Raw genomic sequence first — 144,179 nt, forward strand, 5'->3', positions numbered from 1 at the left:
TCTGGTTCATGGGTCAAAAACTTTAGCAAATACAGGCACTCTGTACTCACTTTGACCTACTCTAAACCCTCCTTAGAGAAGCTAAAATGTCACTTTGCTACAGAACTGGAAAAACAACATTCATCTAGTTTTGATGAAACTTAACTAAACTGGTTCTTTTCCTGTATCCTGTATCTTCCAGAGGTTTATCACAGCAAGGTCAGCTGAGCAGAACAACTGGAAATCAAACCAAGAAGCTCCTGAGAGTAACTAACTGCACTCAGTTCTTTTCATCCTCCTGCAAACTTGATTTGTGAAGATTTACGTTGCTTTTAAGTTGGATTCCCAGTCTTAGACATGAAGGTTACAGCCTGGAAAACCAAACAGGAGGCACACAAATTCATAGTTCGCTGCAAAAAGCTGATTTAAACACTTTCAAGAAAGCAGGTAGGACTAAGGAGCCAACTGCAATGGTAAAATGATTAATTCACAGTAAAGTGAGCTGATTTGCAGCACTCTAACCAAACATCAGAATACAGAAACTATTTTAATGTATTAGAGCAGATGTCTGCCTAGTCCAGTGAGGACAGCAGCAGAATATGAACTCTGTACTAGACAGGTGTGAGATAATCTACCTTCCATATTAAGTCTCAGTTTTACTTGAAATTGCACTGAAAACATGATGTAGAGAACAATGCTGGGCATAAGAGTAGACTAAAAGCTGATGGAAATCCCTCTCCTGAAATGCTTAGCCCAATTCTGTGTGTCCTAATCCCCCTACCCAAATAAAAAAAACTAAAAAGGTTAAAAATTTGCAGAAACAAAAACAAAAATCTTCTGCAAGGAAAAGGAATGGAATATGCAAATGTTTGTATATAGGGAAAGAGTACAAATAATTACCAGTATAAAACAGATTAAGATATTTACTTTCCTATGACAGGAAGAGATACTAATAAAACTGAAACAAAAAATTCTTGCTTTATAAAAATATGTATTTTCCATAAAGTATAATTAATTTACAAAATGTCTTGACACAGTGTGTTTTCAAATCTAGGAGTTTAGAGGGGTCATAAGCATCCTAGATGTGCATAATTCTCTGTCAGATAACCTTTAGGAAGAAACCTAATTTTTATAATCCCTTATCTCTAAGTGCACACTGTATTTTTTCTGACACCAACTCTTGTCAAACCTGGGTTCTGAACTAAATCAGTAAAGAATGGTCCATCACAGCAATCTGTGCTGCTATAAACCATGAATAAGTTACCATCCATTTCTCTGTAACACAGTTTCCTATACAAAAATTGCAGATATCAGTATTTCAAGATGAGAAGATGAGATGATGAGAGTTATTACTTGTGTTTTCTGATCCTTGACGAAAAACATAATGTTGCTGTTAAAAAATAAAAAAAAAAAACTAAAACAAAACAAAAACTATCCAGCAAGTATCACATACTGATACTGGCTAAATTGATTTATTTGAACAATGTTCAGTCCTTCTGTAATGGCTTTATTTTCCTTGCATTTGTGTAAAATGCAGGTTCCAGAGCTACATTCCTGTCTCTCCTAAAGACTGCTCAAGATCTCACACGTGATGAAGATACACTAAGCAGTGAGGATGCAGCAGGAACATTCCCCAATTATGTGCTCAACAACAGTGTCAGTGTCACCCAGCAGTAAAGGGGAGGAAAAAAGAGATTCTTTGAGGGATTTGCCATGGAAAGAACCTGCCTGTCAACTTAGTGTCAGCTGACAGTCAGAAAAAATCCAAAACATCCCACCTTTTTTTCTCACAGTCTACTTTCCATGACCTTTCTTAAAAGTGGGCCAAGATCACAAGCTCGCTTCCTTTTCTCTGAGGGTTTTGGGTCTTTTCCCTATCTTTGTGGTTACATGCATTTTTAATTCCTTATCTGGCTTCTCCAAAACAGAAGGACCTGCAAATTAAACTTTCAAAGTGGCCAGACAAGCACTGTATAACTCAAGCAGACAAGGACCAGGATATGAATTCAGCACAAGCTGGAACACAATATTTGTGAGAAAATCATCGGTTAGTCAGCTGCAGTGGTCAGAAGTGGGAAAAGTTCTGGCAAGGCTGAAATTAAAAAACAAATACTGTGATGCTGCAGGTTTAAGCAACACAGCAGAGAACACAATGTAAATTAACCTGGAAGTAGTATGAAATTTACATTCCGTGTTGAAGTTACTGACAAGGGCACAGGGGGTAGGCAAGAGAGCTGACAAAGTCCAAAGGCCACCAGAGATCTGTTCCCCAACTCACAGCTCAGGCAGAGCTGATCACCTGTGTTGGCAGTGCTGCAGATGCAGAGGATGAAAATAATCATCTGCTCCATGGAAAAGTTCAACACACAAAAAACTTCACAGTGTTTTTCCATGGGTTCATAAACAGCACAGCTGAACTCATATGGACAATCCATTTAGATGCAGACTCTGTAGTTTCATTTCCCAGAACACAACAGCATTTGACATACTTATCCCCTTTTTTCACCTAAAATGGACTAAAAATCCAAGATCAGTTCTATGGGTAATGCATATTTATTTGGAGCGACTTCTGAGGCTAAAAAGCGGAGGTGCAGCAGCTAACACAGCAGGCTGGGAAAATTAACTCCTGGTTCAGGAACCCAGATAATTTATGTATGGTACTGTGGGAGATTAAATATTCAGGAATACTGTCATCTTTGTTCCATCTTCCAAACGTTAGTATCTCTGATTTTCATAATATATTTTGAGGGCTTTTGTTTTCATGTGGACTGGAAAAGACCTTAACTGTGTTTTGTTACAACAGGAAAGACCCTTGTACCTAGAGGGTCCTTATCATTTATGAGGAGACACAAAGCTTCAGTTTCACAAACAAACTTATCTCACATAGACAGTTAAAGCCACTTTAATAGATCCTGAATAGAAAGAATAACATTTGGCTCCTTCCTTAAAGAAATCTTCAGTGAAAGGGAGGGGAGCTGTCAGGTGTGCTGCTCGCTGTCCCTCTGCAGCCTCCGGGTACTTTACACCTCCCAGACAGGTCAAGCAGCACCTGCAGGTCAACCCGCAAGCTACCATCCTTGTGCTGCAGTTTCAGTCCCAGACCTGTGTCTTCATGTATTATTTTCTCATGCTAATTCACGCAGGCGGCCGTTCCTTGTGTAAGGGGAGCTCCTCTGCACCGCCGGTCTGCTCTGCTTTTCGCCACCGCCACCTTTGCCCTGCGCGGGAGGACGGGGCAGGGTGCGGGAGGATGGGGACGGGGCAGGGTGCGGGAGGATGGGGACGGGGCAGAGTGCGGGAGGATGGGGACGGGGCAGGGTGCGGGAGGATGGGGACGGGGCAGGGTGCGGGAGGATGGGGACGGGGCAGAGTGCGGGAGGATGGGGACGGGGCAGGGTGCGGGAGGATGGGGACGGGGCAGAGTGCGGGAGGATGGGGATAAGGCAGGGTGCGGGAGGATGGGGATAAGGCAGGGTGCAGGCTGCCCCACCACCAGCCTCCTCCTCGGCCCCGCAGCGCCGGCCGGGTGAGCCGGCCCGTGGCACTCACACCTTCCACGCCACAGCGGGTCAGTCCCGCTCAGGCAGGCCTGGAGCGAGGCGGGGTCTTCCCTCTCTACCTGCCTGAAGGAGCTTCCCCACGACCACCTTGTCCCTGGGAAGACTCTCCTCATCCCCCAAGGGAAGGGGCTTTGCCCTTCGTCACAGCTCCTGCCGCGGTCCCTTCACCACCTTAGTGCCCTCGGCCAGAGGTGCTCCCCCCCGTCTCCCCCAGGAGAAGGGCTCCGTCTCCGCACTCCGCTGCGAGCCGGGCCCCCTGTACCGCCAGAAGCCCCTGGAGAAGGGGGGCTCCCCCTCTCCCCCCGCCCAGGCGCCTGCGGCTGGCACTGACCCGTCTCTGCCGTCCTGCTCCTCTCCGCCATATTTGTTGTCATCCCGCCACCCCCCCAACGCCGCCCGGCCGTCGCCATGGCAACGCGCGTCAGCGCCATGGGGGAGCCCCGCGCCCCCCCCCCCCGTCATAGCGGCAGGGCTGACGGCCCTCCCCGAGGACAGCCTGCCCGGGGACAGCCTTCCCTGCGAGCGACTGCCCGGGCTCATCCTGCCCGGAGAGAGCCTTTCCCAGGAGCGCCCGCTCGGGAACAGCCCGCGCGGGAAGCAGCGTCCGCTTCCATCCTCGCCCAGCCCGGCGGCCGCCGCGGTGGTGGCGGGCGGGGCATGAGGGGAGCAGCGCCGGCTGCCCGCCCCTCACGCAGCACGGCTCCCTCCCGCACGGCCGCGCCCGCCCCGCCCCGCCTCCCGCGGCCGCTGTTTACCGGCGCTGCTCGGACGGGGAAAGGAGGGCTCGTTTTCTGCTCCCTGGTGGCTGCCCGCCACTTCGACAATTGTCGTCACTGAACCCCGGAGGACGGCTACACTGCCGGTAGCGGAGCTCCTCCCGGGGCTCCTGCCTGCCCGTGGGAGTCGGTGTGGGCCTGAGGTGCGCGTAGGGCGCTGAGGAAGAGAGGCTTGTTTTCACAGAGTATCAGTTAGGTTGGAAAAGACCTCTGAGATCAAGTCCAATCTAAGATCCAACACCACTATGTCACCTAGACCATGGCACCAAGTGCCGTGTCCAGTCCTTCCTTAACACCTTCAGGGACGGCGACTCCATCACCTCCCTGTGCTGTCTATTCCCACATCTAATCACCCTTTCTGTGAAGAAATCTTCCTATTGTCCGATGTCCTGGTGTTACGTGTGCCCCTCCACACAGCTCAGGGCAGCGGGGGCAGAGGGGCCGGCGTTGGGTGCGTTCGGGGTCTCTGTCACCCCAGGGGAGGCGAGCACTTCTCTCAGGCTCCGATTCCAGCCCCATCCCGGCAGAGATGGCCAATGCATGTGTGTGTGACTGCCCCACCCTGCCCCACGACTCAGCAGGTGAGTCTGGTCGTGTGGCAGTTATGTCAACTTTTATTTTATTTTATTTTTTAATTTCTTAAGGCAGCCCAGTGGGGAGCTTCATTATGTGCGTGAGTGTTGCCCGTCTGTCTCCTTGCCCCAGCCCCAGCAGGTGAGCCTGACCATATGGCAAATGCAGTGCTGGGGACGGGAGGGCTCCTGCGTGCGCGTGTTCGCGGGCCCGCTGGGTGACACTCACCATGTGGCGAACACGGCCATGAAGGCTCTGGTGTACAGGGGCTGATTATGTGTGCGAGTCCCGGGGGACCCGGCAGCCTGGGTGTGATCATGCGTGTCTCACTAATGCTGAGGCGCAAGCTGCTTTGTGCATCCTCCACGCAGACAGCTCCAGCCTCTGGGAAGCGAGGCTGACCGCGGGAGGAGCGCAGGGTTACAAGCACAAGCATCAAGACTCATGTTTTATGTGCATACACAGGCAGATGTGGGGCTGGATGCACCCCGAACCAGGCGGCTCTTAAAACTCTGAAACAGGGAGTACACGAGCCGTGCTGAGCAATGGAAACAGGCAGGACTGTGGTTATGGTTATGCACGCACTCAGGTGTTTGCTTCCTTAGACCTTAGTAAATTAAAGTAACCACTTCCTAGTGACTAGTCAGGGAAACAATCCAAGATTAAAAATTAAGGCATGTAAAGTTGTATCTTTCTCCATCTAAGTTCTGTTATTTAAACGTTACTTTACCTCTTTGTCTTCCTACCTAGTATATGCCTTTTCTGCTCCAGTTCAGCTCCTCTTAACAACACTCAGGTGGATAATACCTACAGGTTCTACATACTTAGATTTTTCTGTGGGTCACTTGCTAGCTTTCTCCCTGAAAAAGAGAAAGCTTGCTCCTTTTTGCAGCCTTGTTCATTCTTCTTTCAGTTCATAGTTCTCTGGTTATTTTTGCAGCATTTATTTTTGTGGTTTCATTTCCTTTACTGTTTCCTTTATTTTTCAGTGGCACTTAGGCCTCTTTCCTTTATCTATTCCTCTTCTCTCTCAGTATCTTACTTTAATATTATATAAGCTAATTGAACATTTCTTCAGCCACATTCCTGTTCCATGATGAAATACCTGTCTCAAGTGGTGTACCAAGGGGGCTTTGTGATGGGCTTGGAAGATACACCCTGGCAGAGAAGAAGGTTGAAGGTCATCTAGATCCAAGCTCTGCAAAAATATTTTCTAGACATTCCCCTCTGCAGTCTTTCTAAACTATAGGTGGTCACTTGCATACTAAAAAGGTGGATTTGTCTCGCTGCTGACAGTGAGCTACACTAAGTGCACACACCCCCACAGACACATTCTTTTCCTTACAGCCTTGCTCCAGGCCAGCAAATCACCCAGGCTTTCTGCTCTTCCTTATCTATTGCTGGGTAAATGATCCTGGGACTTCCCTCTTCAGAATATGCCACATATACTCTGATCTTTCTCTTCTTTCTTTTATGTTCCCTGATAGCCATGTCCCACCCCAACTCTCCTTCAAATAATTTCTCATAGTCCTGATCTCTTCATTCCTTTATTTGAGATTTTTTTTTTTCCTATTTCTAGGTCTTAAACAGTTCTGTCCAAGTTTGCAGCTCTAGTCTGGTTTCTTACCCTGTCCCCACATCCCCTTATTCCCTTTGTTCTACTTGCTATTCCAGCTTTAGTGTCCCCTCATCCATATTTCATTTCTATCTATTATTACCCATATAGCATTTTTCATCTGTAAATTTCTAAGAATTAAGTGCCTGTGGAGAGACTTTCCATATCTGTTCTTCGAGTGACCTCTTTATTCACATTTCTCTGCGACTGGCTTCTATGGTGACCACAAATACTAATCCAAAGGCCTTTTGCATCTAATTGCCAGCCGATTAACTCAACTGAAATACCTGCAAGAAGTTCTATTGAAACCAGGGACATTTGGGGGAAAGCACTTTTGCCATTCAAATTATCTCTTCTGAGTTAACACACTTGAAAAACCTAGAAATGCCACACTCATTTTTTTTAGTCTGAGTTTAATGCTATGTTATAGTCACCTCACCAAGCTGAAGTGGTGTTAAATATAGATGATATGCAGTCTTTCCAAAAACAGTAAGATAATTTGACAAGAGAGGACTGGAAAGTTCATATAGAAAGTTCTTTTGGAAATAGGAAGATAACTGGATGGTGTAATTCGAATCAGGGCTGAAGAATGAGGGAAATGGTTTTCAGGAGGAGCAGTTGCTTTTTTTTATTTGTGCATTTTTAGAGCACCTGAGAACATTTTGGGGTTTTCATTAGTACAAAGAGGCCTTTGGCCCTAACAGTCTGCATTTGGACATTACAAAACAACAAATAATAGCAGAACACTGTTGCAAGACACCTCACATTTGCTGCTTGGTTGTCCTCACATTTGCTGGTTGTCCTCACATTTGCTGCTTCAGCCCAATTCCTTGTTCCAGCACGTCCCTCTTCCCCCTTCTGCATCTTGGCAAGCAGAAGCTGCCTCACTTCTGTGGCTCTTTGCAGCTTATTCCCACCCCACCATCTTTTAATAGCCTATGGAGAAACCAACGGCTTCCCCCCACACATTTCATTCAGTAATAACTCTCTACTTGTTACATTTTCAAACCAGCACCTTCATGCTTTCCCTCGCTGCTGCTTCGCACTCCCACTCACTTAATTTTCCTCCTTCAAATCCCTCCCTAAAAATCTCCTCTGCTGTGATGTCTACCGAAGGAATGGTAATGAATTGTCAGCTGTGTGCCAAGCTGAGTGTCTGTGGTGGGGACTGGTCTGATGTGCTGGGCAGCCGCTGCTGGTGTGGGACTGGCAGTGCCTGGAACAGCCCCTCTTTCCACTCTGCTCACTGTGGGTCCTGGGATGGGCCCTTAAAACTCGTTATATAAGCAAACAAAAATAAATTGAGGCAATGGAAATGGAAATGCTCGCCAAAATCAGGAAGATTAGACAATATTTCAGTTATGATTCATCAGCTTAGGTAAATTTACATAAAAATTAGTTGACTGACAACTCCCTTCATTGCAAATATTGAGAAATACATTATTTTTCTAAATACAGATTTGTGCCATTTTTCTACTTATTTTTAATCTATAAGGACTTGAGGAGTATGCTTTACTTTTTTTATCTGTGCTTGTATTTGAAACATTAGATATTCCATTGTTTGTTTATCTTTCGTTTGCAGCCTGCAAGGCTGTGGTGATTAAAGAATATAAGAAAGAATAACATGAGAGCAAGACTTGAAAGGAAAAAAGATTCCTGATCACATTTTTTTTAACATGAGGATAATTCAAATATGTTGAAGATCGAATGATTTGTGTTATACATTCAATATTTCTGATTCAGCTAGAGGTGGCTGCTGTCAATACATGTCTGTCGAAACCTCAAAGAAAATCAGTAAAAATGCAATTTTACAATCCTGATATTGTCAGTGTTTAAGAAATTGGCAAAAAAATGCCCTTTCTTATACATTACAAAAAAGCCAGTAAGGTGCATTATTGATTTTTCACAAATCGTTTGTAAGTGACTGTTAAGGCTGGATGAGAAGGAGAAGATGGAGCATTAGCATGAGTTTTGCATCTGTTTCACACAACACATGCATGGTGCATGTTGTGGCTCTTCAAGGTGGGGATTTAAGAATCCACGTGTAATTGTGTAGAAATCACATAGTTACACTTTTTTTGTATCCCTTTCCCCATGTAGAATAAAGTAGTGCAGGCATTCAAGTGTATTTCAACTGTGACTACTGTCAGAGAAAAGGCCATAGAAATGGTTCTGATGCAAACAGGGCATCCATGGTGGCTGAGCAGGCACAACCCAATTTTAAAAACCAGGAAAAGGAGAAAGAAAAGCAAAATTCTGGTCAGAGGTTTTTTGCCAGATTATTGTGGTCTGGTGGATTCAGAGATAAAATTAAATCTGATAAAGAAAGAAAAAGCCAAAATGAAAACCAAAGCCCAGACTGAGGTAGCAAAATTGAAGTGAATTTTAAACTATGCACACATAGTGGAGGAATCCTATAATCTTATTATTGTAACCTTGATCCATTTGTTCTCCCAGCATTTATTGCTCTCATTAGTTATGTAATATCTAAAATCACACTGTAAATTTTTTTGTGTCAGGACAGTATCTTTAATGTATTTTGAACATGCCTAGTATAATTAGAGAGCTTTATACAAAAATAATATTACCTGCTGGGTTTTTTTTCTGTATTATTTCTAAGCATAGGAAAAATTAAAATGCAGCAAGTCTGGAAAGGTCAAACTGAATCTCCCCTCATTCTGTGCATGATTTCAGAAATAATCAAAAAGTTATGCTGAGATAACTGATATGAAACCAGTGACACTATCATCACAAAACTTGGATCAATTTGTGCCCATGCAGGCGAAGCATCATCTCATTTCACACCTGAAAATATTTTTTTTAATTCTATGTTTTATAGATATTTTCTGTTTGTTCCTAACGGTTTGTTCCCACAGATGTGCATCGATATTGTGTAATTACACAGAGACACTGTCGGCCCAAAGGAGCCCAGGTGAACAACTTGTGCCTCCAGGATATGGAATGCTGCCTTGCTCTTCCACTCTTCCACAAGCACTTCTGGGGATCACCAAGGTGCAGAGCTCTCTCAGGTGCACATCCTTGCTCTTTCAGTCCCTCTAAGCCAGGCAGGGCTGACAAGGGCTTGGCTGCCAGTGTGCACTTCTGCCCTGCATTTGACCAGGAAAGGGAAGGAAGGTCAGTGTCAGCCACCTGGGTGCAGAATGGAAAAAGAGATGTTACCCAAGGCCATGAGTGTCACAGACACATTTTATGAAAAATCCTTTCCTTGGCATTTTTTCTCCTGAGAAGATGAGAGGCCTCAGGAACAAAATGTAAACAATGGTTATCTGCTGCTGTGGAATGCAACAGGTGCATCTGTGATTGGTCTCATGTAGTTGTTTCTAATTAATGGCCAATCACAGCCAGCTGGCTTGGACTCTGTGTCTGAGACACAAGCTTTTGTTATCATTCTTCTTCTATTCTTAGCCAGCCTTCTGATGAAATCCTTTCTTCTATTCTTATATATAGTTTTAATAATATATATATCACAAAATAATAAATCAAGCCTTCTGAAACATGGAGTCAGATCCTCTCTCTTCCCTCATCCTAAGACCCCTGCGAACACCATCACACACGAGTAAACTCTTGCTATTACAAAAAGGAGACTTTGAAATTCTTTTCAGGAAATAACCTTCATTTTTAAGTTGCCATCAGAAAGGTGTACACAGGTACGTGATAAAAGGGCACTTTATCTGGGAAAGATGAAGGTCTAAGTCAGTTCTCCTGGGATTTGAACATGTGGATCAAGATGGTTTAGGATTTCAAACCCAAAGAATAATGCTAAGCTAGAATTCTGTGCCACTCAGAGGAGGAGCCCAAAGAACTGTTCTACAGTGGAACCCTGGAATTCCCTGGAAGCCCTCAGTGGGGAAAGCACTTTCCAGGGGGTTCTAATTGTGGAGCTGCTAAACACAGTCAGTAACTTGACAGGTGTTCCCAAAGGGTCTGCAGGATCCTGGTCCAGTCCCAGTGGCAAAGATTACTACACCTATACTTAGAAACAAAAATATATGCTTGTGTGATGTTTTAATATACTTACTGGGAATATTTAATATCCAAGTATTAGTTTTTAATTAATATTTCAATATTATTATGGACATTGTCCAGACTCAGTCCTGTGTCTATATTTACAGACACATTTTATGCATTGCATTTTAATCATCTATAAACTTTACAGTTCTCTGCTGTCTTTTAATCCTTTCCAGTATCTACTGTGATAAAATTCTTTTAATGTAGCCAATAAACATCTGGAAAAATGAGAGAGGTACAAAGAGAACTTGATTTCGGATTAACAATTGTTTGCTGTCTTGAAACTGATTATTTGGCCCTCAACTGAAATTTAATTCTTTAGAGAAAAGAAGAATTCATAATGAATTTAAGAACCATGTTAAACTCCATATTTATAAAATAAATTCATGGTTTCTCAAGGTTCCAGTGGCACAGAAAAAGGAGCAGCAAATCTCTGAGAGACAATCACTACATGTAGCAGCTGGGAGAGAGGAGGTAAACTGAAATGGCAGGAATTTACTTGAGACTGCAATAAGCTTATGTTCACTAACACATGGCAACTAATATACGATAAAATCCCAGTGCAGAAAGGCCATTTTTAGTTTTCACATTTGTTAGCAGATCATGGTAAACAGTTGGCTCACCCTAGTATGCACTTGTCTTCCCTAGCATTTTTTTCTCACACTAAGTGGCAAGGAACTCTCTTTTGCTCCTATCATATACAAGTCTTACAAGTACTCAGATAGGAGTGGAGGAGATCTGTGCCAATGTCAGCCACACAGATGAACAATGATGAGTTTATTGCTTTTAGGAATCCAAGGAATGAATTCAGGGGCTGCAGGCTGTTTGCCTTTGGTTGCTAAGTTCTTGCGAGGGCTCAAGACTCAGCCCTTGAGGTCCTGGTTCACCTTTCGCCTTCCCTGGAGCATTGCTGCACTCCCAGTTACTCCACAAGCCCTTCAGTGCCACCAAAACAAGTCCTTGCAGTGCAAAATATTATCAACATTTGCCTTTAACAATAGCATAGTAAGGAAAAGTCAAGCCTATAGCAGCACTCCACCAGCTCAGGAAAGGGATAAGAACATGTTAGACCCATTCTCTGTGGAATCCAGGGTACAGAGTAAAGCAAAATACGGGACCGACCGAGGCCAACAACATTCCCTCAAGAATACAAAAACAAGAGTTGTTCAGTGAATCTAGTCCTAAATACCATCTGCTATGGCAAAATAATGAGAACTCAAGAGAAAAAGATCATTATGCCCCTAAGGAAAAAGTAATTTCTGATGATGGTCCACAAGATGGTCAGGGACTAGTGCTCCCCACACAAACTCCAGCCTGACTGTGGTGAGATAGGCAGACCTGGCTTTAGTGGTGCTAGAGAATCAGTACACCAAGGCCACATCCTCAGTAACATTTTAAAATCACTATTTTATGTGTTTGGAGAAACACATGAAACACACAGCATCTTTTCTTTAATCTCTCTATGTCATCCAAGTTACACAAAATTCTAGATATTCCTGAACACCATGATTACCAAAATTGTTTCCCTTATTATAATAGCAGTGCTGAGAAGTGAATATCCAGTGAAACGTAATCACACCCAATTATCTGTCCCCAGCCTTGAACCTAGAGTCTGTAGAAAAACTCACATGAACTTTTCAAGGTTTGTATCCATAATATTTTCTGCATTCAGTGACCCTTCCAGCCTGCAAACTTTCTGCTCCTCACTGCAACCTGACCCTACAGATGATAAAAAATTCTTCAAATTAAGATCTTAAGGAAATGAATGAGTATATATGTATCTGATCAGAATCTGCAGAAATAATTTAATGTAATTACTAGCTAATCCATCTTGAAATCAAGGACAATTTAAAAATTAAGGCATTAGGATGAAATTAGAATCACTTGAAGTTGGATGAAGGAAGTACACTGTAAAAAATGTGGTTACATTACCATGTTTATCTTCTAAATGAAGATATTTGGTGAAGCACAGATGGGCTACAGTATTTTGTAATCCTCTGACCCATAAGGATTGGCACTGAGACAGTGTTCCCACTAATACATCTCTCACTCCATACTTTTCCACGTGGCATTGAAATACTACATTTGGGAGCTCATTGACTCACTTAGGAGGGCGGCTGCTGTACCAGAGAAAGGAAGCTGATTTCCTTTTCATATTTTGAGCACACATAAAAGTGGTAGCAACTTAGGAATCAGCTCTTAGAAAAAGGACCTAGAATAGAAAAGCTCTTAAAATCTAACCTGCCAGAAAATAATGTTCCATTATACAGAAGAAGGGAAGCTCAATACTGAGGGTCTGATTAAGGAGGGGGCACAGCACTGTCCAGGACAGCTGATCTTGACCATTCCTGGAACTGTGCCACAATTGTAATGAGGGGCAGAGCTGCTCACAAGCCAGGCTCAGTACCTGCACCTGGACAATTTCTGTAGAGGAGGGCTTCCAAGTAAATTCCAGCTTTGCTTAAAATTCTGTGCTGGAGTCCGCAGGATTGGACACTACAGCAGTGACCCCATCAGCCACCTGAAGTTACACCCTCCTGATGGGGTCATGTGTGACTCAGCAATCACTTAAGGATTCTACTATAGCACAAGAAACTGATTTGGATTCCAAAGTACCAGCCTTGCCCATCAGGACCTTCCTCCCATACAGAAAGCAAGAGCTCTTAAGGGGAGCAGCTGCAGCCAGCCTGTGAACCTGAAAAGGACAGAAATGTGGGTAAAATGTCCCAGTGTGGCATGGCACTCTGACAGAGATCCACACAAGAGGCACGACTAAAGGAAGCATAAAAATAGATGCTATTTAATTAGAACCTTCACAGGAAAGCATCTGGTATAATTGGTTAAGGGGAAGTCTTCACTCAGGCAACATTTATTGGAATATAAACAATGTCCAGTTGCAAACACTAATTAAACAGCAGGGCTAAGGTAACTGAGTTTTGCCTGCCTGACTAAGATGTAATGTTTATAATCCGTGCTGTTATGGGACAACTGTGAGAACAAATAAAAGCATATCCAAAAAGTCAATTATGCCCTTCTTTTTGTAATGACATGCTCCAGAGATCAGAGAATACTTTGTCTCTAAGTAACATAGCCAGTTTTTGATAGATATTGACACTTAATTGCTGTTCAGCGTTTGTGAGGGAAGTGGCAGTGGCAAAACCAGCCTGATGGATATCCTACCCTGTCTGGTGGTGTCTTATGTGACCAGCACCACCAAGCTCTAGGCACCCTCATGCCCTTTGGTTTCAGCAAACAAATTCTCTTGATTTTTGAGCCCTGTGGCCCATAACAGTTCCTCTAGGAACCCATATCATTGACCATGTATTATTTCAAAATGTCCTTTCAAAGAAAGTTCACTCTTGAGTTTTGGTGATAGTTATATATAAAGTTTGAATTAATGCAAATTCCATGGCAGGTACATGTCTGTGTAGTTACAAATTCATATTGCAAACCCATATTGCAGAACTTCTTCAGACCTTCTGCAATGGGTGCAGCCTGGCTTTCCCTCACCCCTCCCAGGCTGCCTCCAGGTTATCCACAGGCCAGCCTGGACCTTCTACAGCATCTCCAGCTCCCTTTCTCCTTGGTAGCAAAATACCTGCCATACCAATCCCTTCAAAGACAGTGTCTATAACAAAAGAGAATTCTGATTTATTAATGTTCTTCTTGCTTATCTTCCTTGTACTGTTGGAATGACCTAATGCTGCAAATGGCAAGAAAATGAGAGGTTTGGAGGGCAATCATCCAGAACATGGCACATCTCAAGGTGGAAGGTACCATAAGAATCATCAAGGCCAACTCTCTGCTCCTTGCATGACTCCCGATCCATGTGACTCAGAATGTCATCTTCTGTGAAGAGGGAGGGATGTTTGCCCTTGAGTGGCATTCTAGGCACTAACACAGTCTGTGGGATTAGGAATCACCATTTGTCACTCATGATGAACAACTGAAGTAGAGAATCTGCCATGAAGAGCCCTTGTCCAAAGCAGTGACACCCACAGGAGCTTTATGTCTTTTATGCAAACACCATTAAGGCTTTCTTTTTAATTAGTTATCATGACACAGTATGGGCTACGGTGCATTTGCTGCACTTTCCAGCTGTGGCCCTCAAACAACGTGAATTCTGTGAGAAGGCTGCAGGCTGAGCAGTGACAGACAAATGCAGTGATATCTTAAATTAGTTTATAGACTTTTAATGTTCACATAATTTTCTCACAAACTAAACACCTGCAGCAAGTGGAAAATCTAACATTAAAAACTTGTAATTTTTTTAAGTTCATAGCCTCTAGCAAGATATTAAAATGAGCAGTAGGTATAAAACCATACTCAAAACCTTAAATGTTTTCACAATAATTTTTACTTTTAATAATTTAATTTATTGCATTTTAGGTTTGAAAGTTGCAAGGACAATTTCAAACGAAAACTTCAAAAACAAGATATAACCAAAGACTTTTTAAGGATGAAAGAACACATGTAAGGAGGATCAAGACCCAACAGTGAGATCAGCTATTAGCTAATTAAATATGTGACTAAAATTCATCATTTTAAATAGCAGCCGTATTGATGGTGAGCAATCTGGTAAGCAAACAAATGATAGTGGATTTTTTTTCATCTCTTCAGAGAGAAACATTTATCTTAATAAGATTCACTGTGCCATAATACACGTGGAATAAGTCAATGTCTACTAATTAAAGGACATTGTCAACCTGATTTTCTAAACAGCTAATTAAAATATGTAGCATCTAACAACAGCTTTTCTTGCAAAACATGCTGTTAAAAATACACATCCCTGGAAAAGTTACTTGTTTTTCTATTCCCTTGTGTTTGCTTTTTTAAATGGTTTCTCAAGAAAGGAGGATCTGCTGAGCTGAGGTTCTATTTCTGTACCAAGTTCCATTGATACACACCCCTGTACTAAGGCAGAAGCCCAATGATTTGTAGCTCTAAAAGGCTAGACAAGGCAACAATGACACCAATCCTAAAGGTCTGCTGTTGTTGCTTTTTCAGAGATGACATGGCATTCCCCTCTCTGGTTTTTTGAGGGTTTTAGATAGTCTAGGTGTTACTTGAAACTGTAAAATTTTCAAGAATAAATGTGATTTTCATATTGATGAGGAAATTTAACCTCCCATTTTATGTATTACATTAGTTTCTCAGAATTAGCAGGCTTCTCTCTTTCTTATTCTGATTCTGTAAGTAGCTTTTTCAAGAGAAAGAAGTTGTTGTAGATCTGTCAGCAAGGCTCTGGGAGTAGGAGGATGTTTGGATTTCCGGCATATTGCAACGCAGTTCTTGGCCACCAGCAAAGCTATGTGTGTGAATCTCATTTTATATCCGTTGTTTGCAATACCACATATTTTAAGAGGCATTTGAAATAGTCTCTGTACTCCTAATCACAAATCATTCCCTAAAACATGCTGAGAAGGCAAAATACAAACCTTTACAGGACTCATGTCAAGACAGACAGCGGATGAAATGATGCTGTCGTGGAATTAAAATAAAATCAGTTATATCTTGAACAATATAGTCTGTGTTCAAAGTTCTTAGCTCAAATCAGCTTATTGCTTGTTATGTTTTTCTCTCCCAATTCAGATTGTCATTTTCTCTGACATACCTTTTACATTAAAACATTAGCCAGCTAATCTCATTAGCCAGTTTTTAAATCTATATTAAAATATATTTTTGCCATGCAGAAACCTGAGACAGTAGACTACAAACTCTGTGACTAATTATTTTCAAACCTGGAAGTATGCAGAGCTCATCTTCAATTCTTATTTGCATTATTTTTTCTCTAAAGATCACCCGAGTCACCACTCCCACCATTTCCCCTTCTTTTCTAGCCTCGACCAGTACAAAGAAAACATCATTTTCCCAGCCAAGGCATATGCATCATCCTTCAGAATGCGTCACAGCAGATCCCTCAGCAGCCAGAGGAATCACTGTGCTAATGTGAAGTCCTTCCTGCCCAGCAGCACAGAACAAGCTTGGGATCACCACACGTTTTTTATTCTCCAGAAAAGAGGTGATTTTAGCATTGTTTTACCTAATAAACATTTTCCTTTCATGCAGTTGTGCCCTTTTGTGGACAAGCACTCAGCTCCTCCTCTCAAATTATGACAACTCAGTGACTGACCAGAGGCTTTGGCAATCTTCTATGGGACAATGACTTGAAACCAAATATCTCTCTTGCAAATAATTCCAGAATAAAATGTAACTGAGGGCTGTGTAAACAATGATTTAGGAGGGCAAAATACATTTTACTTTTCTATAGGTCTCTGCATTCTACAGTGTTTACAGGAGTTAAAATCTAGTTTAGTCATTAATCAGGTACGAGTCAAAGAAACTCCAGGTACGAATCAAAGAAACTCAGGAGATGCTGCTGTTGAGAAAGTAGAATTATTTTCACACAAAGAATCATTTTCCTCATTATAACTTCTTAATATCTTCAATAAACAAACCCATTATTTTGAATTGTATCAAGAAATTTTCATCTGTAATACAGGTCAAACAAAAAACATTAAAATGCTGAAGGCAGTTTGGTTTTTTAAATACACATCTAGTGTGTTCATTGCCATAATGCAATACTGTAAATGCCAAAAAAGTGAATCACTGACATATAATTTTAAAATGCCAGTGATTTCCCAGCTGTCACTGATCTTGGAAAATTTCCCCAGTAGCATGTGGAGATCAATAATTGTTTACAGACTTTTTAGTCCCAGTTTATAAGGAGGACTTATCACTGTGGACTATGTCAAATCTTTTAACTGTGAAGTTTAAGCCTGGTTTCACATAAATCTATGCAAAAACCCGTCATACTAAAGAAATGCAAGAACAATGATCCAGGGAACTACTTTATGTCCTCTGGGACAATAATGCTGCAAGTCTGCAGGAGCCATTCCTGACGAAAGAAAGATGATTAGAAGTGGTATCCAGCATGGCTTTTCCAAGGTTTGCCCAACCTGACCAAGCCTAATGACCTTCTGTGATGCCCTGGAAGATGTGCAGACAAAGGCAGAGCTGTAGATGTTGCCTACCTTGCCTTCAGCAAGGCTTTCAGCATGGTCCCCACAGCAGCCTCTATCACATCCTCAACAAACTGATTTCAGTGTTGACCCTGATCTGAGCAGTTTGCACTAGGAAACCTCCTAAAGTCTGTTCCAACTGAATGATTCTATGGTTCTGAGAAAGAGGATTCTCAAAGTTCACCTTTGCCATCCATCCTATCCTTAGGTTTTCCCTATACATGTGTAGTTCTGGGCTGATGTCAAAAGTAAGTAAATTAACATGTCTTCCTCATCCTTGTAGCTCAGAAGCAGGTTTAAGATCAATACCCTGTGCATGCTGATCCCAAATTGCATGGCAACGTTAATGTATCCCATTAGCAGAAAATACCCTTCTCACTCACTATTTTTCTCTCCTTGCACACATATTCATGTGAAAGCGGGTAAAGAACCTTTCTCTTCTGAATCCAGATGATTTTCTATTCAATGTTTTTCAGAAAAGGTACTGAAAAATAATTTTGTCTTTGATTATGTCTCTTTACAGCTTATTCATCAATGTTTTTCGTTATGGTAGATCAATTCTCTTCTGTGCTCATCCATTTCTCTTTTGTTTCATCTAATTTTTCATCAGCTGAGTCTTTTCCTTATTTAACTGAAATGAGAGCTCAGGTTTCACACGCATCACTGTGTCCATAGCTCTAAACATTAATTGGAAAAGAAACTGTGATACAAATTGGTAAAAGGGCATGCTGTATCCCAACAATGTAAAGAAATGGGAGTTCTGCGCTGTTCTTATGAAACCAAAAATTTAATACTATTACTCCATGCACTGAAGTCAAACAGTCTGAATCTGGTGTCCCCTACAACCTTTCAGAGGTTTCATCTCTTCACAGCTCCATTCATACTGCAAACTCCCTGCTTAGCAAACCAGGCATTGCAGGCACTCCTCAAAATGAACAATAACACTGCAGTGTAGTCATTTGTCACAGTACTGCACACTCTAAATGTGACACTATTTAGCAAATAGTAGAAATGTATACTGGAAATGAACCATATATTTTCTTCCTAATTCCTTTATTAAGAGTGGTTAAACACATTAAGTTGTGCAGTTTCCTATCCAAGGTCTTATTTTCAGCATTATAAAACGCTGCCAGAAAGTATTTAAACCTTCTTTGTGTGTATCATCATAAAGAAAAAAATCTGAATGGTAAGGAAAACTTCCAAACATACAGATTTAAAGTGGCAACTGGAATTCTCCAAATTTGTGCAATTAAAACCACATAAAATGGAATTTCTAAGATATATATACAAAATGATTAAGCATGAAAATAGCCAGAAGGCTTTTTTGGGCAACTATAGCATACATTGGTGGCTTTGCCACAAACTGAAGCCAAATTAACTTCTTTTAAACCCATGAGAAATCCAGCACTTTTCCTGAGATGCAGTACCTTGTATATCAATAGTGGAAGCAGTTTAAACACTTTCAAACAGAAAAAAATATCTTAAAAGTCCAGAAATATATAAACAACATACTCTTCTTCTTTATCCTTGTTCCTTTTTCCACTCCTGGCTATGCAAACTAGAAAAAAGTAGAAGGTTGTGATAGCAGTGGAAGACTCACCAAAATACATTTCCAAACTAAGAAAAAATATTTAAATTGGTATAAAAAAAATCAATAGTTATACTGACAGTTGAAGGCAGACTGAATACGAAGTCATGTGGCTCTGAGGCCTGATCTTTTAAGCTGCTCCTAATTAAATGCAGCTTTGCTCTTACTGGATGTTAAGAGCTTTCCAGGTTACTGCCCGTATTAAAGGAAAATTAGATACTTATCTGTATGAATGTTGCAAAGTTGATTGAAAAAAGATAATGTGTGAAGACTGTGTCAAAAAATAATATTGCTGATTCATTCTAATGTGCTTAGACATTCCTGAACTCTGATGGTTCATCTGTACCTCATAGTATGGGTCATAATCCTTAGCAGATAAATGCTTAATCCGAGATAAATCGTAATAAATCCAAATGAGATTAGACCTTTACCAAAATACCCAATGAGTGGTGTGAAAACATCTTTGAGTGACTGTGATACATCAGTGGGAGTCACCAACTGAATTCTTTACAGAATAGCAGAGAAGGTGCAATAATTCTTAAAAGCAAAGCAGAACTGTTCTGATCAGCACCACTCGGGGGCTGGTGTTGAGTGCTCTTCACCAGCCTCCCTTCTTAACAATATTCCTCTGATCTGCAAGGCTTCATGGTTTACATCAGTGTTCTGTCAGTCACCTACTTTCTGAAACAAATGTTTTATTTATCTCCTCCTTCCCACTCCTACTATTGTGAATCCGAATAAAACCTGCAGGAGCCTTAAGGCTAAAACATTCAGAGGCATCCACTGGCATTTTCATCCCCTCTGTATTCATAGCTTATGATATCAGGTTAACTCGTTAAGTATTTACAGTAAAGGACATCTTTGCGTACCATTTTAGAAAATCAAAAAGCCACAGTTACTGAAATCCATGGTTCTATGACTGAGTTAATGTGTTATGGTTAGAGATGGACAAAAATATAAGAAAAGCTGTTTGCTGCTAAGATCTGAGATTGCTATGAAAATCTAAACTCTTTACCTGGAAGAAATTCCGCCTGCCTTTACTTGTGACACAAATATAACCTCTTAACGTGCTAAAAGTAAACAAAAGGCTGTTGTCTTGAATAAAAAGTATTTCAGCTACATTTTTAAGTTTTTTATTCTGTAATAATAAAACCTCCAAGAAATTTGCTCTAAAAAATTTTTTGCCTTACATCAAGCGATTTAGAGGAAAAATCATCACAAGAAATCACTATTTAATAAATTGCAACCTGAATTAAATTACAGTTGTGAATGAAGGTGCCCATGGAAGTCAGAGTTCCATTAGCATTACTGAACATACTCAGAGTCGTGATCCTGGGACATTGACTTCATGGGAGTTTTGACAGTGGGAAGAATTAAAGTTTGTATCTGATGTCCTCAAAGCCTTTGATGTGTTTATAGCTTTTATAGGTCAGTTGCAAAGATAAGCTTTGTAATGGCTTTCTACACTTACCCTGGAAAAGCACTTACACTCTCTTTCCATTGCTTAAAATACAGAACTATTTACTTCTGACACTTGCTATTTGTTCTAAACACCGCGGTGTGCATTACCCGAGTATCGATTCACAAAGCAGCCTCTGAACGGGCAATTTCCTCACCCTGCTCTGACAGCACAGAGAAGCCCCCAGATGTTGTCATGTCTGCTGCCATTTCATCATCGGGGGATGCGAGCGCAGCTGTGCCCTGGGTGCTGTGATTGTAGCAGCGACCTGGGTAAGGATGTGAGCACAGCTCTGCCCTGGGTGCTGTGACTGTAGCAGCGACCTGGGTAAGGATGCTCTGCCCTGGGTGCTGTGATTTCAGCAGTGCCCTGGGTAAGGATGTGAGCACAGCTCTGCCCTGGGTGCTGTGACTGTAGCAGTGACCAGGGTAAAGATGCTCTGCCCTGGGTGCTGTGATTGTAGCAGTGACCAGGGTAAGGATGTGAGCACAGGCTCTGCCCTGGGTGCTGTGACTGTAGCAGCGACCTGGGTAAGGATGCTCTGCCCTGGGTGCTGTGATTTCAGCAGTGCCCTGGGTAAGGATGTGAGCACAGCTCTGCCCTGGGTGCTGTGATTGTAGCAGTGACCAGGGTAAAGATGCTCTGCCCTGGGTGCTGTGATTGTAGCAGTGACCAGGGTAAGGATGTGAGCACAGCTCTGCCCTGGGTGCTGTGATTTCAGCAGTGCCCTGGGTAAGGATGCAAACACAGCTCTGCCCTGGGTGCTGTGATTTCAGCAGTGCCCTGGGTAAAGATGCTCTGCCCTGGGTGCTGTGATTGTAGCAGTGACCAGGGTAAGGATGTGAGCACGGCTCTGCCCCGCACAGCTCTGCCCTGGGTGCTGTGATTTCAGCAGTGCCCTGGGTAAGGATGCAAACACAGCTCTGCCCTGGGTGCTGTGATTTCAGCAGTGCCCTGGGTAAGGATGCAAACACAGCTCTGCCATGGGTGCTGTGATTGTAGCAGTGCCCTGGGTAAGCGTTTCTCACTGGCAGCTCCCTCCATCTGTGCCAGGCTTCCCAGCACCAGCAGGTCCCGTCGTTGGTGGCTCCGAGGAGACAAAGGAATGGGGCGGGCTGTGGGAGGAGAAAGGTGAGCAGGGTGCTCAGGTAGAGACAGAGACACAGAGCAACACAGGTGATCTCTGGCGCAGGTGCAGAATGAGCACTTACATCGTCTGAGCTGAGACTTCACTTTCACTGCCTACAACACACGACTCATTTTTCTGAAGGAGAAAAGTAAGTTCTTATTTTAGAAAGTGTTTTTGTTGGTGGTTTCACCATGTAACTAAGAAATGAAGTAGCATGAAAATGAACTAAATCTTTTACTTTGTGTAGCCTCTAAATCATGCATTAGCAGCATTCAGTTACAAGAAACATTCACAATTACTTCTTATTTGAGCAGATCTACCTGGAATTCTCTTTCCATAATAACTACATTGGTCTTTACACTTCTCAAGGGTACAGAAGGCTTTTCTATGACTATTTTTGGTTACATTTTTAAAGAGTTGGTAGGAATAGCCTCTGAATCCAAACTTGCATCATCCAGCCAATGCCACACAATGATCATTAGTTGTACAACAGTGTAGACCTTTCTCTATACCTGTGGAGAAACATTTGCGCTGTAACCAGATCCAGTAGGAATTATAAAATAATAGATGCTCATTTTTGGAGTATTAAGTAATTTTTTTTTTTTCTTGAGACCTAAACCTTCTAGGCAAATAACTGAAATCCTGAATAGTGCAGCCTGGGTATGCCACAAATAAAAAAAGCTGTGTAAGAGATGTCATTTTGTTGGGTATACAGAGCTCAAAGTGAAATGCTTTTAGAAAAGCTGTTGTCTAATGTGGTGATACCTTATCATTTAATGGATTGATGCCCTTTTCCTGGCTGTTGTTTGCAGCTAGACTTCTCAGTTTTTAAGAGTATCAATACCTCTTCAGAAGTTGTAGAGGCTGTAAGTCAGGAAGGATTTTCCATCATTCTGTCAAAATAAACACAAGGAAAATATCCAGCGCACCTAAAAGTACAGCAACACTACTTTGGGTGGGAGAGAGGCACTCTGAGACCAGGACACTGGGAAGGGGCAGATGATTTAATATAAGAGTGCTGTGAGAAAGTCAAACTTGTTTAGAGGAAAACAAATAATCTTACTTTAGCTTTGTGTGGATTCCTGACAATGACATTTCATATCTCCTCTGTTTAGAATAATTCATGTATTTTAGGGGTTGTCTGCACAGAGTGTATCACAGATCTTTTCCCTATGTGATAGCATGTCTCTAAAACAAGAGAATTTGGACCAAACTAATAGACAGATGAAGCCAAACAAACAAATTGCTGCTATGCTAATTTCTGAAACAGATGGCTCTGATCCAGCATTTGCTGGGAAATGCAATTCCTTGTCAATCTAACACAGAATCATGTCTGCCTTTCTGTAATCCTGTATGTATAGCATATAGGGATGAATCTGGCTCAGGATACTCCACCCACAGCTAAATTTATACACAAAGAACTGAAAATCAAAGTGCATAAACAAGTACAAATTCTGCTGTCCGTATTGGAAGCAGAGATTGGACCCTGTTTTGAAGTTTCAGGTACAGATCTTCAAAAGGCCCAAGATGTTCAGTCTTACCTCACTTTGTGGTAGAAATACCCTTGAAATTAATGCTAGTTGTATATATGGCTTGCAGCACTGAAGTAAAGCAGGCAAGCTACAAGCCTTTCATGCTTTTAGAAGGTATTTTATTTAAATATCTGAGATTCTGTTACTTTTAGCCAAAGTACCTGAAAAAAAAATAAGTCAGTAAAAAGGTAAATAATTTCACACCCAGGTTCCTGACCAGGCCACAGCTGAGGCTGTGGGTCTAGCTCAGCTTCTTCAGACAGTCTGTCTTCACTGCTGCTGCATCTTCATCTAAATTTAGCCTAATGTTAAGGATGACCTACACAGCAAGAAAATAAACTGTTTGAAAAAATATAGGACAAAGCTTATGTCTAAGGAAAAGCTTCCCACAACGTTCTATTTGTGGCACACGATCATACATTTGTGTCACATCATCTTATCCTTTCCTTGATTGAAAAAGAGGCTTTTTAACCTACTGAAAATTCTTCCTCATACATCTTCACAGCCGAGGGTCACGAGCCCAGTCAGAGACAGGGGGAAAGCACAAACCTCACCCTGCCCGCCGCACTTCATCAATTTCCATTCCCACACCGGGAGCCACCTGCGAGGGAGCGGAGCTGTGCGGACCCTCCTGAGCGCGCAACCCCGGCTCTGGCTCTTCCCTGCCGCCCCCCACACGTGTTCCCTCTCGGCGGCCAGGGTTTGCACAGCTGCCGCGGGTTGTGCGTGCCATAAGAGCCCTGGCCCCGAGCGCTGCCGGCGGAGCGTGGCGGTGCCGCCTCACGCCGCCGCCTCGCGCCCCGCCCGCCTGCGCGGGAGACCCCGTCGGCGCCAGCGCCACGTGCGGCCGCGCGCCCCCCTCGAGGCCGTCCCGCGGCGGCGGAAGATGCGCGGCCGGAGCGCGGTGAGAGAGAGGAGCCGGGGCGGGCGGGAGAGAGGGAGGGAGGGCGGCGGTGGGGACGGGGCTCAGCGGCCTTGCCGCCTTCTCCTGTCCGCCAGCGCTCCCGGGGCGCGGACGTTGAACCCCCCGTTCCCTCTTCCCGTGCCGCCCGGAGCGGGCCCGCCGCGCTCGGACCGGTTTGGGTGATGCCGCCTAAGCGAAAGGCTTGGGGTTCATTCTGCTCTAAACAAAAGGCTTATTTTTTTATTTTATTTTTTAACAACAAGAAAGTAAGTTTGCACTGTGTTTCCTATAGCAAAGGTTTTAGAATGAAAGTTTATCCATCGGAGGCTTGCGGCGTGAGGCCTCTGGGCAGCGGGCCCGGGGGATCCGCTGGGGCGGGGACGCGGCTGCTCCCGGTGCCCGTGGCCGTGGGTGGCTTCTCCCTCTGTCTATCCCTCTTCGCCTTCCAGTGGCTTCTCCTTGTTTCCCTACCTGTGTTACTCTGTGACGCACACGCGAGTTGCAGGCTCAGTCCCCTTCACTGTGATGAGTACAATTAAGGTGTTTTTAATTAAAGTCATTACCCATGACTGTAGTTTTAATTGCCTAATAGTTACTCTGGAAGTTAGTGCTGTTTTTATGCTGATGGCGTTATTTATTTTTTTTTCCTGTAGCAGGTTGATGGTATACGAAGTATTCCCAGGTGTTAAAAGGTTGGCATGGGTAGAGTTTAAACTTCTGTTCATTTGTTATGCCATATATAAAATAAAATCCAAAAGGAAATTCTATCAATGAACATTTGTGTTAAAAAATATAGATTTCCCTAAATGTTTTCCCTGAGTTCTTTTTCAGTGCAATGGCATGCTTTGAGTAAGACTCACTGGTTGTGGAGGCTGGCTGGCAGTAAGGCTGCCTACGGTGATAAATCATCCTTTAAATTTCACCAAAGCAAGAGCAGGACAGCTCATATTGCATCACTTGCTCAATTTGTTTATTGGTTCTTAAGTAGGTCTCCCACTGGCGTCATTGGAAGGTTGTTGTATCCAGTGGCACCCTCAGTGCTATTTAAGACTTTTATTATCTCCTTGTATTAATAGAGGGCCACAGAATATTATTTAACAGGTATATTGGACGTTTGGTTTTGTGCCAGCACTCGGCCTTTTCTTGTAAGAAAGGCCAGGGAGAGCAGTTGAGAATTCTTTTAATAAAAACAAAGCAGTAGTTCCCCCTGTTTTTTAATTCAGAAATTCCAGAACACTATTGGAAACCTTAAACAAGAAAGTTCTAGTGGTTGAGAAGCAGAGCCTGCAACACATTCAAAGCAAAAATGAAATTGATAGTCTAATTTTACTATCCACACTGAGTGACATCTGAAATAGTAAGGAAGCCCAAATGATGGAAAGTAAATTAGATTTTTAAATTAGATAATGTTTGAAGATGTTAGAGTATTACTACATTTATTTCCTTGTTAATATTCTGAGGTGTTTTAGGAAAAAGTAAGGAAAGATAAATCATACCAAAATAATTTAAATGACACTTTAAAAAAATCAATTACAGTGTGAGGCTTATTGCTATGCAGAGGAAGAAGCCTTTGCACAGAAATAAGCCTTTTACTTTATTCCACCTATTGAACAGAAAAGTGTAGACTAGGGAGAAAGTGCTTGTCTAGCTTTGGCAGTAGAGGAGCCTGGAAATAGTCTGAGGAAATGGAGATTGCATTCCATTTCAGCACTGCTGGTGAGTTACCTGACACAGGCATGTGTATTTTTATCTACATTTTAAAGGGGGTTTGAAACACAGTTAACTTTTTTTAGCCATATGCAGGAAGGACTTGTTATTTTTGTCTCAATATGGAGGAAACACCTGAAATGTACAAGTTTTAAATGAATGACTTTCAAGGAAGATGTGTAATGTGTCATTAGTTAAGAGAAAGCTGCTTTATATATTTAGTGGCTTTTTGAAAAGGGGAAAAGATGACACCCTACAGCCATAAGTCAGAAAGCTACAGGCAGGACAGCGTTGTCTGGAACTTTAAATGTGGAATGAGAAAGGTGCTGTTGTGGGCAGACAATTCTTCCTGGATGGTTTAAGGGTTACCTTATTAGTGTGTAGTGATACAGCAGAACAGAATTTTAGGAGGTTATAGACTTCTCTTAAATGTAAGACTAGATTTTCTAAAAAGTGAAATTTGCCTTCTGTGGAGGTGCAGAAATAACCTGGAAGGTGGTTCCTGAGTTTGGTAATCACAAAGAGTTAACATGTATCCCAATGGAGGGTTGGTTTTTGTGCCAACACTGTAGGGGAGAGGCAGGAGTTGTTAATTGCAAGTCGCTTTGCTGTTTGCATTCTGGGCTGGAGGTGGGAATTCCTTTTTTACCCGGGGTTTTTTGGGGTTTGTTTTTTTTTCCCTAGGTAAAAACTTGGGGTTTTTACAGCTGGGAGTCAGCAACTTTTTATTAATTTTCTGGAAATAGATGTGTAGCAAATAAGTTCTTAAATAACTTCAGGTTGTGTCAGCATTTTTCTTTGCTTGTTTCTATCAGCATTAACTGTTACTGTTCAAATCAGCCTAGTAACAGTTTTGAAGAATGGCAAAAGTAATGAGAATTGATGTATTTTCACGAAAGGGTAGTATATAAGAGCAGAGAAGTAAAACCTTAATATTGCCAGTTAGATTGCTATTATCTGTAACTGCTTTCTGGCCCTAAGGGAAGTAGATACCTCTAACAGTAAAATCTGTGTGAAACTGCATCATATTCTTATACTGGTCTAGCTGCCTGGACGAAAGGAAAACATGTGGAGTGTAGCATTATTGATGTGGCAGTTTTATCAGGATCCATTTGTAGTAACTGTGGATTTGTTCAGGATTAATGGGAGGAGTGTATAATAATTATAATTCTGGCCCTGCAAGAATGATACTGTCTAGGCAGAGAAGAGTGTGTCTCAAAACTAGTGACAAAACATGCCTGCCATACAGAGTTAAAGCTCGGTGGAATTTTTGTCAGTTTTGTGTAGTTTTTGAATAAATTGATGGAAGAATCCTGCATTCAAACAACAGAGGAGTTCAAACAAGGTGTAGGATTAAAGAGCAAGCTGAAAAATCATGACTAAACTCAGAAACAGTGACAAAATAATTGTGGTCACTTCTAATTAGCCTGTTTGCTTCATGGTACCAATTCAGATTTTTCTAAGAAAGTATATACACCAGTGTTTTTTTAATTAGCTCCCCTTGATTTTTCTTACATATCTTAATTAAAAGTTTGGTGGTAGTTGTTAATTATGATGTACTTGTTTAGCCTTTTGTTTGGTCTTTGTTCTGTTTATGAATGCTGCCTTCGAACAGCACTGCTCTTACTCAAACATCTTGCACGATAGTTTTCCTTGGGGGTTATGGAAATGATAATCAGCCTTATGCTTGCTCTGTTTCCAGGTGCCAGAAAGAGACTCTCTGGAAACAGGAGCTCAGCAAACAGACATTTTGTGTTGTACCATCACCTAGTCCAGTTTGTCAAAAGTGGAATTTTAAAGTATTAGATTGGGCTGTAATGATAAGCAATCTGCTAGGGGATTTTCATGTTTCTGCCTTGCTTGGACTTAAAAGTTCTGGTTTCAGTGACCTTCTTTGTTCTGTTTTGTGTGAAAAGAGGGTTGTAGTGGAGAATCTAAAAGTGTGTTGTCCTTCCTGCAGTCTTTTGTGTTTTGTTGGGTTTTTTCCTCTCCAAATTCTTGCAGCAAGTGTAGCATAGAAGCACAGAAAACTCTTAACCTCTTGCAAAAAGAAATAACATGTCAAATATTACAGTATATAACTGGATTCAGAAAGCAATTGACTTGTGAACCAGGCTTGGTGAACCATTTTATTCACAATGTCTTTTCATTACTTATTCAGATAATTGATGCAATGTTTGAAGTCCCTGAAGTGCACAGAAGCATCTGCAATTTCATTGACATAGTAAACTATTTTAGAAAAATAGTACTTCAGTGTCCTTACAATAGACAAAATATGCAGCCTTTGTTTCCATAAAGATTTAAAGTTAATGCATGGGAGATTGAGTTTGGGATTTCCATAAATTAAGGGGAGTTCTCACCTTTCAACAGTTGGGTTTTTAGTACTGAAAAACAAGTGTACTTTCTCTGTGGGGTTGTGTGACTTCATTAAAAATAAATGTTCTGGTGCTTCCCCCTGGTTATAAAAACTACTAATAATAAATGGTGGTATTTGTAAAACTGCTGACACTTCAGCAGTCGAAGAACACACTGAACAGATGCCTCCTGTTGCCCTGCACTTGAGAGTGTTTACTGGTGCTTCATGCAGCCTAGGTCATATTCTTGTTTTCGTGTTTCTGAGTGCTCCTGTAGCCTCTTCCCTCTGAATGCAGTCAGCTGCTCCCTGATTTGGTTTACATGCTCTTAGTGTCTCCCTCGGGTTCTCTCCATTCACCCGTCTTTCACAACAGGCTCTGCAAGCTTTGTTAATCAGCTCATCCATTTGCATTAGAAGGTGGTTTGGTTTTTTTTCCAGCACAAGAAAAATGGTTTTCACCCCTCACTGCTTGCTGTCATTCCTTAGTTTGGAGATTTGTAGTTTATCAAATTTATCACTTGCTGTACTGAGAGATAGAGCTACTTTTCTGTGGGTTGGTTTTTTTTTTTTTTTGGCATGTGTGTCCATCTATGTTACCTGGCCCCTTGCCTGCCTTCATAAAAAAAGCTTATTTTTTCTTCTTGATTGATTTCTTCCACTTGGTTCCTTTCATTTTCTTCACTGACTAGTAGTTCTATCACTTCTGGGATTTCATGCACTATTTCCAACACAGTTGACTTTATTTGAACCATTGTCCTCCATATTTTCATGCAATGTATAGCTAAAAAGTCTTTGTGTAGCTGAACTCATTGCATCTTGCTGTTGTTAGTTTTCCTTTGTTTTTTAGGCCCTTTTCAGTTAGGCACAGTGACTTGCTGTAAAATACCTACGTGGTGATGTTTTCTTTTGTCCAGTATATAAACAGTGGATTTCTTGAGCTTCCCAACTATCATGTCTGCTATATATCTTTTTGTATTTACTTCCTACAAATGCATAATTATAAATGTCTTTTAATGGGTTGTAATATGTCAATTCATGCATTTTTGACATCCTTGCCAGTTTTAGTTGCAGTAGCCCATGTAAAGTCACCTTTTGCCAAGCTGTTGCTCATTGCTTATGCAGAACCCCAAATTGTCAAAGGTATATAAAAATGGATATTGTTTAAAAGAAGTAACTTTTATTGGGAAAGCTTTGTATGTCAAAAGTGAAGCTTTCCTATTAAAATGATGCGATACAAGCTGGTCTGATACAGACTCTGTGTGCAGGTCTGTCACTTGCCAACAGTTTTAATTGTTCTTCCTCATTCAAGCATTTCTGGTTTTGGATAACTTCTGTCTCATTATGCTCCTCGTTTTTCAAGAGAAGTCCTTGCTCTACCCTGCTTGTATGTTGTTCATGTATTCCCTGCTTAATACATTTCTAACCCGCCGGCAAGTCTTCAACAGATATCAGAAAGGTGGAATTTTCAAAGATGCTGAACTACCACAGGTTTTGCAAAATCAAATGTCCAAAAAGGGTCTTAATTTGCTCTCATCTCTTTGGGAATTGCGCATCAGCAAGACTGGATGCTGGAGCTTTAGAAAAGCATTGTTTCCACAGGACAAGGTTCCTGCTAGCAGCCTTAATGTGTGGGAGATTATTTCTGCCATGCCATGATGAGAAGAGATAAAGCACTTTGTATACCCTTACTGGCATCCTAGGTAACATCTCACAATCCAGACAATTTACTAGTGCTTGAATTGAGATGCTTGTTGCTGTTCACAATACCAAGCTTTCTGTTAATGTACTCATTGCTGAATTCCACTGCTCTACAGAAAACATCAGCTTTAATTATGTCTTGGAAGAGTTGTCCAAATTCTGTCACTCAGGGCTGCACGCTGTGGTTTGCACTGGGCTCACTGGGGCTCTTCTCAGCAGCAGGGAGCATGCAATAGCACCAGGATTGCTCTCTGCAGCTCTCCTTGGATGTGGCACCAGCCAGAGGAAGTTAATAAACACCACAGATGAAAGCAGGGAAGGAATCAAAGATGAAAAGAGATTGGTAGAGAAGGAAAAAATGGCATTTTTTGAAGTAAGTAGCACATTAAGCAGATTGGGTCCTATTGGTTTGTTTTGCCTTTTTTCTGTTCTGAGGTGGAAGCATGATATTTATTGGCCAGAAAGGCAGTTTCTGGAAGAATGATGTGCCTAGAAAGAGAGGACTAAACCTCAGCATGCTTAAAGATGGTTGCTGCATGTTTCACTCAGGGATGGGATGTATCTTTACTGTCCTGTACTCCTTCTGATCTGCATCAATTTTCTGTGTAGGTTGCTCCTGTAGGAGCTCAAGGATTTCAGACTTGTGCAGGTAGGAAGAACCTCCAGGAATGTCCACCAGGCAGCTTGTCTTAGCCGATATGTGATACAGAGGAAAGGAGCAAGAAGCAACAAATACTTGATATTTGGAATGTAATTCTGTGTCATGCTGGGCATTTTTCAGTCCACCGGATGATTTACACTGACTGAATAATGTCAGGAGGTTTCACTGTTTCACATGATCTGCAAAGCTTCTCTTTCCCAGTAAGTCAGAGTCCTGTGATATCTGAACTGGGCTTACCCTGTCACAACAGGACAGCCAAATTTCCCATTTCACCAGTGGGACCTTAGGAGGAAGAGCAGTTGCCAGTTTGCATTTGCCACAGCTGGCAGAGTGACTGGAGAGGTGAGAAACTTCCTCTCCAGCCCAGATATCTTCCTCTGGCAGCAGTAAAGACCAACTGATGCCATATTTCTCTCTCTCCACGTGTCCTCTGCTGGTATGTGGGGGAAGATATTAAGGTCAGCCCCAGGCTCCGTGTGCTGTGACAGCGTAGGTTGTTCCCTTACACAGATGGTCTGGCTAATGAGAGTACATTGCTGAGCAGCTCTGAATCAGGGTTATTAACACCCAGAACTAACTACACTTCATGGAACCACGGAGTTCAATCATCTGTAGTACTGGGATGCTCTGTGTGGCACGGACACTCACTTCTTGTGTGCCTCTCTGTGCATCTTACTAGTCTTACCCTGCAAATGTCTGACTGGTGAAAATCTCAACCTGAGAGATGCTGTCTATTGTGTGTTTTTCCATCCACTTTCCCAATGGTAAAATGGTCTACTTAGAAACTGACAACTCAGAATTTTGCCCTCTGTGCCCCAGCCCTGAGCTTAAATGGAGCACCTGGATTTGGGTGGTGGTGGAGGCTGCAGGTGGGACCCATCAGGGCATTCAGCCCTGAGAGTACATGGCAGTGCCATGCTCCCAGCTCCTATTCCTTGCCTGACTCCCACAATCTCATGTTGCACTCTGCAGGTCACTCTGCTGGAAACCTGTTTGGCGTTTTGCCAGGTTATGTTGCTTTTTGTAGTGTTGAACAACACATTTGGGATCTTCTTGCAGTATGGGAATGTCATTGGCTGTTGTGCTTTTCCTTTTCCTCTGTCCTGTTAACCTGTCAGCTCTGATGCTCAGCAGTTGCCCTTTCACAGAATGGTGAGGCTGAGTTGGTGGGCAGGATAAGAAAATGCTGAGGAGCAAATTTGGTACACTGGAGCATCTGGCCTGTTCATCTTAGTGTCACAAGCAGTCTCTTGTGTAGAAATTGTGAGGGGTTTTTTTTCTGGATTCTTAAATAGATGAATCAAGTGAAGCCTCCATTAAGCTTGATTGCAGTGTTTTTTAAATTATTTCTATCTGGGTCTTGTGGAAGCATTTGGAGCAAGATTTTACTGTATACACTTACATGTTGTTTTTTTCCCAACATTCATTTTTAGTATCTGGTCTTATTTTGGTTTGCATAGTTGATGTGACTGTATCTGTGAGATGTTTTTTTTCCTTCATTCATTACTTAAAAGCTTATGAAATGTGCAATAGCATCTAGTTTTGACAGATTTTTTTAATAAATTACTGTTATGATCCTAATGATACAGAAGGAGAGGTTGGCTCTGCTTTCCACATGGAACAGCAAGTGATGAAATTCAGGGAGTTCATTACTGGAGGGAATTCTGCATCTGTCAGCAGCAGAGCTGCAGTCCTTGTCATGGCAGTGCTCATACCTGGTGCAGAGGGCACAGGCTCTGTGTATGGGGGAGTCTTGAACATCCCAAGACCTGACTGATGCCAGTGGAAAGAGAAAAGAAAACCTTTGTGTGTGTCAAGCCATCCAGGTTGCTGAGGAATGTTGTGTGCTAGTAGGAGTTTCCTGAGCATCCCAAGTGTTTGTGCCCATGTGGCAGCTGAGAAGTGACAAGAGCAGGAATGGATGGAGCCATGTCACCATCCTCCAGCCTGGGATAGTCTCCCAGCCAGCTGAAGAGGGTGGCTTCCTGAACAGATGATTGCTCCTAAATAATTGGCCTCATTTTCTGTGTTGACAGTCTTCCAGTTAACAGTGAGGTCAGTGGGAGTAATTGGTTAATAGCTTCATTGTGTCTTAAATTTAAATAGCACCATTAACCTCAAAGGTCATGAGCTGAAATTTCTACTACCAAACCACAGAATTTGATGGTGTGCACCTATACTGCCCTGTTACTTTGGCAGAAAGCACAAAATTATGGAAGTAGTTTGGAGAAAGACACAGAACCATTATGCTGGAGAGATTTTGCAATTTGTTGCTAGCAGTTGAAATTCCTTGTCAAATGTTCCACAGCATCATTGATGTCTGGCTTTCCTTTACCCACAGAAGTAGGACCCTCTACCACAGCAGAATAAAATCTTGTCTTTTAACACCTTTAAAAAAAAGTAAACATATTTTTTGTACACTAGTTCTATGTTGGTTATCTGTGCTTGCTTGGAACACTTTAAGTGAATTTTCTTAGGCATGGGACTATGAAAAATGTTAAAAATAGAGGACTGTTTTGTTTATTATGTGAGTTTAAAGTTCCTTCATTGTACGATGTCAGAAGAACAATTAAGTTTTATCTGAGCAGAGCAGGGTGTCCCTAGGTGCAGGTTACAACGCATCCAGTGATACTATTAAAAGAAAGATTGTTTGTTGTTGCATTGGGGAATCCTTATAAAACATCAGGAAAACTGCCTGGAAGAATATAAATGTGTTCAGGCAATGGAGTGAAATATTCTTAAACTGCAGGGTGATGGCCTGTAGCTGGATGGGTTTTCAGAGCAGCTGTTTTGATGTGATTGTTGCTTTTCCCAACAGCCATAAATTGGATGTACTAGAACCCTTTTTTTTTCTGAAGGCTTTGCTGGTTGGAGGTCCAGAATCAAAGCTTTTGTTATGAAAGCGAGATTATCTAGCCTAGAGTTCATGAAATAAACTTTGCTTTTTTTTTTTTTTTCCTTTTGATGAGTTGTTTACATGCTTCCAAAGATGTTATGCTTTTTCTGTGTACAGAGCAATGTAGTCTTGCAGGATTTGCTTTGTGTAGCTCTTATGGGTGCACTGAGTGTTGGCCTTGGTGTGAGTCTGTCTGTGCTAAACTTGCCTTGCTTGAATTGCTGCTCCCTGAAGTACTTATTTGTCCTTATGAACAGCTGTGCTGAGTTAAATCAAGGATTGCACTGTGGAGTTAAGAGACCCTAGTGTGGCCAAAGCTCATTTAGGTGAGGATCAGCTGGAGACCACCTGCTTTGGTCACCTGGTAAGCCCATGGTGGGACTGGGCTGACCGAAGGTGGACTTTGTGCTGGAGCAAGGCTCCCCTGGGGATCACTGGAGACTCCTTAGTGTGCAGCCAGTGAAGAAGAGCTTGATTTACCTTCCTCCCAGGAATCTGTAGAGCAGGACAGATGAGCTGTGCCGTGCAAGTGCCCATTGCCTAGAGCCTCCTGTACAAAGGGCTGGGGAGAGTCACTGCCCAGCAGATGGGAAACCTCAGGTGAGGTGAATTCATCCACACTGGCTTCTAGGACTGGTGAAGCCCATCCTCTCACGTGCAGCTTTTCTCCATGGACTGGAGAAACCACAAGCAGCCTGGCTGCTGCCTCATCTTCTACCTGCCTGTGCAGTGAAAAACAAATCCGTGTGGCTGTGGAAGAGACAGTTCAGCACGGAAGTAAACTCACTCTTGGGTGCCAACCTGCCAGCTTCTCCAGCTGGGCTGCACAAATCCCTTGAAGCCCAAATTCTATTGCTAGAATTTCTATTGCTAGGTAACTGGAACATAAAGTTATTTATTAGGAAGGTTAGGCACCAGAGCAACTTTTATACCTACTAGCATATTTTTATTTTTTTTAAAAGGACAGTATTAAAAACAGACATTTTTCATCTGCCCTGCTTTAAAGGAACCTACAAATCATATGCTGAGGTATGTTGTACTTTGCAAAGACAAGTTTAAAGAAAACCATAGGTCTGCATGAAAATCTGAGACCTGGGTAGGAAAGCTCGAGTCATCCTGATCCCAAGAGATGAGCTCCAGGAACTCTAGAGGGCAAAAAGAGGAGCTGCAGACGAGTTTTTTCAGTTGTCTTTCTTTAGCCTCTCCCTGGTTTTGTGTCAGTATGGAAAGTTCAGTATTGGCATTGCTCTTCTCTTAAATACTGCATCAGTTCTGGGTTTCATACCCATTACCTTCTCTGTATTTTACCTTGTTTTCCTTATTATAAAATTGTCATTTCTCTAATCTAAATTATACACTGAAGACTTGTGTTAGCCATATTCATGAGGGAGCTGTTTATCCCTGAGATTTGGGTACCTTATTTAGGCAGCTTACCTAACCTTTATTTCTTAAGGGGTAGAAATAAAACAGATGTACACAGGAAGCTTCTTGGAAGTCCTGGTACTTGTATATACAGGTGTAAGCTTTGTAAAGCCATTTTCAAGTTTTTCTCCTTTCCAGCATCCTTGGTTTTGGGATAGGTTACATGAAAGGGTTTACTCAGAAATTACTGAGGATTGTTTTTTTTAATGTATGAAATTGTAATACTTATTTACCTTCTGCCTGCTGCTACTAAAATACTCTGTGTAAAGTGCCAGCTGCTGTAACGAGAAGTAATTTGGACAATGAATAGCTCTTGGCGCTTTTTGTTGTCTTCATTCTCTTTTGTATCATCCCTGCTTCTGCGTCCTTCCTGTGTAATTGCAAGTTGCAGGAGGCATAACCCTTCTGCATGCTGCTCACAGGTCTCCTTTGATTCCTCCTGTACCTCTGTTCTGATCCAGCCACCTCACACTCATCCCCAGATCTCTTTCTGATCACTGTCTCAAAGCTTGGAAACATCAGCACATTAATCCCCTCTCAGGTTTTTATCTTTGTTCTTGTTATTGATATTGTTTGGCCTGAGTGCAAGGTGTATAGCACACTGTATTACAGATGGGCTTAAAGCAAATCCATCAATTGTTCTAAAATTAGGCAATGCTGGTTGCAAGACCCTGTTCACATTTTTTATGAGGGTTTTTGTGCTTATACATAGGCACATTAAAAATGGCTGAACTCATGTAAATCTCCCTGGTAAGTCTGGAGTTCTTCAGTGTCTAGGTCCTTTCATTATTTACAAGTAAATACATTTTAAAAATGCAGTCATAAATCTTTGAAAACATCTTCATTTGTGCTCAGCTGAAACTTTGCTAACTGTATTATACAAAATTGACAGCAATGTAGAAATGTTTTAACTCTCCCTGTAGGTAGGATTGAGTTCTGCTTGTAGTGATAGGAAAGCAAGCTGTAGGATTTAGGATGTCTGTCGCATGCAACTTTTAGTATCTCTGAATTTAAAAGGAGGAAAACAAAATCAGGGGGCTGAAGGCATTAAAATCTCTATTCATGAGCCAAAAGTAAAAGAACTGGAAGGGGGAGAAAGGTGCCAGTAATTCTTACTGCTGTGTTAACATGTTTCCCTGCAGTGTATGCTGCCTTTTGCCTTTCGGTCTTGCGGTGCTGACAGCGGGTTCTTTAAAATGTGTTGAAAATTGGCCAGGCAGGACATGGTGGGACTGAGTGGATGCTCTGTGTTGCAGAGCAGCAGTTCAGAGCTGGGACAGGAGTGTGGGGCCAAGGGCATTGCTGGCCTCCGGACTTGCTGGGAAGGTGCTGAATCATCTTCTCCAAACCCTTCTTGCACTGCAGCAGAGCTGCTGGCCCCCTTCCCTGGCTGGCCTGTGCCCTGACAGGGACAGGAATCCTCTGCTGAGGTTATTCCCTGGCACACACGCGTGCCTAAATCTGTGTGGCTGCCCAGCTTCCAGCTGTGGCACTGAGGATATGGTTCCTATCACTGCTAAGGCTTCTCTCACCATCAGTGCTATTTACATCTATTCATTTTGTTACCTCTGTGCTCTGCTGTGCCCTGGAGAGTTTTGTTCCAGTCTCCTGGCGCTCAAACATAAGTATCCACAGTGGGGTTTGCAAATACGCACATCTTTGGAAAATTGGCATGTGATACTTAGAGCAGCTATGCAGCATCCAAATTACACATCTCATAAGGCATGAAAAAGAAAGTGGGCAAGCAACATTAAATAGCATATTTGTGCAAAAGCAGCTGAAGTGTGATTTCTGTGGGAACTGTGACTACTTGCCTAAGCTTTGTGCATCTAAATTCCTCATTTAGGGTTGTAAGTATTTAGGAAGGCTTTCTGTCTTGTTTTATATCTAGTGTCTAGCTCTTTAAGGAGCTAGAGCTCTGACTACTCTTGATTCTTCTTCTGGGTTGGCTTTTTTTTTTTTTTCCTTTCTCTCTTTTCTGGGTTCAGATCCAAAAGGTGATAGTTTCTCCAGGTAGCTGTGTGTTACATTTCATCTCCTCGGCATCAGGAGGAATTTCATTGCACCGCACAGAACATTGCATCGGTAGCAGAGCTTGTGCAGTTGTCAGTGGGTTCCACAGCAGGGGCAGGGTAGGAGGCAGGGACAGGTTCCTGTGTTTCTGAGTGGATCATTAAATAAAAGCTCAGGACCACATCAGTCATCCTTTTCAACTACTGTTTTCTCAGAAATTGTATTGTGGTTTTCTTGGGTTTTTTTTTTATATGGCTGGTGTTCAGTTATCATGACTTATATATTTTGCAATGAAACCTTAAAAATTTAAATCTGTTTCATGAAATACATTAATTCACTAACCTTTAAGAGCCTAAAAAACATTTTCAATGTCATGCAAGGTTAGTCTCAATCACCCACTCCCGCCTGATTTCCACAGGGCAGTTGGTAAGGTGTTTTATTTTGCTGGTTCCTTTTTAAATTACTCAGTAGATAAACAAATTATGTACATATACACTTAACTGTAAGATGTTCAAGTAACAGTGAAAAAAGCCCCCTTGTTGTGTGAGTAAATAACCTGTTTAGCCATTGTTTTTCCCTCTACCCCTCAGTCCCTGCCACCTCCTGCACACAAGTACAGCAAAGGGCAGTCAGCTTAATTGGGCTGGTTTCTTTTTTTCTTTCCTGTTCTCTTTGCTGAAATCTGGCTTTGGGTTAGATGCCATGAACAATTCAGCTCTGGCTTTCTCATCTGAGTTTGTCAGCATCACATGAATTATATGTTTAGCTTTTCAGTTTCTTGTCATTTCAGAGGGTTTTAAATTAGTTAATTTCTTCTCTCTGTGTATATTTATAAGAGTTTTGCTCACCTTCATGTTCCTGTTTTTTCCTAGTGTACTTTTTTAGTTAGTCATGCAGTGCATTTGCATGGGGTTATAGGTGAGGGAGGATATTTTAAATTATTATGAGGTCTTCTGATGAAAACACTGTGTGAGCTCAGTGTTGCTGAAGACAGTGTTGATGTGGTATCTTGAACTGGAGGCTGTTTCCACAGAGGTTCTTGAATTACTGCATAGGACAAACCCTGGTGCTTGCATTGTGTAATGTCCTTTCCCTGCCCGTTATCTTTATTAAATCATTTTGTACACGAGATCCATCTCTTGCTCACACATGCCTCTCCTTGGTTCCTCATCCACCTGCACCCTCCCATCTGTCAAACAACAAAATAACTCTTTGATAAGAATTAAATGTTAATTTTATGAGAGGAGTGTCTTGAAAAAGAGTAAAACTGTTCCAGAGATAAATGCTTAGATCTCCAGAAGAGTAGAAAATGAGGTGATGGAAAATGCCAGGTTGTAGTTCACAGGCAGCAGCATTTAAATGGTTTGCTATAATCATATTAGGATAGAATTAAATTGAGTTCTTTATTTTGTGCTGCAGTGGAATAGGACTGTTACTGATCGTTTTCTCCTCCCTCTTGCTTTGATGATTAGTGTGAAAACTCAAGCAGCAAAAATTACAGGAGTTCTGCAGCAGTGCAGGGAGACAGTGGTGTGAGGAGGTCTGACTTGAGTGTTGTGTCCTTGCACATGAGAGCTCTGGTGCTTCCCTAATAGACTGAAAATGAGACCACTGCTGCTTTATAAGAGGTCTGTTCCAGCCACATTGCTCTACAGCTTGGCAGATGGTGGCATGTGAATGGTTTCATATTGATTGGATGGATTTGCCTCGGGGTAATAGGAGTATGGGTCCTTAAAGATGTAATTCTAGATAGTTTTTTCTTTTTATTAAAAAGAAATCCAACAAAAATGTGCATTTGTAAAACACCTCTCTTTACATGAGTGGGGTGTGTGGTAATCAAAGCACTGAAGTTACCTGGAAATAAAAAGTCCTTAAATAGATTATCACAAAGACCAAAAAGCCAAGAATACTTATTTACTAAGTGATTACGTTTTTACATTAGAAGAAAGTGACACTTTTAATTAGTGTTCAAGGCATATGGTGAATGAGAAAATAAGCTTATTTCATGCAAACAGAAATCGATGCAAATAACCTTTCTCATATAAAAAGGGATGACTTGAAACTCAATACATATTCAAGAAGGTTAAGTCATTACTGCATCACTTTAATATTAGTTAAAGGCCAGCAAAGAAAATCACTACTCTGCATATACTTACTCAGCATGGATTGCTATAAATGACAGGAAATAGGTGATGGTGCTTTGTAGGTGGTGAATCTAAGGAAGCCCTTGTCCATCTAATGCATTTATTCTTTCACCTCAGCAAATAACCTTTTGGGTTCTGCCTTAGCACAGGTAGTTGCCAGAGATGCCCTGGTTCCTCCAGCAGTTCTTCCCAGCTGGTAAAGACATTTTGTGATGCTCTTTTATTGTTCTTTCTCATACCTCTGCTTTGTGCTTTCAGTCTTGTAAATGTTGTTTGTAAATCCTTCGGTATGAAATGACTTTTCAAATGTATTTGTACAGCACCTAACACAAAGATCCCAATCTCATTCATGCCTCTGGGTGTTGCTGTAGAGCGTTGAGCGAATTGGTATTTTTTATAGTAATGGAAGTATTTCTTGAGGTATTTGACCTTAAATAAAGTGGAGAAAAAATACTTAAATAGCTTGCAGACATGATGGAATAGGGGCAGTTTGATACCTTGGGAGTCTTAGGTGCTATTGAACACTGGATCATTTCCACGTATTTCAGTCTTGTGCTCTGATGCGTGCAATGGTGGTTTAGTAAATGAATTTAAGCCACAGTAAGTCATAGCAGTATCTTATCAAGTTTCTTCAATTTGCTTGAAGGTATAGTTCATATTTTCTAGCAGAATTATTTACATGCTGAATTTTGTCTTCCCATGAAAGAACCCTATTGTGAACGTAATGCTGATTTTTGTTCTTCTGTAGTACAAACCAGTTAGTTGGCTGTGCTTTCCCTTTTAATTATACTTTGTTCTCAAAACTGATTGGATTTTACCACTTTTGCTGAATGAAAAGCTCCTGCATAAATTTTAAGGTCCCTTTAAAAAAAAAATCTGTGTTAAAAGCTAAGTGATTTTAGGGTTTTGTTCATGGGCTTGCTGCTGGGGAGGAAAGGGCATAAAGCAGTGACAATTTTTTTTCCTCCTGCTTGATAAGTGTAGGGGGGTTTTACGTTGTATATCACAACCAGCAGCTATTCCAAGAAAAATCTTTAAGATGGTTACTTGGATCTGTGTACACTGCCCACCTGGTGGTTATGGAGTGAACTGTTACTTTAAAGAATAGTTTAAACAACAGCCATGTTTGGGGCAGGCTAATCTTGCAAAGAGAGCAGTACATATAACAGGAGTCTACAGTGTGATAAGGGGAAAATTCAGCTCACTGACTAGATGTTTTAATGTGCGAACTCTAGGGAAATAACATATTGACTATTCTGTTGTGCGCAAGAAAATTGAAGAACCCTTTGCAGACAGAGGGCTTGCAAAGGATTCTTTCTGTTTCTCTTAACCAAAATCTGTGGCAAGATGTTTGAAATCAGCAGGACGCTTAATGCTGCTTTGTTAAATAATGAGGTAATATTTTGTCACTTTTTCTGGGCAGCATCTGTTTTTTCTCCTTTTTCATATGTTGGTGAAGGATTCAGTTTAATCTTATGCAAGTAAGAGATTTTTTTTTTAAATCATTCTTCAGTTTATTATTTTTTTCCTTTTGATGCTTTTGGAGAATTGGGTTGTCTTTTATTTGCGGTTTCAATCGGCTGCTGTTGCCTAGGACATTATGCCACGTAAGGCTTCTAAACTGCACAGAGTAGGTAGTTATTAACGCTGAATTGGCTTCTGGTATAGTCCATCTGGGCTCTGTATGAGAGAGCTTGCTAGCGGCTACTGATGCTAAGATACCCGCAACCTTTGGGATGTATGCGTGGTGGAGAGGGGCTCAGTGATATGAGATCACTTCTTTTAAGGGAAACTGTCATTAATGAGTCAAGAAACTGCTCATTTATGGTAAGGAGAGGGAGGGGGGGGGCTGGGAAACAACCCTGTGATTTCATTTTGATATTGGATTAGCTGTTTAAGACAAGTTTCTTTTTGTGGGGATGGAAGATTGCACTAAAAATATGCTTTGCTCAGGGGCTTGCTGGCTGATGCTGGAGAGGCTGTATAGAGAATCTGATGCTTTACAAATGTCACCACCGTGATGCGGTGGTCAGTCCCTTTCCCTGAAAGATAAATGGTACTATTGGAAACACGAGAATAAGGTTGACTTTTTCAACAATAGGGTTCTGCCTTTGTCTTTCCAGAGAGAGGCCTCTGAGGATGCTTGAGCATTTGTTTTAGTGTTTCTCGGGAAGGCTGCGTGTGTGGGGTGCTTTTTGGGAGAGCGGTCAGTGTGCAGAGTACCTGGATTTATACATGGATAAGATTAGCTAATTTTTGAGAGGAGCAGCGTGTGATTATTGTTTCAGAAAAATGGCTGAATCTTGATATGCACAACGGATTTATAGTAACAAAGTAGGCTGAAGTTGAAAAGACTTAAAAATAATTTCTGGGTGCCTTCTCTGGTGTTATTAACCCCTGAAGAGACCTTAAGTAAAAAATATGCATTACAGATCTAACTTTAATATTTGATGTATGTTTGGACAGGAATCTGTGGTAATATACTAGCTGTTGTAGCATTTTGATATCTGTGTGTTCAGTCTAATGGGTCACCTAAATTTGAGTTAGGAAATGTATCTTACAGGCTCCTTTAATCTATGTTAGTTTTTACTAAGCTACAAATGTGCTCAGAGACATGCATGGTGAGAGAAATCCTCTGCAGCCTTTCATATTGTTCATATTTTAATTGAATTCAGTGCTCATTCCACAAATTGATTGTATGATGTTTTTTAAATGTGATTTTTCTCCTTGCTTGGTTTGTGTATAGCTGGATTTTATGAGCTTTGCTACATTTCATACGTTTTATTGGTGTGTTTAGTCTCTGTGTGTGTTTGAGTGTATCCACGCTTTAAAGAAATTTAAAATGTACTGAATGTCAGTCCCCAGCTTAGTAGTGTGGAGGGAATATTTATACTTTTTAAAAGATGAAATTGGTAGAACAATGATTTGATTTATGTGTTTTGAAAATGGGGTTTGTGGTTTGTAGTCAGGTTTTCTTTCTCTAGGAAAGAGCTAAGTGAGCTTACAATGTGGCCCATCCTAGCTTTCTCGGTTTTCAGGTCTTACATTTAAAAACGCTTTCAGTGGTACTGATTTTTTTTTTAAAGTATTTTGTTGTGGAAATTAATCTGTGGATGGTAAAACTAAATGATCCTATGTGTATCAATAGGGTAATACTCGGTTGCTTTAGTTGAGATAAAAGTAAATTCAAGGTTTGTTGTAATTACAGAGTGCTATGCCTGGTTACTTAGTACAGAGCATGCTTTAGGAAAATACCTCTTGAGTCAAGAGAAAGAAATGAATGCTTCCTAACTTGTGAGAATTCATACAGAACTTGCCATGGTCGGACGGGGGTAAAATATTGCTGTTGGAAGTGAAGTTTTGTTAGTTTGTCAGTGGCAGCGAGCGGAGGATTAATGAGTGTGCATTGTTAAGTTAAGCACGTTTCTCGAAGGCTGGAAAAGAAAATTCTTTTAAATGCCCAAAGTTCGCTGTTGTTTTATTTCCTGTCGACTGAAGAATAATGAAGCGAGGTGGCAAAATAATTCTGAAATACTACTGTCGTTCGGGGGGAGCGCCCGATAAAGAGGTGTCTGCTGTGCCTTAGACATTGTCAAGTGGCAGCAACCTCAAATCCACTCCTTTAAAAATACGTATTTTAAAAACCTCACCGGGCGGAAGGAAGGAGAGATGGGTTGATTATTAAAATCAATAGTACCTGAAAATAAATGCAGCTTTAAATGCACGTCAAAGTGCTTTTGTTGTGCCTTTAAGCCTAGAGGCAGATCATTAAATATGCATTTCTCCGGAAAGCAACTGTCGAAAAAGATAAGGTGGTTAAAATACGCCGGACCTGGGAGCGGGGCGCGCAGGAGGTAAGGAGATGTAGGCACTGGAGCATGGCCGAGGTACGGCACCGCCGGGCCCAGGGGTGGGAACAGGGGGAACCAAAAAAAAAAAAAAAAGAAAAAAAATTAAAAAAAAAAAAAACGGGGCTGCGTGTTGTTTCTTCAACCGGGCCTTAATTACTAGACACAAGCAGCAGTTCAGAAATCTGGTCTCTGTTGTTGTAGAGGTCACCGCATCATTAACATTGTCAATCTGGCAGCGGCTAATTTCAATAGCACCTGATGTCGCAACGCCTCCCCCCCCACACGCACCACACACACACCCTCCCTCCCCCTCCCCGCCGCACCCCCCGCGCGCGCGGCGCGCTCGGCCAATCAGCGCGCGGCGCCGCTGACAGATGGTCCCATAAATGGCGGTAAAGGGGCGACGGCGGCCGCCAGTCGCAGCAGGGCCCGCGCCGCTCCGCGCGCTCCGCTCCGCGCGTCCCGCCCCGCGCCGCTCCGCGCTCCGCCCGCCGCCGGCGCCGCCGCCCTCCCGCCGCAGCACCACACTGAGACAACGAGATAATATACTTAGCTATTATTATTTATTATTTATTATTATTATTATTATCGCTGCCGCTATTTTTTTTATTATCGATAATAATTTCTCGCTGCACAAACGTCTAGCAGTGTGCTTTGTGGCTCTTCAAAAAAAACAAAAAGAGAGAGAATAATAATAATAAAATAATTCCCTGAAACCTTAGCAAAACCGTTAGAAGAGTTGAAGCCTTTCAAGACACCCAATATTTGCCATTAAGAATGGTTATGGTAGGTATTAGTAGTTTTAAAATCTGATCGTAGCGGGTTTATATAGAGGTAGATATAGAAGCTAACATACAGGTTTTCCCCGAATCTGCATCATTCTCAGTCTGTGTTTTCCCATGAATTTAGTTTTCTGCTACTGATCTGTTTGTACATGATCTCTCCCTTTACCCCCCCTCCCTTTCTCTTTCCCCCTCTCTCTCGCTCTCTCTCTTTCATATTTAATGTCTGCGTATCCTTTAATAAAGGATGTACTTTGTCATTTTAAGGTAATTGCGATTTCTCTCAGAATAAAGAGAAAAGCTCATTTCTAATGCAAGGCTGGTATGTGGCTAACTGAAATGCAAAAGGAAGAAGAGGCTTTTTTTTTTTTTTTAAGGGTGGGGGAGAGTTAATTTCCACATTGACATTTTGGAGATACAAATGCAGAGCAAAATTCTTGGGGGGGGGGAATGTTAAAAAAAAAAAAAAGCCTCGAGATTGGTAATTTTGTTTTTGGTGGACTGCGCAATAGGTATGGTAATTTTAAAAGAGGGTGATTTATATGAGCTTCAGTAAATGCTGCATATTGTATTTCAAAGAGTTTCCTGTCGTGACCTCATAAAAAGAGGAGGAGGCTTGTATGTGTTGCAGTGCCTAGTATATGTCGATTTTGTTGCATCGTTGGGCAGCAGCGCTGTAAGAAGGAATGTCAGCTTTTACATAACGCTCTTTTTGCTTTTGACTCTGTGAGGGGCTGTAAGGGTCCATCTTTGTGATCACAGATGGAGTGGAATGGCTTGAAAATGGTAAGTGAACGGGGAGAGCCTGCTCGTGGGGTTTTGTCTCGTTTCTCGTGTGCCTCGCGAATTTCTTTTGTTCAGGGCGGCGGATCGTGAGTCATAAAATAAAATTAGAGAGCCTTGTTTATTTTCTTTTTTTTTTGTTTTTTTTTTTCGGTGGGATATGTCTGCCTGTGCATATGTATCTGTACATCCATTTAGCGTGCCCAGCCGCGATGGCACTCCACAGCGTTTCCATTGAACGTTGCGTTTCAGTTGAGCGCGGATGGTCTCTGCTGACAGTCACGGTGTCATGGTACCGCGTGTGCCTGGCGGAGCGGGCGGCCGATGATGCCTTTTAATCTCCGTTCCTATTACACCAGCCTTAAATACAAACCTCATAATCGCCTCTAAAAATCCAGGTATCGCGTTTCCCATGGAGCCGGTGCTGTCGAGGATGGATGGATGGGTGGATGGATGGATGGATGGATGGATGGAAGCAAGGGTGTGTTTTTTTTGTGTCGGGGTGGGGGCTGGGGTTGGGGGGGGTTGGGGGAAGAGAGCCGTGTTGTTTTGTGCTTTTTTAAATGCCGGGAGAAGTCAAAGCCATTTATGTGAAAAATAGTATTTCTATTTTTAGCCCGTATTCTCCTGGCGGAGGAGCCCGGACGTGCTCATCTCGTCCCCTCTTTTGTGCTTTTCCTTACAGATTGTGCAAAATGGCATGATCAGACACACAACTGCGGGCACCGGGGCTGCGCCGAGCGGGGCGACCCGGGTGGGGGCTGGGGCCGCCCGCACAATGCCCGGCCCTGCTGCCAGCCCCGGCACGGGGGGCGCGGGGACCCCCCCTTTCCTCCCTAATTTAACGTTTTGCAGACTTTTGCCGCGGATATTTATTATAACCGGGGAAACAAAGCGACGGTCTTTTCCCATTCTTACAGGATTGTCTTTGTCTAGCTGCTTGTTTTGATGGGTGTAAAACAAATAAGATTAGACTGAGCAGCCGAACTGAAAGCGATAGCTGGGAGGAAAAGCCAATGAAAGGTTGCCGGGGAAACGAGCATAGGGGAAGCTGAGTGGGGGAGCAGGTGGCAATCATGTGGGAATACTGCAAACAGTGTAAAAAAAAAAACTAAAAAAAAAAAACGAAGCAGGGGCTACCTCGATTATCTCTGCTCTTCTTTGTGGCAGTCACAACTTTAATTATTCTTTATAAATAGGTGTTAATTACATTTCTGGCTCAGGCTTACAGTGATTTCTAGAAATCTGGTTTTAAGCATCTGTTCTTTCTCCTTTGCAAAAGAGGGTTATCTTTTTTTTTTTTCTTCCCCCTCCCTGCTGTGAAATTGTACGTGCAAAAAATTGCAAGGAATCCTGTGAGGCAGTATAAAAAAAAAATGTAAATTATATTGAATGAAGTTGACAGAGGTATAATAGTGAACTCCCACAGCTGATAGCTTCTGCAAATCATTTCTTAGAATTTTCCAGCAAATGTCCCTATGAGAACAGTAGGTAGAATGAATTTACCCTAAGCAGTGATTTTGTGTTAAGTGATATTGGTAATTTTACGAAATCAGATGGTTATATGGCAGAATAATCGGTTCAGGGGAGTTCACCATATTTTAGGGTTTAGGCACTGAGAGGAATTGACAAAAATACTGAAATTATTCTTCTCTTCGTCTCCGGCCCCACCTTTAGCCACAGTCTGTTCTATATCTGCTGGAGCAATATCCACTTCCAGTCTCGGGCTCCTTGTGGCAACTCTACTTTTTAAACCACGGCTGAATATTTTGTTAATCGTGATGGTCTCTTAATTGTAGTGGCAAACAATAATGGGAAATAGCTGGTGGTGCTAGAAGTGTTACAAAAGCGTAGTAGACTAGTAAGTGATAGACAGTAGCGTAAAAGATATAAAAATGTGGTTGCCCAGAAAACGTTCATCTATCACACATCAGGAGGCATAAGAAGCAAAGCAGGAATATAGAACACGCCTTTCTTTCTGTCTTCGGATTTGCAGATATTTTTACTTTATTCCTTTCTCTGGTGCAGGGTTACTTTGAATGCGAATTCAAGCGGGGATAGTAGTGCTTGGTTGAAATAAGAATTTAAAAAATTAAATACCCTTTTTAATTTGTTTTAAGTATTGCTTCTGCTGCAGTCCTTTCTGTGAAAAAGTGATTGAATGGCTCTCTGAAAACTGCACTGCTTTACAATGTAGAGGGGGAGAAAAAATCTTGAGGGGGTGTGTGCGTGTGTAAAATTCCGTATTTTACAGTCTGTGCATGTGCAGAGATGCATTCTGACATGCATTGTAGTTGTACGTGAAAGTAAAATAATTTTTCCTCTGTCCAAAACAGAGATACTGTGTTCTAAATCTGTTAACTTAGTCATGACAATAAATAAGGGTGCCTTTTATTATACACAGCTGCATTGTTTGTTTTAAGAGTCATCAGCTAGTAGTTACATTTTCATTTTCTGTTCAATTTCGTGTTTCTACAAAGATTTAAAAATAATGCAATCCTTGTTTTATGGTGCACGTGTTCCTGCCCTGATCTTCCTCTTTTCTTTGTTTTAAGATTATATTAATGAATACAGCCTGCATGTACATAGTGACATTTTCTTTCTGCATTGTAAATCTTCCTATAGAAAAAATAGCTGTTAAGTTAGTGAAATAGAATTAAGATTGCTAGTAATACTAAATGTTGAAAATGTAAAACCTGTCTGTTGAGACAAAAAGATACAGAAAATGTACTTGTCCTTAGACATGACATTTTTCGTTTTTTAAAAATTGTTGTCTTGGTGTACTAGTCAGAAAGGAGGCAATCTTACAATTGGATACTGATGCAATGTGAATACCAGCCATCAGTTTAAAATCCTGTCCTCATGTACTCTGCTAATCAAGTTCCCATGTTAGATACAGGGATGCCTCTCCACTGGTGACTGGCTTGGTTGCCTCCTTTGCTTTCTTCTTCTTTATTAATTTTACCTTTTTGAGCTCTCTCAAAGTGAGCCCGAGCTGTTGTGACAAAGGATGGTTACAATGAGCTGGAAGGGGTATACTTAAAAATCCTGTTTGAATGGGTTTGAAATAGTCTTCATCATCTTTATTTGGTCCCATTAAATATTGTGACTCTATTGAAAGAAAATCTAGCTGCATTAATCTTACATATATTTAATGGATTAATTTTTTTAAATAGTATCTTCTAACTTACAGGGCATGGGTTTTTTTCCTCAGCCTTCCTATTTGGTATGCTGGGAGTGTACTAATTAAATGCAGGTTATTTTCTGTGAGTAATTGTCATACTGTTGGTACATAACCTAGAGCCACTCTACACTCTGAGGTTTTTCAGAAGAAATAAGGTATGATTGCATCCCATATTCTGGCAGGGGAATTTGGTGTCTTCTTTGGGAGCTTGGACTTTGGAAATAATTTCAGCAAACAGCCCAGGCAAGAAATGGACAGTGGCAGAGAATATTGTGGTGAGAGAGATGCAGATAACTTGACAAATCCACTTGTCTGTTTTGGCAATCTGTGTCCTCTGGACGCCTCATTTACATGCCTGGACACATTAAAATGTACATTTGTTTGTCTGTGGGACAGCTAACTGGATACACTCCGATGCACTGGCAAATACTGCAATGCAGTATTTTTTCAATGTCATTGGGGTTTTGGGGGACAGTGGGCACAAACAGTTTTATTATAAGTGAGGTGATGTTAAGAAGCATGGTACCTCTCTAAGGGATAGGCCAGATTTTGCAAAATTCACTAATCTGTGGTGGAAAGTCACCCCTCCCCCTTGCACTCCTTCTTTTGCTTTTTTCCTTTCTGTGTAGGGTGGAGGAAGAGATGGGTACGTGTGTATTTGTGTGTGTGGTTGTGCATGTGTATCTTCCTTTCCCAATTGAATGGATGTAAAGGAAAACGCTGGGATTTGCATGAGGAGGGAAGGACATTTGTGTAAGGTAACACTTCCCAACTGTTTCTGTAAATGTCTAGTTGCCAGCGGTCTAGGACTTGGTGCAACTTTAAAAGAAGACACATTTTTAATTTTCTAAAGAACTTTCTGAAGAGGAGGGCAGTGTTGCAATTCAACAAGTATGATTGATAGCCTGTTTTATTAGGATTTAATCTATCTGTAAAGGGTATCTGTACCTCGCCTTAGCTTTGGGGTATGTTTAACCATTTGAGATAATGTAAAAGGAAGAGGTTGGAGAAACTGATACTTAGAGACTCCTTGCTTGCTTTTCCCGTGAAATGATCAGTCTTTACTTTTTTAAATACTGGAATATTTTAGGTGCAAGGGGCTTTTGTAGGTCACTAGCTTTACAGCAAGAAGAAGAAAGGGGGGAGAAAAGGTCTCAGTGTGTCAGAGGCAGTAATTGTATAAAATTAGCCATCTAGAAAAGGCAGGAAAGGAGGCACTAATATGTGAAACAGCACTGTGCTAGTCAGGGAGATAATGAGTGATAAATTTGAACTGGTGCAGTGGTGTGATGCCCATTAATTTCTCAGAACCTTGACTTTGCAGGTTTGTTACTCCGTTGTTCACACCTTTAATTATAACTAGTTTTGGATGATAGCTTGGGGCACTGAAGATGAGACCTTTTGTTTGTTGTTTACTCATTTAAATATTCAGAGTTTGCAATAGCATTGGAACATCAGTGTTAGAAATTACATACTCTCAGATGAGATTATAGTAAGAATGCAGTTAATTCTTGGAATTGCTTAACATTGTCTTATTTCTAGCATTTACATTGCTTGCATGAATTCATTATGAATTAGCTCAGCAATATTAGGTTGAGCTTTATTTTCTGTAGTGAAAATCTGTGTGCCCTAATGGAGCTCCTGATGCGTTATTGCGAGCCCCAAAAAGTAGGGAGGAAGTGGAGAGCCCATCTTACCTATTGTTCTACCCTTGACAGTGCCTTTCATGAGGACTCTCACCTCAATGGCTGAGAAAATCTGTACAAGTCAAGAAATGCTGAGAACCAGTTAGGAATTGTCAATTAAATGGGGAGAAAAGACGGCATATTATGAAAATATTTAAAATAAAGGATAGCTAAACCTTTGTGTGTCCTCTCTGGAAATGAGATGTAGTTGCAGAGTGTAAGATACGAACCTGGCTTTGACAATATTTAGAGGCATGATGTATAGAAAATGCTGTAGTACGCCTTCGTTGCTAAGGCACGCACAGTTGCGTCAGCATTGCTGTTGTGATGGGAAATTATTCGTCCTTGAATTCTGGGGGAAAATAAGCTTTCATTTATTTTATTCTTTTAATTTTAAACTTCTCTAATTGCTATAAAATTCCGTATACTGCTGCTGGTAGTCTTCCCAGTCTGGAGCCGTACGCCAGCGTGTTTTCGGCGTCAGGGCGGTGACATTTGGTGGCTTTGGAGCGCTGGGGACCCTTGGAGCTGAAGGTGGCGCGATAACGTGTGTTTGTTTCAAAGCAGACGCCCGTGACTATGGGAGGTGGCTCTCGCTTGCAGTGCTTCGAGAAGGTTCCCCACGTAACGCGTCCGTGCCCACGTAAGTGATGTTGGCAGAGGGCAGCAGCGCCACTGGAGCCTCTCCAGTAGCGCCGGCCCTTCAGCGCCGCCGCGCACCTGGCGGCGCTCGCCGAGCCGCGCACGGAACCCCAAACCGCTTCCGCGGGTTTCGCTTCCTGAGGGACGCGCGGAGAGAAGGTCCCACCTGATCCCCATGTAGAGGCCCCTAAAGGTTGCTGCTGGAGCAGGTAACTGTGCCCCGGTCCTACCTGTTGGCCTGTAGTTGCATGCAGTCCCCTTTGGAGAGGCTGAGTGGTTTCCTGAGCACTTCCCAAGTATTTTCTGCCAGGCTGAGTGCTGTTGAAAAGGCTTTGTAGAGACATGAGGGATGAAGGACGTGTGTCCTTCTTGCTTTTCTTCCTTTTAAGAATCTCTCATGGTTGCATTCTAGAAAACCAGCAAAGACAACAATTTACTCAGAATTTATAACTGAAGGAGAACTGCCTCCTCTTGTAATGTTATGTCTAATTGCCCAGCAAGGACATGGGATTTCTGCTACTGCTGGTCAGGACAGTTGCTAGAAGTCCTTGTTTCTCTACTGTTCTTAACAGCAAAACTGGCGTTTGTGAGTTTGGGAATTATTATTGCTAGACAGAAGTTCATTGGAAGGCTTGACAATGAGGGTTTTTTTGGTTAATACATGGATTAATTAAAAGACTCTTGATGTCTATGAAGTGCTTGGTGTGTGTGGAAGTCAACCTGGTTCTAGTAGTTCTGATTAGAGGGTCATAAAAAACTACATGGGCAAAATACAAACCTTTTTGAAGAGTCGAGTGCTAATATGGAGGGGAGGCCAGGCCTTTTTTCAGTCCCCTTCAGCTGATAAATAGACACCCATAGTCAGCAGCAGTTTAATGTTAGATAACATGAAATTCATGACTCAACGGCATGAAATAACCCGTATTTAAGTCACTACACTGTGGTGGAGTGTTAACACTTTCTGCTTTGGGGATCAGAGGTATTTGGAGTATTTGGCTTTTCTGCCTGCCTGAGGGGTTTATAAATGTGACTGTTAATTGCAGTCCTTGTATTAATCTTCTGTTGGTCCTCCTTAATCTTTTAATGGTGGTCGGCGACTTTTTCCTTTACTATGTGCAGAAGATCTTGTGGGCAAAGATGTTATTTCTGTAAAGCACAAGGCACAGTCACGACTCCGTAGAAGTAATAATGTATGTAAATAAATGCTTCTTAAATAAAAATAGTTCAAATATATCTTTGTTCCAAATGAAGTTACTGGCAGTAGATGAGTAGGGGGAAGTTGATTTTTAGCAGAAAGCATGAATACTGGAAATTCTTCCTAATATGCCTGTGCCAGCTATACTGTGACAATGTTGCTGTCGATTCCCTTCCTGTGAGAGCAGCTGTTCAGGGAATTAACTCTGCTTGACGCGGAGGGTCCTGAAAAATTCAGTGTGCAGCTACGGTGGTGGCTGTGGCCATTTTTAGTGTGGCCGTTGATAGGAGCTAACTCTGATCCAGCACAGTAGCATATTGTTCTTTAGCCTAACTGGGCCAGGACAGAATTATCATTCTGTATTTCGTGTGCTCTGTGAGAGATTCCGGAGAGCACTTCAGAATTTGACATTGTGTTTGATAATTTATAGAGCACAGTTTATATTTAACTGTAGACATACTAATCCAGGGGAAAAGAGTAGTGTATTTTTAGAATCCTTTTTTTATTGTCTGTGCTTGTCATCACCCAACTACTGAAAGAAGTGCTCGCAAATGTAAATGCTCAGATAGAAATTGAGTTTAATTTCCATCGTTAGTCTTTGCTAAGTGCACAAGTGAATGTTACTTGTGTGATGCTCTCTGAGGTGATCAAGGAGCTTTGCAGCCATGCGTAGCTGATGCGGCTGCTGGGGGAGCCACGTTCTCCTCCAGCATTTCAGCACCAGGCTGGACCAGGACACTGGGGCTGAGTGCCTCCATGGCCAGGGTGCTTGGCTGGTGTGGTCGTTTTAATAGTGACAGTGTGACTTCTGTCACCAGCCTGTCTGAGGTGAAATGGATGGAAGTGGATCCAGCTCCAGGTTTAAAGCGCCTGCCTGTGGCTGCTGTGTGCTTTAAGGAAAGCACAGCCAATAGAGGACAGTAACTTGGTTGCTTTGGCTTTTTTAATACTCAAGCATTAGTTCCTGTGTGTTTAGGCTCTTAGGACCTTTCCCCCTGCTGATCTCTAATAGTCGATGTTGTATTTCCAGTTACTTTTTGATGTCTAAGTGAAATGTCATTTGTGGGGCTTGGAGTCAGGACAGCTGGGGTGGTCTGTGTTCCCCCTTGTCCCCAAGCACCTGAGCCTGAGCAGGGACTGAGCTTGGCAGGGCTCCCATTGGGTGCTTGAGCAGAATTATTTGAACCACTGGTTTGTTATCCATAAGGTCTGCTCAGCTTTTGAAGAGGAGTTTTGGTACATTTTTAATTTCTTGCTGTTCAGGGTATGTTTGTTCATTTACATTTATTAAGGAAGGTGTTTGGTTTGGCCCGTGGCATGCTTCTCTTCTGTAGTACAGAGATTAATAGTTTGTCTAGGATAGAACATAAGGATCTGTCAGCCTGACCTGTGACAGATATGTCCTTGATATTTTGTCCTTTATTGATGAAGAATATATTCCTAATCTCTAATAAGTCTTTGAGTTTAGCATAGATGCTTTCATGCATGAGATTGTTTGAATTTAAGCATTACTGAGATATTTATCCCATGCAGTACTTTAAAACTTATACTCATTTAAGCCATTTTGTAGGTAGCTTTGTGAGACCATCTGAATAAACAGCTACCTCTGTTCTCTCAAAGGTGATTTCTGATTATTTTGCTCCCAGAAGCTTCTCAAACTTAAAATTTCTATTATCCACTCACTTTCATTAAGATGGTGATGGCATATTATTTTCAATAATTCATTGTAACTTTATCTACCATAGGTATGTTACAGAAGTAAGAATGCTTATGTTTTATGAGAAGGTTATTTCCATAAGCAATGCTAGTGTGATACAGAGCTGTAGACTAGCAGGTGAATTGTGGTAAAGATGTAAATTTCTTTGTTATTTTTCATCTGGTTAAGTTTTAAGAGAAATACCGATAGCTTGCAGCAGGCAAACATTTCTTATGATGGAGATAGGACTTAGCTGAACATCATAGTTTCTATTTTGGGGTCTGTCTCGCTTAGACCTGCAAGCTGCAGTATCCATAGAGATGCTGTTGCCAGCAGTTGAGATGTACACATGTTGATTAGTGTTTCCTAATTGCATTTAGCAGTGTGTCTTCATTAACATCCTGTTGAGGACAGAGCCTTAAAACATCTTGGTTGGGTTGTGTGTTTCACTAAGCCATCCATTCCTGCCTAATAGAAGCCTGGCTTTGCATGAAAAATACATGGGCAACATTTTCAGAAGAGCTTATGGCTTAGGAGCTGAAATCCTATTGCAGTGAACTTTAATGAATATTAAATTGCTTAAGGGCTTCTGAAAATTGTAGCTTTTTGTTTCTAGAACTTCAGTAGAAATAACAGCAGTGGGGGGTTGGATGTTCCTAGGCTTCACGGAGAGCCTGCACTGTCCTTGCTTTGCTTTGCCTTCTGGTAAGTGGATGCTTTTAGGTTTCAGTATGGCTCATGACACAGGTTTCACTGACTAAACTCTGGGGTTGCAAATGATTCTAGATTATTTTCTTAAAGGGAAAAAAGCATAAAGTGGAATTGTGACAGGTCTACAGCAGCTGAAGACTTGCAGCTGTCTGCTTCTTTATGAACATGTACGTCCCCGTGGGAATCTGTGCGTCAGTACACAGTGCCACATACATATTCCCAAGTCAGTAATAGAATTCAGTTACAGATTAGCAATATATAACTCAGTAATAGAGTCAGTAAACCAAACAAGTAAGTAGTGATTAGGAAACAAAACTGAGCTAAAAATAAAATTCAGAAAGTAACCAGAAATATAAAAAGACTCTCAATTTCCTTTGCTTTCATTTCAGTGTATTTTTAGGCTGCATGTCCTTTAGACTGAGAATGTCTTAAGTGTTGATCTCTTCCACGTTCTTACTGTCTAATATGTAGGCTTTTGAGAGACCCTCTTCAGTATTTCAGTTTTTCTCATGTCCTTACGGTTTTTGTTGGTATATCTGGTTTTTTATCACCCTGTTAACACTTATTTCAAACATGGTTTCTGTTAGTCACAGTCTGTTTTTCAAGAAGGACAGTGCCGTCACTGGGAGACCTCTTGCCTTCGTGGTATCTAATATCTGCAGCCCATGGAGAAAGAAGATGGTTTCATCAAATTTTGGCTTGGAGTGTCAATCAAAGAGCTCTTTTTGCTGAGACTTGATTTTTTTTTTTATTCCTTTAGCCTTCATATGAGTCTTGAGAGAGCAAGTAGTAGCCTCAGTGAAAAGACAGGAGGGAATAAGAAGCAATCTGGAATGATGAAATTACTGAAATAAAGCCCTTGTAAAATTTTAGGCACCGGGTTGCCTGGTATGAATTTGGCAGAAGTAGAAGTGCGATTGAAGAAGAAATAGATGTTCCTTCAGAAGTGAAAGCCTGACCGTGTTGTCTTTATTTCAGTCCAAAAATAGCGCAGCCCTTTGAGCAGAGGCGGCGGGTGACCCCCAGAGACGCGGGTGGGCTGGAGCCACTGGTGGCCTGTCCCGGGACGCAAGTAGGACACAGCCCTGCCACCAGCCTCTGTTGTGGTCTGTGGATGCAAGTGGTTGTAGGGGTTTTTAACCTGAGCTGGTTGGGTCCCTCATCTAATAGGACACATCCTTTTTCCTCTCCTGGTGTTTTCGGTGATGCCTTTCTCCAAAGCTGTGTTCCAGAGTCGTGTTTGAATGCTGCGAAGTCAAGGTTATGTTTTCCTGCCTCTTCCTGTCTGAATTGCATTTAATGGTAGAAATTATCATATACGCTGGTGAAACCATTCTAAATAAACCAGGGGATAACTGGCTGGCATTCCAAAAGTCAGTTTGTCTTAATGAAAAGGACGACCCTGATCCAGAGACAGAAGGGAACTTCTGTGCCCAGCACCTATTACACCACTTTCTTCCTTACCATCTCCCAAGTGCTGTTGCTGTGGGCTTCAATAAGATACTGGGAGAACACTGAAGAATAGAGCCAAGCACCTCTGATGTTTCCAACAGGCATAGTTGCCGATAATCTTTGCAAGAGGCAAAGAAAAAGCTGGAAATAGTTCAAAGTAAAGCTCAGTAGAAGTTCATAAAGCATCTCATATTTTGTGAGCTGAGGTAATACGCAACACAGAATTATAACTATATTCTGCTTCTGGACAAACATGGTTGTCCTTATAAATGTGCCATTTCTGCTTCCCAGAAACTGCTGTGCGTGGAGTGCTTGTCTGTGCACCTGCTCCCCAGTCCTGTGTGTTTCCTCTGAGCTTTGCAGAGTGCTGAGCTCTGTGAATGATAATTGTAGCTCTCCTCCTCCAATTTCTTAACCCCAGAGTACCTGCAGGAAGAGTAAGAGATTATGCCAAGTATGTGGTATGGTGCCTTTGTTCCTGTCTTCAGTGTAGTTACTGGATGTGTAGTTCCAGGAGTGTTTTCCCCTACTGCTCAACTAGTAGCTGTTGATGTTGAAATAGTTGCAACTTATTTTGGTGCATACTTTTCGCTGCCTACTCATTCCCTTTTGTTCTTAAAATCAAATACAAAACTGTAGAGCCCATATCTTTGTAGGAACAGAAGACATCTGAAACTCTCAAAAAACCTGTAGTTTTAGTGCATCATTATTATATTGGTTTTCTTTTTGAATAGGTTGTTAGGAATGGTATCTTATCAGTGGGCCAGGTTTGAGGGTAGGGTGGTGCATTACAGGGCTGTCACAGCTTCCTGTGTAACTTCAGCAGTTTGCTTAGATACTTTCATCTGGTTTGACTTTTATTTCGCTTCTGTGAAATCTGGAATAAAAAGTAACAGGTTTTGCCTGCTTTTTGTCACTGTGTTGGTAGAGCAGCAGTCCCTGCCTTACTGCCCATTTGTACAGCTCAACTTGGTGCTGCTGTGGGTTATGACCTTCAGGCACTGCAGTGATAACAAGTAATATTGCCGGTAAACTTTGCTTTCATTTCACTGCAGACTGGGGACAGAATATTTTGGTTTAGCATATTCATGAAAAAGCTTATTATGGACTGGTTCAGGATAAATTTAGCTATTAAAGAAAATAATTTTCTCCTTTATTTGAACTGAGGCTTGCATCTTAAAATGAATGCATTTGTTGTCTCCATTTGGATCATTTTTGTGCTCTGCACAATTATTGTGGCACCATAAATGTGAATTTGCTGAAAGTGTTTGAACGCCATTTCAACCTGAGTGCAGCTCACTCTGAAAGCAAGTTAAGACGGCTGTATCTGTGCCATGAGAGCCAGAGATTGCCAGTTTTCTGAGCTGAGACTTTCAGCTGTTTCTATATTTAAAATATTAAATGTGACTTTTACTCCAAGGAAGGTAGCATGTAGAAGTGTGTGTGAGTGGGGAACATGTCAAAATACGGAGGGTTAGATAATGATTTGTTTCTGGGGTATTGGGTTTGCCTCCAGGCAGATAGACTAAAAAGCTTCATTTCCCCCCTTTATTTCATGTTCATGATGTATTTATTAGGTAAATAATAGCAAAGTCTAGTTGTGCAGTACGTAAGCTTTAATAAAAATGTAGTTGACAGTGAAATCTGACAGTTGTTACAGTTAAGAGAATCTGTACTGGAGCTGCACACAGAGCATCACTTGCTGCTCCTGAGGTCACTTAAGAAAAAGCCCACGTGTGGTCCAGGTGCACCTGCTTCTTGCTCTGGCTGCAGTTGTGGTTTTGAACCAAGGAATGCTTAAAATCACTTTATGTTCTTTTCCTTTAACACTCTGATGGGAAGGTGGCATGATGTGTCCTGAACATTGTGATCCAGTGCCTCATTCTGTGAAAAAATGTGCTAAATCCTCATGGAGCAAGTAGCAGTCTGGTGCATTTTAAACTGGGCTGGGGTTCCTGGGCTGGAGCAGGGCTGAGGGGCCTGGATGTGTTTGTGTGTTGTGCTCCACGCCCATGGATCAGCCTCCTGGCTTTGGCATGGCTATTCATGGCTCAGCAGATGGCAAGGCTGTGCATGGGCTGGTCGAGCAGCCCCTGTAAATGGGGATTTTCTCACCTGCAGAAAACTTCTGGGGGAACAGACTTGTACTGTGCTGACTTCCATTCAAAAGAGCAGATATGCAGGGAGTTAAAGCCTTTTCCCTCATTGTATGAGGGAAACCTTTGTGAATCTACATTTATTTTCTTTGAGAGGTTTTGTTTGTTTCTTCTTTTGTCATCGTTTTTCACGAGATGGCTGTGGGACCTCTGCCATGGCACCATTTGTTTTCACTTGTAAAAGCAAACAACTTGCAATGCTAATTAAAGAGCTTTTTTAGATAAAGTAAGAGCTTTGCATTATTTATCTAAACTCTTTTTTATGGGAAAATGTTCTGAGTTTGTTCATTAATGAACACTTAGAAATAATATAAAATTAGACCTCATGAATTCTTCATGAGGTGTAATTTGCCATGATCTTTTTTCTTGGCATTTAGGTGCTGTGAACAGTTCATTATTCATAGCTAGCTTTTTTGACTTCTGAATCCTCAAAATGGATATGTCTGCATGAATTTTCTGGGGTTTAGAATTTTTTTCAGATTTTGATTTTAGGAGGAGATTGCTTCTGGTGTGTTTAGAAATACTCCTCTTTAGTGCCTGTAAATAACACTTAAGATTTTTTGTGATATTTTTTTTTTAATACATACAAAATTAGTTTGTTTATTGTGGACTATGGTCAGTAGAATATACATAATTCAGACAGCAGGAATGGATGCTGGCTATTTGCTGAATGCAAGCTCCTTTTGCTGTACATATGTGAAAGCCTCAGTTCAACATGCAGCCCTTCTTTTAGACTGCTGAGAAGGAATTTTGTAAATATAAAAAATGTATATTTACATTTATCAAGCCATTGGCTATTGCTTATGCATGCAATAGGGAGATAAGGCTGTCTTAGTCTGTGGGTAGTTTTCCAAATGATTCATTAACTGTGCTTTGTAATGGTAGATGGATGTCACACATTTACTGTAATAAGTGAAGATTAGTGTCAGTTACTCCAGCTTGTAATAGTTGGTAATTGTAATAGTTCTGTTTATACATACAGGTATTTTTTGCGTTATTGTTGGAGCTAATATTTTAGCAGGAATAAATTGAAATTAGTTGAATTAATTGAAAAAACAATGGAGATGTGATGGAAGTATTTCTGAAACATTAGTAATGTAGGAGTAGCTCTAATGGGTATTTGTGGCAGATACTCTGTGGGAGAGGTTTATACCAAGCCTTTTGGTAAGCAGTGTTTTGCAAAACACTGGCAAAGCTTCTGTTGTCTTCCCCAAAGCATTTATTTGTGAAATCTGTCAAACTAAAATACCTCATACTTTGCTGATACATTACCATAGTGAGAAAAGTAGCACACCAGGATATGGTCATTTTTTTAAAACAGGAGTCTGATGAAATACATGCACAATTTGAAACATGTAACTTACTAAATCAGTGTTGGAATTCTACCACAGATAGTATTTGTCAGCATTAGAATATTGGTGGCTAAATGATCAAATGTCTGTTAGCAATAACTGCAGTTTATTCCTCAAAGATGCTATTACCCTATATATAGAGTATCATATGGCAGTATTGGGAGTTTGGCAAGTTATTGCCCCCAAAAAATAAAATCTTCTTTATACCAGTAGCATGTGACTGTCATCACACATGACATTTGCACCATAATATTTCAGGACCGGTAGTAACTGCCTAAATTGGGTCAGAAAAGGTCTACAAAAAGAGATATTGCTCAGAGCACAGATATTGCTGAATTTACTTGCTTATGGAGGTTTAAGAATACCTTCAGGGATAACAGTGTATTTTGTTTTTAAAAAAAATAACATAGGTGTTAAGTCACTCTTGAATTTTCAACATTTGTTTTGCCTATATCCAGATGTATCCTTGATGAGTTAGGCTGACTTAGAGCTTTCTTGGGTATTTTGGTAGAATTTCATTGCAGCCCAATACTTTTCTGTACGTTAAAAAAATTATTACCAGTAATTAAAACACAAAGTTAACTGTGTGCCCTAGAAACTGGAGTATTGATTTTAAAAATACTCACATTGTGGTACAGGTATTGAATTAAAAATTTAAATCTTAGTGTTGTGCATAGAGGAAAAAAAAAACATACAGCGACTGTCATGTTGAAATCTATTTGAATAAATAATATTCCTCTTATGTAATGTGCTGACTGATGTGGAATCAACAGCTACTTAATATTAAAGCCAGTGCTTGACAATAAACATCCGAGGGCATGCACACTGAACTCTGCCCGGGGTTTGAGCTTCGGGCGTGTCGGGGACAGGACCAAATGTCTGGGGAGGAGAGCCAGGGCTTCCCTTTTGGTTACCGTTAATTAATGTGAGTTTCTATTCATGGCAGGAGTCAGAACGCACACCTGAAGTGTTATTCCTTTGTGCCTGTGAGAGCTTCGAACGCCAGCTCTGCTACAGAACTGCTTTGCACAGAAATCACTCTGTAAATGGAGACTTAAAATTATGCAGTAAAAAAAAAAATCTGAAGTCCTTTATCAGAAATGCTTTTCATAATTCTTCAACATCTCTCTCTATCCATTATCTTTTTTTTAATATGTGTATAGCAAATGGATTTTCAGTAACCTATGACTTGGCAATAATTTGAAGGGCAAATAAGTGCCTTGGTTTTCTGTTCTACTATTAAATAATCAGGAAAACCTAATTGAAGTTGAGAATAACTAGGAAGAAAACCTGGCACCTGGTGCAAAATCAGTTTATGCCAAGATACTTTGAAGTATATGAGGAAATGTACTTGTTCAGGAACAGATTTTTACCGAGCAGCTTACTCTTAATGTTCTGAATGTGTTAAATGTCTTGGGTTGAATTCTGTTCCTTTGCTTGGTGGGGAAAGTATGAATGCTGAAAATTTAACTAAAAACCTTTTGCAAAATGCCTAAGTAGGACACCAAGCAGTTAGGAATTTTGTTTTCTTTCACAGATTTTAAAAAGATCCAGGGTTATTGTCTACCGCGGGGAACTATAGATAGCTTTTGAGTCTGTTGCTAATAATAGATGCTGTACCTTCCTCAGTGAGTGGTGCTGAAGTCCTGCTTCTGCTGAAACTGAAACCAGAGGTGTGCTGTCCCTGCTGGCTCCAGGGGGGCAGGATCAGTCCCTAAAACCGCAGCTCATCTTGTGGGGTTTTGCATTGGGAAGAATACGGTCCTGTGATGTAAAGGCGGGCGGGAAGCTGCCGTTAACCATGTCAGCTGCTTCACTCACCCTCTCACTGTGCCTTGGCGTCGGAACTGGGATTTTCTCCCCCAGATTTCGGCCGGGTGGCTGCGGGTGCAGGCCGTAGGAGCGGGCTGTGCGGAGCGGGAGCGCGGCCGCCTTGGGGTGCGAACCCCGGCCCCGCAGCGGCTGCTGGCGGAGCTCGGAGCCGTGGGGTCGCGGAGGTGCGGAGATCAAAGGATGATCTTCCAGCTGGAATCCCGAGCTAAACAGATTTAGCAGCATCTGAAGCGTTTAAGTAGTACGTGTGAGTAAATACATGGGTGGAATTAGCTTGGAGAAGGGAAGGGAGTATGGCCGATGCTGGGTAGAAGGGGGAATCTTGAAGGAAGAGCGTGTGGGGCTGGCACAGCTTGGCCAAGGATGCCAGCAGTACTTGGTGCCACGTGGCTGGTAAAATTGGCAGGGGGATTCTGGTTTGGATGTGCCCATGTCTTTCAAGAAGTGACTATTTTTGTGCAGTTTATTTTCAAAATGATTCTGCTGTGTGGTTTTAAGGCATCTCTGTTAAGCACAATGTGGCAAGGCTTCTTTTTATTTAAAAGCTGTTAAACCAAGTAGCTATTCCTGGGCTTGATAATAAAAATAATGGTAATTCAAAACTTATTTCCATTGATAAAAAAGAGGGTTATTTCCTAAATGAGGCATTAAACTAACACTGAAGCGTTTCAATTAAAAAAAAAGACATGGCCAGAATATAACCTGTTTAGACTCTGAGCCACCCTCATGCAGATAATTTTAGAATCGACACCCCTTTTTTGGGGGGTGTGTGTGTCCCCATCCTCCTGAATTACAGGCCTAATTTGTCACAATATGTACGTCCCTGGATTTAAAAAAGAAAGCAAATTAAGTCTTGAGTAATTATAATAATTACAGGATTGGCAGAATACCAGGTTCAGAGTGTGTTGTGCCTTAGCCCCCTGTTCTCCCGTGCTGTCCGTGGGCAGTGGAATCTCCTGCCTGGGGCAGCAGTTTGCATCACTGACTCTCTGGTGGAGAGAAGCTGAGCCCATCTGAGGGATGATCTTCGATTCCAGTGAAGCTGCACATCACAAACCTCACAGCAGGCAGCAAGAGCCACCATTTGTGTTGCTTCAATTTATCCAGAACTGAGGCTAAGCTGTCCCTTCCTTTGGCAGCACTGGGGACAGTGAAGGTGGGCTAGAACCCACAGTAGAGGCAAATTATATAGAAAAAGCTCGAAGTACCCAGGTTTTTCTGCTTCCTTTTTCTGCCTGTGCAGTTTTGGGATGAAAACTTGTGTTCTGCAGATAAACATGCAGGCAGCTTTGCTCACGTGATGGGTGACACTGGTGACAATGGGGCTACTGTCCTGCAACACACTTTGTTAAGCTGGATTCTTATTTGTCGTTTTTTGGAAAGGTCTATTTAAGTCTCTTCGGTGAAAATTGGAGATTTCTGTTTCAAGACAGATGTGCTTGTTATAATTGCAGCCTTCACCTGTGCCTGATAAGCCTTTCTTTGATTAAACCTTTTTGATTATAGTAAATATCTGAAAACCTTTGTATCTGTGAAGATTGCAAATCCAGGGCTCTATTATTTAAAGACATGTCAGTTCATTAGTGGAAAATATATGTGGAGAATATAGGTCATCACTGGAACCAGTCAATGGTATGTCTTGGGACACCAAGTTTATTAATTGAAGGCAAGCTGAGTGACGACATGGTGCAGATTGACTGTGCCTGGTTAATGTTGTTGTCATTGCACTCTGTGATACAGTTATTAAATAGGTAAAATATTTTACCTTTTCATATAGAGCCATACACTTACTTCATCTGATTTAATGGAACTATAATTTTAATTATGATTATTACCTTAAATTATAATTAAATTTATGTGGTTTAAATTTACATTTGTGAAAATGGCTGCGTGATGAAAGCAGAAATCAGCTTCGCATTAACAAAAAAAGGTTTTTTTAACTGCATCTTAGTATATGCTCACAGCCAAAGACTAGCATGACCTACTTTGCAACAATAACAGAGGAATCAAGCCGGGTTTTTTTGTTGAAGTATCTAAATTGGCCATGAATGCTACCTACTCATTCGTTTGTGAGTATCTTTAAAAATAGCTATTGTATCTATGAAACTTAAGGGTGGTTTTTTTTTTCCCCTTTCTCTTATTTTGCTGTAGATAATTAGCACCATGGAGCCTCAGGTGTCGAATGGCCCTACTTCCAATACAACCAATGGACCCTCCAGCAACAGTAGAAACTGCCCTTCCCCCATGCAGACAGGGGCTGCTACAGATGACAGCAAAACCAACCTCATAGTCAACTATTTACCCCAGAACATGACCCAGGAGGAGTTCAGGAGTCTCTTCGGGAGCATTGGTGAAATCGAATCCTGCAAGCTCGTGAGAGACAAAATCACAGGTAAGCGCTTGGTGTTGTGGGGTTTGCCTGGTAAGGGTCAGCTTGTGCTTGGGGTCAGCAGAGCCCTGGTGCTGCTGTATTGCAAGTGCTAACACAGGCACTGCATCTGCTGCATTCCCTAACTTCAGGGGCAAGCCTGTTGTTTTCAGGGCTGCACACTGGATCTAGAGCAGCTGAGAAGCCCCTTGTCTCTCAGCGTCTACAGATCTGGGGAGAAGTCTGAACATGGCCAGGCTGCATGTGTGTAACACACTGTGCAGCTTCCTGCAGGAGAGCTTAGACAGTGGCCTTGCTTTCCTCTTCATCTCATTTTTATTTAACATGGACTGGTCTGAATGGCTTGAGCCAAATGATGGTTCCTAATTCTGTCTCTGCCATTTGAGCTTCCCCTCATTAATTTCAGCCTGTTTAAGACCACTCTAAAGTGAGGTGGTTCTGCATGTCCATCACAGCTTATTGACCATGGTGTTCTGGAGCAGCACTGGGCTATACTTGAGACACACTGCTCTGGATTTCATTCAGACAGCTCTAGATAGTAGTTAATTAACTCTGGTCCCCAAAAACATTTTAGTTTGCAGGGGTCCTTTTTCATATGAAGTAGCGCCCGTTGGTAGGTGCCTTCAGAATAGCAGCCTCCCGTGGCAGATGCTGCCTCAACAAGGAGAGGTCTGCACTGTCACTAGAGGAGGTGTGGATGGGTGCAGATGCACCTGGCCTGATCCACATCCTTGCTGCTGCAGCCAGGAATCCACTGGTGCACAAGATGGGATGAACAATCAGCTTTTATAGGTTAGTTTTCTGGGTTGTGTGTCTACTCACACCGTAGGTGGGAGCAGCTGAAATTTCACTGCTGTTCAGTGCATCACCAGTGCTGTTATGTTTAGCACAGAGAGCAGCAGCCTTGGGAGGGAAAGGGTTCCAAAAAAGGAGTCAGCTCCCCTCAGAGGCTCTTCTGGCAACTTGGGGATGTGCTCTGTGGGAAGAGGCACCATGGGAAGATGAGGAATTAAAATGCAAATCTTCATACCTGCTTCTATAACATCCTGGCAGCCATTGCACTGGCAGCATTAGCATGATCTGCTTAGTGCTTTTCAACATGCAATGTTCCTTTTTTGTTTACTTCCCGACACACAGCACTGCTCTGGTTGAACACAAGGCACATAACAAATGGCAGTAGCTGCAGGGCAGCTTGAGTCCTCACAAGTGTAGTCCAGCAGAGCTTTCTTTAGCACGTTGACCATGATGTATCTATTGCATTAAATCTTCTGATTTGGCCACAGCTCTGGGTGTTCTGAAAAGAAGATGGAAAATGGAATTGACTTTTATTTACTTTGGGTTTTTTTTCTACAGGCCTTTGTTTTTCTTCTAGGCTGAAAATAATCTGAAAAATTTAACTGCAGGTTAGTTCAGTTATTTCAGGCAGAAGTGAAACCCTCATCTACAGGAGTCTAGGGTGCCTAGCTTGAATTTTCATCTTGTGTTTCACGAGCTTTTACTACTTACTCTATCCCTCAAATTCATGATGATGTTCTTACAATAAACTTTCAAGATTTAAAATATTCAGTGTTGTTTTCATAGGGAATGTATTTGGACAGAGAGCCATTACTTCATTGGCAAGGAACAGTATTCTTTTTGTTTCATTCCGTCTCCAGGCTTTTGTCTTTCTGTTTGAAGATATGAGAAATTTGCTATATGATCTTCTGACACATTCTTGGGTAGTTTTTTTTGCCTGTGCTTTTTCTTTCCATACAAGGTGCATAAATCTTTGATCACTAAAATACTTTAAAGGAACCATTCTTTAAAAAAAACTTGTGTAGATGCCTTGAGGACATTACCCCTACGTGTTGTTTTAAGAGGTGATACAAGTACAAAAGAGCCATATTTGCAAAAAAAAAAAAAAAAATTGTGCTCCAAATTCTGTGCCGTTTTTGAAAACAGAATTTCATCTGCCAAGATTTTCAGGCCTGTTATCAAGGCATTGTGCAACATTAGTGAATTTGAGGATGCATATTCATTCCTCACATTGAATTCAGAGTTAATAAATCAAATTCAGTCCTCTGCCAGAAGCAGTTTGTGTTTTTAAGGTTCTTAGAACATGGAGAGTAACAAAATGGAAATGCACTGAGGTCACAGCCAGCTCATCTCTCTGGATCATCATGTAAGCATGCTCCTCATTAGGCCCCTGGACTGATCTTTTTGGGAGGGGAGGGATGGAGGTATGCCAGTAGGCTGCAGGAGGAATGACTGGCTTTTCAGGGGTTCTTTGCTTTTTCCTTATTAAAAATCAATAGAAGTATTATTTCAGGCAGTGAAAGCTGTATTGAAAAAAAAAAACCCAGTGAAGTCTTAAGCTATTGCTTCCGCAGTGAAGATGTGAAACAGTTTAGATTTTGCCTGCTTTTAGACTTGTCATTGTTTCTGTTGAAAATTTTGTGGCTTTAATAAATCTAAGCTAAGCATGCTCTGTTTTGTTATGCCTTTTAAAAATGTGCTGTTCTTTCTGTTAAAAGTCTGGTTTGTGTTCATATATTGTAAGTTTGCTTCCTTCTTGCTGGGCTGAATTATCAGGCAAATCAAAAAAAAAGTCAGAATAAAAAGTTGTAGGGAGAGCTTGCTTCAAGAAAAATAGAAAAGGTCATAAACCAAATCATGATTAAATAGTTCTCCTGGCAAAACCATAGTAGAAAATCTCAAATGTATTTCTGAAGATAGGTAGCATTGAATTGGCTCATGAAAAAGATTCTATTTCCCTTGTCAAGGAGCTGCAAAGTTGGGGGGTTTTTTTTAGGATAATGTTGAGTCTTCTGAAATGTTTTTTTCAAGGAGTTAAAAGGCATAGAAAGTCTTTTTAAACATACTGGATCTCTCCAATAAAATTCATAACCTGAGCTCTTATTCATTTTAAATTTGGTTAAACAATGACAGGAGTAGTCATCTGCTCCAAGTCTTTTTGCAGCCTTAGAACAGTAGTAGGAGTTTTTAATAAAATTGGTTTATGAAGTTGCCCCCTCGCTTTGGGAAGGCACGTGTTAAAACAAGCATATTCCTTTACTAAAAAACTATGCTAATTTGGTAGTACACCGCTCTGAGTTGAATAGGAATGACAGCTTCTAAGACAGCCTTTAATTTGGTATTCAAAACCAAAATCGTAAACTTGGGTTTTGTTTGGTAGCTTCTCAGAACAGGCAGGATATACAGTAGCATTTTTTAAAGATGCTAATGACTTGAGAGAGGAGATGGAAGTCAGGCATACATTTTAATTATGGGGGAGGGGTTGCAATAGCAAAAATGGTTTGGGTTTTTTTTTTTTTCCACTGCAGAGATTTTAAGGGAATGAGACAAGGAAAAACAAGACTGAAGATAGTTGCCTTCATTTGGCAGGGGTGTTTAATAAAAGCAGAACTTGTGGTTGTAAAGTGTGCTTATTAAATTCTTCATTTACACTACCTAATTAATTCTAGCATTTTAAATTAACAGTGAAACTGGTCCCTGCTGTACCATTTCATAGCTACAGCATATTTCGTCCAACAACCCAGTTGTTCAGGTTTAATCAGCTGCGCTCAAAAAATGAGAAGGAACTTAGGTTAAAAAAAACCCAGCTAAGTGGCATAAACATTTTAGAACAGCATTAGATGAGAGGAGGTGACTTCAGGGAGGAAACCTATGGCTTCAGATGGATGTGAGTGAGGCTCAGCACTAACCAGAAATGCTAAGCTAGAGTGTGTTGCAGATGCTCTTTATTTCTTATTTTGTCTGAAGAAAACCAGTGACAAATATCTTCATTACTTGAGGGAGAGGGCTTGAATTCATGGGAATTTTCAGAGAAGAAATGCTGAACTTGTTTTGTCCTGTGTTTGCAAACAAAAGATCCAGTCAGTGTAGTGTCCGTCAGATACTGTAAGAGCTGCTGGCCCTCTGAGTTGTCCTTGTTGACATAGTTTGTGTGTGGGAGAAGGGGATGTTTGTTACTAATTTTTTAATTCATTTGGTAGGGTTTTTTTTTCCTTTTTTGTTTTTCTGTAATTTACCCAGGAACTTACCTCTTTGAATCTTCAAATGATTGGTATCCAAAAATCTTTGGCTTCCAAATCTTTTGCATCTTTAAATGATCCAGGAATGTTGTAAAGCAGAATACTTATTGATACAAGATTTCTGTGCATCCCTTAAGTTATGGCAGGGTTTGCATAATTCTACTGTGTGGTACAATTTGATGTTCTTTGCATGTGTAATCAGGAACTTTGTTCCTCTGCCCAGAATATAACTCTGTTGGATTTAGGTTTTTTTAATTGTCCTTTTTTTTGAATTTTCAATTCCTTTAAGATTATGTACAAATATTGAACCCTTTCACTTGAGTTTCAGATATTTATAATAGTACTGATGCAGGTTTAGATTAAAACTGCAGTTCAGAAATAATAATGACATTGTAAGTATAATTTAAATATCAATGAGTGAAAAGGACAGAAGGAAATACTGACTGCTTTACCTGTAGCCTTCTCTAGAAGTTATGGATTGTCTACTCCTTACTCCTTGGGATGTTCAAGCATAGGATCCAAGAACCAAAACCTACTAAAATGGCAGAATCAGAAATCATGCAGTATTATGACAGTACTGGAAAGTATTTCTCACAAGAGAAGCGTGCAGTACTCATTCCTGTATGGAAACCAATAAATTGTTGACCTGGGAAGGCTGTTCTGCTCCTTCAATCCAGAAGTTTGTCCACACTGAGTTGGTATTATGTGCTATGTGGAAAAAAACGTTTCCAACTTTCCTGTAAAGTAAGAATCCCATATTGAAATGCTGCTGCTGTAAAAAGCAAAGACCCAGATTTTATTTAACCAAATGATGGGGAACTAGTGTGTTTCTATCTAGAACATGCTGTTCAGAGCTGCAAGTTTGCAGTTTGCTAAAATTTGGAGCTTAATTAAGCAGCGTTAATTTCAGCATCTGCATTTGGAAAGCAAGGGATGCAGAAGTTCTGTATCCTCAGGGGCAGAAGCCATTATCTGCACACTGGTGATGCCCAGGGAGGCAGGAGAGAAGGCAAGCAGGAATGGTCGTGTTCTCCAGGAGGGAATTTCTGGGGTCTAATGGCAATTGTGCAGTAGCAGGAAAACCCTGAAGCTTTCCCTGGTAGGCAGACATCACCTAGTATTGGCCCAGTGTTGGCAGCAGCCAAGTTTTATGTATTTAATTGGAGGTTTTGAGGCATGGTAGAGTAGATAACCAGGAGGTCCCAATGGGTCCATCTGGGTTGGAGTCAAAGGAGATCTGGAATCTCATCATAATATAAAGACACAAAGCAAAAATGGGAAAAACAGCTAGGGAACAAGCCCTTGGTAAGGCAGTTTGTGACAATAGGTAACTGTCGCATGGTCAAGTCTGCAAGTGAAACACTTAAGCTGGAAATTGCAGAGATATTAGTGAAATTGTGCTGCTTTGTCAAGGGGAAAAAAGATTTATTTTTATTTAAGGGAAATAGTTCACAGCTATTTATGCTTAGAAGCTGCAGATAGAACATATATTCACTGAAAAATAAATTCACATACAAAGGCTGGCAGTGTTTCATCTATATTTTCTTTAATAATTTTGTAAAATGGTGTGCCAAAAGTATCCTGTGGAAAGGAAAAAAAGGCTCCATATGCAAATTAATATCATTTACAGTGAAAACCCAGCATTAAGGTACCTGATCTGAGATCACTGGAGATCTAACCTGAGCATGAGCTGCTTCTGCATTTGATGTCCAGTTCACTGATTGTGCTTTGGAAGTGCCTTCCATTTTGAGATATTCCTGGTTCCAGCAGTTTTCCCCACGCAAAATACATTAAACAGATAGGATTATAGAATGCAAGGATTATGTTAGATAAGACTTATAAACTCTTTAGAAAGTATGTAAACACTCATGCCTCCTAGCATAAGCCCACCTAATAACAGGGTTTAGGAGAAAAATACCTTGTAGAGGTAGTTTATTCCCTTGTTGACTTGGAAGGGGTTTTAGTAATTCTCTGTAAAGCAGTGGTAACTATCTCTGATCATTTATTTGGCACAGATCTTGTTGGACTGAGTGTTAGCAGTAATTTCATTGCTCTGGTAGAAGAGGAGAATTAATGCAGTCCTTCAGAACACGGGGGAAAATTATTTCATGCAGTGGTGTTCACCATAAATTGAATATATATTTCTGGCATTTGGCTTGATTGCATTTAAAGGTCATATTTAGTAGTGCCCCTCAAATTGGTTGTATAGGGAATCTCTGTAAGAAGCTGTGGGGTTCTTGCATTTAACTTCCTTGAAAGCAAAAGACTTGGTATTTGCTGAAATAAGAAAAATATTTATACAGCAAAGTATTCAGCTAGGGTTCTTTTGTCTGACAAAATAATACCAAATTAGGTGAATTGCCTTAGGTTTTTCAGAAGTGACTGTACGTTGGCCCCACTGTATTTATTAGGTAAAGGAGATTTGTATGGAAGTTACTTCTTTATGTTGAATGCAATGCAGTGAGGAAAGAGTGGTCAGAGCAGTGTTAGTGCAGCTGAAAGTCAAGTGCCCAAAGAAGCACAAGTCTAAGATAATGTAGTTTGGAACTGAAAAGAAAAAATTCTTTCTGCTCATCAGATGGAATACAGACTATGCTTTAGTTTTTCATTTTATGTAGAGAATGAAATATTAAGATATGTGGAAAACCAGACATGTTTCAGAGTCTTTTAAATTTGAAATCTAGAATTATTTTTAAAGGACTAAATATATGGCTCTGAATGTTATTAAAGACCTTTGATAAATTGATCTTAATTTCATAGCCTAGTTATTTTTACAGCTTATTTCCTGAAGTATATTCTGTTCTGGAGCAGAGATAAACGTAATTTCCATGTTGCATATCCTATTTTAAGGGCTGCAGATTCAAGACAATCCCCAAATATTGATTATTTTAATGAACATTTGCATTAAGTATCTGAACTTAGCACTGTGGGGGAGGAGACACAGAAATGGTAGCGAGTGTGTCAGTGCTGGATCTCTAAAATGTTTTTTTTGTGTGGTTTGATGTCTGTGCTGAACACTGAGGAGAATGGTCAAATTAGCATCCATCATTTTCTTTATCACTTCTCTGCAGTCGCCTGGTGCAGACTCTGTGCCGGCGAACAAAAGAATTTTGATTTCTTGATTATTGGAAAAAAGCAATTGAAATGAGTGTTGGGGCAAATAGGCAGAGAGCAAGCAGGCACATGGCCCTTGTGCTGCAAAAGATCACTTCACTGATTTCAATCCTGAGCTGCTTCTGCAGTGTATTAAATGCCTCTAATGCATATTTAGAGTATTCTTCAGTTTTTGCTGCTTGGTTTGAGTAAATACCATCACCATCCTATCAAGCCCAGTGTGGAAGGATTACGAGGGTGGTTTTCCTCAAGAGCACAAGCCTGCATCTCTGAGCTCATGACCTCCTGATACAAAGTTACTTGTGAGGCTTTCCAGTGTCTGCTGACCTCTTGCTCTGAGCCTTTTTTCCATCTCTTCTGTCACCTGCATTGAAGAGAAGCCATCTGCCAGGGGACAGCCAGTGGAATGGCTCAGGTGCAACCCTCTCTTGGTGGCACTCCACCCTTCACTTCCAGTGTTCTCTCTCCTTTTTGGATCATTCTGCCCTCTCTTCCAGAAGCTCAGACCTTGTCCTTCAGCACTTTGCACAGCTGCTTCTCTCTGTAACTTTTTCTTTCCTTTTAGCTGAAGGAGAAAGGGGAGGAAAGGAATGTGAGTGCCAGGAAAGCTCTGGGAGACTGTCACCACTAGCAAGGCACTCCCTGCTGAGGCAGGGTCCTGTGGGGCAGCAGCAGACAGCACACCCAGGTACCTGTCAGGGCTCCAAGGCTGATTTTCCCAGTGTTTCTCCATTCCCTGCTGCTCAAGGAGTTCTGCCCTCCTGCCATACCTGTGAGCTGTACTGTGGCTGTCACCTCTGCCTGCTTCCCTTTGTGCTTTTGCTACACAGCTTGTCCAGGAGCAGAAGTGACCTGTGTAAAACCAGTCCAAATGCTTTGGAAAGTGATCTGCCTCCTGCTCTCCCTCTTCACAAGCCTTATTTTCACCAACACTGCATGTGGAGTTTCTTCTTGACTTTCAGAGGGTGTTCAGTAAACTCGTGACCGGGGTTGCTTGACCTGCCTGCAGTAGCTCATTCTCTGAATCAGTGAGCCAGGGAGTCCTTGTCCCTTCTGTCTTGCAGAGCTGATCCATCATCAGCTGAGTTCCCCCTAGCTAGCTGTTTGTTTTCTCTTAGGCCAAAAGAGTTCTGCCATGGTGATCTTCACCTTGGCTTCTGGGAATGGTCAACCTGAGACTTTCAGACCGGGATTGGGATCTGCTGCTCCTAGGAGTGTGAATGTCCTCAGCATTCCTGCCTCTCCTCTGTTTTCTGCTACATCAGTTTGTGTGCAGTCCCTAAACTGATCAAAGTCATCTTTCAGTTTCCATCCCCTCAGAATACATCATTCAGATTTTTGCTTTTGGGGTTATTCTGTGACTTGAGGGAAGACCCATTTGCATGATCAAGCCAACCTCTTTCCTGTCTATTTGTCAAATGAGATACAATTTGTCAATGGCCAAGTTCCTTTTGGGATATTTACTCCATGGAGGTCTTGCTTGGCCTTAAATCATTTTTTTTCTCCTTTGCTTCCAGAAAGCTTCAGAAATTCAATCTCACTGCTTGGAAACTTAGGACACCGTTTTAAACTGACTTACAGTTAAAACTTCTTAACTTCTAGTTTTGCTGTTAAACACAAGGATATATGGAGAGAGTGTTTTCTACACCCCTAACACTGCTCACCACTTCTTTTCTCCTGCATAAAACATGGTTTCTCTTGCTGCCTGAGCTGGGAGTCCAGCAGCCTTTGTGTGCAGCTCACTGGCAGTCCTGTGCTCAGAGTCAGCACAGATAACTATCTCAGGAATCTGGGCTATTGGAAGTTGCTCTGATGCACAGTCTTTGCCAGCAAATCTCTGGATTGCATCAGCATTCTCTTCATGTCCTGTGCTTCATTCCTGGAATAGTCATTGATAGGGTACTGCAGCCTTTGACTTTTCAAACTGTTTGTGATACAGCCTGACTTTTGTTTGGGCTCTTCTGAATCTCTCCACATCTATTAAGAAAGATTTTGCTCAGGTACTGTGTTTCCCATTTTTGTGATGCCACAATTTCATGGTCACTCTACATTCTCATTCCTGCAAAATTCTCATTCTATGAAAAGAGAAGAGAGAAAGCAAGCATCATGGCCAGTCCATTTATTTGGCTTTGGTCGCTGACACTGCTTTGGCTGACTCACTGCTGCATGTTGTTGGATTCCTGAGCAGGATCCATCACTGACTTTGCAGATGCTGCTGCTTGTCCCTGCTAGGAATTTCAGTGTGAGTACCTGACTTGCAGGTGCTGCTGGAGGCAGGATATTGGACCAGGCAGACCTCTGCTCTGACAGTTCTGCTGTTCTTATGACTCTCAGTATCTGTTTAATCAGTGGAATATATCAGCTTGAGGGGCAAAAAAACTTATTACTTTTATTCACAAGAGCCTATACTGCTTTTTTTTTTTCCAGTTAGATGATTTTCAAGGGGTGTTGCAAAAGCAGATGGACAAAAAGCTGCGTCATACTCACCTGCAAGCAAACAAATGGCAGCATTGCCAGTGTGATTAATTGTTGCTGTACTAGAGGGACTGCTGTTCCTGCAGTGCAAGCTCTAATCTCCCTGCTGCCCTATTCAGATAATTGTGCTCACACACATTTGGAAGCACCTTAAGTTAGGTATCAACAGGCTCCCTTCCTCTTGCTGCAGAATTCTAGGACCCAAAAAATGAGGCTGCCTCCTCCTTCCCTGGGAAGCTGCTGGCTGGATGGAGGGGGTGTGTTGACTTTGCTGGCTGTGAGGATGGTAGGTAGGGCATGAGAAGATAGGACATGTAACAAGAAGTATTCTCCAGCAGTTCCTTTTTTAGACTCCTCTGTTCTCCTACTTGCTGTATCTGTGTCATTTCTATTTACCAGTGCATATCTTTGCCCAGTTCTGTTTCTTTAAACGTTTTCCTGCTCTGGAAGCCACTTTGTGTTAACCAAAAAAAAACCCCAAAATCCCAGCCCCAAACATGAACAGCTTGGGAGCTTGACTGGTAACATGTTTTTCCCTTATGCTTTCTGCTGCATTGGAATGGCTGCTCTGGTGCTTTCATTTTGGTTGTTGGTAGTATTGAGGCACTTGCTTGCTCCAGGTCAGGTATTTTGCCAAAGTGGAAACAAAAGGAATAAGTTCATTGACCACCTACCCGCTTAATATTGTGAAAAGCCTTTAATAAGAGTTGTGTATCACAGGAATTGCCCTGTTGTTTAGTGGTGGTTAGCCAACAATGGCAGAAATCTGCCATCTTGAAAAGAGCAGAATTTTTATGCTGGAGAAAATTTACTGAGGAGCATATTCATGCTAATATTCTTCTCAAAAAATTACTGAGATTAAGTGATAGAACTAAGTAGTATGTGCACACAAAGTCGTAATATTTTCTCCTTGAAATGGTTTTCATTACTTTTGTTACCTGCAGGTACCTAAAAGGAATGTTTTAAACATTTGAAACCCAACTTAAATTCCTGCTCTTGCTTTAAAATTCTTGGAGGTTCTGTCTTAAAGCTGAAACAAATTTATGGTGAGGCTCCCTGCAGTCCATATATCAGTGCATAGCAAAATTTTTATAGGTAGCATGTTTTGGAATATGATGAAGTAGCTTTACCTTTCTCAGCATCTTTCCAGATGCTGTGTAAAGTCATCTATGTAAGTCTAACTATTACAGATTAACCTTCTTAGCTGTCAGGTTGCAGCTTTTATTTATGTTTCTGCTGATCAGATTAAAAATGCTGCAGTCACGAGTTGTGTTCTTAATATTAAATTTTGTATTTCAGTCTGTAATAAATTACTTTCCTCTGTGCATTGGAAAAAGTGGTTAGTAGAGCTCAGAGTTTAATTAGTAGGCTGTTGATGATACAGAACAGGTATTGAGAGTCATTGTTCTGAATTACTGTGAAATTTGTTAGTATTGTTACGACTTTTGTTTTTTGCTGTTTGACAGAGGCTGAGGTACAAAACCTTAAATGTTGCTGAATTAAATCATTTAATGACAAAATTACCAGGGCCTTTTGAGTTTGCAGTCAAACAGGTTTCAGATATTGATGTTGCAGTATAAGATTATGTCCTGGTTAATATGCTTGTTTTGCAAAACATATTCTTGTTGTTTTTCCAGTTCTATGTTCCTCTGCCATTTCCTTTAGACTGGAAGCATTACTGCCACCATTTCTATATGAAATTATTCCAAGCTTGCTGGTGCACTGGCTTTTCCAGATCTTGGCTGTGTCTTTCCCATGTTTTCTGCTTGCTTCCTTCTTATTGATAGAGTATGTTTTTGGCCTTTTTATTAAAATCTCTAGCCTATGAACCAAGATTTTTGTTGAGCCAGGACTCTTTCCACTCTGCAGTTCTCTGACACTTCATCAAAGTAGGAACCTTGGTCTGTGTGCAAGCTCTCTCCTGGTTCTGTTGTTTTGCCCTTCTTCTACCACTCACTGCCGTAATTTTGTAGTGGAGCTTCTCACAACCTTTACTCTGGGTGTTTGGCACTGCCCTTTTTCATACAAGTTTGGCACATTTTGCACCAAAACCGTGCATGTGGTACAGTATGGGCTCACTGTACTCTGAACTTAGTGTGCCTTTGGTTGAAGCCGAATTATTGAGCAGTGAATAATCACTCTTTCTTTTGGTTTGCCCTCAACTTCTGGTCCATTGTTCAGTATTAAATTTTTAGTTGCTTTCTACTTTCATGTAAATCTCAGAAGTGCCAGCATTTGGGATGATGTGCAGGAGGGAAGATAGATGTGCTGTAATGAAGCGTGTGCCTCTTCTGTGACCTGCTGGCTCGTGCTCTTGGAGTGCCTTTTCTCTTTGGTTCCAGACAATGATTCTTTCTACCCTTCTGTAATTTCATCTTTTTTTGAGTAACAATATTAAAAGCAGCACTTCTAATATTTCATCTTCAGTCATAGTCTTTACACTTTTGAAATATCTATAGGCTTTTTTATCTCACTTTGGTCAGATTTCATCAAAGGATACAATATTTTAGTGTTTTAGCACTGAACACTTCTAAGCTTGTATCTTAAGTCACTCTTGAGCATTGGGTCTTATTTTTAAAATGTCGTGACTGCAGAAATTTGCCTTCAGTTCGTTGCCTTCCTTTTCTCTGGTGCATCCATTCCTTGTTGGAGTTGTGGTCTTTACCATTCTTTCTGTGCTGCTTGTCCAGTGATGCTGTCCTTTCTCCCCAGTGTGACATCCCCTGTTTGGGATGAGAACTGCTTCCTACAGCATCGTGTGTGGTTAATATAATGCAGTGACTTCTTGAATTCCTTTTGCAGATTTTTTTTTCCACATTGCTGATAACCATTTTTATGTGCTGCTACATCATTCAGGGGATTTTTTTCTGGTTCTATTTGTTTTCACTTTTTCTCACTGAGACTTGTTTTCACTTAGCCTGTTTGTTTCTAATGTCTGCATTCTTGTGTTTAAGTCATCTCTTCAGCATTGAATTTACTGTTTAGGATAGACAAGTCATGGCTGTTTCTTGTCCATTCATGCCTGTCCCCAGAACACTGGATTTTTATAATACAGTCCCTGTTCTGTTCTGGGACAAAGCAGGGAGGAGTGCAGCCCTGCTCCTCTCGGAACAGCTGCTAATTCAGAGGCTGTGTGCTCCTTGAAGGAAGGGGGAGGAGAAGATGAAAAGAAGGGGAAGCAAGAGATGTCAACTGAGGGGAGCAAAATCCAAATATTTGTTCAGAAATGGAGCTCACTTGTCTTGTGTGTCAGGAGCAGTAGCTTTTCAAAACCTATTTAATCAGTTGCTTGCAGTAGTACGAACACACCCATGCTGAAAATCCAGTTTTGCATTTAAAGAAACTTGATAAAAGCAAGTAAACAAAAAAGAAAAAGGAGGATAATATAGTCTACAGAACATGAAATGTATGTGTTGTTTACAAGATATCTCTAGCCCAGCACAACTCTCAATGGACCAATGATAAGGTTCCAATCTTTGAGGGGGGGAGCTGCAGTTTTAGCTCCCTGTTTTAGTGGCTGTGTTACTCTGTCCAAGTTCACCCTGGGAATTGTGATGCCTTTCAGTTTTTCTTCTCCAAAACAGGAATAAAAGTCAGTGGTGTTTGTGGAGAAAGGCGTGTTTCAGAGGTAAAATGCTTCCATGCTATGGTAATGTGAACCACAGAAGACTCCAGCCAAGTCAGCAGCATCTGTCTCAAAGTGCCACTTGAACCTTGCAGGCCATTAGTCCATGTCCTCAAGCACAGCAGTGGCACAGCTGACTTGGTTGGACTCTGTAGTCTGCATGTGAGAGCAAAGCCTTGTTTCAGGTGAGATGCAGAACATCTGAAATGGTAGGAGCCTTTAGGAGTCTGTAAGGCACAATTTTCAAGAGCAGACGTGTCTTACCTTGCTGGTCAAGTACAAAATAGAGTACTTGCATGGTGTTGGAAGACCTCTTGAAGTTTCTGTGGGGGTAGGATTTTTGGTAGGATCTGGTCATGCTGGGCAGTAGCAGGCTGGCAGAGGGTGCTCCATCTTGTTCTGTGTTGGGAGCTGGATATATGGGGCCATTCTAAAGTGAAAATAATTACTGTGTCTATTTTTGAAAAATGGCAGTTACTGTCAATTGGTATTTAATTTAGACAAGAACTGCTACTGCTTCAGCATTTCTGAAAATCAAGACACTGAATTACACCATCTTGCATTAAGAAATTTGTCAGACCTACAGAAAAGGACAAAACTCATGTTATCTTCTCTAGCACTGCCTGGCAAAATCAAGCTTTCTGACTCAAGGTGCTGGCTGAGTGATATTTCTTTCTGTTGTGGGGAGCTTGCAGATGGGCTTGGGGAGTATTGCTTTGATTTTGAGGTCACTGTGTCCAGGTCCTTGTGGCTCTCTTCCAGTGACATGTGAAGGTCCAGGGTTTGTAGTCACCTCACCATCACTAATAATCTGCTTTAGCTGCATTTATAGAATTTGTTTCACATTTTTTGGGCAATGCTTCTTTTTATTCCCCTTTTATTTTTCTAGGCTTGTTGTCATGGTATCTGGCACTTCCCATTCAGATATTAAAATTGAGTGAGTGGTGTCTGTATGTCTGGTTCATTTTCCCTCTCTTATCCTCTCCCCGAGGGAGAGTTTTACGTGGGATGTAGCACACTGTTTGCAAGGGCTTCCTTTGGGGGATTTTTTAATCACGTAGCAGCGTCTCTGTTGGGGAAGGCCTGGTGCAAAGGAGCCCCTTCCACCTGGGCTGGGGTTTATTAAATCCCGTGTGCACAGGGCTCCCGTGGGACCTCATTGTGTCTCCCCTCGAGCTCCCCAAAAAAGGTTTCACTCCTGCATGAATGAGCTTTCAGCTGAGTCTCTGGCATGAAGGCAGGGATAGGAATTTTCCCTGTGCAGGTACCTGATGGGGAGTGCCATTGCTGTTTGGGTGTCAGGGCTCTGATGCCTGAGGAGGAGAGTTTGCTTGAGGGATCTTGTTCCATCTGAGGATCTTTGTCATTGTGTAGGCTTTGCAGGTGCTGTAGCTGTGGAACGTGGAGGATTTTTCACAGAGGTTTGGGGTTACTTTACTTTATTTTTTTGTGAAGCTATGGGCGGGTTTCTTAGGAGGGGATCTGTTACTGTTTGTCTGCAACATGGCTTTGCTCTCCAGTTGTATTTTAAGGATCTGCAAAACTTGGATAGTGCTGGTGGCTGTTTTTAACCAAAGACAAATCATGCTTCTTAATTGTAGGTGCATTGTAGCATCTCACCATATCTGGGGCTCTAGACTGGATTGCATTTAAATACAGCTGACCTTTCCTAATGTATAGGGGTGGGATCTTCTCAAAAGAAATAAGGAGAATTCAAGTATAGTAATTTGATGGAAGGTTCTGAAACAAAGCTTGTACCCAGACACCTTCCTGCAAAAAGCAAAAGACAAATGATTTATCCCTCATGCCTGCCTGTCTGGTTTTTACTTTGAGAAAGATTGTGCATTTTTCCCTAAATTCTTACAAAAGTGAGTTAACAGCGGGAGAATGTTTTCCATTTCCAATGGAATGTTGTCCATTTCATGGACAATGTGTATTGAATGAATCCTAGTTTGTACAAACATAAGGAGTCTGTATTGTAAATGAGCTATAGACTAAATGGGTGCTGTGATAGAGCTGCACTAAGCACAGAACAAGTTACCCTTCATAGATGGGTTACAGTGAATTGTGACAGTGACAGCCTCAGCTTAATTGTTTGGTCCTAGGAGCACTGTGTGCTGAAGATGTTTCCCTTCTGGTTTGGTTCTCCTGAGACTGCAGTGTGCATTGCTGGGGTGACAGCAGGTGATTTTCCTTGGTAAAGAGATGGAGAATGAATGAGACTGACATTACTGGTATAAAAAAGCATCAGACAAGGAGCAGGTTTTGAACTGGGCTCATGATCAGATCTCATTTTCTCTTGATCTGAATTTTCTCTCGATAGCTTACCTCCTTTTTAAGGTGAACAGCTCTATTTGTTGGTGACTGTTGTGGAAACAACAAGAAAAAAAAATGAAAGTCATTTCACTTGACCCTCTTTGCACATTATGAATGTATCATCTCAAGGATATTTATGTAACCTTCTCCAAAATCCTCTACTTCATACAGCGTTTTGTATGAGATGCAGTCATTCCTTTTCATCCCAGGAATGTGTTTAAAAGACTTCTGAATTGGTTTGAAGGCTCACAGGGTGGTGTTCTGAAATGGACCTGTCTTCTGGAGCAGGGACAGCCTTGAATGTCAGAATTCTCTTTGGTTTTCTCTTGTTTAAAAGACAGAAAGCAATCTCCCTCCCATCCATCCATAGGTTCTATTTATTCCAAACACCTCAATCTTGAGAAACAGTGGGAAAAGTGGAGTAGTTATGTGCAGGTTTGCCTGAAGAGCCACAGGTGGACAGCAAGTTTTGCTTAGCTTTTGCCACAGAGAGAAGCTCACCCCGCGACCAGTTCCTTCCCTGAATTTCACCCAGGTTTGAACAGGCGCAAATGGCCCTGGGGAGATGTGGAGAATTGGTGGTGAGCATTATTTATCTTTGGGTCCCCAAGGCCGGGTGACTGAAGGCTGCTGCTGTCTGACTCGTGCCTGGCTGATGCGAGATGAGCTGTCAGACGTGCCCTACTTCCCAAGGGAGGGACGGTGCCGGCGCTCGCAGAACGCCTGTCTGCAGGGAGGGCAGCTTTAATTAGGTTTTACATTTGGGCAGGGCACAACAAAAACACAATTTGAGGCAGTTCAGATCACTGCTGTCCCATTCTGTGCCTGTTCTCATGAGTGGCTGCTTATAGTGGGGACCGTAGTTCTTTAATTCCACAGTAATTTATTTCCAACTAAAAAAGATGGTTTTAACCATTCTTTTATTTACTTGGTCACTGGTGGGCAATTAAAAGTTGTACTCATCTCTAAGTTGCTCTTAGAGTAGTTTCTTGCAGTAGGAAGGCTTCAGACTTTCTGAGGATGTAGTTTGCTTCTCTTTGCTTGTGGCAATAATTGTTCTTCATAGAACCAGCAGGAACAGTGTATTTGTAGAGCTTCAGAGTAGAAGAGATTATTGAGCACTTAACACATCCTGCCAAAGCGTTCCGTGGATTAATTTCTGCTTGAGCTAGAGCATAGCTTTCAGAAAAAAAATCAAGCCTTCAGAATTTCCTGTGGTAGAACTGACAAAATGGTTGGTAGGTTCTTAAATTTGTGTTACCTTCCATGTCAAAAACACAGAGCAAATGGCTTCCACAGGAAAACAGCGTTTGCTGTGTTGTTTCTAGTCTGGTTTCACTTGCCAAGCACTGGGATTTGGGGTACATAACTCTATGGGCAAACATTAGTAGGAAAACAAAAATTTGTACTCCAGGTGAATACTAGTGTAGTAATGTTCAGGTTCAGCTTCGTTCAAATTATTCACAACTTTTTGATCAGGTGGGCAGATCTGACCCCCTTATCTCAACTGAAGGAGTCCTTGTGCTGAAGTCAATTCTCATGGCCCCATCACCAAGGCATCAGTGTCTTGCTTGGAGCACATGCACCAGGACTGGGCTCTTCCTCAGCAAAGCACAGGCACATCAGAAGCAGCAATTTTTCCTTCCTTGTCTGATTCTGTGACTTTTATGGCAAGAATGGGTTTTAATTCTTGTGTCAATGGTGCAAGCTTGATGTAGCCTGTGTCAGTCTTTGATTTCAGCACTCCTAAAGCACGGCACAGTTAACTTGGTTTGGCAGGATGTAATCTTTGTGCTGTGCAAATGTGTGTATTTGTGGTTTACTGAGGAGCTTAAATTGCTTGTGCTTTTCCTCTGTCCTCTTTGTACTTATCCTCTCCTCCTTCTGTCTTTCTGCAGTCAATTTTCTCAAGCACGGAGTTTGGGTTTTTTCCACTTAGTGGTGGAAATAAACAATTTAGGGCCAAGATCTGTTTCCTGAGATAGATGCTCTCCTACAGGTCTTTCTCGTGATTTCCTGTTCACAAGTCCCAGTAAGAGATCTGTTGGCTTCTTTAATCCGTTTAATGTGTGCCCTGTTAATTTTGTTTTAGTCAATTAATAAGCAGTACCAAATCAAGTCCTTTAGAGAAGACCAACTATATCAATGTTGATTAAATGGCATTCTTAAAATTTATAGGTCAAACTTGTAATCTCATCAAGAAGGTTGTCAGCTGAGTTTGACAGAATCTCTTTTCCATAGACTTTATTTGATTGACATTGATTTTATTACCCCCTCACTAATTCTTTATTATTGAAGTCCAGTATTGAATATTCTGTAAACTTGCCTTGCTCAGCATTACACTGCTGGACCTGTAGGTACTTGGGCTGTCCAGTCCCCCCTCTTTGAATTCCAGTACAAACATTTTTCCTCCAGGCTTCTGGAATTTCTTGATCACAAAAGAGAGCCATTAGCCCCTTTTTTTTTTTGGAGTCTGTTCTCTGCAAATAATCCAGATCATTTAATTTAAACATATATAACTTCAGGAGCTTCTGTTTAGCATTCACCTGGGTATATCTTCACATACCTCTTCAGGTGTACATAATGCCTCTTGTCTCTGTACTGTTACTATTACTATCTCCTGGTGAGTCAGGATGGGTGTTAAGGGATCTTTTTTCAGTAACCTAAAAAAAAAAAAAAGTATTTTGTTATTCCAACCTTTACTAGAGGGGTTTTATGCCTTTTAAAAACCTGTTTTCTATGATATTTCTGTTCTAACTTAGAGGGATTTTTCTATGTGTTTTCCCTTTACTTCTTAGCATAATTATGGAATTGGCCAATGTAGACTGGCTTACAGTGGAAGTAAAGGAAGGTGGAGGTCTTTGACACTGCCTTTTTCACTGTTGCAGGTTTTTGGTTGTATGGATAAAAATGATACAGGGTGAATTGATTTTTTTTTCCTATATTCTTTCTCATTACTTGTTTTAAGCGCAATTTTCAGCTCTGAAATGGAACTTTCTCAAAGGCAAAACATGTACATTTCCAGTTTGGGTTTGGCTTTGCCTGTTTTGGTTTTTTTTAAGACTGTCAAGTCCTCGATAACTTGTAACCCTGTTACTTCTCATTTTTAGACCTATTCCTTACCAGATTCTGGGAGGTCCACTATCCATTTTCTCCTGCTAGAGAAAACATTCGGAAAGAGCAGTGGGAATAGCAAGATAACAAGGTGTTGTTTTAGGATCATCTAGAAATATCTCTTGCCTGACCTACTGAATCACAGCATGTGATGAACTATTGGATTCCAAATCACAGAAAATATTTACTATTTACGGTGCTGTTCCTGGGAAGTGTAGCATGGGAATGAACTACAGTGTCTGTGTGGGATCCCACTGAGAGGTCCAGCTGCTTGCTTTGTGCTGCCAGATTGTGTCCAAAGAAGTGTTACCCTTTTGGAGAACATGCAGGAAGAGCACACAATGAAGAAAATAGGGAAGTTCATACTGTTTACTGTATTTTGGAAGAAATCCTTTCCTTTCTTCACCTGTTACAGTTTTTAGTTCTTTCGTATCTGGAGTCTGTTTTGTCTGACATAAGGTACATTGCTCTTGAGAGGAATTTGAAACTCATGTTTTTAGCTGCATGTATAAATTTTTTTGGCTTCTTAACTGTAAATGTTTAGCACAGTAAAACTTTATGATGTTTTCCACAGTCATCATAAAGCTTTTCACAGACAAAAAAAACTAATCTGAGTTTGTCTTTTCAATTTTTTGAGACTGAGGGTTTGTGTCAGTTTTTAAACACATGATAATATTTAGGCAAGATTGTTGAAAATACAAAGTAACCAAACAAAATAGACCCTTGAAGTGGAAAGCTCTTAATAGGAAGTATTTTTTTCCTTCAGCTTTGCTGGTACAGTGAGGTCTGTGCCAGGACACAGCAGAAGGAATTTGCTGATGGAAACAACTGCACCAAGCTTTCAATGGGCTGTGAAGGGTGTGGAGTTTGAGGTTTTAAGTTAAAAGGGGTATTCGTTGACTTAACAGAAATTCAGTGCTCAAAATTCTGAGCATTCACCCTTTTTTGTGAGCGTACAGTACAGCTAATATAGCAATCAGTGGGACATGAATTCATAACCAAATGCTTCTGAGTAACAGCCTGCTATCCTGGTACAAATTTCATATATTTCTTGATGTCCAGGAGTAAATACACTGACAAGAAGAAATCTTGTTTCTGACCTGTTATTTGAAAGAAAAATGGTATGACAGTGTAGTAGTTTTCATTAAGCCAGGTTCTGCAGTCCTGCATGCAGACAAGATTAACTTTATTTGTTTTGGTATGTTATCCTTCACCTGGAGAAAATATATTTATCCATTGCCACTTGGTAGTGAGAATGAGAGATGATATCTAAATAACTTGAATGTTACTGGGGGACTCAAAGAAAAGTGTTGTGTAATTGTGATCTCATTATTTTCTTGTATTGCCATTTATTTCCCTTCCCTACTGCTAGTGCTGTCTGTGGGTTTGCTGTCCATGGGCTCTCTTATGTGAGTACTTGCAGAAGTAAGAATGTTTCTATGGGAGATTGTTGAAAAGCAGTGTATACATTGTAGAGATTGGTCAGTCCATGTGCCCTGAGAATAGCAGTGACTGGACATGGAAGCCCAGGATCAGACCTTGGCCATAAATCCCAGTCTCACTCCAGCTACTCCTGCTCTCTGTGTACCTTTGAAGCCCAGAGGTGATTAATAGGGAAAGGATACAAACACAGGTTATCCATCTCTGATCCTTGAGTCTCCTTCCCCCCCATAAAAAGATGTGTTTCCTAGGGAATGGCTTTCCTCTCCCTAGGATTGTTTAGGATTAAATTTATCAAAGATCTGATGTATTCAGAGGTGCAGGGATTGGGGCTGTATAAAATACCTCAGGTAGGCAAGCAGAAGGCATGGCAGGGAAAGTATCTTTACAGTATTTTTGCTCTAGGCTTTGTGCTCAGCCAGACTTCAGGTCATTCTTGGTTAATGTCATGTAACTTGGGTAAGAATATTTTTGTTGAGATTAGTTCAGCTCTCCAGGAAGACAGAGTATGTTTTTTTACTTTTTTTCTGAGGTTGAATTGATGGGATGGAATTGCTCCCTGGCTGTATTGTATGTTAAAACAGCCATTTCTTCTCCTTCGCCTGCAAGTGGGCATTTCAGGCATGAACTGCAGTGTTTCCGTGGATTTTTAGTCTTCCATTGCATAGTTAGCAGCTTTTAGGGCTTTGATCTGATTTCGTAAGACAGAAGCGCTCCCTGTATTTGTGTTACAGCAAACGCTGTATTTTTGGTAGCGTCTGACTTTGAGAAACACACAGATGCTTTTTTGTAGTCCAGGAGACAAAGAAACAAAGCTTTGTGCTGGGAGGCAGGATCTGTGCCTCCAGGGGACATCAAGGCACTTGGTGTGCAGCTGCCTTCCCAAGCTCCCCTTCCTCCTGGTGAGCAGGAGCTGGGTTGCTGCTTGCTGCTCCTGTGGCTAGAAACCTCCACAAATGCTGCTCCTCTCCTGGGGAGGCATTTTCACATGTTCCCTTTCTCACTGCCTGTGAGCAGCAGCATTTTGATCACATCAGTGCTGAGGGACAGGTGGTTTTTTGGCATGCTGTGCCCCAGATACACAGAAGGGTGTATGAGAGGGAGCCTGACAGGATGGTTCACCTGCCTGCTTAGGCTTACTGATTCTTGAAACGTGGTTATCTGTGTGTGTTTCTGAGTTCATGTGCCTTAAAAAAAAAAAAAAAAAAAAAAAAAACCCCAAAAAAAACCTATGTTTTCCAAACATGCAAAATAAGTTCAGTAGGATGCTGGAAGGAAGGGATCTGGAAGCGGCTGTCTGTCACGTTGCATTAATAGAATTGGTGCTGCAAAGCTGCTGCTTGGGAATTGGGAAGAGATCCCTGTGGATCAGGTTCTCCCAGCCCTGTGCAGCCCCACAGCCGTGTGTGTGTGTGTGTGTGTGATCCCTGCAGTGCCCACAGCACGGCCTCTCCAGCCCCGTGTCACTTAGCCCAGGTATTACCCGGGTCTGTTCTGCTGCAAACACACACACACACACACACGGGTCTGGCTGGGCAGGCAGGAGCTGCTGAAAGGCTTCTGGCTGCTGCGGTGGCCTCCTGCCATCCCGTGCACAGCAGCAGTTGTTGCACTGTTTGGGTTTGCTGTCATCTCGAATGCTCCGAGGGGAGCTCTAATGTGGTCCCTGGCCCGGCTGCAATTTGGGCTGTCCCTTCTCCTATTTACTGGCTGCTCACTGAGCAGTGAAAAGAGATGTAAAGGTGGTTTTCTGTTCCTCAGCTCCTTTGAGGTTAGTGTAAAAATGCAGTTTCCTAGTTTTGTGGTTTAAATACTTCGAGATTTGTTTATAAACAGTAGCAAAATTATGTGTGTGTGTTTATTTAATTTTAAGAGGTGGCCTTGTTACTGGCAGGTCAGCCAGTTATATTTATTAGGAGCTCAGCACAAAACTATTACACAGTTCTGTTGCTGTCAAGCCTTGTAGATGCTTTGCAGTAAACTCCTGGGGAAGGCAGGGTGAGGAGTTGCTGCTTCTTGTTCTCACAGAAGGATCTTCAGAGCAGCAGTTTAAATTTAATGACGGCTCCCCCTGTATTAAGGAGATAAAGAAATGGTGAAAAACAGCATAGAGACTCTAAGGGAAAGCAGGGATGAAATGAACAGTGTAAGAATATTGTGCTTCCACTCTTGAAAGTTGTTCCTGTGCTGAAAAATATTGAGTCCTTTTTTCTTTATTTCTTGTGTTTCAACAGGGCAGAGTTTAGGGTATGGATTCGTTAACTACATTGATCCAAAGGATGCAGAGAAAGCCATTAACACTTTAAATGGACTCAGACTCCAGACCAAAACCATAAAGGTAAGACAATATAAAATGCCTTTTGCTCAATTCAGGAATGGGAGAAAGTAGTTGGAACGGTTTCTGGCAATTTCATCACTATTTTCTTCTCCATTGTAAGGGGGTTAACGAGCTCCTCCTTGGAACAATGAGCAGACATGCAGAAGATGAAATCTCTCTTCTCTGAAATTGCTGCTATTGTTAAAGAGAGGGGAAAGTAACAGGAAGCTCTTTAAAGCATGACAGTGAGGCTTAAATGTAGAATAGAACAGCCAGAGTGATACCATTATCCATAAACAGGTGAAGTACCTGATGATGTATTCAGAACTTACATGTTTCCTTATGTTTTCATGGGAAATACTTTGTCACTGAGTTCTCCCTTAGTGACACTCCTGTCATTACCAGGTGTTGAAAGCATGTTTCTCACAAGTTAGAATATGTCGTTCTCAAAAAAAAAAATTTTCTGAATTTCCACATCCTTAATTTGATTTATTTTTTTAAAAGCTGGAGGCTTCCCACCAAAGTCGCTTATTTCATTGTTTGTAATAGACCATTAGTTATTCAATTACCTTCTTAAGTGGTCTCACAAGAAAAGCAAGCTTCCACACTGTCACCATTTTTGCTGCATGGCTGATAAAGCTGTTCTGGAACAGCTTACAGAAGATTTCCACATCCCAAATTCTGACAAATAATACAGCTTAAGGGATGTGAATCAAAAAATTGAACAGGAGCAAACAGCAGATCAGAATCAAATTATCTGAAACTGCTTTGATCATTTTTTGGAATGCTGGCTTTTGATTTGCACCATTTTCTTAATTTTTCTTCTGTAGTTAATTTGTATTTCCAAGCTAAAAGTGTTAATATAAAAATAGAATTTTTACCGTACTGAATGTTGGTACAAGTAATGTCAGTGATGTTGTATCTTGCAAAAAAAGATACAATGTAATGTAGCCATACTGTGGGTTTTGGCAATCTGGCTAAAGATTGTGGTTTGGACAAAGTGGTGTTCCCTAAAGCAAAAATATTTATTGGATTCTGGTGTATTTCTGAGGATTGTTTCAAGCAAGTTTTTCCCCTGATGTTTGATCAGTGAGGAGTAGAAGTGCTGAGCTGAGGGTTATGAAGTGGTGGAGCAGCTGATGGATTTCATAGGCAAGGCTGCTTCCAAACCTCCCTCAGACCATCCAGATCCCATCCCACAGACAGGCATGTGGGCCATGCATCAAAATGCTCACAGCATGGTTTTGTAGAGCTAATGGAAACACTTACAGGAATATGTAAGGCAAGGCAGCAAAATCTACCATCTTATCAACTGCTGCAGGTGGAAATGCAGGCTTGGACTCAGCAGTTTCCACTTAGAGTGAAAAGTTGCTCTCCAAATTGCTTTTAAAGGCACATTATGGGGGGAAAAAATATTTTGAAAACGCTTATTAAGAATTCAGTAGAACTTGAAAAATCTAGATCAGTTTTTCATGCAGCACATGTATATTTTGAACATTATTCAGCCGTAGGAAAGAGCTGCGTTTCTTGTCCCTAAGTACCTCTGCTGCTTTGCCTCTGTTTTTCTTTTTTGTGAACCAGAGCAATGCTATTACATTCATAATATTTCAAGGTTACAGGAAACTCATGCAGTAAAAGGCCTCCAGAAACTGGAACCCAAACCAATTATTATTATACATTTCACATGCAAAATTAAACCATTATGCTTTTTTATCATCTGTAAGACTTTTGTTATCTGGGAACATCCTGTGTCAAATCTTATTCATGGTACTTTTTTTTAATTCAGTATAAGTTTTAGAAATTCAGTGGTTTGTTTTGGGGTTGGCATGTTTATTGATAGCTTGTAAACTAGCATCAAATAAAAGGACATGGGGGGGCTCTTGAAAGCTGTTAAAATTTAATAATAAGCAAAGAGATTGATCTAATCTACATGCATAGGAGCTGTATAAGTTCTTCTATGGCTGGGAGGAAGCATAGGGTTTGGGATTTTTTTTTTAATAAATTTGGGTTTATGCAGTTGCCTAAAACGAACCCAAGGGAGCCTTCTATCCCAACAGCCAAAGTTTTGGCCCCAGGGACATCCAATCAGTAGTTTCCAACCCAGCTTTTCATTGCAGAATAACATGTGATTGCCTTACCTTTACCCCCTTGGCTTTTTTATATTTTTAGTTGTTTTACTTCTGGAAATCCTGATAAATTAGGCCTGCATTCCCTAGTACTGTGCAGTGGGGATGGAGCTTTCCCAGTGTTCACACTGAGGGATAAATCAGGTGTATTCAGTGCTACCAGTGGCATTTGTGTTGCTGGAGAGATCTCTGGTTTCCAAAGGGTTTCAAGGTGATGAGGAGCAGAACTCAGCACTGCTGAACCTCCTCACTGCCCATTGCTCCCACATGCTGCTTTCCAGCATCTCACTGTCCTTCTTTGTAAGGCTGAAGTATTTAAACTTGTGAAAATACTATATTTAATTATCAGACCCAATTACTTTAGCTACAGATGCCCTTTACAGTTACTAAAAATGCACCATGGGTGCATTAAAAAAATCTCTCTCAAGAGAACATCTAGAAATGAATTCGGTAGCACATAGTTTTGCAGGCTAAAAAATATTTAGTAGAACAACATTGAGCTGGAAAAGTACTGAAGATTACTTTGTTCTGCTTTCTTCATGAATGTGGCTGGTTTTTTTTGCTTCAGAATCAATCTGTAAATATCTTATTGATGGATGGGCTGAACCTTGGCTCCTGTCCATGTATGTTGGGTAGCTGCAGTCCTCCAGGTGGAATTTCTCTGGCTGCCTTTTGGAAGCTGTTTTGATGGAAAGCAAGTTGAAATGAGTAATCTGTGAAAGCCTTTTACAGTGGCAAATTACTTCTAGTTGCCAAGGTCACTGTGGTCCTGCTGGCTTTGTCCCATCTATGTTAGGGGCTCTGCTGTTCCTTGCACCTTGACTGAACATGAGGTGGCTCTGGGGAGTTGTATTTGCATTCTTTTTTTGACCCCACAAGGCTTAATTCCTGTTTAAAAATAATATATGTATCTTATGCATGTGGCCCGAGATGCTGTCCTTTTCACTTCTGTAACATTTTTGTGGCAGCTTAATGTTCTCTCTCTCTCCTGATGCCTTGCAAAACAGCCATGCAGTCACAGGAGGAACTGGCTTAATAGCAGGATCAGCAGAACAGCCAGGCACAGTCGGCTCTGATGTGTGGACTAAAATAACTGGAGAAATGTTCTTTTTATTCTGTCATTGTTATGATAAATAATCCCTTTTCACTCTAGCAGCTAAAATATTTATGTGCATTTTATTTAAGTCAATGATGCCCTTTCAAGTCAAAGTTGAGAGGTGACGATTTACAGAATATCTGTTGGGGAAAAGCATTGGAGGGAGTTGTGTTTGGTGGTAATAGGTTATACACATTTTGTTCTTCCTCAGCTGATCACAGTGCATATTTTATTTACGTGATTTCATAGCAGCATCATCTTCTTGTGAGAGAGAAAAGCTTCACTTTATTTTTACAGCTAAAGCTTGACATGATTCTGCAAAACAGTTTAGAGTGAGGGAAGAGACAGTGTGTGTTGAAATAAATATATATTCCAGAAATTGAATCTATTTTTAGAAATTAAATTTGCCCATCCATAAAAGCATATGAAAGGTCACTGCTGCTGTTGAAGATTGCCTGGCAATTCAGTTGCATCAAATATCAGAAGGAAAATAAGATGTGTGATGCATGGGGTACAGATTGTTTAAACTGCTGCTTTGCCCTGAAAAAGGACAACGCCTGAAAGATGCGAGGGAAGTGTTTTACAATTTACTTGGGGATTCAGGTGACCTGGCCTTGTTGGAACAAGGGCAGAACAGTTTTGAAAGGAAGTTTGAAATCTAAAAAGAGCCAGTGACCCCCTGAAGTGCAGTCTTGTGCACCCCTCTCTTCCTTTTTCTCTGTTGCCTGAGAAATAGGTTTGCTTCTTCCTTCCCTCACAGGAGCAGGTACATGCTGTGACACTGCTGGAGCAAAGGGAGATGTCCCCAGAGAGGGGAGAAGGAATCTGGGTTCTCTGAGCCCTTGATAAGCTCCAGTTTTAAAATCCATCATATCTATCCGATGGTAAAATACCAAATGGATAAGATGATTCCTCTGTGCTCAGAGACTTTTTCTAGTTTTAATTTTCAGTTAAATTTAATAAATAGCATGAAATTCTGTATTTCTGCTTTATTCTCCTGTTTTGATCAATAGGTCTGGATGGTCCTAGTTTAAAATACAGCAAAAAAGGCTGTGGGAGAAAGTAATGCTGCTTTTTCTGAAAATAAAGTAGTAACATTACTGCTGAAAGATCTTCCTATTTATCTTGGTTTCTGTGGCATTTTTCAAAATGCCAGCTATTTCCACAAAACTCAGGCTCTAAATCTGTCCATGTTAATTCTTGTAATTGTCCACAAAACTACAAACCATCCTGTCACTGTAGGGTAACCAAATAACAGCAGCCTCAGACTTCTCTGTCCTACAAAGTCATTTGTCAAAAAGATTGCCTTCCAGCCGTGCTGCGCGGAGGAGGAGGAGGGATTGCAGCAGGGAGGGCTGGGGAGGAGCCTGTGTCTCCTGCACCCCATCCTAGACTCCTGGGGAGCTGTGGGGGAGCTCAGCACAATTTGGGTGGCAGCCAGAAAGTGCTGGGTCGCTGACAGTGATGGTAGCAGAGCTCTGGTGTTGGGTGCCCCTGGTGCAATGCTCAGCCTAAACCTGGTGTTTTCCAACCGTGTTTTTCCACAGCCTCCCCAGGGCCACCGAGCCTGCTGGGCACTGCCTGCAGCCTCCTATCCCTCTGAAGAAATGGGATGTGCAAGGCTGGGTGGTAAGGAGAGGGTGTACAGAGAGATCAGGGCGAGGCACAGGAGGAGCTTGGATGCTCTGCAAGGAGGAAGAGATGGAAGGTTGGGATGTTGGAAGGTGCTGGGAGTAGCTGAGGTTGTTGGACTGCAGCAAGGAGGGATTTGTGTTTTTGAGTGTCTTTGTGTGCATTGAGCCCCCTTTTTTCCCCCCTTTTCTGAAAATTCACATTACAGGCACAAACTGCAGATTTGGGATGTAGCTGTTGTATAGCTCCATCTAAAATTAACTGCTGTTCTCTTTTATGGTAGCTCACAGTTAGTCAAAGAGGGGTCATTTGCTGTGGCTGCTGCTCCCCAAGACAAAATCTTGGACCAGAAACTTGAAAGATGCTGCAAACCTGGAAAGCCTCAACTAAAGAGGCTCCTGTTTTGCTCTTTAGGAGCCTCTGTCAGTGTAACCCTTTGGACTTTGTAGTGCTTGTTGACAAACCTTCCCCCACACTTTGTGCCTGCAGTGATACTGGTGCTCAGAGGACCTTTCAGTGCTGCATTTGAAGATCCAGCTTTGGTTCTGCTGCTTCCAGCAGGCACCAGAGAGTCTCTGCCTCTTAATTTCATGCATCTTTGCTTAATCGGGATTTTTCTTTTTACTGCCTCAGTTTTGCCAGTGAGTCCTTTTCACTCCACCGAGCCAGAGCAATTATTTCTCTTAGCCTTGCTCTTGATACAGCCAGGAGTGTTCCTAGGTTATTATCTGTGGATGTCTTTCCTGAAATGATGGGATAGACCATTGTACCTGCAATTATAATTAATCTCTGTAAAATGGCATTGAATCGCTCAACAGTAAAGTGCATCGTCACTCCCCTCCATCCTCCAGCCAAGGGCTTAGTGAAGAGAAAGGACAGAGCACTGCAAGCATCAGATGTGAAAGTATTCCACATCCTGGTCTTCAGCCTCTGGACCAGAGGGCTTTTGTGTTTGCTTGTTCTGACAAAGCACAGAACTTTCACAGGAGGGTGTCTCAAATCTGCTTTTGCACAAAATTAGGACACAGTTGAGGGTCTGGAAGTGGTTGTGAGGAAATGTCTCTTTCTGCCATAGCCTGTTCACTGGTGCTAAGATGATTTTACTTCTAGTTCTGGATGTGTATTAAACAAGTGAGACTGTGCTTTATTTATGTGTGAGGCTTTTGAGTTGGTTGTGCTAAAGCTCTTCCAGTTTGTACTAGTGGGACAAGGGGCAGCAAGTGAGGGAAGGGTTGTCCCCATTTTAAACTGGACTTCAGGCAGAAAAAAAGCCAAGTGACTCACCCCAAAAATCACACAAGAAATCCTGTGTCTTGAAGAGTCACAAAAGGACAAAGCAGTCACAAAAGGACATAGCAAAGTCTCTGTATTAAGGTCACCAAGGAGTCGGGTATTTTTGAATGTTACACAAACGTTCTGAAAGCTGCCCAGGGAGTCACTGAACACTGACTGCCCCTTAGCTGCTTGTGGCTGAGAGGTGCCCTGGGTGGATGCCTTGGTGGTCCTTGGGTGCCTGTGCTGCACCCTGATTCAAGGCTCCTGCATGGTTTCCTGTTCTCCAGGTGAGGAATGGTAGATGCAGAGCAAGGCACATCTCAGGGAAGGTTGGCATCTGCAGAATTAGCTGCTTGGTTGCTGCTCAGGTGTGTCCAGGGCAGGGTGGCTGCGCTGGCAGAGCAAATCATTCAGGAAAGATGCAGTTCCTCTTCAGAGCAGAGTTAAATTTTACAAGGGGGCTCCTAGAAATGGACTTGGAGATGTTTGAGAGGTCCAGGATTAGCACAGGAGTTGAAGGCTTCTCTTACAGGGAGCAGCAGCAAAGTGGTTAAGTGGCACTGTTCAAATGGCTGCTGTTGCTTGTTCCAGAAGATAAATGGGATGCGTTCATGCCTCTGGGTGCCTTTGCTGTGGGCTCTGGCTTGGGAAGGCCAGACGGCTTCAATTTATGTTCTGAAGAGTCTCGAGTTTAGTAATTCTTCAAAAAGTTTTCAATATGGGAAAGCAGGTAGGAAATCAATAGGGAAGATAATTACTTGGAGATATTTTCTGTGCACTTGAAGAAAAATGTGCTTTGCCATGGAAGATATGAAATGCTGTACCTTCTGATGCTGCAGTGGTGTTGGGAAACAGTGGTGCAGCCTCTGGAGATCTCTGTTTATTATGAAGAGAAGCCCTTACACAGGCTAATGCTCAATGTCAGATGAGAAATGTCCTATTAAATGTTTTTCATAGTTGTTATTATAAATGTATTTATAGAAACTAACATCTGAGGCCAGCAAGCCATTAAATGAATTCTACAATATTTTATTATCTTCCTTGCAAATTTGACCGCAGAACTCCTGAATGATCTTCTGCAGTGAAATCCAACACCGTGGTTCGACCTTCAACCGTTGTGCGAGCGGACATATATTTTAATGCTGAGAAATGCCTGGGTCAAACAGTACCTTGGTGTTCTCTAGCTCATTATTTGGAATCCTAGCCACCACAAGGAATTCATACTCTTTTCTATTTCAACGCTCTGTTTCATTACAGGGTGGTAACACTGCCGTGAGCAAAGGAAGGGGAAAAAAAAAAATCATTTTTGAGTGTGAATATAAAGAATTAATGCAGCGTCCTCACGCAGCGCTTTGCGGTTTGCAGGGATAAAATGGGAGCTGGTTTTTGCTCCCATTTTAACTCACACAGCATAAGGAGCTTCTGGTGTGATGGAGGGTCAGGGTGGGCGATTTCTTCCTTTGATAGCTCACACACGGGAAGACATCCCGTCCTCAGCACTAACTGAATAATAGCTTGAAAGCAGAATGGCACACTCTAACCGATCGATTTGTCATTGGCTGACCTCAGAGCGAAGATGAAAAAGATTCAAAAGCAGATAAATAATTGACATTACTAGCCTTGAGTCCATTCAGCTCCGCAACCTTTTCTCCTTGATATTAAAGACGGCTGAGTTGCTTTTGGCAGCTTCTTTCTTTGGCTCAGGCTCCCCTGCAGCCTGAATGTTTGATTGCAGGAGGAAATAAAAACTAGACCTGAGCAGCAATAGGTGCTCACATGTGCTGTGAGTGGAGGGTTGGGAGTGTGAGCAGCCTCTCCTTCCTCTGCCTGCCTGCAAGGCCCACGAGAGCAGAGAGCCTTCTGTAAGTAGAAGTGTATATATATATAAAATGTCAGGCACTCATTGCTCTGGGAAGTAGTGTTTTTTGCATATCCCAATACTTTTCATCTTCCCTGTAACGTGGCATTTGGTTAATGAATGTGCCAGAGTGAGAAACCCAAAGGAAACCCCTGGCTGTTTGCCCAGGAACTTTATTCATTTTGCGGTTCTCAGTTTTGAGGAATAGGTAAGATCCCTACCCTCACTCCAGAGAGGCTCTTAAATGTTTTTTAAGCTGTTATTTCTAAAGTAGGTTAAACTGTAGATGCCTGAGCTCTCACAGTGCCCTCTGAAGGTGAGGCATTTGCAGAGTGGGGAGGGAGAATCTGCTTTTCCAAATGCTCCAGCACCAAACCAAGCTGTAGATAAAAGCACCATGTGATTGTCCCTGGTATCCCCAGGGTCTGGATTGAGCCCTGTTACATAAAAGCCAAGTTGTGCCATCCATGTGTGTTTTGGTCCTGGGTCCATCAGAGGGATGTTCAGGACCGGCAGGGAAGTGATGGAAATGCTGCACCCCATCAGCACAAAATGACACAAAATGTGACGCAAAATATTTTCTACCCCAATATCCTCCTTCCTTTCAGCACCTGAAGGTTTCTGCTCTTCTCATGTCTGCTTTGTGCTGTGTGCCTGAGCTTGCCTCCATTGATGCAAATGTTTTCTCTAACCTCTATTTCATATTTCTTTCCCTGAATTTTCCACCTCCTCTCCCCAGCCTTCTCTGTAAATGTTAGATTTAAAAGGTTATGGACAAACATGTAAGTTACAAAGAAATTGCCAAAAACCTTAAAATCTAGCATCTTTAGACTTTGTCTGCTATTATGCAGAGGAGATTGTGGAAGCAAATATTAGTCATTAACATAATTTTCTGTGTTGAGTCAACATCTATTTTTAGGTGTGGAGCACATAAAGACAACTCTTTGACACATAAAACACATAGACATGCATTTGACATCCTCTCTGTTCAGGCTGAGGCTCAGGGAAAAGGGAATACAATTGCTGAATGTATTGTATTTGTGATGGGAACCCCCCCCACTTCCTTCCTAGACACATTTTAAGACATAATGCAGGAGAGTGCTGATCTGTTTATATTGAAATAAATCAAAATGAAGTGCAGAATATTCAGCTTGGTTTCCAATGCTTTTTCAGATGTGCTGCAAAGTAATTCATGATCTGTGCTGAAAATTTGCCATTAGGCTTTATCCAGGAAGTGTTTTTATTATGTTAAATGTGTTTATTCTAAATGTATATATTATTTTAAAAGTGCAGAAGGCTTTTTATGCACCTATTATAATTATAAATCTGATTCATAGGTAGAAGAGCAGTTAAGAGGCTTGAATTAGTAATTTTCCAACAGCACACATGCAGAGCCACAGCTAGATTTTCTTGTTTGCTCGGTCATAATATTTTATGGTCTGATTCTGGGCTTTATAATGCAAGGGAACTTCTCGTGATAAATTGCAGATCCGACAATGAGTGTCAGTCTACAGCTCCCTGAGCAGATGTTCATTTAGTCTAATTTCACCAGTACTTTACTGTTCATCCAGAACAGATCTTGCCAGCTCAGGATGCAAACACAAAGAGAGAGAGCACAAAAGATCGTTCTGCAAATAACCTGATCTGTTTCAGACACTTGGAGGGGGAAAAGAAAAACATGCGGGAACTTGAGCGTGCGGGGCTGGCTACGGCAAATCATCCGCACACCCACAGCCGAGGGGGGGATTCACGGAGCCGCGCGTGGGAAGGTGCACATCAATCCACCTCTGAACAATGGGCTTTTATCACTGCACTTCAGAACCCTTGTGTCTGTTTTAAGGTCTCTGCAGCTCTTCCTTTGTTCCTCCAGCCTTTCCTGGCTCTGCTCGTTTGGCAGAACAGGTCCTGTCTGAACTGCAGGGTTGTGTCTTGTGAAAGAAGAGAACATGATCTGTCCAAAATGCCCAGGGTGGCTGTAGCTCACTAACGCTCCTCTCCTTTTCTCTCCGTAGGTGTCGTATGCCCGTCCAAGTTCGGCCTCCATCCGGGATGCCAACTTGTATGTCAGCGGCCTTCCCAAAACCATGACCCAGAAAGAATTAGAGCAGTTATTCTCACAATATGGGCGCATCATCACCTCACGGATTCTGGTTGATCAAGTCACAGGTTAAAAGAAAACTTTTCTTGATAAGTGCATGGTTTTTCTTTTGGAAGTGGCAAAATTGCAAATGTCTGCAGCTGGGTTTTTTTGACTTGTAGTGTAAAATGCAGTGCCTGTTTCCTTATAAATGTAACTAGAGGTATAACTGCTGCCTCTTTAATGAGGAACTATCAAAATACAGGATATTGTTTACTTAAATTCATTGGGATTGGGAAGAGGATTTTTCTTTACAGGACTTGCCTTAATTTGCAAACCACCTATTGTGAGAAGTTGAACCCAATGTTCAGTTTGTTCGTTGCATAAATGAGGCTGTTCCTACGAATATTCATCTCTTCACATGTTTTTACTTCCCAGGGGTTTCTCGAGGTGTGGGATTTATCCGTTTTGATAAGAGAATAGAGGCAGAAGAAGCCATAAAGGGACTAAATGGCCAGAAGCCTAGTGGTGCTACAGAACCAATTACTGTGAAGTTTGCCAATAACCCCAGCCAGAAAACAAGCCAGGCACTCCTTTCACAGCTGTATCAGTCTCCCAACAGACGCTACCCTGGACCACTTCACCACCAGGCTCAGAGATTCAGGTAATTACCTGGAAAAGAACTGAGGTTCCACCAGCAACAGCAATGTGGGGCAGGTGCTGTGCAGGAAAATATGCTTTAGTTGCGTAGGCTGACCTGATTTTGTTTGTAAAATTAAATATTCTTTCCTGGAGAATGAGGAGGAAAATCTGCTGACAGCAGTAGTCATGTTGTATTTACTAAAACAGCTGAAGTACTGTACAATCAGATCTCATGAAGGCTCACAGAAAAAGGGAGGACAGAATAGAGTTACTCTGGTAATCAAATGAGCAGTGACTGTCCTGTTCTTTCTCTCTTTTTGGGTAATGCTTTTATTTTCTGCTGTATTACTACAGTTTTGATGCAGCTTAGACTTTGATGTTAATGACAGTGGATTGGTAGCAGGAAAAAAGCTGAGTCTGTCCCAGTCAGCAGGAGTATCATTAAATTTATTAGCCTGAGATATCTGCTCTTAGTATAAAGAGCCCTTGTATTAGTCTTTGGTGTGAGGCTTCAGATGCTTTTGGGGATGTTTTATGCTTTGCATTCTGAATATACTGTTTCCATCTGATGCATAAGGCAGAGTTAGCAGTATGTGATGTTCCTATTACTTTCATACTTAATAGTTCTCAGGCAACCCAGCTTTCAAATAAAAAAGTCTGCCTTCAAGAAAGAGAACTTGGACATATTTGCATAACTGAGTTGCACACTGGCTTTAGAGAATTATCCAGAAGTAATTTTAGTTTGTCAGGGATGGAAAGTGCTAATGAATTAAAGATCATAAAAAGTCAGTCATTGGATACATTAAATTTACACTTGTTTTTGTGTCTTTGGCATGCAGCTGTGTCCATTGAGGTTATCACTGAATCATTCCATGGACAGAAGGACTTTATTGTGCTGCCATGGAAAGCAGATGGTTAAATTCTACAAAATTTGGTGGTCAATTTAGATTGACATGTCATGAAGGATTAATGCTAAATTTATATAATAAAATTGGGAAAATGTATTATACTAAAGCAGATTATCAAAGATTATCAAGAAGTTTTCCAGTTCCAGTAGTTTTGGACTTAATATTTTATTTTTAAATTAACTGTAAATATAAGATGAGCAGTTAAATTACCAAAAAAAGTTGAATTATTAAAAAAAAAAGACAAATCCTAAGTGCATCTTTTAAAACCAAGCTATAAAGGTTAAGCTTTTCTCTAGACTGTAGACAAGTTTAAAAAAGGCTTTTAAATGCTCTGGTGGAAATTTAAGCACAACCTCAGACTTAACAAAGCAGGCCGGGAGTTGTTAGGCTCCTTAGATGTGTGGGAAACTTGTTGAACGTTTCTTCTTTGAAAATGGAACACTATTAATAATAGTTCCATTGAGCGATCTTGCCATCTGTGAGACATTAACCCAAAGACCCTCCTTCTCTTTTCAGGCTGGACAATTTGCTTAATATGGCCTATGGCGTAAAGAGGTAATTAGAATTCCACAGATTGCCAGATGTCCGTGTTGGCACAGATTGGTGCTACAATTTATTTTTTTTTAATTCACTAACTTTATTTTTTTTATCCCTTCTTTTCTTCCACCAGCATGTCAAATTCTTTTTAAGTTTGGACTTCAGTTGGTTTTGTTACTTTAAAGGCCTCACGCACAAGTTCTGTGGGGTTTTTCAACCTTTTTTTATTTACAGGTGGGCTTCTCAAATGGTTTAGGTGCCACAGCTACCAGCATTGAAATTGCAGTTGCTCTGCTAAGTGGTGCTTTTTGTAGAATCAAAACTATTAACTTGAGTTTTTACCAAATCTCTCATCTGATAATAGAAAATCTAAGTCAAAAATCAGAATTAGGCTGCTGTGGTCTCTCACAGTTAGGACCACATCATAAGTTTGACTTGAAAATACAGCTGTGTGCACCTCAATCAGCCCAAAGTTTCTTTTGTTACAGGTTTAATACTTTGAATTTTTTTTTCAGTCCTTGAAATTTATTTTTTGTTTGTTTAAAATAGCTGTGTGTTTGTATGTGCACGTATGTGTGAAAGCTCAGCTGATCTGTCAACATTTCTGCTGTTACATGAGTATGCTTGGTAGCTAAAATGAGATGATGTGGTGTTAGTGTTTCTTTTAATGGCAACATCAGCATAAGCGATCCTTGCAGCAAAACAAAGGTGTAGTCTTATTCCTGATGTTGCCCTAAAATGTCCAGATTAAGATGAGAAAATCTGAAATGGTCTACTCACCACACTTGAAAACTATTTGAGCTTTTGTTTGAAGCTCATCCTCTAAAAAGGTATGGTAAGTATATCTCTACAGTAGCTAGTAGCAGACAGTAAGGTGGGGTTTAACCCCTCAGTAACTCAGTGCAGCTCTGAACTCTTGAGTGCTCAAAAGAGCAAAGTCAAACCAGAGCTTCTCCCCAGCAGCAGTGCTGGTGTTCCTGGGCACGTTGGTTTTGTTGGGGTATCCTGAGTGGTGATGGGGATGTGGTCAGTCAGAACCCCCTGATTTTACCACACTGCCCTTCTCCTGTGCTCTCCCACCTTATTTGTTCCTTGAAATCTCATCAGAAACATGGAAACTCTCCCAGTTGAGTGTCTGTCCAGGTGCAGGTCAGTGTCAGAAGGATGGGTTTGTTCTGGGAGGCTTCCCTGGGTTTTTGCTGCTGCTCCTTTGCTGGAATTGGGCTGGCGTGTGGTGCAGGATAGGCTCAGCCTGAGCAGAGGAAAAGAGCAATTACCTGCCTTTATAGGTTATACATCTGCTTTCTCAACATTGTCTGCAGCGTTACTCCAAAAACACAGCAGTGCTCAAAGTCATTTTGCAGGCATCTTAAATTAATTCTTATCTCCTCCTAGCAAACCTTGGCAATTGTACCTGCACTAGCAAAACCTGAATTTATAGGTGCAGGGTGACAAAAAATACCACAATGATAATTTCTGAAGCTGCTTCAGAAACAGGAGATTGGCTTTCCCTGTGCTAACTGTGTGGTACTGATGGAAAATGAGACATGCTGATGTGGAAAAAAGGTTTTATTGAGGCTAATTTCAGATCACTTGCTAGAAGCAAAGCTCCTTATGCGATAGGTGATCTTGTATTTGTGTCAATACACTTGCACCAGGTTCATGCATGTTTTGTTGGATTTACAGCAGCTGCTGTGCTCATGGCACATAAATAGTTGAAAGCTGCATAGCTCCTAAAGGTTTCCAGGGAAAAGCTGCTCTCCAGTGAACTGTAGGAAACTTTAACCCTTTGCATCAGGGAAGCACTTCTTTAGAATGCAAAGCCTTATAATGCATTGTGACACGCACGGCTTTGCATTGTACGGGTTTTATTTCGTCCTTACTTAGAGCATGGTGTGTCCCTCAGAGTTGTATTTCACATTAAATTTAAACATTCCAGAAAGGCAGTGTTTGCTGGCTTGTGTATATTGCTGGCACAGTCAGCACTGGTCAGTGATTGGGCTTGAAGTCCCATCTTGCAGATTTCAAAATGAGCTGAAGCTGTTGGCTTGTACAAGCCCTTGCGGTGCCTTATTTCCAATCCTTATTTCCACCTACAGTGGAAGGAGCAGTAGAAATTGGCCTTGTCCAGCCTTTCTGTGCTGAACTGTTCTGATAATGTCACTGGTTTCACTGTGCGGGAGAGAAACTAAAATGTGTCGAGATAAGGATTTGCAAAAGTGAAGTTGAGTTGGAAAATTGCCATGGATTTTTAATAAACTGTCTGCAAACCTTCCTGAGGATCTGATGCTGTGAGCATTTGTGAACTGCTCATTTACAGCACAGCTACACCCCAGTGATGATCCTCAGCTTAAGATGTATATTCCAAGTGTCTTCTTTTTCCCTGAATATACATAAAAAGTGCCGTCAGGCGTCAACAGAACAGTGAGCAACCATCAAGTGTGTAGTTTCCTTTATGGTTATTTAATATACACTGCATAATACTGTGCAGATTGCGAAATGTGGAAATTATTACAAGTGTAAAAAGTTTTGGAGAGCACAAGAACTCGCTCAGCAACAGAGTATCTCCCTCTGCTCCCTCAATCATCGCTCAGAAAATCCTGAGGAATTATTATTCCATTCTGGTATTGAAACTCATCATATTGAAGGTACACGTGAAACTGGATTTTTAAGACGTTTCCTCTGTGCAGTTGTTATTTTAAAACGTATCCCAAAGTGTAGCTTCAGAAAGCATGTCAATTTTTTTTCCACACTGATGAAAGGAAAATTATGTTGATCCTGAGGGCTGATACTGCTTAACATCTTCATTAATAACCTGAGTCATGGGCTGCGCTGCGCCCTCCTCGCATTAGCGGGTGACGCTGAACTGGTGAGGAGCAGGAGCTGTCACTGCTGCTGGCCATGGCTGCCACTGGGGAGACCTTGGAAAGCGGCAGGAACACGCTGAAATTCGGGACAGGCAAATGTGGAGTTTAGCCCCTGACTGCTGCCTTCAGCTGCCTACCAAGGGGCTTTAGAAAGAAGGTGAAGCCGAGTTTTTTGCAGAGGTCAGACGCAGGAGGACAAGAATCAGCAGTGACAGGCTGCAGCAGGGGAAATTCTACTTGAGGATAAGGGAAACTCATCTGCAGTGAGGATGGAGCCCTGCAGCAGCGGCTGCAGGAGCAGCATTGCTGTCCTTGGAGATTTCCCAAGCTTCCCTCTGCAGGGCCATGAGCAGCAAGTCTCATTTGAGAAGTTTGCCTTGCTTGGAGCAGGAGGCTGATCAGATGATCTCCCTAGATCTTGCCCAGCCTTTGTTATCCCATGATGGATCCGTGTTCCTAAACACCTGGCTTTATCTGCTCTCTTTGGATATTCGAGGTAAAGTCCCAAAGGACAGCGAGGGAGAAACAGTAGGGTGCTCTGTTGAATTCTGGGAGTTAGTTCCTGCATTGTCTTTTTGAAGGACCTAAAGCCTGTCATGGAAATGAAGCCTCACGGTATGAAGGTATCAGTGATGTGCTCATTAATTGTAGAATAAGTAGAACATAAATACAATTGCTGCATAAACCTCCTTCTCTATGCGGCTAGCTTTAGGACTCTTTATCACCTGGATTTTTTCCCCAGTGTATGTCAATTAAGGACCATGTTAGGAGGAGAAATAAAATCTACCACTTAGAGACATCTCTCTAATAGTATTTTTAGCTGAAGAAGCTACCGTTACAGCTGAATCCTGACAAAGGCATTTCTTATTAATCTTTAAAATAGGTCTTGAAGTTTGCTTGGGTTTTTTCGCTGCAGACTAGTAGGAGACGAAGCATTAGATTTCTGTTGTCCTGAAACTTATATCAGTGCTGGAAATAAGTGGCAAATTTCTAAGGCCCTTTTTACACGAGCTGTTGTTTATCACAGTGTGTGCAGGCCCTCTCTGACTCAGATTGTCCTCGAGCATTTCTTTTCTGAGGTCTTTGTACACATCTAAGCAGGGCTTATCCTCGGCGGGAGATGCATTTATGCCCAGATTTGGCGATTTCATTTATTTAGCACAGCTCCCCTCTGCTTCAGCAGGAGTTAGAGAGCAAGGGTGGCTCTGTGGTCATCATCCAGGGACAGGATCCAGAACCTTCAGTACCATTGGCTTATTTACTTTAAAGTCTTGGAGCCCTATAGCTCGTGCCAAGAGATATATTTAGAATAGACCCCTCTTTTTGCTCGGTAGGTTTTCTCCGATCACAATTGATGGCATGACGAGCCTTGTGGGAATGAATATCCCTGGTCACACCGGGACTGGATGGTGCATCTTCGTCTACAACTTGTCCCCTGACTCGGATGAGAGCGTGCTGTGGCAGTTGTTTGGTCCCTTTGGAGCGGTCAATAATGTCAAGGTGATCCGCGATTTCAACACCAACAAGTGCAAGGGATTTGGCTTTGTCACCATGACCAACTACGACGAAGCTGCCATGGCCATTGCCAGCCTTAATGGATACCGTTTAGGAGACAGAGTATTGCAAGTTTCCTTTAAAACCAATAAAACCCACAAATCCTGAATTTCATATCCTTACTTACTAAAATATATATATATAAATATATATACGAACAAAACAAAAAAAAAAAACTCTTCAAGGCTTATATTCAACCATGGACTTTATAAGCCAGTGTTGCCTAAGTATTAAAACATTGGATATCCTGTGAGGAACAGGAAAGGATTTTATAATGCTTAGAAAAAAAAAAAACCTTTGATGCATTGAATGTTCTTTCATAGCTGTCGTTGTTGAATATAATATACATAGATAACAATGTGCAGGGATTTTTACCCGGCCAGCTAGTTTTACTACCTTCCTTGAAGGTGGGTCTTTTTAAGATGACCATTCACTCATTTGAAAAAATAATAAAACAAAAAACAATTTTTACGAACTAATGGGATTAAAAGCGAGAAAAAAGATTTTTGTTTTCTTTTCTGTTTTTTCAAAACATTGATTGAATCAGATTGGTAAACCCCCCACACAAATTAAAGAGGAACAATAAAAATTGCAAAAAGAAGAACATAATTTTGCAACTTTTTTTATTTTTCCTTTTTTCTTTTGTATCATGTGAACTAAACAGTCTTCTGTTAGGGAATGGGGTAACGGGGGATACCTGATGACATAACAATTTAAATAACATTAACAATGTTGCCAAAGAGGTGGTCTCTTTGCTGAAAATGGGTTTCAAGAAAAATCTATTTTTATAAAATATAAAGAATTTTTACAAGAGAATCTGGATTTGAGAAAAAATATTTTGACTGGCTAATTTAGGGGAAATTGACAACTTTGTCATGTTCATACTGCACTGGTAACTTTTTAGAGATCAAGATGTGTGTTTTAAACTGGATTAGTAGATTGTTTTTTGAAGGATGGGCTACAAACAGATGATCTTCGTATCTTTTCATAGCATGTAATAAAAATATTAAATACAGTACGGGAGAGTGTTCTTCCCAGGCACGCAGTTACCCACAGTCAAAACCCAAAAGCAAGGAGATGAGTTGCAAGACGGTTTTTCTTTAAGTCATCAGTATGGGATATCAGCAGAACAAAAGTTAAAAAAATTAATTTTTTGATCAAAAACTTCCTTGGTTTGAGCAGTAGGTGCTACAAAATTATTTACATATCTTAGTATCATAGTTAAATGTAATGTGTTTAGAAAAAAATACATTTGCTTTAAATTTGTTAAGAATTTTCAAATTCACTTTATAGCCCAAGCTAATATAATTGGGCTGTGTTGGCACATTTGGAACACTGTTTATGTTGCTTGAAACACTTATTTATTTAATTGCCGATGTGATGCATATGGCCAAAATCAAATATAGCTAGTTTGGCTAGTCTACTTATTTGTTTACTTAAACTATGGGAAGAAGCATATTATTGTGTCATTTTGTTGTGTGTGTATGTGTATATATAATATAAATATATATATATATAAAGTTATTTTTTCTTTTGGTTAATTTATTATAAGTTGTAACACTTTGCTAGTTTTGTTTGTATATGTCTTAAAATGTTTTCTTATGATACTTAAGTGACAGAGGTATCAAGGTAACTTGTGTAGAAATATTGTTTGATATATTGTCATGTTTGTTGTGAATATTTTTTCTTACTGCACAGTAGAAAAGAAAACAACTGGGTCTTTATTTTAATGTAATTCAGATTGGGGAAAACAGAGCTAAGGGAACAAAATGACTGAGGGGGTGCTCTCCCATGTCCAGTGCACTGATCATTTTAGTATGTTTGTGCTTTGTACGGTTATATATTTAAAACAAAAAAGGGTCATGCTCTTCCCTGAGTACTAGAAACAGTTACTCGCTATGCATAATCTAGTTGATAGTTAAATTTGCTATTGCTTTTCTTGTCTTGTTATATAAAATCTTTTCAATACAAGTTTAGTCTTAATGGTAATAAAACGTTATGGTTATTTATAACTTGTGCTTATTTTGTGCATTTTTTCCATGCTATACCCACTAACTGCATGTAGACTAAGTATTGTTTTTTCACACTGAAGAGGCAAACTTTTGTAGTAGACAAATAACTAAAAGCAAAGGCTGCATCATAATTTTATCAGTTTTTTACTTTAACAATGTTAGATTTTAGTTTAAAGGAACACTCATTCAATGTTCAGGGAAACCTTTATACATCATCTGCTATGAATGAGCGCAGTTTGCTGGGAAAGTTTTGATGCATTTGCTAAGCATTAGTGGGGAAGGCATGTCAGAATCTTTTCTCTACGATGTGTTTTACTATCTGAATAATAATAATAATTTAAAAAATCTTTCTTAGGACCAGGCAGTTGTATACTTTAGTTATAATGAATGACTTCATGTTAACCTTGCTAGTTTAGATCATTTCTGAGGGAAAGTATTGTAAATGTTTTTTTCATAACCTTGTTGTGTTTGAATTATTTGTACTTTAATTGTCCAGACAATAAATGAAAGTGTGTAGAATGGCTATGGACTTTCCACCTTTTTAAGTGTGTTCAGATGTTTTAGTGTTCCCAGCCGCACCTCAGCCGAGGTCCAGGTTTAGTCTCTGATTCCAGAAGCAAGGTCTTCAAGAGAGAAACGTTCTAGTCAAACCAGATTGAGCATATTCATGATTTGTTTTTCCTTCCGAGGGCCAGAAAGAATCGGCCGTTTAATTTAAGATGTTGAACACCAAATAACAAACTGTAACTTTGATTTATTTGAATGTGGAAGATGCTGAAGGGTTTCTACTATATACAGTATTTTTACACAATGAAAATATTAACTCAGTCAATATCAACACTTTAAATCATAGTGAGCAAATTTCAGTGATAACAGTTTTTAAGCCATCATTTAGTTTGACTTTTCTATGAATATGCTATGAATGTCATGCAATATGAAACAGTGTACATATTGTCTGATGTACAACAGTATATATGATCACATTCCAAATTTGATTCTTTTCACCATGTGTTATAACTAGAGTTGATACTTCTTTCAGTTGACTTGTTTGAATCTCATTAATACAAATATTCACTTCATGTTTATGTTCTGTAACATTCACTAATTGAGAATATGTACCTTGTAAAACTGCAGCATTGAATTTCGTAACTGAGATTAGGAAACTCTATCAGAGGGCTGGATGGACTGTGTGGTTCTTCAGCTCCTTCACCTATTAATAAACTCGTGTTTTTGTGAGATTAAGTTACCATGTTGGTTATAATAATTAATTTCAAGCCACAGAATGAGTTTGTTCTTAAATTTACAGCTTGCTCAATTCATCCTTAAATCCACCTCACCACGCCATGGTGAGACTTGGCTCTGAAAAACATCATCCTTCCATCTACCTATATATGTATATACACATATTTTGATCATATACATATATATAAACACTTTACAACATGCATCAGCCCATTTAAAAAAAAAAAAACACTGCACTTTCCATTTAGGAAAGTGAAATTTTATAACCAGCACTATTTACTATGGTTCTCTCTGCTTTATAGCATTTGTTAGGGTTGTCACCTAATTTTTCTGCAGTCCTTTCTTCAGAAAGTAGTGAGACCAAAACCACTGTATGGTCTGTATGCTCTTAAGACAGAACACAGCTGGCACTGGGGCCAGTTTTGGTTATCTCCACACTTCCACTTAAGGGTTGGCTCCTTGTCTTTACCTCTCCCACAGAACCTTTTTCCCCATTCAGCAGCTTGGTGAGCTCCTGTGAGCTGAAGCACACCAGTAACATGAGAGAAAGGACTCTGCTACCTTTAGAGATCTGGGATGCAAAGTTCAGTCCCCTTTTGGGGGTATCACAAATGGGAACAGGATAAAAACAGTCTCAGACTGGTTCCCTGTGCTGCTCCTATGGGAGCATTTTCAGAAAGTTTACTGAACCACAGTTTCTGCCCAGCTGGGATCAGAACCACATTTCACTAACACACATTCAAAGTAATCAAGGTTTATATTTCCTTCTTGAAAGGGTAATCACTCTTTCTGCAATTAGTGAGCCTGCTGCATAAATGGAAAACCACCTGGGGGAGGGTGTTTCAAGTGCATTCACTTTGTGTTCCACTTCAGCTTACCTTAGACACGGAGCTGGGCTTGGAGCACACTGAGAGAGGAGCGTGTGTTGGGAAATAGCAGCTGACAGCTCCAAGGGAGCAGGGAGCCCCCCTGAAATCCACACTGAGGCCATTCAGCTTTCCTGGTGCCCCTGGGCTTGTGGCAGCCAAACACACGAGTACTCTGGTGCTCTTTTCCAGTGGGAAGGGTGGACAGGGGGGTCTGGGTACTTGGATCAGCCTCAGGGTCACTGAGGGGAGAGGCACACCCAGGGCTGTTCAGGGAAGCCTTTCTCCATCACCAGAAGCCAGGCAAGGCTGTTACCTTGCACATCTCACTGACATGGCTACAGAGGGATGAGGTCAGAGTGTGCTGACAGCAAAGATTTGCTCCCTGCCCCGGAGATCTTGCAGGCTGAGCTCCCTGCACAGGAGTAATTCATTGTGTGCGCAGAGCAAAGTGAAAGGAGATCAAATCCAGCATAACTTCACAAAAGCTCTGACATCTCAAAATAATACAGTGTCTCTCTTCTAAAGATACCTGACTTCCTAAACCCAGGAGATGGGATGGAGCCACTCCAGCTGAGCCTCAGCAGCTCACAGGGGACACATAACCTGGGCACAAACAGGGGCTGCTGCAGGAGGGAAACACAAGGCACACACAGACACAAATCCTGTGGGATGCTGCAGTGCAGCCCCATGCTCAGCACACTGCCTGCATCCCAGGTGCTTTGGGGGTACCTTCAGTGCCTGGGGAGTGGTGGTGCTGCTGCAAGAGGCACTTCTGAGGCCTCTCCCAGAAACACTGTGTGCCACTGGTGTGCTTGAGGAATTCCAGTGGGATCACGTGCAGTATGGCACCAGGGTGATCAAAACAGAAACTCTGAAGTCACCAAGCTTGAATTGTTTCTACCTCCCATAAACACAACACCTGTGTTTTAAAAAGCCTGCTCCTGTAAATCTTCCCAGAGCTGAGCATTAGAGAGGGCTGTAAGAAGAAAAGTGCCCAAAAGGAGGGCTCATACAAAGGCACCCTGATTTAGCTCACCCACAGTTAAAGACAAATCAGACTGGTTCTTCCAGATAAGCAGTTTTCTGAAATACTCTTTCTACTCACAGTAGAAATAACTGGGAGGATGGATACACACACACACGCAACAACTGCTTTTCAGACACAGTTGGAAGTTTTGCTTGCCACGCTCCTAAGGTATCAGTGATATTTTTAAATGCCAGTCCAGCATATTTTAAAATATTTCATCTAAAATTTCACTGAGAGTTTAAATATTACAGAGCTGCAAATTTTCCTTGTGCAGTAGCAAAAAATAAAATCCTAAACCCCTCTATTCTATTCATTCCACAATAAACCTCCTGTCTCACATCGCTGGGGTTTGGAGCTGCCAGCAAGCAAGACCCAGCTGCTGCTGCTTGCAGGAAAGCAAAATCTGCAGCAGGTTCATATTCCCTGTCCCAGAGAGCAAGCAAACCCATGTGCTAAGGGGAGCATTGCTCTGCCAACAGGTCCAGAAGCTTGTTTTTGTCACCAGAACCATGTGTCTTGTACCCAGGCCCTCCAGCCCAGCCACCAGCCTCATGCTGCTGAGACCCCTTGGCCCCTGTCAGGTGTGACATCCTCATCCTCCCACTGGGGCATCCTTGGGGTGAGCCCAGCCTTGCTCTGGAGTCTGAAGGACAGAAGGGACAGGATTTACTTCTCTGCCAATCCACCCCATGGCACAGCCCCACACTGGGACTCTCCCTGCAGGCCCACAGCGCCCACTGCACCACTGAAAATAACCAAATTCCCTAAATTCCATTTCTGATCAGCCATCCCAGTGGCCCAGTAGCCCTCACTCAGGAGGAGGAGCAGGTGAACCACCACCTCTGGCCTTATTTTGTCCATCCTGAACCTCTGCTTAACACCACAGCCATTCAGGCCCTGGGTTCCCCCCTTTCCAAGGCCACCAGTGTGACCCTGTCCCAGACAAAGCCACATTTTTGGTGCCACCCAAGCACATGGTGCCATGGGGCTGCTGAGTGCCTCACCTCCCCTGAAATGCTCCAAGTTCTCTTTCTCCTCCAAAACCAGGCAGGAGCCTGGGATGCTGCATGGCCAGAGCACGGGTTTTTCATAATGACACAAGAGTTTATCAAATCAGAGGAAACAAGAATCCCCTAAACTCTGAAAATTAATATAAGCAATGCCATTGGAAGAGCAGTTATTTACAAATAAATCCCTGCCAAAGGAAAAGGGGTTGAGTTTGGAGCCTTGGCTATGCTGGGGTATCACTGTGTGTGCCACTGAGTGTGGCTGAACTGCCCCAGAAACCTTCCCAAGAAACCTGGCAGTCCCAAAATGCTAAATTTTATTTAGTGACTTTTAAACACACACAGTCATTACCTCCTCAGTCTGAACATCAGGACTGACTAGAGTTGCCACAATCCATTTGTTTAAAGCAGCACTTAAGGCTTTTCTTCCTTGCGTTTTGTTGGAATTGCACAGGTCCCAGCAAAATGATATGCAAGAATTAGCTTTTTACGAACAATACAATTCTGATTTTAAATCAGCACATGAGACAATTAATTTTGTAAGATAAGGAATCTGTTGCAAATATACAGCAGTACACCCACACATCACCATCTGCTGCGGAGAATTAAATGTACAACTCACAAATTAAATCCTGCAAAGTTGGTGCAAAAAGGTCCTTGCCTTGAATTTAAACAAGGCTGTGGAAACCTGCAAACACATTGCAAAAGATCATGAAAACAATAACAAATTTGTCCATCTGTGAGTCAGTTCTAGCAGGGTTGGGGTTTTGTTTTGTTTTTTTATATTGGTGCATTTGCAATAAATGTTGCAGCTCACAATGCAAGTTGTGTAAACTATATTTGAGCTCTCCTGGCCAGGAAAAGTCACTCTTGGAGGTGCTCCTTACATGTCCCATGACTTTACCCCAGGTCTTCTATTCTTACAGAGAGGAAAAACAAAACAAAACAGAAAACAAAATTCCTTTTTTTCATGCTCAGTTTATTGAAGAAAAAAAAAATTGGCAAATCTGGCAATTGTTGTGGATGTTTTATTATTAGATTTATTAACAAACACTGTTCCACTGAAGTGAGGAAAAATAAACATCAACAATTACTGCTGCCATGAAAAAATTCTGACAAGCACAAATATCTGCATCCCTTTGACTCCCCTGGAGCCAAACCTTCGTTCTCTGGTTTTCCCTCACATGTTCTTCTAGCACGCTGCTTTTCATTTATTTTTACACCTGGCAGAACCACCTGAGACTAAGTCACATTTCCTGGTCTCCTGCACTGAGGAAGTGTCTCTGAAACCTTGCTGGCCAAGAAAGGCAGAGAAGCCTCTGGGCCTGCACACACCAGTGAAACACAGGGTGGGTGTGAGGAGGAGGCTGGAGCAGCCTGGAAGCCAAGCTCTGTGCTCCTCTGCCTTCTTTGTGTTTGGCTTTCACCCCCAGGTCTGCTGGGCACTCACGGGCTGTAAATGAGCCTGGGACCTGCTGCTCACACTCTCTCCAGCTGTGCACCTCACTAAAGCTGTCCTTTGCAGCATTAGGGTGACCAAAGCTGGGCCAGTGATCTCTGAAATGCAGGTGCCCTTCTCGTTCCTTTTTTAATGGGATGCTGGGGAAGCACACTGGCATTTTCCCTGGTTACTCCTTGATAAACACTGTCTCACAGCACACACCTACACCACCAAGCCCATCAGCATCTGGAGTTCTACCCGCACATCCCCAAACCACAGGGCAGGAAATACAAAATACAGCATTCCCCTGCCACAAACAAAAATTGCTCTGGGTCGGTGTTCTCAGGGATTTTTAGCAGGGTGTGTTTGGTTTGTTTTTTTTTTTTGAGAATGAAAAGATTTCCTAAACCTTTTCTGAGATGCATGTGCTGCTTTAGCACACACTTATCCTCTCACACACCTGGGAAGTGCTCTCAGTACACACACCCCGAGTATAATTTATGCTGAGGGGCCTGCTACATGTTTAACTCAGATAAAAGTGTATCCATAATTAAGAACTGCAGCATCAGAGGTGCGAGGCACGGGGAAATTCGCGGAAAGGATCCTATCGACGGAACGAATGCTGCCGAGGACTATTTAAAACCACAACCTAATCAGAATACTACGCCTCTCTATATATTTATATCAATATCAGCAACCCTTTGACATCCCCAGCACTGCTAACACTCTGCCTGGAAGCCAACTTATCGCAGCTGCCTTGGGCACACTCGCATGCATAAAAAATCAAGTGACTTGATTAATCAGGGGAAGTTGCTGAATCATGGGCTTGCAGCCCTGCCTGCCCAGCCCTGGCTATCCATGGGAAACTGGCAGCCTGGCGCTGGGATTAATCCCTATCAGCTGGTCTGCAGACCTGTGCGGCCCTTTGCCAGCATTTTTTTATGAGAAATAGAATCTTAAACATTTCAGGCCTGAAAAAATAGCCGTGTCAAAGGGGTGGGAGTGTGTGTGTGAGAAGAGAATTGGACCCCAAGCGGCAAAAGGGAAGTGGAGCTCAGGAGAAGAGAGAGGAAAGCTGGGAGCAAGAAAATCCTGGCCCCACCTGGAGCACAGCCAGAAGCAGCAGTGCAGGTGTATCCCAGCTCGAGCAAACCCTGTCTGAAATTCAGCAGCCCCAACAAGGGAAGGGCAGGAGGAAGTGAGGGATGTGTGATAGGGGTGGGGATGGAAAGCAAAAGTAGCCAGGCTGTAGCACCAGTGCAACCACACCAGGAAAATGGGAGCAGCTCTGGGTCTCCTGGGCATGAGCTGCCTTGCCTTGGGCTTTCGGAAGTCAGAGAGGCTGGGGGAAAAAAATTGTCCTTAACACATAAAGAGCAATTTGTCCAGAAGTAAAAAAGATAAAGGTCTAGGGGATGTGTTTTATTTGACACTCCTTGCAAGGCTTACCCTGCCCAGGGTCTAGCAAGCCTCACCTGCTCTCAGGACAACTGGGGCCTTTGGGAGAGGAGCTTCCTTTCTGTGCCAGCCTGTGTCTGGGAAAAAGAGACAAAAAACCCCTTGGAAACAATTCACTGAGCCCTACAGGGACCATGTGCAGCAGCCCTGCTGTCTGGCCTTGTCAGATGGGAATGGTGCTTTTTGTCTTGGAGTTCAAACCCTCCCCTCCAAAGACATTATCCTTTGGTTGGATCTTCAGGTGAGACAAACAGCCACTGCTCCTCTGAAGGACCCTGCCCCAGCTGCTTTCTGCTAGGAAATCAAGAAACTTTTTGTTTAAAGAAACACATTTGCCAAATCTTTACTGCCAGGCAGCTGGTCGAGGCTTTTGCTTTGCTTTTTCAGAGGGTAAGTTAAGTGTCCTTGAATGAGTGTCTGGAATAAAAGGAAAAGGAGGGCAAGCACCCTTTGTGCCAAACCTCTTATGCTTCCTCCAGTGTGACTCTGCTGCACTTGTGAATAATCATATTAACATATATTAGAGGAGTTGTGTGCCAGTAATGGAAGAGATTGTGAAACCACAGTACCTTATCTATTAAAATAGCCAGAGCAATAATATCATGTCAGCTGAATTAAAAAGCAGAGAGGACACCAGTCAGGTTGATCACTGCCTAAACCCAGTGTATCTTTGGCTACACACATATATATTTCAATATGAACTGACTCTGTGTGTATTTTCAATATTAAGAGATAAAATACTGCTCTTTGCCATGTTATAAACCAAGTTTGTGCAATGGAACAGATTTTTAAAGCTAAGTTAAAACCTCTTGAGACTAAAGGTTTTATAATGGAAATGCTGACAGACTCTTAACTGGAGCACTGGGATCTCTCTTGCTATTATGACCAGATAAACCAACAAGGTAATTCAATGTAGTGTTCCAGCTCCAAGACACTAACACACTCCTTCTGGTCCCAGGTGCTGAGGGGAAGTTAAATATAAAACTTAATGAAACTGCTGTGACTGACTACAGGGCTGGCTGGTTGCCCCTGCACCAGGGAAAGGTGAATTTCCCTCCTGGGAAGGTGTCGGAAAGGCAGGCTGGTTCAAGTGCACGCTCTGGCTGGAGCCTTCTAAACTTCACAGAAGTCAAATGGCTTTCTAAAGCCTAATGGGTGGCTAAAGTTGGAAAGCTGTGAGAATCAAACCCAGTCTCTGCACACACACCTGACCAAGAACTGACTGGAAGCACAGACAGGTCCAATACTCTCCCAAAACTCCACACAAGGGTGCTGGGGGCAGGATCTCTGCTTGCAGGGGCTGGGGCACACAGACCTGCCCTCCCTCCCTGCAAAATTACCCCGGAAGCCTTCAGTTCAGCAACTCAAATGCCAGGGAACCCAGCTCTGCTCTCAAAGCACAGCCTCAGGGATGCTGGGGTGCCACCCCTGGCCCCAGAGGCAGGAGACAGCGGTGGCGTTGTGCTAAGCTGGCACAGCAGCTCTCCAGCTTCTGTCCAAACAGAGAGCAAAGGTGCCAGCATCAGGAACGCCGTTCATGCCATGCTTTGACACCCAGAAAACTTTGCTACTCCTTTTTGTGCCGCTTATAATATCACCAAGACTACTGGGAGGTGCACACGCTGCCTCTACCTACACATGAAACCCTGAGCAAAGGTCCCAGGGTTGGAGGCCTGGTAGCACTGCCTACTGTCAAGACTGTCTGACATTTCCAATTACAAGACTCTATTTTCAGCTGCTTATAACTGTCATATTTTGACCAGTGACTTGTCATTTTTCCATCCTGGGCATCTGCCGCAGGCTGAATTTTTTTGGAAAGCTTCAGCCAAAACAATATAGCTATTCCCAAGGGCAAGGCCAGGGAACAATGCACTGTTTTGTAATTGTAAAAGAGAAAAAGAACTGACATCCTCTTCTTTAAGATGCACCACGAGGCCTCACAGTTTGGATAGGGGAGTAGAAATTCAGTCGATCTGTGACCTTTGTGTTAAGGATGTGCCTTTTTGTTACTGCCATGAAAATCTATGCAAGTGTGGCCAAGTGAAAGCATTTGGAAAAATTCCAACCTGATTTCTTCAGCAAACACTTTTCTTTCATTGAGAATCCTAAAAGCTTTGAGAATCCTGTTCTGCTGGGCTCATCTTGCCCTCCAGCTTGTGTAGAAGGGAGTAGCTCCATCCCAAAGGCAAAGAGATGGGGGGAGAAAAGGCAGAACTGGAACAAGGAGGAGATGGAGGGGAGCAGGCAGAGTGATTTGCACCCACCAGAGCTGCTGGCTTTCCAGGGCAGGGAATGGCATCCAGGATCCTGGGTCTCAGCATCAGGAGGCTGCCAGGAAGTGCTGTGAGATCCCACTGTGCCCGCTGGGAAGCAGCAGCTTTTACAGCTCCTGGGTTCACAGCCCACCAGCAGGAGCTGCAGCTGGAAGTGCTCCACACTCTGGAAATCAGGTGCCAAAATGAGCAGCAAACATTTAGCAGCCCCATGCAAAAGGCTGGGTTAAACTCCCTTCCCAGGCCCACTGAGATTTTGGCAGGTCCATCCCCTGCCCAGCTGCATTCCCACAGGCCTCCCAAATCCACTGCAAACAAAGCAGGCACCTGTGGGAAAGCATCCCTGACTCACCTGTGCTCCCAAAGCCATCCTGGGCACCAGCCTCTCCTGCACCCAGTCCTGTGACACCAAAACCACACACAAGTGGTGCAGAAGGCTTCTGTTCATGGACTGCCTGAATTTTTACTCCAGGAATACAGTCCTTCATTATGCCCTTTGAATATGGAAATATAGGAGAGAGAAAATGGAGGCTGCCAGGACAACTCTCCTTTCTTGAGAGTTGTCTTTGACTGGCACATCCTTCCTTTACAGAAAGCTGATGTTTACTACTGCAATATATTTAGTTTGAAACTCAGTTCATCCGCTGTAAGAAATTACTCAGACCATTAATTTTGGAAGCCAATGCTGAGAGATCATGAATGTTAAGAATTCTAATTATGTTTGGTCTGGAAAATTTAATGAATAAAAGAGACTTTTCATAAGAATCTCAAGCCATAATATTTTAATGCTATTGGCATTAATTAAAATATCTGGAATTTTTAAAGGAGCCCTTTCCTTCTCCCTTTAAATATTTTACTCCTACCATTAGAACAGAAACAGAATTTTGCTAAAGCCACAAAAAAAACTGTTCTCTCTGGCTGATCATCTCATTTATAATCATGTCATGGTGGGAACAACCTTTCGCTGAAATTTTGTTTATGCTTCAAAAATTTTTCTCCTAATAACATCTTCCCCACCCCCCTTCCCAAGCACTAGCAGGCCTGGATTTGCCTTCTGTGCAGGGCTAGGGAGATAAAAGTCCAGATGATTTGGCATCCTGCAAGGGACTGAGCTCTCAGTGCCTGATTAATGACACTATCCATCTCAGAAGGTAGTGATTCCCTCCTTTAGAGCTCAGGGGCAAAAAATAGCCTAACCTTTGAATTCATGCTTCATCATCCTCCTCTGGCATTTGTGGCTTTCTGCAGGACACAGGGCTCAGTGCTGCCCTGCTCCCCACACCCACCAGCACAGCAAACACCTGGCAAAGAGGGGGCACCTGCTGCTCTGCTGCTGCTCTGCAGGCACCCTGGGTTCCCATGGGTTTGGTGCCGTGTCCTGGGTGCACAAAAAAAGCAAATTTCTAGGGGAACCCTTGCACTGCAGGGTGGGCAGATCGTGACTGCCAAGGTCTCTGCTGCTTGTGCTGTGACCAGTGGCAGCAGTGCTGAATGCAGAGGTTAGAGAAGCTCTGGCTCTGAGGTCTTGGGAAGTGGGCTCATTCCCTGACTTGAGAGCTCAAATGAGCTCAGAAAGATAAAAGGGTTTTTTTTTTTTGTCTCTGATCTTAAGCTCGCGGGTTTTTACTTGGATTTTTCTTAGTATCTAAATATACAGTCGCTTGCTAGTTAGTAATAGTGGGACCTCACCTTGTTTGATGGTGTTCTCAGTTTTTAGAGTGCCTAATTAAAGGAAGGACACAGGAACTGCCAGTGCTCAGCCATTGAGAAAATGGAGCCAGTGGGTTTTCCAGGCACTGAATGTGCCAGGAACTGCCTCAGATGGAGCCAGCACTGTGCCATTGCCTGGGCAAGGCAGGGGCAGGTGAATGGAACATTAGGGGCTGTGAAGAAGCTGCCATGCCCTCAGACACATTTAAAAAGGCATTTTCTCTTGAAAAGGCCACCACTGTAGTTGTGAAATTTGAAAAGTGAAAACAACAAAACAGCATTTTGCAGTGGATCGGGGGAAGCAGTTTCCACAAGAACTGGAAACAACAGAAGGAGGAGGTTGAGCTTTATTTCTACCAAATTGGGCACAGCCTCCTCTGTCTCAGAGGTTCTTGGCACATGACAAGGCTGCTGCTGTTGGGACTCTGCACATCACCATTGCAGAGAGGCAGGTCACTGCTTCCTGGCAGCGCCTTCTCCTCCAGCACAAAGATGCGGATTCAGCAGGCTGCCAAGCCTGCCTCTGCTTATTTCAGTGCTGGGCACAGCCAGGTGTCACACAGGTGAGGTTGCACACAGACACACAGGAGGCCCAGAGGGCTTTTATCTATTTTCTCCATGTGGCTGAGAGAGCACTCAAAGGCACCTGCTGATTCTGTATGTTCGGTGCCGCAGAGAGAAAAATCGATGTGGGAGCTACAGATGGCTTCAGTGGTACAGGCTATTCCAGCCTGCTTTCCTGATGGAAACACAACTGATTCACTCTTAGTGCCTTAACTTCACTGACCAGTGTATTTTGTTTCATTATTCAAAGGCAAACACTGAAGAAACATGTTGTAAACATGCCTGGTTCTTTCAGGTGGAAGGAGGTGAGAACCATTTGTGCTGAAGCATTTCAGAGACTTGTTTTAGTGACTTCACGTGGTTTCAGGAAGCTTTTCCTCTCATATTGAGCTGCCTTTTGCAGGTGTTTTTTTTTCCTACACCTTGGGATCCAGTATCATTTCCTTGTTTTTTCTGCACTCCAGTGCTATCAGCCATCCTCAAGTGTTTGTCTCATCACTTTCAAGACTGCACCCCTACCCAGGAAAACAGTGAGGGACAAACTTTCTGCTCTCTGCAGGCATTTCTCCCAATAAGCTGGAAAATAATGTTTGTTTGGCTCATATTCTTAGCTAGCTGCAGACTCCCCACTGATACCCCCTGCCCTGTCAATTGCTAGCTAATCGTGCCTGCAGTAAAAGTAAACCAAACTGGGGAGTTATTCAGCAGCAGCAGAAGGATCCATTAAAACAGATGATGCTCTGTGCTCCATTTCTGTCCTCATCCTCTGGGATCACCCTGCCTGGGCTCTGCCCCAGGGCACACCCACGCTCTGCAGAGTCACCCTGGAGTGTCCCCTCCAAGGGCTGCCAGGCTCATCTCAAAGGGACAGGGCAAATCCAGGCCAGGGGGCTGTCCCTGAGGGACCTGGCTGCCAGGGGATATTAACAGGCAGGAATGCTCTCCAGGAATGCTCAGGGGCAGGAAGATGTCCAGGGGGCTGCTGTGATGGTTTTTCAGCTTTCTTATCCTTGACACACAGGCAGCAAAGCAGCTCAGTATTTGGTTTGACTGAGGCTTCAAGGGCAGCAATCCCCTATAGTGTTCAGGCCCCAGGGAGGCAAAAAAAAATGCATAGTGGTGATGTCCTGGAGCCAGTTCAGCCTTGAAACTCAGTGGCTGCCTGGCAGCAGGAGAGACCCCGGCCTGGAGGGAGGAGCGGGGTTTCTGAAGGCCTTTGGAACAGGCCTGTGGTATTTCACAAAGTCATAAACTCACAGAATGGTCTGGGTTGGAAGGGACCTTAGAAATCACCTCATTCCACCCCCTGCCATGGGCAGGGACACCTCCCACTGTCCCAGGGTGCTCAGAGCCACATCCAGCCTGGCCTTGGACTCTTCATGGATGTCACAGCCACAGCTTCTCTGGGAACCCTGTGCCAGGGCCTGCCCACCCCACAGGGAGCAATTCCTTCCTAACAGCAAATCTATACCTGCCTCTACCAGTTTAAAGCCATTGCCCCTTGAGAAAAGCTTCAATCCACATTTACATCCCTTCCCCTGAGAGTGGGTTGGTTCCATGGCCTTTATGTCTGTCCCTGTGGGTTTTGTTGCCCCTGTGAAGATCAGCTCAGGCTCAGCCTTGCTCCCAGCATTGGCTTCCTGGAGATCCTGCTGTACAGAGTAACAAATACATCCCTGTTACACCCATGAGCTCAATTCAGGCACCTCCAGCTGGGATATAACCTCTCCTAACAACACCTGGGGTGCCCTGTGGGGGTCAAGAGGCCCTGGAGCTGGAAGATGAGGGACACTGATGGAATGGAGTCACCTCAGCTGGGCCCTGCACCAGCCACCACTGCTGCTCCAGAGAGCACTGTGCTCATGGCTGGACCTTGCTGGGCTTCCTCTCCCGACTTTGCTTAATTGTGTGACATTAAAGCCACCCCTGAGCCAGTAGGACAGGCGTGTGCAGAATGTACCTATTTACCTTGCAGGTTTTTAAATTCAAATGGGTTATGTAAAGCAGCACAGTCTACACAATTTAAATTGGCCTGACTTCTGAAAGCTGCAGGTTCCAGGACCTGAAAGAAAGCCTGCAGCTAGGCTGAGTATCCAAGGGAGGTCCTCCTGGCATACAAAGATCAAGCACAATCTGAAATTCAAACATACCTTTACGCTTAGTTTTTATCTTATTTCAGTTTCACGCAAAATAATGTTGCCCTAGAAATGAAATTTCCCCACATGTCTGGCACAGCTCTACAATGGCCATTTAGTGGAGCAGTAAAGCAAAGCACCAGGTACTTGACAGCTCTTTTTGTGTCACTCCCACCATGCCTTCTAATTCCAGAGAGCTGCTGCCATGTACTCCAACAGGGTTTCTTTGCTTTCCTGAAGCAGTTACATGACTTAAGGGCTTGGTCATCTTTCCTGCTAATAGGAATTGAGGAATTGTACATAGGAGAGGCACATGGGCAGAAAGCTCTGCACATTAAAATCAAGCTTGCTCAGGACACCACTAATATCATCCACACAGCTCTGCAAAAGGAATTTTTATTATTTTCCCAGCTTAACATGCTAGCATTAATATTTCATTACTAGATTTCACTGTGATTTTGGTCCTGTTACTGTCTCAACCAATTTATTGCTTGAGAAGGTTATTTTTAATCTTCAGCAGTAACTGAGAATATACCCTCAGAAAACCTTTCCCAATGTGGAATTTCTTTGCTGTTTCATTATAATTGAGGTGATGCTGTATCCAACAGCTCTTTATGAGAACAAAATATATTTTAAGAGAAGAGGGAGTTTTATCAGTTTCTAGCTGAAAGTCTGCATTGCCCACTTGTCTTAATTTGTAATTATAGAATTCCAGACATTACGAATGAGGAGAATGAGCTAAAAAGATGTGATTTGATACAGAAAGGCTGGGTTTAGCACTGAGCACTCAGTGCTTCTGAGGTCCTACAGCACTGGTGTTCCAGCAGTTTCCCTTTGAAAAATGAAGGTGTTTATTTGGGCTCTGATTGAAATAAGGTCGAGAATGTAAAAGCACAGGCAGCATTAGGCCAGGTTTGCTCCTCTTTAGGTTTGTGATTTAAGGCCATGTCTCAGAGACAGTCCTGGCAGCCAGAGAATGAGACAGGACCAAAGACTGCACAGAGAGTCTGGTCCTGACCCCATCTCCAACCAGCCTCAAGGGTTTAGCACACAGGCTGCGCACTAACTGTAAGAGGAAAAAAACAGGACTCAAAAAAGGTCTCTCAAAATCTGCTTTGGAGTTACAAAATGTTTCCCGGTGTCAAACACAAGCAATTAGTGTTATTTATTCATCCCCTTAAAACATCTCTCTCCCCAGTTCCAATTCCCTCCAGCCAGGTACTGCCAGTGATATTGCACCTCCCCTTAATTCCAGCCTGATGGATTTAGGACAGGATGTGCCATTTTGGTCCCTTATCCTACCCTGGGGAGTCTGCTCTCTTTGCTTTGTGGACAACTTCTTTGTCCTAAGTGCAGGGTTATTTTCCCAGCTGTTGTGGGGATGGGGCAGGGATGCAGGCAGTTCTCTACCAACCACTGACATAAAGAATAACTGATCCCTCACCAGCCAGGAAATTCAGACTATTCCCAAAGGTACACAGAAAAGCACAGGGTGCTGGCCTAACATCAAGCAGATGATTTTCCTTTTCCCATAAACTCAGAATGTTGTGACATCTCCTAAGGGGACTTTTCTTCCTCAGGTGCACAAACCCTCCCCTAAATCCTACCTAGGGTAACACCACCCTCCATGTGCACCAAACCAGCCATGAGGGGCTCCCCTGGGATGCCTTGTGCCCCTCCAGAGTGCATCCCCAGCACTTCAGTCCAAAGGAAATCGTGGATCTGTGCCTGTCTGTGCAGCCTGGGGCAGCATTAACCTCCATGGGCACCTGAGAGGGTCACTGGGGTGCAAATCCCCACTCCAACCCCACATCCCAGTGCAGTCTGTTCAGGGATAGGGACACATCAGCAGCTCCCCAGCACACCTCAGGTACCTGCATTTCCAGGGGTTTTACTGCTCAAGTGCTTATTCTAAAGCCTCTCCTGGGGTAATCATAGCATAATCATCTAATTTGGGGAACTTAAAACCAATTCAGAGCAGAACCAAAGGACAAAAATTTTTCACTCTGAGTTTTTGTGGTTCTCAAAGCCTGCTGGTGAGTGGCCCAAACAGAAGAGTTCATCAGTACTTGGGCAAGTAGGTTTTGGGGAGAAACCAGGAGGTGGGCTCATACTTATCCCTTTAACAGACTCCAGGAACAAAGCTAATCCAAATCAAATGGTCTGTCTTTGACACAGCATCAAGCAACTCATAAAAGACTTCCTGGATTCTAAATATTGGGTACATTCTTCACAGGATAGATGAGCAGCAGACCACATTTTCCATTGAAAACATTTTCTTCTGTAATTTTTCCTGATCTGAGAGTTGTAACAAGCGCATGGAAATTACAAGCTGCTATAAAAATTACAGAGACTAAAACTACAATTTTATCCTCCTGCATTAGAACAATTTTAACGTTGTTAGAGGAATATATCTCTGCAATTTTAAAATTATTTGAGTCATGACAGAAAGACTCACAACTGCAATATTTATCTTTCAGATTCATCTTAGGATGTTCCTGAAGACTTGTGAGATGTCACATTATATAGCATTTTGTGGGGACTGGAGAATGTCACTTTGACAAGCAACACATGTAAATTGGAGCCATTGATTATGGGGAATTTAATTTTATCTACTCTGTATTCATGGTACAATAAATAAAAATACTTCAGTGGTCACTGTAGGACTGCAGCAACTTCTACAGAAATGCAATTTATAGTTGCATATTTTTAACAGCGAGCTTCGGCGTACATTTGATTAAATTCTGCTTTCCAGTGCACTTAATGAGAATTCTAATTCTCTAGAGATTTCTATAGGCATGCCAGGTAAAGAGGAGTCTATCAAGTCAGAGCTGTGGTTGTTAGCACAAGGAGCTGGTTCCTTTGAAGAGAAATAAAATTCATAAGCATGCATGCATATATTTTAATATTGCCAAGATACATATTGGCAGAGCAATAAATAGTGAGAAGATTTATTACCCACTCTATTTCCCAATGTATACAAATGCAAGTGATGCTTGTGAGGTATAACATCTTTTGGGCATGTGTTTGAACTGAGGGGCTGGAGCAAAGCTTATTTATTTCAGGTTCTCAGAAAAATTGAGGTTGATTCAGTCTCTGCATTTCTTCAAGTTATCCCATTGATTTCCCTGCCTGCCTGATGAGGGAGGTGAAGGGCTTTCTCTAAGGGATGCAATGTCAAGCCCTGACTGAGGACCATCCACTTCTCTAAATAAACAGAGTCAAAAAATAAAAAAAATTCTTACCTGCTCCTATTTGATATCTCTCTGCTCCAAATCACGATAATTTTTATAAGGACTATCTCACTACCACCATCATCTTTTTACAGCAACGTGGAAAACACATTTACCCTTCCTGGCAGGAATATTGGGGGTGTCCAGAGGGGACAGCTCCTTCCTATACTAATCTGTAGCCACAACCTCACCTCAGGTAAATTCTACAAGAGATAATTTAGTTTTGGCAAGTGTTTTCCCCTTGGCTGCAGAGCTGGGAGAAGGACAAGCCCTGCTGAACACAGGGACAATTTTGCCTTGTTCAGTCTGCCTTGTTGGAGCCCGGGTGCTGGAGACTGTGAGTGAAAGCCTGGGCACATTCAGCTCAGAGGCAAAACCCTGCCACAGGAATGGGACCAGGAATTCTTCCATGCAGGGATGGGTGCATCTGCCAGGTCTGGAAAATTGTAATGGCTGTTCTGGATTTGCTGCAGAGTTTATTGATTACTGGGTGCTTACATCATTTTTTTTTTTTTTTTTTGTGTAAAAGTATGAACAAGATTATCTAGCTTTATGTCACTTTTAATATGCATCTTTCAAATTAGCTGAGGAGCTCAGTAAATTTGCACCCACCTTTCTGATGGGAACTCAGTGAGAGTTGTTATTCAGGATAGCAGAAGGGGGACATTGGCAAGACAGGGAGAGAGCAGAGAGTGGAGCTGTGCCCCACACTGCAGTCATCTGGTCACAGTGTTATTCTTTAGAAGACTTTTCTTGCTGTCACTACTATTAGTCCTGGAATTAAACTAAAAATTGGTCTCCCCTAAAGAATATAAAAGAATATAATAAACCTTTCTTTTTATCCTCTCAGCTGTTACACTCTGAACCAGTAGGTTATTATTATTGTAATACTGACCAATGCTCAATTTCTAATTCTTACACTGGAATCAAAAATAAAACCACATTAGGAGAAAAAAAAAAAAAAAGCAACCAACCAAAAAACAACCAAACCCAAACCACAAGAAAAGAACAAATTAAATATAGCTTGTGCTTATGCTGATTTTCTGAAATAGGTTAATAAACATTGCTCAGATGAAAGGAGCTTCAAGCGTTAAAGAAAGAAATCAGAAGGTCTCACTTAAGTGATTTTTTGGCAGGAATCAAATTAACGAATATAATATGGATTGCTGACAAGGTGCTTGATCATTCTCAGCAGCAAGGAAATTTTTATGTATATATTATATTTATTTATATAGATATATATGCATGAGTTTGTGTTTGAGTTGATTCCATTAACACTTCATTTGATAATGATAAATAGCATTTTTATTGAAAAGGAAAATATCATGAAGTCCTGATTTGCAAGAGCAAGTTAGAATATATGACATTATTACGTCCTACTGCTTTTTCTTCTTCTTTAAAAAACACCTTCAATGCCAGCACAAAGGAATGGAAACATTTTATTTAGTGCATAGACAATTTCAATCTGCAAATAACAAAAAGTACTTTTTTTTTTTTTTTTTTTTTTTTTTTTTTTGTAAGAGGGTGGAGGACAAACCAGGAAGGGAGACATCAAAGACACTTAATTAGATCATGGAATTCTTTCTTAAGCAGTTCAGCTTCTTAATTTCTGTTAAACTCAAGCCCCGTCCATCCGGGGGTTGATTCTGTCAGTCCGTATCTGTGTCTGTGTGTCCGTTCCCATCTCTCTGGGCATCCGTGGCTCCGGAGCGGCACCGAGCATCCCGAGCCGTGCGCGCAGCGAGCTGCAGGATGCAGCCCCGCTTTGACAATGATTGCGGCTGACACCGACAGGCACTCACGCCCCATTCTCGGGCTCGTTTTGTTTGGCCTCGCGTCGTCCGGCCAAAGTTGAAAATAAAGCATTTAGGGCCAGGCTGTGGTCAGTTCTCCCCGCGCCTCCGCAGTGCGAGGGGGAGGAAGGGGAGGCGACGCTCCGCGTTCTGCACCACTCGCATCAAGGTCAGGCAGAACTGCTGCGAGAGCAGAGCCGGAGCCGCCCGCAGCACGTGGTGTGCCAGGAAAGAGCTTTTCCTCCGGGGAAAATCACCTAAAAATTCCCTCCTAATCACCTGCGGGTCCGGAGGGGCTGAGAGATGCTCGGGCGTCGCCCCCACTGATTCAGGCGAGCAGATTTAGCTGGCCACGCCCCGGTGCAAGCAGCTCCTGAGCCTCAGGGCTCTTGGAAAATTTTCCATCAAAACTTTCAGGGGAAGTATCTGGTTTCCTTGAAAATGTCAGCATGTTTTTATTTCATTCTGCCAGGCAAATTAAATATGGACAATGGAAAAAGATATTAGCAGAAACACAGGAACCCTAATGGCAGGGGAAGGGGACAGTATGCATTTTGTCAATGAGAAGCTGATATTTCCAGCTGAACGTTTTGGATTAAAATGGTGATGGCCTGACTAGGCAAAATAATAACTGGACAAACCTACCTCTCATTTATGAGGATCTCTATTTCAGATATTTATGCAGTGAAGTTGACTGCTTCCCACCCTCCCATCTCCCACATTTCTCACTGTCAAAGAGGTGGATACAGGCAAAACATTTTCCTTTCCCTAATTTCCTAAGGCTGGAGAATCTCCCTGCTACCCCTGAGTGCCAAAGCTGCAGAACTGCTGTAACCCTGCTCTGTACCAAGGCTGCTGGGGCTCACCTGAGGGGCATTCAGGGGAAAAAACTGAGTTGGATTTCTGTGAATATGGGACCAGAATGAATGAGAACAGGAGAATGGGACAGACTCCAGTGGTGACAGAGCCCACCAGACAGACATCTGCTGCATCCCCCAGACACACATCCACCTCCCTCACTGAAATACTGACAGGGGTTCTCCCCACTGCTGCTGTGGAAGGCTTTTCCAGAAACTCACATCTTTCCTTACAAACCTTCTGCTAAAATACAGGGTCACTTACTGATGCCTAGCTTACAGTTATTTATGTATCAATACTGTCTAATCTTAAATCAATCCCCTTCATCCCTATCATGTTTAAGGATGACTCTCTGCAGGCTTTAGTCTGCTAAGGCACAATCCCTCTTCTCCCACTGAACTATTCAATGCTCCTCCCCTAGGCTGAATTTCTTTCCTTCAAACACAGGTGGTTACCACTGGTCCCTACATTTCTGAAAAAGCCTTACTATGGCCTTCTAAAGGGTATTCATTTTTTTCCAGCTTAACTGGAAATGCTTCTTTTGATATAATGCCAAATATATGCCCCATTCTTCTGTATCTCTCCAACCAAGAAGCCTTACCTTATATTAGAAATTGCCATTAGTTCCCAGCTACCTGATCTTGCCACTTGAACTGTTCAGTGTAATCCCATTTATATCTTCCTGGTCCCTGAGGATATTCTGTTTTTCTGTATGCTGTCAGCCTCCTTGCTATTGACAAACCCTCCCACCTTCAGCCATCAGCACATTTCTCTAGCAGGTTCTTTTTGTGCCTAGTTGATTAATGAAAATATTAAGTGATATTAGTCCCCAGACTGTGCCTTCAGAAACTCCACTTTTAGCTCTCTCCAGCCTGGTATTTCCTCTTTCAGCATCATCTGTTATTATCTCCTTTAGCCAGTTTCTATTTATTTTACAATCCTGGGCCTAATCTTCATCATTCCAAATCAAACAATTCCCCATGTAGCTCTGTGTCAGATGTTTCTCTCTCAGTGTATACACATCACATCTATTGCCGTTTTCTTTGTCTAAAAAGATCGGGATAATCTAAAGATTATCAAGTTAATCTCATAAATCTGCTTTCAGTAAACCTATTCTGTGTGTTATCCTACTTCTGCCATTTGCTATGCTCTCTATTCCTCTGCTTTCCAGAAGCACTCTAATGCCTTGTGTGCTACTGATGCCATGTTAATATGCCTACATTTAACTAGAACACAATTTTTTTCCTATTTGGATACAGGAATCATATTTGTAATTTCTCTTGCCACTCTAACACAGTTTCAAATACCCTTCAAGCAGAAGTGCAGTTTTGAATGCCAGTTCCTTCAGACAGCTGGGACACAGATGCTTGGAAACCACTCCTTGAATTTCACTTCTACCTCAAAGGCATCATTTTCACCCTTCTAAGCTCACTCCCATAAAGCCAGTTTCTCCCATCCAAGCTCAGAGCCTTTATCCAAATTGAACACAGAGCCACAAAACCATCTCGGTTTTGGAAAGCAACCATGCCAACCTTAAACCCATCCTCCCTCAAGCCAACCTCACTGTTACTTTCCGTACTGCCATCTAATTTTGATGGCTGAAAACACCACTGTTGTTTTTTCAATTTCTTTTGCTACCTTTGAATATACTTCAATTTCCATTTTACCTCTGTGATTCTGGATCTTACACTTCCTGTTGATCACTGTTTCCATTCCTGGGAGACTTTACCATTTTGAGATTTCATAATTTCCTCTCAGTAAAAATACCTGCAATGGAACAATATCAGAAGAACATTATATTCTAAGACATTGCCAACATTTGTTTTTATCCTTTCTACGGTGCAACACAATTTCTTTATTTTTATTGACTTCAAAAATGTCTTATATTTGAAAGCATTGCTCCACACATTCAGAACAGCAGGTTCACTGAAGCTGGATGTTGATTGGAAAGCAAACTCCTCGTGCTGAGTTGGACCAGGGCTCTGTATGGTCCATGCATCCAGCTAAACCCACCCATGCAAAGTGTCATTGCAGCTGGAAATGTCTCCCCATCAGAACAAATCTCCTGGATTTAGTCCTTCTCTGTGTTAAGTTTGCAAGTCAAAAGAGGGTTTCTTTAATGTCACCTTCGAAATGTCACTTTCAGGTCTGCAGTCAAACCCTGCCTTTATTTCCTCCTCCCTAATCACCAGCACTAGGCTGGTTTAGCGAAGGAATGACAGCTCAGGAGTGCAAAGCCCAAACTGTGAGCTTGTTTAAGGATCAGGCTCTTTAATTGGAACTGCAGAAGGCATGTGGCAATCCATCCACCTCTCCAAGGTAATTTTGACTTTGTAGGGCTTTGAGCTTAAAACTGAATTGTGGAGTCCAATGGAGGTTGTGTTGACAGAGGGAAAAACAGCTTTCTAGACTAGGCACTTGTCAGATTTCCAGGTTAAACATAAGGTCCACATTGGCAGAGCCCTTTCTCTGGGTTAGGCACCACCAGCAAGGTGCACAGCCCTGGAGCTTTGCAGGTTTGGGGAGTGGAAATGTCTCTGCAATGCAAAAGAACCACACTGCTGTTCCCACCACACGGTTCAGTCCCCAAAGCAACCCCATGAATCCATAGCTTATTTCCATCAAATCAAAAGCTAGAATAAAAATTTTCAAGTGCTCTTGGCCACAGTAGTGATCTTTTTTCATAGAGAAGCAGATGTCTTTCAAATACCTTTTTTTGTAATATTCCTAGTATTTGGTATCTTAGATAAGCTCAGGAATGCTTGATTGTAACTGTTAGTACCTTCTGGCAGGTTTCATGAATAGGAATGGAAACATGAAGATTCAATGATTTATCTAATGAGGACTGAGATATAGCTGCCAAGTGAAAACTGAATCCACCATTTCAGCTTCATGCACATGGTCAGCTCACTTTAATGTGAGATATGTCTGTAACTCATTTCAAAACTAACTGAAATCCTACCCTGCTTCATAAATCAGATTATAGTTTCTCTGTGAAGTAGGAGTTAATTATTAAACATGGCTCCAATCTTAATTTTAAGTATCTCCTATTAGTACACAGCTATATCCTGGACTTGGTACCACTGAAAAGGCTATTCTTGTTGTAACATCTAAAAAAGATGATTAATGTCCTATACCTCTGGTCCTGTGGTATTGATTTGCTGCCCCACTTAACAGGAATATGTTGCTAAGGTAAGTGACTTATTTCCATCCCTTTCTTTATTGAATTGTCCTCTAAGTGAAGAAAGCTGGCTCCCCTGTACTGAAAATTATCTTGCTTCCATTAACAAGATGGCAAAAAATAATATATTATTTCATGCTTCAACATTTCAAGTAAACCTTTCCATTTTGTTCACTGGCACACAAAGAAGAATATTTATTCAGATAACCACAAGGCCATATATAATAAATGGATAATGTGACTTTTAGCAGTAACTTTTTTCTATCATGAATTTTGCTTTGATACTTGTCTTCTGTTTCATTTAGAATTCCCAGCCCTTCATTATTAAATTATAGCCTACAAACTATTAAAATTTACCAATTAGAACTGACAGATACTTTTTTCAAAGTGAAGATTTAAGAGTTGATTTATTGCAAGAAAATATTCACATCCTTCATGCACGAGCAGCATTTGCCCAGCTTGCTCTGAGTAGCTGCTGGATTTACCAGCCCAGGCTCCCCCATCATTGCAGGTGAAAGGAAGAGAAAGAGGGATGAACAGTTTAACATGGAAAAAAGCCTTAGACAGAAAAAAAAATCTCTGCTACAGATGGCTGTTGGCACTAAAGCAAAAAGTATAAATGGGATAACTAAAGGAGAAGGTTTCTAATCATAAGAGAGAAGTTGTTCTACAAGAGACTTCCATAAGAGTGGTGCAACAAAAGAAAGCCCAACAACCTGCAAGATGGACCTCAATATAAATGTTCAGGATTATGTGATTTGAGCACGAGGAACAACTGGGGCTTTGACTTCCTGCTTGCTTCCATTGTGAATTAACAACGCAACAATCAGACTTGAACTGTATTATCAATAACAATGTGTAATTTTATAGTTTGTGTATTGCTGGAGCTCAGGTCATCTTCCAAACTCCCCAAAGGAAATGCAAGGAGTGCAAAAGCAGCCAGTGAGCTGGTGAGCTTGAAAATGGGGTTGAAGTGGAATGTGTTGAAAAGGAACAAGGTGGAAAGTGACTGGATCACAGCTTGGTCCAGGTCCAGGTCCAGGTCCAGGTCCAGGTCCAGGTCCAGGTCCAGGTCCAGGTCCAGATCCAAACTTGTCTGGAAAAGCAAAGGTGGCAAAGCACAGCAAAGCCAAATCTGAGATGTAAAGATAGCAAAGAAAGCTGTCCTCACACATAACCAGGAAGGAAGACAGAGAGCCCTGCAGAGGAGCCATCCCAGAGCTGGGCGGAGAAGGAGAGAGGTCCCTGGTCACAAAACACTCCTCTGCAGGTGAAGCCCACGAGCAAAATCAGGTACCTGAGAGGAAGAAAGGGAGGTAAATGAATTCTGAAATTAGGTTTGCTCCTACAAATTAGTAGAGGTTTGCAGGCTGAGGGAGAATGGAAGCAAGAGTTTTAACATCTAGATCCTCGCTGGTGGCTCTGTAACTTGGGCAGCAGCACAGGCACCTAAACACAAGTGGGGCTTTGAAGAACAAGCACATGATAACTCTGAAAAGGAGTCAGCACCTGTACTTACCTTCCAAATTTACTGCTCAATATTTTGAAATCCTGAAAGTGACCCATTAAGATCCTTCTAGTTCCAGCCTTATTTCTACGATAAGATTCTTTTGACATGTTCTGAAACCTAGAGGCAAGTGACTAAATATATTTCCATACAATTTAACACCTGGTTGCATTAATCTACATTCCCACCATAGTATGCTTATTATTTTAAACAATAATTTTCAACAATTTAAAAAATATAATTTCTAAGTGAAAGGTGACACAAATCAATATTGTTTTCAGTGTTACACAGAAGGCTACAGCTACCTAAATCCATGTTCAAAACAGAGATGGAAAAGACACTACTTCTCTCTTTGTATAAGTATGGAAAATAAGGAAGTTTGTCCCTGAGACCATGTTGTATTTCAGACACTGCAATGTGGTAACAGCATAATTAGGAGGGGTGTATTGTTGTTGACAGCCTCATGGTAGTGATCACCATCATCTGCCATTGTTAATCACACCAAAACTTCCAAAGTGAATTGGAAATTCAGCCAATAAGACTGCCAGATGCTTCTGGCTCCTTATTCCTGTGATCAAGCTTCATATCCATCCGGGTATCAAATCAAAATAATCAGGTTTTAGGTCTTTCACATATTCATAGCATTTTGTTTTCCTTAGAAAACTGTGTCTGATGTCAATTTCTGCATTTAGTGTAAATGAAAAGCCATTTTCTAGGGGAAGGTCACTTCTGTAGACATGTCCATGCAGGAATTAAAAGTTTCCTCTTGTTTCAGACCGGTATTGCAGCCCACCTAACAACTACAGCCAGAGAAACCTTCTAGGTCAGTCGAATCTTGGCAAAATTTCCAGCTACAAGCTTGTTTATAATTAATTATTTTGAGAAAGTTTATTAGGAAAAATCAGAATTCATATATAAAATCATCTTATGCCAGGTGTGAATTTTCTAACTAAAAGTGGCAAATCCTCCTACTCCACAAAATGTGCACAGAGGTAATAAATCCAGCATTAAATAATAATTTCACTGTGCCTTTGGCTATACAATGGTTTCAAGTGCTTTTCTTTTCCACATTATAACCAGTCACTGATTTGTGTTCTTGAGATCCATAATGATGGCAAAGAGTTAAATTCAGGAAATATAAAGAGTGGTTCTTCATGATACTTTTTTGACCAGAAGAACAGCATAAGGAAACTTATCTTGCATTTCACTCTGACAATGTTTTCCTATCATTTCACTCAAATTATCATTCGTGTACAGTATTTATTTTTCATTTAAAATTAAAACGCTGAATAATTAAATACCATGGAGAATACTGATGTGTGGAACAAAGTGGGACAAATAGACTCTGTCTACAAGATTTCTATGATCCTCTCTCCATTAACATAAGCATGAGTTCTACTGGGTATTTACATATTAGATTTGGCAAGCAATAATACAATGAGAAGTAATTTCTGCATTAATATTTTTCTTTCAAATAAGACAAGTTCCTGAACTTGTCAAACATAAATGCAAAATTATGAAAAACAATCCTAACCAAAAACTCTTGTTATTAAAATGCATGGCAACTAATTATTGATCTGATGCTATTCTGCATAAAGAAGACATGCTTGGCTGAACAAAAATATTTTAAAATCATTAATATACATGTGTTTATTTTACTGAGTCTAAATTGGAAGTGGTAGATTACTCTTATTGTCTAACGAATTAGAAAGTGTGACAATACTGCTGTACAGCACTGATGTATGATATCTTTCTCCTTAAACTTATTAATTTCTGTCAAATTAAAACTAAAACACTACTGCAAACCTTGAACAGCCACAGTGTGAAAATCAAATGTGAATTGCTATTAGAAAAGCCATAGTACCTTAGATTGCTCCAGGCAAACACACAGAGATACAATACTAAACACAGTCTTTGTATAAGAAAGGAAAGGGAAAAATCTCTTGTGGGACGTGCTGCCAGTTGAAGCTGAAGCCCTGTCAAAACTGCAGTTCTTCTGTGGGAACATGGTGAAATCGAAAATCTTTGTGCAGCTGGGGTTTCTCTTCCCTTCAGCTTTCCACTTGAAACAAAAACCTAAGTGAAATTCAGTTCACTGCAGATTTGCCAATGCATCATTTCACTCTAAGGACAGATTAATAATTTCTGAACTTATTTCAACTGAATTTCATGGTCAAGATATCCCGTAATTTTACACCTCCCCACAATGACCTTTATACTGTACTTATTTTACAAAATACCACTGGTAACGTTTTTTCCATTCCAACAAGCTTCAGGATACATATATCTTGATATTACTTTGCAATTACTATGGTGTGGAGTGCTCTGTAAATAATCAATGACATGTAGCTCGTTCTCTATAAAATTCTGAGGAGCACAGTACTGAAGACTGTTCATCTTTAATGCATTTTTACAAGTCAAAGTTAACCTTTATGGGAGGTGCAAGCTCATTTCAATGGATTCCTAAATCAGCCCTGCTAATCTAACTCTGGATAACCAGAAATGTATAATATAACAATAGCAACACACCTGCTGCACAGTGTGCCTTCCCCACAGAAAGTACTGTGACACAACAACTCCATAGCCTGAACATCCCAAAAAAATCTTTGATAATTTCTCTAAAAGCAGGTACTGACACCCTTGGCATATTTCCTTTCTGCTATTCATGGGGGCAAAGTAGCAAATGCTGCTGTCACAGCTGAAAGTTTTTCTGAGTTTATATCCCAGTCACTGCCAGAGCACACAAAGCACCCAAATGGTACGTGGTGCACCCAGAGGCACTCAGTAGTTAAAGAAATCCCCCAGAGCCTTCTCTTCCAGGGAATATTAACAAGGGATACACTGCCTGCATGTAGATATCCTGTCTGAAAGTGCAGTGGTACATTCCTGTAAAAAGATCCCAACATTCTGACTCCTCTACGTCCCTGATTTTAGGAAGAACTGGTTACCACCTGGGAGTAGTTGTTGTACAGCACTGCTGGGGACAATTAGGAAAGTTCTTCTAGGAGGTGAAATACACTCTAGGTTATTCTGGTGATCCAGGGGCCAGCTGGGTGAAGGACTGTCCACTGCGTCCCTGAGCCTTTAATTTCCAAGCCTTTTCTTTGCCACCATGAGGTGCTGCCCTGGAGAACACGAGCAATGAGTGCCCTACAGAAAACATACAGCTCATGTCATTCATTAACTCCTGCTTTAACAACTCTTTTGGCAAGGTATTAATTGCTCTAGACCTGTCCTCTCTTTGCAATCAGGCCTCTTACCCTTCCCTGTGCCCTGCTCCTGCTCTGTCGGTGCTGCTGTGATCCACTGCTCCTCACCAAGCTTCCTGCTGCCCAAGGCTCTCCTGGCAGGGGCAAATTGCTCTGGAATTGCTCTTGCTGTCCTTCTGCTGAGGTGTTTTATTGCTTTTGTAGATATTGATCTGCTTTTGGAAATGTTGGAACTAAAAATCTCCTTCCGTGAAAACGTCCAAGAGAAGAATTTCTTCAGGAAGGATAAACTCCAAAGATATTCTCTGACAAACTCCCTGTAAGCCATGGTTTTCAGAAGCACAGGAATGATTCATATGGAACAGGCTACCAATAAAGACTGGAACAAGCCATAGTTGCTCACTATGACATGCTATGAAAAGGGATATTCAGAGTTCTAAACCAGTATCTTCACAGCCTGGAGCCTCTAGGCTATCTCTGGGACTGGTATCTCCCATCTGCTCTCTGACAGGAAAGCTCTATTAGAGAGGAGGTGTGACAGGCAGTACAGTGATTGTGTTATTTTGGTGAAGTCACTTCGCCATGTCAAACATAACATCAGATTTCCCTGAAAACTGCTCACTAGATCTGAGCACAATTTTCCAACTTTCAGTTTAACGGGAGGCTCAGTGCAATAGGAAACACCATTTTGAAGGGAATTGTTTCATTTCATTTACAAAACAAGACTATACTAAGATTTTCCTGCTGTTCACTCAGTAGCATATACTTTTGATTTTGGCAAATACAGTTCCTTCCAACTACATCAAAACTCCATTACAAATACAAAGTAATCAACAAAAAAGGGCTGATGCAAGCACATCACCACAGTACTGAGAATTTGGGTAAACAATTCTCCAAACCCTTTGCTTGCCTTCTCCCCTGTACAGTTATTCTTTCACCTTTATTACCTGCCACTGCTAGATGAGACAAGCAAGAGTTTTATTTGTGTTGTGGTGGCACATAAGAGCTCATCTCATAAATGGATCCCACTGCTTTATGTTACATAAACCTCACAGTAACACATTATTTCTACAAATGAACACAGTTAAAATTCTTACAATTGGTCTCACATTGATCTACTCCTTCATCTCAACCTTTCCCATCACCGAAAATTGACTAGGATATAAACACGCAAAAGCAGAAATAAAGATTTTTAATAGGTCAGATCCCTAAGAACTGGAGTAGCTTGGAGGAGGTCAATAGAGTTGTACTGATTTACAGCAGCTGAATATGCATTTGCCATGGCATACTGGCCCCATATGTATGTATGGGAAGAAAAATTGCTACAAAAGAAAGGGAGAAAAAAAATCAGCAATACTTTTATAATGTTTTACATGAATCCCTAATGTAAGCAGATCAATAAATGTTTTGAATCTTTACTGTAAGAATATAATGAACAGTGAAAATTGTGTTGTTCTTTTGATGTAGTAAGTTGAGAGCTCTTAGTGAATCAACTTTAATTCTTTCAGATACTGATGGTTTACTTACCAAGGAACTCAGCTGGATTTTTAAATAAATGTGGTAATTTAAAACTACTTTGGTAAAAAAAAGTTTAATGACAGCTGAAAACTGAAAAGTATAAAAGATGGAAGTTCAATGAATAAAGCATTTGCTCCTTCTGCTTTCCAGGTTTAGCTGATGGCTAAACAAGTGCTGTTTTCCAGGACTATTAGTTATTATCCCATAACAAATTGGTTGAGTTCAGCTCCTAATATGGTGGAAAGAAAAACTACATAAAAACCCCCAAATAAACTCTGGCTGTGATGAAAGTGGTGGCAGAGCTCCATTATTTCCCATGTTCTCAGCTTGCTTCCAATCTTCATAAACTCACTGTAATGGCAAAAATTGAGCAACAGAAATAGTGGTAAACTGTGGACTGCCAATTCTCTGCTATCTCATGTCCTAAAGTCACACAAAACTGCAGTATTCACTCCTGGTGTCTAAAATTATCAGCAACAGGAACGCAATACAATGTAAGAGATGAGGACAAGCAAAGGATTATTTTCAAAGGTTTGGATTTGGTCATCAGCGAAAAACTGTTCACATGACCACCAACAATCTAATCTTATTTTCTCAAAACATGAGGAAATGATTCATTATCTAATCTTATTTACATCATGAGTATCCAAGTCATTCTCTTACTCTCTTTTTTAATCCTTAAATCCCAGCTAAATGGATTATGCCAGTACAATTTGTGTTTTGAAATCCTACCTCCGATTGCCTTCTGGGCAGAAATAAATACCATCATATGTATTCAGTCTAAACTGTGGAGTCAAGTCCTCGTGAGAGCTAAATTAGCAGAGCTTTTCAAATGTATAGCAAGTTGCATCTACTTTATTTGTTTACAGCTATTGAAGTATTGGCTCCCAGTGTAGGCAGAGAAATTCAGGACTCCTCAGATATTTTCTTTACCACTTGAATGTAGTTAAGAATCATATTTCAAGAATTTGTTCATAACTATAAAATATCTAAAACAATTAAAAATATGTAACTATTAAATGTACATTAAAAATAGCCCTCAATGGCACCCTGTCAGTACCCAGGTTGAAATAAAGACAGAATGTGAAGTCTGAACAGCAGAAAGGAGTAGAGGAAGACTCTAGATGGTTACTGAAAAACTTTATATGTATATCTTCTCTATTTTTCTAAGTGACCAAGTTATCCAAACAACCTGGAATATTTCCAGGCATACTTTCTCCTGAAACTCTTCGTAGTAGCTTTGTTCTCAGAGGACACAGAATATTTTTTCAGAATACGTCTAGTTACCATAGAAAACCTCCAGGGAATTCTGGCCCATGTTTTTAACCTTTGTAAATCCTCTTCATACCTTTCTGGCTGCACTTGTTTACAAGGATTCATGAGAAATGTGGAAGTCACAATTTTTTTACCAGTAAATGCAGGAGGCAAACTGGTTTAATGATGTGGAGGCAAACTGGTTTAATGATGTGGAGGCTGCTCCAGAAATCACCTCTGTCCTTCCCTCCAGCTCATTTAAACCCAGGCAGGTCTCCTGGCCATGTCTCAGGATTTGGTCATCAGCAACTTAAGTTTAATTGCTGCATAAAAGCATTGCCCTTGCTTCCAGTAAAATGGAATTACAACGAGCTTGTCATCTGAGCCCTTTATTTTGTTATATGGTCTTTATGAGTGTGGTATCCAGTGCACTCAGCATTTGCAGGGAGCCCGTCATCAGGGAGAAACTGAGGCAGAGATAAATTGCATGACTTGCCCTGAAACTGAACTCAATTGAACTCAAACTGAACTCAAATTTTCTAAGTCCCAACCTGGCAACTACTGGAATCATCTGTCACTAAAATAATAAGAAATTTAGAAGAAATTGGTATGCTCTACCCATCCTCCTCTCCACTTACCTACTTTGGTGTTTGATTCTGTTTCTTAATCTGGATCAGTATCTTATAAATTTTTAAGAACAAAGTGTCTTGATTTATGATAAGGTTCATAATTCTAAATCTGTCTAAATACAAGGTTCCATGAAATCCTAGGAAGATTACATGCCAAAATGTTTAAGGGAAGAAAATTAGGCTTGGCTTTGTCCAGAAAATAGGATCATCCATATTTACCTGGAGAGAAACTTTGTCCACATTACACATGAATTGTGGGGGTGGTTGTTTGGTTGATTTGTTTGTTTTGCTAGTATTTTCTTTGGGTATTTTAGAAAAATAAGAGCTTGTACCTCTAAGAAAAGTAGACCAGCAATTTAGTTCAGCAATTTAGTCAGGATTTTTAACATTCCCTATATCCCTACTCTGCTATTCTCAGACTGTCCCTTTCAATATTTTCCTCTGTATTTATTAAATAATACAAATCATGTTAAAATAGGACTGGTCATTGAAACTCTGAGAGATTTATGTTTATAGAATAGCTTTGACGGCACTAATGTAAATGCAAGGGGCATAAAAGAAGCATGAAATATAAAGCAGAAGAGAGGACAAATTCCAATGAAATCATCCAAGTTTTCAAAAAAAATTTCACTGCTAAGTTTCAGTACCTCACTTCCTATTACAATGTCCTCTTCTTTTCTCTTCACAGAAGACTAGTGCATACACAATAAATAATATTGGTATTAACAGAGATACACTAAACTAAAAAAGGATGAGTTAGTAATGAAGTAGTTAACATGAAGAGGGGAAAAAATGCAAATAATGCTGGTATTAACATAGATGCACTAAATTTAAAAAAAGAATGAGTTGGTAATGAAGTAGTTAACATGAAGAGGAAAAAGGCCTGGGTGTATTTGGCTGATCCAGCTCATGCTGTCAGTTCAACAGGCAGCAGCAGTGAAGGTTGGTAAGATGCTAGCACACATTAAGAAAGGTATATCTGTAACGAAGCCAGTAAAATTACATTTTTACTATGTAAGACCCTGTGGTGGTAGACCAAATCTGGAATATAATGTCCAATTCTGGTCATGAGAGTGGAAGACAGATGTAAATAAAATGGAGAAAGTACAGCACAGGGCAACCAACATGATTAATGTACTGGAGAATGCTGGCAGAGTAGCTGAGAGAATGATGAAATGGGAATTATTTAGCCTCAAGGAAAGGTGATTAGGAGGTGAACCGACTGAAATATTTAAACTACCTATGGGTTTTTATAAAATTAAGCTTGAAGGTGAATTTGAAATTTTTTGACAGACCAGAAATAAGGGAGGCAGCATTAAATACACATTACATTAATGTCCTCACAGGCCACTGGGGTACACATGTTGGCTGCATGAGATGCCAACATGTGGAAACTGCAGCTCAGGCTTTGTGCTCCAACGTGTGGGCACACAGGGCCTTGGAACAGCCTGGCATTCCTGGTTGGAGCTGAAGGCTCAGTCAGTGACAGCATCAGCAGCAAACTCCCCTCTGGGCAGTGAGAGTGCCCAGTGCAGGCCATGGCCATGAGGAGTGGGGCTGCCTGCTCCTTTCCACACCTGCAGAGTGGCTAAAAGCCTGGATCCCAAATGGAGCAGTCAGCTCCCTGCCAGCAGGTTTATGGGGTAACACATTCTGCATCACTGGATGGATGCTCTGAACCTGAGGGGGGGATTCATCCCAGCCACCTTTGGCCACCCAAGGCAGGGCAAGGCACTGACTTTGCTTGGTCACCTGAGCTCATTGCAGGCACTGGAGAGAGGAAGAACTGAGGGACATGGAACACAAGCCCTGTGAGGAACTGAAGGATTTGGGGGTGTTCAGCCTGGAGAAAAGGAGACTCAGGGGTGACCTTATCACTCTCCACATCTCCTGAAAGGTGGCTGTAGTCAGGTGGGGTTGGTCTCTCTCTCCTGACAGAACCAGAGGACAGAGTCTTAAACTGCACCAAGGGAAATACAGGTTGGATATTATGAAAAAGTTTTTTACAAAAAGGGTGATAAAGTACTAGAATGGTCTGCCCAGGGAGGTGGAGGAGTCACCATCCCTGGGTGTGTTTAACAAAGCCTGGATGTGGCGCTGGGTGCCAGGGTTTAGTTGAGGTGTTGGGGCTGGGTTGGACTCGATGATCTTGAAGGTCTCTTCCAGATTCTTCTTGTGATTATCTGATTCTGTGATTCTGTGAATTCTGTGATTCTGTGAATCCTGTGAGCTGCCAATGCAGAGCTCCCTGCCTGTCCTAAGGCAGGTGCCTAAGATAGGTGACATTAATTGCTCTCTGGAGGTCTCTTTCTCTTTCCATTTTCTCTGCTGGCAGCCTCACATGGAACCAGGCTGGAATCCCAGTGCTAGGCACCTTTCTGGCAACCATTGCCATGGTGCTGACATGAAGAGGAGAATCCATGAGCACACAGAAAGAACAGAGACTACTGAGAAGTGGGCGCCAGAATTTAGGTAGATGGCATTGAAAACAAGATTTAAATCCCCAGGGAGAGGTGAGGGAGATGAGGAGGAGAGGTAAAGAGTTCAAGCTCACTTACAGCCATTCAGGAATCTGGGAGTTAAGCACAAATTTTTGATGAACAAACAGTTCAGTTTGCCACTGATGGATGAAGGCTCTGGATTCTGCATTGAGGCAGTCCTGACATGGTACTTAAACAATGCAGACTAAGAAAAATAAACTGCACATGAACAAAGAAATGGAGAGGACACAGTGGCTATTAACAGTGAAATATGGCGGTTTTAATTAGCAAATGCTAATTGTAGGACTGGATATACAGTGGAATGGAAGCATTGAATCTCAGGTGGAAGTAGGTGATAGCAAAATACTATTAATCTGAAAAGGTATAATGAGAAAAACAAAGTAAGGGAAAATGGAAAGGCTGATTGTTCCTTCCAGCAAGAAAATGTTATTATCAATAAAAAAATTAAGTGAAGCCTATTTTTTCTGTATTGGAACAAATTTTATACAGTATGTATAATGCTTGAATTATATTTTTTGCATTAAGAAGCCTAAAAATGGATAATATTAATTTCCAAAATAATATAGACTGGAGTAAATCATGGAAATCCAGTAATACTAAAATAAAATTCTGTAGATTTTACAGCAGGAGAAAGGGAACATAAGAAGGAAGAGCTAGAAAGTGAGTTACATGTACAAGTAAATCATCAAATCAGAACATAAATGTCTGGATAGATTTAAAGATAAAAAAAATCAAGCAGGATTACAAATTTTCACCATTTGAAAACTATGTTAGCAATAATGGGAGGAAAAAAACAGTAGCAAAACCATAAATTCTGATGGATCCTCTCTGTTTCAAACTCTGTTGGGTTTATACCCCACCTGCATGGGATGAAAGAGGATCATAATTGCCCTGGACTTTGTTTCCAAAAATGAACAAAGCTGAGCAATAAAACACACAATTAAAATTCAGCGATCACACCATTAGACCTGAAATATTTGTAAGGAAAAGGCAGTGACATCAAGTAATGCTGTTATTACAGTCAGACTCTAAAAGAATATAAAATAAATTTTAGAAATATCTTGAACAAAGTGTTGGACAGAAAAAAGATTACAGTGTACTGGTAAATATTTAAGAGCAGGTAAAGATGATAAAATCAAAATTAATTCCATCAGAGCCCACCAGATTGCAGCTGAAGAGTTTGGAGCTGCATACAGTTTTGCTGAAGCATAAAATCACAGATAAACAGGAGTAGTCACAAATACTGGGAAAAAACATTAACATTAGTGTCTGCACCATACCAAATCTATTGATTTTTTTTAAGGTAACATAAAACGGTTTTATTTTACTGGGTGGAAACATAAACTGAATGTGAAGAGAAATTGCAGATATTGGAACTATTTACACTAATAAAAGACTGAGAGGTTATGATAAAAGTCAAAAAAAGCAGTTTAACAGCCCTGCTCAGTTCCTTGTGATTGTTTTTGTCCTTCCAGGAGTACAAGGGAAACACAATGAGACTGAACAGTTGCAAATTCAAAAACATTAAAACTTGATAACTCTGGTACTTCTACCTCACCAAGACTCAGAAGGTAAACTGCAGCAAATAGGCAGTGTGCACAAGATAATTCTTTTTTTTTTCCTTCTTTTAAATGGTTTTGAAGCACTTTGCTTCAGAATCTTCACCATCCCTCAACTATCAGGACTGGTAGGAAAGGATGATGGGCACAGTTATCCCGTAATTGCACCTCTGCCTGCAGAACTGTCATGGATTGTTGTTAAAGGATTGGGCAACGCAAATCCTTCTGAGTCAAATTGGGCAGTCAAATCTTCCTCTTTGTGTGTGTTTTTTTGAAGAGAATAAAGGACATCTTAGAGAAGAGGAACAGAATCCATCCGTATTCCAAGCTCTAAAATTGCACTTATGCGTGTGTCTGTACAATGAACGCACATTTAAGAAACCCATGGGTTTTGCTGTGGAAACATAATTATTTTGAACTTAAAAACATCTAGACAGAAAGATATGACTCCCATCCATACTTTCACCTTCCTATCAGAGAAGAAGGATGGTGAACTGGCTCCTTTTAATAGCTCCAGAAAAATGGCAGCACGTTTCTGCTCACACACTGACAGGGAAGGACTTGACTGCTTGAAAAAGTAGTGGTTGCCAGCTGTGCTCTGAGTAAAACTGGGGTTGGTCTGATAAAACTGCCAGCCCAAGTGCAATACAGAAAATGAAGCCTTGGCAATATCATGTAAGGATAGGCTGAAAATTATTTCATGTATTTTATCAAAACTGAACTCTGAACATGGTGGGCGTCTGCAAAGAGTGGAGGCTAATAACACGGTGTTTCAAAACACAGACTCATGGCTGTGTGACCCCTGAGACAGTCTCTTACCTTTCACAGGACCAAATGTGAGCAAGATGTTGTTGTAGCAACAGTTTTTGTTGCTCAGCCCATTTGCTCTGTGCCTTCAGGAGGAGCATGTGAGGGGACATTAATACTGGAGACGTCTCCTGAAATGCTGCTGTGACCTGCAGGGCTCTGCAGCTCATTCACACAGAGGGATGAGGCCCTTGGGTCCATGGACAGAGTTTTGGAGATTCTCCATCCTCCTATGCCATGAACCTACAGCACAATGGGAAGGATGCCTGCTAAACACTGTGCCTCAGTTTCCCACTTACAAATGAGGACAGCAAAGCATTTCTGTTGTGCAGTGTAGAATAACCCTCACCATTACAGCCTAGAGTGTGTACTGATGTCTCAGAGGTAAACACAGATGAACTGCACAGCTTTATCAGCCTTAAAATGGCAAAGAAGCACTTGGGCTGTTACAAGGACTGAGGCTTTTTCTCCCACTTTGCTTTCCACTCAGAATGCCCCAAACGCATGGCGAGGACAGAACGCTGTGATGGCAGGGCCAGTGGGTACTGAAGTGTGGCTTTGTCAGTTTAATAAGCTGCTGCTCTTGCAAAAATGGCTGCAGTCTCTAAACTTAACCCCTGAGAACTTCAATTATTTTATCTACCAATCTTTTGGATTACTGACACCCTCTAAGGGAAAAGCTGTTGTCTTGGATTAGCCAAAGCAGCTACAATGCTGTCTTCCTTAGAGACGGAGGATGACTTAGCTGTCTTATCCTTGGAAAATCTATATAATCCAAAGATTAATCCAGAAGACCCTGATCTCTTTGCAGCAAAAGGCCATTCCTAACAAACTGCCTTCTCTCTAGTAAAGCTAGCTCTTCACTTTCTCTTTCAGCCTAGAGTAAAAAGAGCTGTAATTGTCCTAATAAAAGCATTTTAGTGTCATGGATAGCAACTGTCATAATACAATTTCTTGCCTAGATAAAATTTATCCAGAGAATAAAATGGTTCCTACATTGCTTGCTATGAAAAAAAAAAAAAAAAGAGAGAGTTAATTGCTATCAGTTAAATGAAAGCATGGAGGAAACTGGATGAACAGCTTTCCCTTGGATCTCCTACAGGTGTCTTAGGCTACAAAATACTAGGTACTGTATATGTGTTGACTTTAAAATCATTGTGGGATACAAAATAATGCACATTGTCTCTCTGAGCTGCTTCATTAGCCTGATTTACCTCCAAGGTTCCTGTTTCAGGCAAGTCTGCTAGTCTTGCATACAAAGGGATCAGCCACAGAACTCTGCAGCGTGAGCCGAGCCTTTTGTCCTTCCAGTAAGAGGGAATAAAGTACAAAACAAAAACAAACCTTCCCTGCAAAAGTAGCCTGTCAAATTAGCAGGGCATTTCAAACACAAAGATCTTCAAATCTTCACTTCTGCTCTATTTAAGAGACAGAGGAGAAAAGCCTTATTTAGCAACAAAACACAGTCCTTGAGACACTCGGCTTTTAAAATACCTAATCGATCAATCTCTCCCTTCCTCTGTCCTTCCTTTTAGAGAGAAGATTGAATGTAGTTTGAAAAGAAATGTCCAAGAAAGCTCATCTGTGTGACAAAGCGAAAGCCAGACCTAAAGCAAACAGAAAAAGCTGAAAATATCCCTGCTCCTCTGGAAAATGTGGGAAAAGAGGCAGAGTCCTGGGGCGGGGTGCGGGAGCTCCACGGGCTGTCGAAGCGCACTGCAAGTGAAGCCACATAAAGCATCTCACCTGCCCCTACCAGTGACTGTGGGACATTTCAGAGCGTGACCTTTTGAAATGTACATAAAATACTGGAGATCGTCTCCTCTCCTGAGGGCATCCGTAGCATGAAACTGAAGGTGGCCTCACAGTTGGCAGAAAGTGTGTGGGGCTTTCTGTTTACATTTATTTGTGTACAGACACTGGCTTGTTTGCTGCTTTTTTTCTAAATTACTGCCCTCTGCATTTCCTTCATTTTACATGCACTGCTGTTAAATCACTTTTTCTGATAAATATGGAAACATGATGAGTTGAAAAAATCCTTCCATGTCAATTCTGCAGTTCATATTCATGCTGAGATTGTATCTAATTTTGAAAATCTTCACACTTGTGCCCTGCCATCATGTGTAATCTTTTATGCATGGCTACCTCCACTGCTGCTGAAGCAGTTGCTATGCGACAGATGAACCTGCTCCGTGGGGCCCTGACATTAGTAAAAGCAAATTGACCACAGGAGCACTAATCTAGCATGAAAAGCAGTTGGTGCCGTGCATTTCCTAGAGAAGGATTACCTAATCAACAAGCAAAACCTCCTTTTAAACGTGAGCTGAATTACCTGGGTCTGGATTTCCCTGTTTCGCACCTTTTCGCTTCACCAAATCATCCTGAAGAGTGAAGCCTGCAAAGGTGCATTACTCAAGAGGAGCAGGGACTCACCTGGGATCAGATTCTCCAGCTCTCCCCCTGGCCTGCTGGCAAATTTGTCACCTGGGCTGATAGTTCCTGCAACTTCTTTCTCCAAGGTGACCAAAAACTGGTAATGAAGACAAATATAGACAAAAGATGGTCAGACTACGGTGAATGTCACCCTCTTGTCACCTCACTGATAAACCACATCAGCTTGAAGTGTCAGAAAGGGGTTAGATGAGAAAGTGGTCACCTAATCCACAGGGAGCCCAGGGTGTAATGCCTGCTCAAAAACCACCACAGCATGCTGCTGCCATTTTTTGAGAAAGTGATCTCAAGGGAATCATACTTTGCCAGCCAGATCACTACTAATGTCATTATTAGTGATTTAACCCTGCAAGTACTGGGCAATTTTCTTTGAATCCATCACCAAACATATGATTATATTAGAGAAAATGAGTCCTGACTCACATAAAGGTTCAGCTGACCTCTGTCTGGATGTTTCTGAGGAGGATAAGGCTGATAATCTACTGTTTTCTCCTAGAGGTAGAAAGGCTTTTTAACCTTTATCTTGCCACAGGAAAACAGAGTTGGAAAACTTGACTTCAAAAGCCACTTGTGAAGAGGCAAAGGTTTTATCATGTGAAACATTTTCAGGACAATTACAGGCACTCCTGGAGGATCCTCCAGATTTGGGAGATCCAAATTGGCCTGACTGAGGTGCCTCCAACTTCATTGCATCCCAGTGAGATATGATTTTTTGCATGAGAGCTTCCTTCCCTCCTGTTTCTAGTGTGGTGCACCACAAAGAAACCCAACAATCCAGGGTGCAATGCTCCAACATGTCAGAATTGTCTGCCTGGATATTACAGAAACAGCATTTTCTGTAAGACATGGGAATGCTACAGGTGGAAGACATGGGAATGCTACAGTCAAGGTTAAAATCATGTCTTGACTGCATTTTGACTGCACCCAGTTTGTACCAACAGCTCAACATGCTTACCTCCAAGTGCAGATAAAGAGAGAATTTGGTGACATCTTCACAGGGATAACACTGAAAACTGTTGCATCGCAAGGCTCAGAAAAGGATGACAGATAGGAGAACAGAAATCACCTCTTACAAAATCTTGATCTCTTCCTTAACTCTTTGTTTTCCTCAGTTTCTGAACTCAACAGCAATTACAACAATACTTGCTGTTCTTAAATTAATAGTTTCATTTAGTCCATCAAATGAGTTTTATTTTTAGTGCTGCTACTGCTTGTACTTAACTCTTGTTAAGGCTCACGGTACAAGGGTTCCTGACTATTTACTGAGTGACATGAAGGGACTTAGTGGTACAACTTCCATTAACCTTGGTAGGATCCACACAGCTAAATCCCCACCCTGAATATTTACCCTCCATGGTCTCTGTCTCTTCTGGTCTGTACAAATTGCCTCGAAGAGGGACATAAATAAATGCATCTATGCTGCCTTTGGTGCAGTGTAAGCACGGGGAGCAGAGATTCAGCACATCTGAACTGTGCTTGGGTGGGTCCTGCCCCACAGCCCCTCACTGCCATGCACACACCAGCACAAGAGAATTCTTCCTACCAGCTGAGCTTCTTTTCTGTGCGGGTCTGTCTCCTGCCACAGACAAGGAGCCATCATGTCCTGTGCTGTAGGAATTTCATTTAGAGCCATCACAAATGAATCAGGATCATGTGTAGGACCGGTGAGAGCCTGGGAGGTGGGAGTTCAGCTCACATTCATGCAGGTGTTATTTGGTTCATACCAAACCTGTGCCCCAGCACAGATCTCAGGGCATCAGCAGACATCAGCCAGTGGCAGCATCATGCCCTGGGAGAGTCCAACAAAGAATTTCAGACTGTACTTTTTGCCATACACATTACTGTGAAGCAACCTCTGTACCCCAGAACTCCAACCTGACTAAAATTTGTAGTTTCACACTCTGCAGTTTGAGGCAAAGGCAAATCTTCATTTCCCATGTCCAGGCCTTGTTGAGGTTGCCATGTGCTGTAAATCTGCACCCAAGTTCTCATCCACAAGGGGCTGAACAACTTCAGCTGGTAATTCTGTAGTGTCTTTTAACTTGCTAGCCAAGGCAACAAACATATCCTATGAACCAGGTTCAATATTCCTAATGAAAACCAAAACTGCTCCTCTGCCAGTTGGAGCTCCTGCTGTTTTCATGGCCAGTTTAAGAACAT

The 144,179-nt window shown here is 41.7% G+C and overlaps 2 protein-coding genes across 5 annotated transcripts in view; one reads left to right on the forward strand and one right to left on the reverse strand.

Moving 5' to 3' along the window:
- The window catches only part of LOC131559796 (BEN domain-containing protein 5-like), a 558,988-nt gene extending 555,077 nt beyond the window's left edge, over positions 1-3,911 (reverse strand). Inside the window, exon 1 of the mRNA XM_058808276.1 lies at positions 3,871-3,911. Within this exon, the coding sequence (XP_058664259.1) occupies positions 3,871-3,901 (31 nt within the window). The 5' untranslated portion in view covers positions 3,902-3,911. The remainder of the gene's footprint in view (positions 1-3,870) is intronic.
- A 20,130-nt stretch (positions 3,912-24,041) lies between these two features.
- ELAVL4 (ELAV like RNA binding protein 4) lies at positions 24,042-104,312 on the forward strand. Of its 4 annotated transcripts, none has more exons than XM_058808499.1 (7): positions 24,042-24,166; positions 62,537-62,777; positions 85,127-85,230; positions 95,209-95,362; positions 95,712-95,937; positions 97,340-97,378; positions 101,562-104,312. In XM_058808499.1, the coding sequence occupies exons 1-7, from the start codon at positions 24,149-24,151 to the stop codon at positions 101,887-101,889; spliced, it is 1,110 nt and encodes a 369-aa protein (XP_058664482.1). In that variant the 5' UTR covers positions 24,042-24,148; the 3' UTR covers positions 101,890-104,312. The 4 variants fall into 4 exon arrangements, with proteins under 4 accessions (XP_058664482.1, XP_058664483.1, XP_058664480.1 ...); XM_058808500.1 differs by lacking the exon at positions 24,042-24,166 and adding an exon at positions 43,507-43,700; XM_058808497.1 differs by lacking the exon at positions 24,042-24,166 and adding an exon at positions 44,243-44,482.
- Positions 104,313-144,179: the final 39,867 nt, after the last annotated feature.

This window comes from Ammospiza caudacuta, chromosome 7, assembly GCF_027887145.1.
Source record: "Ammospiza caudacuta isolate bAmmCau1 chromosome 7, bAmmCau1.pri, whole genome shotgun sequence".
Lineage (NCBI taxonomy): Eukaryota > Metazoa > Chordata > Aves > Passeriformes > Passerellidae > Ammospiza > Ammospiza caudacuta.

What these genes read in the sequence shown, in the direction of transcription:
- ELAVL4 (XM_058808497.1), top strand. Translation starts at nt 44,459, where the DNA reads ATGGAGTGGAATGGCTTGAAAATG. An exon ending in AGTGGAATGGCTTGAAAATG is followed by an intron (nt 44,483 to 62,536) that starts GTAAGTGAACGG and finishes ATTTTGCTGTAG; the next exon opens with ATAATTAGCACCATGGAGCC. An exon ending in TCCAGACCAAAACCATAAAG is followed by an intron (nt 85,231 to 95,208) that starts GTAAGACAATAT and finishes TTCTCTCCGTAG; the next exon opens with GTGTCGTATGCCCGTCCAAG.